Source organism: Xenopus laevis, chromosome 1S (genome assembly GCF_017654675.1).
Source record: "Xenopus laevis strain J_2021 chromosome 1S, Xenopus_laevis_v10.1, whole genome shotgun sequence".
Classification (NCBI taxonomy): domain Eukaryota; kingdom Metazoa; phylum Chordata; class Amphibia; order Anura; family Pipidae; genus Xenopus; species Xenopus laevis.
The window spans coordinates 103,876,097-104,020,275 of NC_054372.1; the positions used below are offsets into that span (position 1 = coordinate 103,876,097).

General features: G+C 39.4%; 6 protein-coding genes across 9 annotated transcripts in view; 5 read left to right on the top strand and 1 right to left on the bottom strand.

Moving 5' to 3' along the window:
* Positions 1 to 1,886: 1,886 nt before the first annotated feature.
* Positions 1,887 to 20,613, bottom strand: tle5.S (TLE family member 5, transcriptional modulator homeolog). 2 transcript variants are annotated; one of them, NM_001090063.1, is given in 7 exon segments: positions 1,887 to 3,429; positions 5,419 to 5,493; positions 8,699 to 8,761; positions 11,405 to 11,449; positions 15,510 to 15,573; positions 18,677 to 18,774; positions 20,220 to 20,557. In NM_001090063.1, coding segments are annotated over 7 exon segments (594 nt in total). In that variant the 5' UTR covers positions 20,253 to 20,557; the 3' UTR covers positions 1,887 to 3,213.
* A 14,044-nt stretch (positions 20,614 to 34,657) lies between these two features.
* Positions 34,658 to 97,035, top strand: gna11.S (guanine nucleotide binding protein (G protein), alpha 11 (Gq class) S homeolog). 3 transcript variants are annotated; one of them, XM_041573344.1, is made up of 8 exons: positions 34,658 to 35,073; positions 52,993 to 53,177; positions 53,928 to 54,082; positions 58,673 to 58,801; positions 63,362 to 63,491; positions 64,664 to 64,817; positions 65,213 to 69,112; positions 94,511 to 97,035. In XM_041573344.1, exons 1-7 carry the CDS (start codon positions 34,938 to 34,940, stop codon positions 65,401 to 65,403), a joined length of 1,080 nt encoding a protein of 359 aa, XP_041429278.1. In that variant the 5' UTR covers positions 34,658 to 34,937; the 3' UTR covers positions 65,404 to 69,112; positions 94,511 to 97,035.
* LOC121399412 (lamina-associated polypeptide 2-like) lies at positions 45,929 to 49,769 on the top strand. The gene is made up of 3 exons (XM_041580059.1): positions 45,929 to 46,613; positions 46,702 to 46,755; positions 46,831 to 49,769. The coding sequence occupies exons 2-3, from the start codon at positions 46,709 to 46,711 to the stop codon at positions 48,107 to 48,109; spliced, it is 1,326 nt and encodes a 441-aa protein (XP_041435993.1). The 5' UTR covers positions 45,929 to 46,613; positions 46,702 to 46,708; the 3' UTR covers positions 48,110 to 49,769.
* LOC121399410 (protein kinase C delta type-like) lies at positions 74,527 to 86,986 on the top strand. Its single transcript, XM_041580057.1, has 9 exons — positions 74,527 to 76,050; positions 78,118 to 78,221; positions 78,581 to 78,745; positions 80,193 to 80,284; positions 81,107 to 81,169; positions 81,775 to 81,913; positions 82,973 to 83,164; positions 84,093 to 84,221; positions 85,735 to 86,986. Exons 1-9 carry the CDS (start codon positions 75,771 to 75,773, stop codon positions 86,170 to 86,172), a joined length of 1,602 nt encoding a protein of 533 aa, XP_041435991.1. The 5' UTR covers positions 74,527 to 75,770; the 3' UTR covers positions 86,173 to 86,986.
* A 3,459-nt stretch (positions 97,036 to 100,494) lies between the features above and the next one.
* LOC121399411 (protein kinase C delta type-like) lies at positions 100,495 to 112,015 on the top strand. Its single transcript, XM_041580058.1, has 9 exons — positions 100,495 to 101,067; positions 103,134 to 103,237; positions 103,587 to 103,751; positions 105,202 to 105,293; positions 106,110 to 106,172; positions 106,779 to 106,917; positions 108,000 to 108,191; positions 109,119 to 109,247; positions 110,764 to 112,015. The coding sequence occupies exons 1-9, from the start codon at positions 100,788 to 100,790 to the stop codon at positions 111,199 to 111,201; spliced, it is 1,602 nt and encodes a 533-aa protein (XP_041435992.1). The 5' UTR covers positions 100,495 to 100,787; the 3' UTR covers positions 111,202 to 112,015.
* A 24,327-nt stretch (positions 112,016 to 136,342) lies between these two features.
* LOC121399413 (protein kinase C delta type-like) overlaps positions 136,343 to 144,179 on the top strand; it is an 11,488-nt gene continuing 3,651 nt past the window's right edge. Inside the window, exons 1-7 of the mRNA XM_041580060.1 lie at positions 136,343 to 136,902; positions 138,969 to 139,072; positions 139,422 to 139,586; positions 141,037 to 141,128; positions 141,938 to 142,000; positions 142,607 to 142,745; positions 143,817 to 144,008. Coding sequence (XP_041435994.1) covers positions 136,623 to 136,902; positions 138,969 to 139,072; positions 139,422 to 139,586; positions 141,037 to 141,128; positions 141,938 to 142,000; positions 142,607 to 142,745; positions 143,817 to 144,008 — 1,035 coding nt within the window. The 5' untranslated portion in view covers positions 136,343 to 136,622. The remainder of the gene's footprint in view (positions 136,903 to 138,968; positions 139,073 to 139,421; positions 139,587 to 141,036; positions 141,129 to 141,937; positions 142,001 to 142,606; positions 142,746 to 143,816; positions 144,009 to 144,179) is intronic.

The following is a 144,179-nucleotide window of genomic DNA, read 5'->3' on the forward strand; positions in this document are numbered from 1 at the left end:
TCTGTTGTTAGGCTGCTGGGGGGAGGGGGGGTGATATAACTCCAAATTGCAGTACAGCACTAAAGAGTGAAGTTTATCAGAGCACAAATCACAACTGGGCAGCTGGGAAACTGACGATTTGTCTAGCCCCATGTCATATTTCAAAATCAAATATAAAAAAAATCTTTTGAGAAACATATTTTAGTGCAGAATGCTGCTGGAGCAGCACTATTAACTGATGCGTTTTGAAAAAAAAACATTTTCCCCCATGACAGTATCCCTTTAAATAAGGGCCATAATTGACACCTGTTTTTTCACAGAATGAATGACATCACTAATTGAACTCTACACTGCTATTATTTGGAACAAACTTATTATTTTGAACACTGCTATTATTTGGAACAAGCCTCAATCGATGATTCAATCACACAGAATCCACAACATGCATGTCACGACTGTTGGTTTTTCTATTACTCTTCTACACCTACAGTAAATTATTTGCCATGTAGAAATATCATTTCTACCAAAAAAGTGATTCATCAGGTTAGTGAAATCGGACTATTATTGTGAACACAACTGTGTATATATATATATATATATATATATATATATATATATATATATATATATACATACATACATATACAATGTATTTTATAAGCATGCTGGATTAGTGATTTTAAACTTCATAAATCAGGCATTGTTTATATATTGCCAAGCACTGCTATATGTTGTTATGCAATTATACATGTTCTATTTCTCTCTGCATGTTACTGCTTCTCACGTTATGTTTTCTATCCCTGATCTATGCATGATTATACCACTCTGCACCATTATCCTCCTACTATCAACCAGTGGGAGAACAGTAACTGGTACGATAAAGATTTTTAACTTGTAAAAATGTTCAGCCAGAAACACAAAAACAGTAAGAGTCAGTGTTGTCATTACTGTGCTGAAATGTAACTAGAGGGTTAAAGTATTTGTCTCTTTCTGCCAGAAATTAATCAGGCTCTGTGGACAGACTCTGCCAACACTCAAAGGATGCCTTGGCACAGTCTGGCAGTTTAATAGCTATGCTCTGCCAAAAAAAGGGCTATGAGCTGGGCAGGATGGAACAATGTGCGAGTGAGAATGTGGGACTGCTTCAGGCATAAAATTTGACTCTGGGTTCCACAAAACAGGCAAATATACCGTGCTCTTAGACCATACAGCAATTAAGGGAACATTACATGGATGATTACATCGTATTCTTTTCTGAAAAAAATGGGTTCTCCAAGATGCTACATAAAGGTACAGCAGAAGATTTTTGTCTGAATCTTTACGGCTCAAGTAATGATCCTCTGTAATTTATAGTGGGCTAAGTGCAATTGCCCCTTTCTCCATGATACCAGTACAACTGTGGTCACCAGGGGTAGAGGCAGTTGTATCGAATGAGTTAAAAGTGATGCAACTGTGTATAGACATTGACACAAATTGGCCACAATTACACGGAAGCCCAATTGCCATAATGTACGGTGTGAAAGTGATATACATGTGGCCAAAGGTTCTGTGGCAATTAGTGTTGCCACCAGGCCGGTAAAAATGATGGTTGATTCCAATGTTATTAATAGGGAAAAAAGATAAATATATAGGAAGGCCTGTATTTTTTTCCAGAAAAGGTGGCAACCCTAGTGGCAATCAACATACTCATGAGTGATGTAGCTTTCTTTGCTGCATGTGATATGGTAATTACATGCAACATTCTACAGATACACCCACTTATTTTTTAGAGCGGTTCTGTTATGCAGTAAAACAAAAGAATTCATATATACTACATAGTGATTGCTTGTGATTTATAGACTTAAATGTAGCCATTACATCCCTTTTAATGAGAAAAAGCAGTCCAAGAAATAACGGTACACAATCAATAATTTTGAGCAGGCATTGTAACAATTTATTGTAAAAGGCACGTTCACACCCTCCACACAAAGTATCAACAGGGTCAAAAGATCAGACACAAAAAGAACAAAATTAGAAGGAAAACAAATGGAGCATCTCTACAGGACTATGTACAGAGCACACACCTTGCCTGGTAAACACTACCTTCAAGATATTTGGAGGGCTGTTATTATTTCGTTAACTTTTTTAATGGTGTTTTTTAATTGAGTGAATGTGGACAAAACTTGTATGAACATTTTAAGATGAAAAGAGACAGCACTGGTTCTTTTAATCAACTCCATTTCTTAGTCAATGGTAGTCTCAAGAGGCTACTTTGAGTGCCATCTGCCTTAACACTGGTAGAGGATCACTGGCAGGTAATGATTAACTCAGTTTGCGAATGATTTACATTTTTCCCTCTCCCCAAAATAGCAGGATGAAAGATTTAGCAAAGCAGGGACTGGCTGATAGTAATCTATTCCATGTCACAGGGGGGTAGAGAGCAGAGTCTAATTAAAAAAAAAAATACAATTAATGTGAAAAATCTAGTGCAGTTAGGGTTGCCACCTTTTCTGAAAAAAAAATACCGGCCTTCCTATATATTTATCTTTTTTTGCCTATTAATAACATTTGGATCAACCATCATTTTTACCGGCCAGGTGGCAACCCCAAGTGCAATGCTGATATGTTTGAGAAAATTCAGAGGATTCTCTCATTGGTTTTGAGCTTTTAATATACATTAAATGCAAGCTGTTGTTTGGGGACTGGCAGCCAAAGGGTTACCAGGCCTTGCTTTTAAGCCATAAAGCAGTCTTTAAAATGAGTTGGTGCCTTGTGAGCCCTATATGTTTCAGCTTGAAGGAAAAATGCAAACAGAGATACTTTGGGGAGATAACATCCCCTCTTTCCAACAGCCTTATCACTGCTGAGTAAGTTCAGCTAATGATTTACACACTTGCCAATTGTCGAGGTGCGTCAGGAAGCTGCTACAATTTAATGTAGTGTATGGTCACTAAACTGAACTAATGTACGAATATTGGAGGGCAAAAAAATTAATCAAAATCAGAGTGGCTTGTGCTTTTTCTGTTACAAATAACCAATTAATTTACAATAAGGTTTTTAGTTTACTCCATTTATAATACGTATGCATTTACATGTGTTCAAACTAATGTGCATTAACCCATTGGCTGCCGGTACTCTGCATTCTCAAACCAGTTTCCTCAACAGCATGTCTGGATAATGCACATTGTTGCACCTCTCTTATTCGGTGCTAAGGTCACTGCTACGCTGCACCTTTATCCGCCCCCAACTCTTTGCTTAATCAGACTTGTCACCATCATCATCAGGCCGCGGGTCCCCGTCATGGCCATTCTTGTCCTCCTTGGGAAGATGACCCTGAGAGCCTAGTGCTGACAGGGAGAGAAGGCCGCTGCTTGCACTGATGGGCAGAGATGGTGCTTGCAATCCCATTGGCAAAGAAGTGAGTGGAAGGGCCAAAGCCTGAAGTTGGGAGAGTTGATGCACCTGAAGCTGCTGCTGTAAAGAAGGGTAAGAGAAGCATGGAGAGGGAGGAAACGCGTCAGACAGGACTTAATACACTAAACATACACGAATGGGGCAATGGAGAAAAAGGTACAAGAGAAATGATGAAATATCCTATTTATTAAAGGAAAGCTTTACCTTCTGTGAATATTCCCATGAACAATAAGGGAAAAGCAAATATCAGAACTCAATCTTACTGTATTACAAGAAAAGGTAAAATTACTGGGGTAGCCAATTTATTAAAGAAGAAAAGCTACCAAGGCATTTTATTGCCAATAGATTAACCACAAGCTTCAATGCCATTTTTATTCTTTAGAATGCTTTTTCAAACCTAAGTAAACAGCTATATACACGCTCTGTTTGTTTAGGATAGCAGCTACTATATTAGCATAGTGTGACATCACTTCCTGACAGAGTTTCACCCTGCTCGCTCAAAGCTCTGGGTTCAGATTACAGCAGGGAGGGGGGAAAGGAGCAAACTGAGCATGCTCAAACCCAAACAATGGAGGATTAAGATGAAAACAGGAAGTCTGATACAGAAGCCCATGTATACACAATAGAAGGAAAGAAATTTGGTGTTTCTTTTGACAGAGGACTCAGAGCAGCATTACTTTGAGTGTTTACTAGTGTAGTCATATAGACCTTTCTGATAAAGTTTACTTAGTTTTAACCTTTCCCTCTCGTCGAAGTCCTCCCCTGTGACTTTAATAACTTACCTTATAACCCAGGCTAGTACTCCACTTCTTTAAAGGAGACATATTGTGTAAAAAAAATAAGGACGTACCAGTGTGTTATACTCGTATAGATATAGAAGAATTGTGCTTAAAAAGTAGTGTTTCAAGCTGATTTATTGAATATTTCTGCAAAAACCCTAATAATCCCTCCCTTAATTCCCAGGCTGTGCAGGGGAGCCGACGGCTCTCTGCACTGTAGGACAGGAACCAATCAGCAGCTAGCAGGACCTGATAGAAAACTGAAGCCTGTCTGTGCTTGTGTGACTGCAGGGCTGTGATTGGCTGTCCCCCTCTTACTGTGCTTCTGGCAGGGACCGTTGGAACACGCCCACCCCTCATTTGAAACACAGACAGGGACCAGAGAACATCTATAGGGAGCTCAAAAAAGGGGCCATTTTTAAAGATAACATTCATTTTAGCACCATGTAAAAGCAACACCTTATATTACTTATAATTGGCTACAAAATTAGGGTTTTGCACCATTAGGGGTTATGGCAAGTTAAAGCTTGGCACATGCACAGGCCCAACGTCATAAGTGGAGCACTGGTAAATGATTAGAGTCACTTGGGGGTGCCTAACAAACAGCTACATCTCCAAATATAGCCTTAGTTATTAAGTGAAAGAAATTGCAGCTTTCCCCTTACCAAATGCAACCTCTCAAACTGAAAGAATGGTATATCTTTGCCTCATCCAAAATTATCCTTAAATACAGCCTGTATGTATTTATGATTTTGAAGTATAAAGAAGTAGCAACATTTTCAACAGTGCCCTACAATGAATTATCCACTACATTAGTAGTAGTAGTAGTAGTAGTAGTAGAAGTACTAAGGACTATAACATTGTCTTGGCAAATGCAAGCAAATGGACAGTTGCTACTCATGTCTAGGTCTGCAGGAAGGGAATGTTCTGTGCACAAAATAAACAATGTCCTCATCCTGTACCAACTATTCAAAGAAAAACAATCTGTTGTTATAAAATAGGATATATCCCTCACACAAAGGAAGAAAAATAATGAAAAGTAAAGTATCATTCACCCCAATATACTGGCTGCAAAGGAATGTTTGCAACATAGGATTATATGAGCTTCTCTCTGAATAAATATCCATGTGTTCATCACCTCTGGCAGTGACCTGGGAGTATGGTTGCCTATGATATTGAATCTGTCTCTTTCACTTCCCCACCTCCCCAACCTGCTCTCCACTGTATATGTATATGAATACTGCATCCCAAAAGTGTTCTCACGTACACGGATGATGGAATTCAACTCTGGAGCAGTCACTTGCTTTGCTCGTTCAATCGCTCCCAGGACTTGCTGCTGGTGCTTTAGAAAAGATCAGAGGGGCAGAATTAGTATGTGCCAGTAGTTCATAATAGCAGCAATAGATGAAGCCTGCTTTGTCATTGCTTGCAGCCAATACTTTTCTAGGCAGACTTGTCATATATCATAAAATCAAGTTTAGCCAAAAATATCCCCATATTGCTGCTGCATTTTGCCCAGCTATTGCTTTTTGCTTGAGTCCCCTAAACTATTGTTCCTAAAAATAACATCCAGAAAAAAGGAACTTGCACTGCTGGTAAATTGGATACCTTCATATTGGAGTCACAAATATACATGGCATGGTCATTTCATACAAATTCCCGTTTTGGTTGCTGCCTTTGTAGTACAGGCATGGGATCTGTTATCCGGAAACCTGTTATCCAGAAAGCTCCAAATTACAGAAAGGCCATCTCCCATAGACCCCATTTGATCCAAATAATCCAAATTTTCTCTGCCATAATAAAACAGCTTGTACATGAGCCAAACTAAGATATAATGAATCCTTATTGAAAGCAAAACCAGCCTATTGGGCTTATTTAATGTTTACGTGATTTTCTAGTAGACTTAAGGCATGAAGATCCAAATTACGGATAGATCAGTTATATGGAAAACCCTAGGTCCCGAGCATTCTGGATAACAGGTTCAATACCTGTAACGATATAGGAGCTATTATCCAGAATTCTTGGTACCTAGAATCTTTCTGTAATTTGCATCACTATACCTTTTTGGATGATTGAGGATGATTTTGTCACCAATATGGATTCACACGCTACGGTTTTATTAAATCATTTAAAAAAAAAAAAAAAATAGAATTATTTTGACTTTATAAATGATAAACTATTTAAATTAACGGACTGTACAGGAGATGTCCTTCCTGTAATGCAGAGCTTTCTGGGATCCCTATAACTGTACCTGTTTGCAATTAAGTAGTATCTATCAGACTCGTACTGTGGCACTACAAAGTGTTGTGCAGCAGATTTGCTAATACCCCACTAATAGAAGCCCCTGAAAGAGTATGTTCACTGAAGCTCAGCACTAAGAGGTGGACAAAAAGGAAACACTGCTGTTTCTACCCTGCTTCTTACACTGCATTTTTCCCATAGACGTCTATGAAGTCTATAAATGTCTGAAGTGGTGTAAAATAATGGAATAAACGGCAGTATTAGAGGAGTGCAAAATTCAAACTTCTATATAGAGCAAGTTCTTTTTAATGGACAATTACAGTAATAGCAAAAATACACTTTTTTCAGTGTAAAATCATTATAAACAGTGTTCTAAATAGGTCCCAGAATTTAGGAGCCCAAACCTTTTGCAATATGTAATGCAAACAACCATATATTCAGGCTGCCTCCCACTGCATTCATCCTGTGGCTAGAAAAGTCTTCATTTCCATAAGTAAATACACTGAATAAAGGCCAGTCTGAGGCATAACAAAGCAGATACATTCCCTGCCATCTAAATGCAAATATCTATAGAATTAAAAACACTAATTAACCAGCATTTTACTAGCAACTGTGTCACATTATCCTTATGGCTACCCCCTTGCTTCTTGCATCTCTATGGAGTTTTTCTTGAATCTCTATAGAATTTTAAAAATTCATTTATCAATTATTATAGACATAGCCAACACAAAAAGTGGAGATAGTTTTTTTTGGAGTAAAAGTGGTGTTTAAGTGGTGTCAAATACTTTCTCCATATTCACAAATGGAAATCCGCCTAAAATCCAACTCAACCGGCACTTTTCATATTTTACTGAAAGAAAGACAGTCTACAGACACTTTTATGAATTTGTCTGTAAAGCTCATGTGTCAGATCAATTCTAAAATAATTTGCTTTGCTTCACCCAATCTTCATTTCACACCTCTTGTAGGTGATCCATTGGGGAAGAATTAGCATATTAATAGGGATTAGCATTTTATAGTCAGGGCACAAATTTCTGTCTAACCCTAAAGGTGTAAAAGCCTCATTAACAAAACAAGTAAAACACTGATTAAACAACAATTTGATACGTGAAAAGTTTTTAACTCATGCTTGCAATATTTTACTAGTTTTAGAGGCAATATTAGTCATTTAAGTGAAGATATTATTAAAAGGAAAAGTAAAGCCTCCCAGCCAATTTTTTAGTTTTAGCAGCACTTGACCTAAGATAATAAAACATATTTCTGATACAAATCCCTATATATAATTTTTTGTATTTAGACCCTTATAGCTTGTTACTGAAGTGGAATTACACAAACATGTAGGCAGATTTAGAAAGCCCAGGTTATCCCAAAAAAAATGATGTATAATTTTCCCAACTAAAATAAACTCGCTTCCCTGAAATTCCAATTTGATTGCGGACTGACAGGTTTAGTAAGACTAAAGACAAATTCAGAAACAATGTAGTTAAAATGTTCTGTGAAAGAAAATCTGAAAACAGTCTGTTTAAAAGACAAATTAGCAAAAGTGGAGAGGTTGGTGAATTTGGTGGGAAATCCAAAATTTTTATCTCCACCAGCTATGTATCTACTCTTGGATTTACCATTAAGGGCCCTTACTCACAGGCGTTTGAAGCTGCGATGACCTGTGTTCCGGCTTTATGCATTCAGCCGCAGGGGATCTCATGCGTAAGCGCCGAACATAAGTTGGGACGCAGCACGTTGCATTTTTCCTGCGTTCGGCTCTTACATGCGTCTGTGTGAGTACAGCCACATCGCGTCTCCTGCTGCGCTCCACTGCGGCTGAATGCATAAAACCGTAACGCAGGGGAGCGCAGCTTCAAATGCCGTGATTAAGGGCCCTTAGGAATGGGAAGAGATATTTTGATGCTACCCTTTACCACAGTAAATTAATATTTAAGGGAGCAGATTACATTTCTTAAAACAATTAAAAAAATATAAATTTTGCCTCAGACATAAGCATGAAGGGTGAGTTGTGTCCAATGATCACCCCATACACTGGCACCCTGCAATATTCCAGAACAAGAAGGATAGAGTGTTACCAAAAATAATCAAGGGATTATTTAGCAGCTTGGAACAGTTTTGTACTGTAGGTACAAACTATATAAAAATAATGGGCTGTTAACTCTTTCAATCCTGTGTGGCGGAGTGCATAAAAAAAGCCATGGCACAGAAATACAAAAATACCCACGTATAGGAGTCCTTAATGTCAGGTAGAAAAAATGCTTTGTTCAATTAAGCAGGTGAATTACAGTTAATTTGAAACTTACCTCCTGTGAGAGATAAGGCAACACCTGTGCACATATTCCATGTAACCGTTTTACTATTTCAGCCTAAGTGGTAAAAAAGGAGAGGAAAAAAAAGGTTAGGAAACAAAGCTAGAAGCTTGGAGTTATGGCTATAGTGTTCTCCACTATCTTTATCATAAAGCAGTAACAGAGCTTTATTTTGTTTCACGCTTACCATTGACTAGCTGAATTTTTTTAACTAGAGGTACAGAGCTCTGTATGAACAACCCCCTCCCTAAGGGGTATAATTCCTCTTTGATAAAATTGGCTTTTTATTTGTTATTTAAATCATATGTAACAGTATCCTGTTACATTTACAAAACCTTACATACACATACATTTCAGGCAACTTATGCTGTAGTTTTGCTTTAAACTTCCATGTGTTGCAAATGTTACAAAAGATTTGATAGCTTTGTGCATGTAATAGTAGATTGGCACTCGGTATCTGGCTCTGCAACCTTTATTTCTGCCAATGAGTCACCAGAAACAAATTTCTTTGATTCTTACATAATTTTTGCTATAATATGATAAAAATGGTCAGCCCACTGTGGCCATGTTCCCATTCCAACCTAATAAAGCCACAAGTCAGTCGCCCTGAGTTCTTCACCCGTTGCAGGATTCTGCCCCATCTTACAAGATCCACAAATAGGTTTATTTTCACTTAACATTACAAAAACAGTTGCTATATAGTACATTACAGCAAATAAATAAATTATTGAAGAAATACAAAATGTTTCTATAATAGGGCCACAAAAATAAAAAATATACTGCTTATTTTCATCTTAGACATGGAGGACTATGTCCTAACAATGTAATTCCATGGATATCAGAAAGATTCATGTACACAACTATGTACATGTAAGTGCAGTCCAATAATTCATACAGGTATGGGATCTGTTATCTCGAAATCAATTATCCAGAATGCTCAGAATTACAAAAAGGCTGTCTGCCATTGACTGCATTTTGAGGGGGGCCCTGCACCGCAGTCTGACCCTGGGTCCCATACCTGTAATTGGGAATTTTTTGGCAACACTACTTTAAACTGCCACTCCAGACCAAATTGTGGCATCACTGGGATGGAAATTTTTTAGTCAGCTGAGGTAGCATAGGGGCGGTAAAAGAACGGATTTTCTCACCACCAATATAGTTACTAAGCAACTGCTTACAGCAGCAAATTACAGTGTGCAGTGTTTACTGTTCCTTGCTGCAGAAATGAAGTGCAAAACCTAAAATATCTAAAACTAGAATGTGCCAAATGTAATGATTGCAATGTGTCTTTCAAACATTTGGCTCATTTTATACAGGCATATTAACGTTGACTGCACTTGCATAATGATTCACATACATTGGGGTATATTATCAAAACTGACATGTACGAGGGTTAATATTCATTAAAGCAATGACTATTCTGTAAATGATACCCTTATAAATGGTGCTTAGTGATGTCATCAGGGTGCTTAGTGATAACATTTCTGTCAGAGGACATGACAAAGGACAAGTGTTTGACAGTACTGCCAAAAAAGCCATATTAAAAATAAATGAATAATCCTCCAGGATATCACTTTCCAAGTATATATATGGTATCCCTAGGTATGCTTGTTTTGGCTGCAGGGGCCAATGTTTCATTAGTGAAATTGTTTGAAATTTTGTGGAATACCTTACTTTTTAGGGAAATTCTGTACATATTAAATTAAAAGAATGACTCATTTTAGATCCTATACTTTGTAATACTAATGCCACACTGGAGCTGGTCTCGGCCTGTGGAAAAGCATAGAATAAGCCCCAACACTGACATTAGCTTTTTTTCTTTGCAGCTGCTGAGATGTAGATTTTATTTTTGAACAAAGTTGTGAATTGCAGGGCATATTTGGAAATATAACATGTTCTGATCATTCAGAATAAGTTATGCTTACTTCTGGTTTGATGCTTTGAAAATAAATAAATAAATAAATCCCTGTGGGTATTTGATCTATACAAGTAAGTAATTGCCATAAAATTATACATTTGTTACTGGTGTGTTTGCAGGAATTTAAAAATCATTTCTGTTTTCATGCACATAAAAACAGTTTTCATTATATTTCTATGTAAAGAAAATGTGTATTTTTAAATGTATTTTGAGCCATGTATACAGACGTGGAATCACTTATTTAGAAAGCTTATGTCTTTACACGCACATAAATACAGTTTATACATGTATACACACTTATTATCTAGGTTAGCTAAAAATGAAATGCCATTAAACGGAGAGCTCAAAGCTGCTTGAAAAATTGGATACATATTTATGGTAAAATTAACAGGCAATGAAAGTTGTGGTGGTTAGGTCTAAGCCATTACTGAATTATGTGTGTGCATGCAAACTATTCTGTATTTATATAAATTGCCTTTGTTGGGTTTCTCCTATATTACAAACTCTAAATACATACAGAAGAGTTAACTGGCCCTGGATAAAACTGACAACAGTTGAATGTGATTGTAACAGGATTTTACTGTGTATAATCTCTTATAATGATGCTTAAATATACTGGATCTATAAAAATAAGAAAAATACTGACATGTAGTGATAAAGGCCTAAATGACAAGGCTAAAAGAGTTATGTGTGCCAGTGCCTAATTCTGTCTGCATAATACAGACAGCCATGCATTCACTTGTAGCACCCAGTAAGATTATCAGCCTAAATCCTTAGCATACCTGTTTGTGCATTTCAATGTTCAGTCCATATGACATCTCATAGTACTGGAGAAAGAACAAAGATCAGTATGAGAAAACAGCTCTGTAAAACATTAGTAATGATGAAATTGTTGACCACAATTAAACTTTGAAAGTAGTAAAATGGTGACAGATACGCAGTTTTAGCCCTATTCATTTATTAACTTCACTTGGTCATATATTAAGCTATTCCAGGGAAATCTGATGACTCCCACCCAATGCTACCAAGCACTGGTCATGCTTGTTGGAACCAGTTTCCAGTTTTTGATGCAATCAAAACAGTAGCAGCATGACATCTGAAGGAAGACTGCAAAGTTTCAATGTAACCACCAGACACTCTGGTTTAATTAGGATCAAATCTTACAGCAGATGATGCATTTTTAGCTGGACATACATATTAGAGCAAACATGTAGATCTTTGTCCGATTTAGCTTCTATATTCAGGGTTGAATCTGGCAGATTCCATCATTTGCCACCCCCCATGCCCTAGCCAATATTTGGATCATAAGGCTAGGGCAGATATCAACCTGCTGAAATCCTCAGGCTGATTTTAGCCTCTGACTGCTAGCGGAATCCTCTTCTCATCCGGAAGCCTTGTGTTGGCTCTGGTGTGAACACACAGTGAATTTTGGTGAAGAAATGCGAGACTTTGCATTTTGAGCAGAAATCCACAACTGGAGTCGACACAAGGATTCTGAACCCGAAGAGACAAGAGGATGCTGCTATTGGTTAGGGGCTGAAATCAGCCAGAGAAATTCAGCCCTAGATTCATGCAGAGGACTTTCAAATTTGCCAGATCTATCTGACCAATGTTTAGCCAGATATTGGCCAGAAAGTCCAATAAGCTGCTGAATTGATTTTGAGGTCCCCAGTTGGTAGACTATATCAATAAATGTGAAACTTTACAAGGCAGCTGACAGTATTAAAGGACCAATAACAAATTTTTTTTTTTTTTTAAAAATTAGTTTGTACATAACGATAAAAAAACCACCAAGACCCATTTAACTTTAAATTCGCAGTCTTCATTAAGAAATAACTTACCGATTCTCCGCTTGTGCTCCTCTTCAGAAACAGCGACAGGGCGGTGATCCATTGTGTGGCTATCGATTTCTCCTCCCTGCCTTCTATAGGAGATAGCCAGGGAGGAGAAATCAACACCGCATGATGGATCCTCAACCAGTCGCCGTTTCTAAAGAGGAGCGCAAGTATAGAATTGGTAAGTTATTTCTTAATAAAGGCTTTGCAAATTTAAAGTTAAATGTACGTTACTGGTCCTCAAGACCAAATGCTACAAAAAAGAAAACTAAACACAGTAACAGAGCACATCTTTTGTGTGTATATTAGAGGTGCCCATATTGTATAAACGGTTGCAGATTTGAATACAATGTGTGTGTAGTAAAAAATTAGCGGCCTTACTATATATTTATCTTTTTTCCCTATTAATAACATTAGGATAAACTATCATTTTTACCTGCCAGGCCGGTAAAATACCGGCCAGGTGGCAACCCTATAGTGTGTGGCTATCTGGGAATGAAAGCGTTAACCATGTGCTGCTCAGTCTCTGGGAAGCAGCCCCCCTCCTTGGCCTTCCCTGAGTCTGACCTCTTTGTCTTACAAGTCCCAGAAAGATTTTTAGGCAGATTTACACCCTGGCTTGGCCCTCTCCACCCCCTCTCCCCTCTCCATCCTGTAACAAGCAGCTGTCTGGCAGAGGGAATGAATGGCATAACCCCACAAGAGAGGGATAAGCCAGAAGACCTGCTAAGAGGGGAAGAGGAGGGGTAAGGGGCAGTGGGGAGGTAGATTTATTTTTTTGGCAGACAGCTCTGTCCTGTTCTAATCAACCTCCTGTTTTGCAGGCTTCCAAGTCTTGGAAAGCTTTTAAAAAGGTTTTGCCGCTTGTTCAGCTTAACCTCTACTCTTCCAGAGAGTCAGAAAACATACTGGAGAAGTGAAAACAAATCAATGACAAAGAACCCAGTCTGCAACATAAAAAAGGAAGCAGAGACATTGAAGAAAGCAGGAGTATGGGATGAGAATGGGAGCTTTTGTTTATTTACACATTGAAGTGTCTTGGTCCCTAGACGTGGATTTTAGGACGGAAGGATCATTACTGCAGTATTCAGACAGGAAGGTTCCTATAATTGCCCTCACGGGTTAATATGCAGTAGAAGTACTGCTGGCTGCTTAACCATCTGTAGCCACATCTCTGCAGTCATAATTAAAGAGCTAATTGCTCTGAATGAAGAGAGTAAGGGAGAGAGAGCGGGGGTAAAACTTTAGCTCCGAGGGGATTAAATAAAGAAAAGCCTTTAAAAAAAAGGCCAAATCTTTAAAGATAGTCTGTTAAGCAAGAATTGCCCAGGATTACATTTTGTAAAATCAGTGCCAGAAAGCATTAAAATGAGTCAGGGGTGGGGATGGGCGAATTTTTGTTGCCTTGTTTCGCCAAAAAAATGACGCCCATAGACTTGTATGGCGTTGTGCGTCAAAATAAAAGACGCGCGTCAAAAACATTTCGCCAAACAATTTTTTTGACACCCATAGGCTTTAATGGGCGTCTGCGACATTTCGCCGGTGGCAAATTTTTGGCGAAACGGGTCAAATTCGCCCATCCCTAGTCAGGGGAATCTGACCTTAGGCAGAGTCAGCTCTTGTAAGGCCCTTCTTTCTTTATTCCCACTCACTAAAAAAATATCCTGGAACTTTTTTATAATGTAAACAAAAATCTCTCCCCGCCTGATACATTTAGAAAGCAACACCACTGATTCACATGAATCTGTTTCAGTCACGCTCTTCCATAGTAGGTGTTTTGTGCTAAAGGCATTCAATGCCAATTTCCATATCTTTGTACAAGTGTTCTCAAAATCAGGCTTTGCCCATTTGTGCCATCATTTTATACAAAATGTTAATATCTAACTATGGAGGCAAATATATAACTAGATATGAGAAACACCATTCATTTAAAACTGCAGCATTCACAGTACCTAACTGTGAGTGATCAGGTAGTTATACAGTCTGTAAAAGTGGAGATGGGGACTTCCAAGCTTCTTTATAAAGTAGCCATAAAGATCTGCCATAAAACATTAAAAAAATATATCTTATAAAATGGAAATGGATGTGGTCCTTCAACTGATTCAAAAATGACAAAAAAAAAAAAAAAAGAAAAATAAACTAATTGTTAGTTTCTTGAGATTTTTCTTGGAAAACCTGCTGTCCTGTAGCTAGGGTTGCCATCTTTTCTGGAAAAAAAAACCGGCCTTCCTAAGGTGTCTAACTAGCTGACCAATGCCCCCAATCATCAGCTCAAAATCAGTAGCATAGTGGAAAAAACATTTGTTCAGCCAGTGGCCACCTATAATAACCAGAGTTGCTATACCAAAATGTAAGATGTGCAAGATGGTACAGTTATTTTATCATTCCTTTGAGAAAATGATAGAAGCCTAAAACAAAATATGTAACAGGAATACAACCAAATGTATCAAAGGAACAGACCTGGGTCTGGAAACAAAGATGCTACACATGTACAATTAAATTGGATTTCCTGGTAAATTTGACAGGATTTCCTGTGTATAAGCACAGGCCAAGAATTAGCTGATCCACAGGCCTCTGTCCACTCCTGTGTCTGCACTCACAGGTACTGTGTCAGCCTGGGTGCCGACACGCAGAGCGGATTTTAAATGAGACTGCGGACTTGTGCAATTATGTGCTGAAATCTGCTCTATGTGTCTGCACCCTGGCCGGAACACAGTACCTATACGTAGGCTGAGAATCCACTGTGTGCCACTAGCCTCCAAGTTCAATGCAGTTGTTGTATGCTATCAAATCTTGTCAGCAGCCCTCAAAATGTCAGCTTCTGCAAGCAACCCTACTTTGGGTTCAAGTGTTAAGTCAAGTAGCACAGATACAGTTAGAGAAACTTCTAAGTTAACGGACTGAATCTGTATCTTGAACAAATAAAGATCTGTCCACAAAATTCTGAGCAAACTGTGGATATAGTAAATGCCTAAGGAAGGGATTTCTTACAAATACTTGGACATACATTACTTTTTTTGGATTTTTAGATATGCTAATTAAAGTTACGTACCATGACATAGTGACGTTGCATCTCAGATTTCTCACCGGCCAACTTATCACACTCCAGTTTTAGACTGAAAGAAAGATAAATAAAATAGATATTAGACAAATACATAATCTTGTTTGCGCTTTATAGCAATGCATATTGCACCAAGGCAAGTAAAAGTAGCACTGAACTCTACTCTTGAAATTGTACTGGTTACAAACTATCACTTGAAAAAAAAAAAAAAAAAAGCTTCTGGTTTGTCTTAATATTTACTATGTTATTTTAATATTTACTATTTGACTACAAAAAGTTTTCAGTATGTCATTCTCCATACAATTTGAAGCGAATACGTTTATAGAATAGATTTACTGGTAACACAAGGCCCTACTACTGCTACAGAGCAGTGATCTCCAGCCAGTGGCTCCCTAACACGCGGATCACGAAACACTTGGATGTTTGTTTTTTAATTCCTGCCTTGGATGCAAGTTTTGGTTGTATAAAAAAACAGGTGTACTGCCAAACAGAGCCTCCTGTAGGCTGACAGTCCACATAGGGGCTACCAAATAGCCAATCACAGCCCTTATTAGGTACCTCCAGGAATTGCGTGCTTGTGTTGCTCCCCAACTCTCTGTTTGAATGTGGTAAAAAAAAGGATGGGTACCCCCTGCTATAGAGGGTAAAATAATGGCCCACATGAAAGTTAATTTCTCCTTAGCAATTCATCTCTTCAAGGGAAGAAGACAAAATACTACAAATCTCCCTCCTATTCATTGTGAACAGGAAAACAGTCACTGTACCTTGTCCTGCTTACTGGATGTGTAATTGCTCAAAAATATGAGGACCTGCATTTTTAGCAAATGTTGCCTAGAAAACAAGAGACTGCATTTTCAAGCAACCTAAAAAACTTTTAATTTTCTTTATCCATACAGTATTTGCATTAATCATGATATTTTGGCTTTTTCTTTCAGCAAAAATAGCATAGGCAATTTTACTGTACAGAACTATATGGCCACATTTTCATTTAAATGTAAAACTTGTAATTTTAATAAAAAAAATTAAACAATTCTGACTATTCAAAAATAAATATTTTCAATTACACCTTTGCGTCCATCTCCGCTAATTATTTCATCTTTATTGTTTGTTCTCGCCGTAATCAAATATTCCGATTGTTTATGGTTCCATTGTAGATTTGACTAGGGGTTTGCCTTAAAACTATTTTGCTCTCAGTAAGCTAAATCTATTATCGGCTGCTATACATTATCCAGGGGGTGCAGATTTTGATATAAGCGTTGTATTTATCTGAAGTGATACTTAATCTCTCATTTACCATTATCCAGTTCATTTTAATTCAAAACACAGTAATTGGGAGTGAATGTGTTTTTCCAGTAGGCAGCTATAGTTTGTTTTGCTGCTATAAGATAAATTGAATCAACTTTCATTGATATTTGTTTGGTACGGAACTGATTTATTAAGAATGACCAATTTTGTAGCTTTCCTGCATTGCCATCAGATATGCAACATTGTCACCAGATATGCAACATTGTCCCTCTTACTCCACATTTTCTGAAATAGAGTGGGCTACAATTTGGGTAATATTTATTCAGTTTGAGGCCCTGCAATTTCAAGCATTAGGAACTAGTCACTAAGTAGGACAAGGTATGGTTGCCACATGTCCCATTCAAACTCAGTGTGAGAGATTGGCAGCATTTAGTCACCCTCCCTTGAATATAAAAAAAACCAATAGGAGCAAAATGCTGCAAATCTCCCCATGCGCCTTCACTAAGGGTGATTGCCCAAAGGCAATTGGTTGACTTACTGGAAATAAGGGCTACTGGCAGGTGGCAAATTTGATGGTATTTCAGACGACTGGTCACCCATGTCACAGATTTCCCACGGGCAACATACTGCCCTGTGTGCCATCATGCTAAGGCAACATTTAATAATCACAAAATAACTGTGTATGGTACTTCCTGAGAAGCTTTGTGCATGGCACTGCCCGAAACTGTGTGGTTGAAAAACTGAAAAGGATGAGATGGTACTTATGCATGTTCCAAAAAGAGGGTTTGGATGACTGCATCATCTCTTATCAACCAAAACAGAAAATTTGGCTGGCAGGTGTCTGGGGCTAGCCACCTTGGGGAAAAAAAAAAAATGAATTGGACCACAAAGCCATACAATCCAAACTAGGGATGCACCCATTGTGAAAGATTCGGCCAAATACCGAACCGAATCCGAATTTGTATATACAAATTAGGGGTGGGAAGGGGAAAACATCTTTTACTTCCTTGTTTTGTGACAAAAAGTCACTCAATTTCCCTTCCACCCCTAATTTGCATATGCAAATTAGGATTTGGATTAGGTTCGGCTGGGCAGAAGGATTCGGCCGAATCCTGGTGAAAAAGGCCGATTCCCGAACCGAATCCTGGATTCAGTGCATCCCTAATCCAAACACAGAGTAGAAAAAGGGATGATACATTAGGTGGGGCAGTTTTGGCAAAGCTACAAGTAAAAGAAAACACTGAAACTTGATATAAATGGGAAGATCGTAAAGCATGGCAAGACTGTAAATGTGAGTTTGATCTGCACTGCTGCAATGGTAAGGGTGAATATTACAGAACCCCACAGCAGAATGGGAGTGTAACAAAATCTTTTCAGCCTTTAGAGGTCTAGATTTGTGAAATAAGTAAGGCCATGGGTGATGCTTTAATTTCTAAAGACATGCCTGGTAGCAAATTGTTCAGCAGCCCTAACCAGATTATATTAAAATGATGTCAACAATGCTGCTAGAGACCATCACAGATTTGTCCTACCAACACTGTGTGTACAATAGGCTAGAAATAGACTGTGTAGTAAGTGGCAGTATTAGGGTAGGACTGCACGAGCGATTTTGTCGTGATCCGACGCGATGTGACAAAAATAAGGTAAGAGATAGAATTGTTGCAGCGTTGATCCGACGCGTCACGACTGTCGGATGCAGACGCATACCTTTAAGGTAGCCACACAAAAGCCAATTAAAAATGACAACCTGACCTAGTTGACTGCTAATTGGCCCGCGTATGGGGACCAATGATGGGCCTGTTTGACCCATATATAACTGAAAATCTTCTAGATGTGTCGGGCAGGTTTAAAAATCCAGTCAGCCAAGGAGTACATTGCATGGCCCTCAGTATGGAACTTAAGCAATTTCATACCTGTGATATTGTGCCTGCAGCAGTTGGAATTCATCCTTAATTCTATCACATGAATCTGAGGTTGTGAATTTGAGTTGCTGGGGCATATGTGACGAGCCCTAAGGAAAGAGAACAAAAATAATACAACCATCATAATACAGTATTGTACTGAATATACTTTATGCTTATTGTTTAAATAAGGACATATCTATATATTTTTTCTTGCACAAAACAGGAGAAAATCTGAAACTAAAGTAACATTCTATGTCCTGCCTCATAGGCAAACAATCAACACATATCATCATAACATAGTGCAGCTTCTGTATAATGAGCTACCCCTTATCTCACAGTGTAACAGGCTGCAGCTAGTGGTAGAGAGAGGTTTATTAATACAAAGGGCTTTTCAGTGAACTAGTATTTTATTCTGATTATGATTATAAAAAGTAGAAAAGGGTATGAAAGGGCTCTACAGCACCTTTCTGTTTTTGTTTGTTTTAAAGTTGTCACAGCTAAATGGCTAATGTGTTATCTAAAGCAGGCCACACATGGCAACGACTGCCATATCGGCTGGAAATTTACTGACCAGTTTTGAGCCTCTCATATAACAGAACAGTGGCTTGGGGGTCAAAAAAAAAAAAACACATGGGTGGCCAAATCAAGAAAAGATCCACTTGTTTGGTGACCTCACAAATTGAGAGGATATTTCCATGTATGGCAAGCTTTAGACACACAATGCATGGCTGCACTCATTTCTCCAGTCTGCAGCAGGTATCTTCATTAACTAATAATTAGCTATTTATGTTAGGATAAGTATACCTATCTGATTTCCAAGGGATGAGGTGGCAGCCAGAACACTGCTTGTAATCATTCTGATTATTGGGGGAGGGTCAGTTTTGTGAGTTGGTACATACCATAATACATGGATATCTTAATATGCATTGCCAAAATGGGGGAGGGTGCAATTGGTTCGGCAAATCCCTAGAGATTCCAATAGCTAATATTCCTGAATGTTTTGCATTTTCACTTTCCAGCTTTTAAGTCCTGATTTTGCTCTATAATGTGCCCAGGTCAGAAGTTAGGATCACAAAAAGAGAAAGCAAGATGGTGGAGCTCCACACAGCATTTCCCTTAAATGCAAATTTAAGGGAAAAAAAAATCAACACCAATAATTGGGGTCAACAATATAATATTACCCCGGCCCTCAGCAGTCATTAAACCTTTTAATTGTCCTTTAAAATGTATTTCGATAGCGGCAACACATTGCTCTATAATACTTGTTATTGCCTCAAAAACATAGGGCGGCTGGCAGTGCAGGAGACAGCTAAAATGGAACCACTATAAACCGAAAAGTCATTTTCCGAGAGACTAAGCCCGTTGTGCTTGGTGCTGCCTGTGTCGGACCTATTCATACGGCATTTCACTTCTATTTAAGAGGTGCAACAAAAATGCTACCCCTCGTGTTTTCTTTTAGTATCTCCAGCAGATGAACATGTTATATACACACACACGTAACACACGACACAGTTGTACATTCCCTTCCAACCCTGGGCCGTGGCCTTCTCACCGAGTGCCGGCTGCTGCTTTGAGGAAACATCATATCCAACCCAGGCCCCGGTGTATGGCGCTACGCACAGGCTCACGATCCAAGTCCAGGCTCCCTCTGCGCTTTATCCAGGGCTCAGTGTACTTTAGGAAAGGCTTCCCTGTGCTTCTCAATCGGCTCCACTGCTCTAGGCCCGGATATGTGATCTGCAATCCCAGTTGATGTTCTGGCCGTGTGCTGTCAACCAGGGCCTCTCCTGTACCTTTGGCCTCGTCCTTTCTTGATCTCTAACCCGGTAATGCTCCCCCACCCCTAAGGCTAAGGCCTGCCCTGCTCTACTACACGCTCTTCAAGCTCTCGACCCTCTCCGGAACCTTTTGTTTAATGGCGTCTGTGCTTAAACAGATACACAGCTCCCTCTACAGGTCACAGTTGAAATGATTCCATTTCCTATATTGAGTCCTTTTCTAAAATTGCTGAAAAATGAAAGCAGAGGTGAGTGATCCTGATTCCTGAGCATTGGCCTTGCATGCAGCTCTAGCAGCAGCATTTCCCTCAATTTCAGAGACTGCTTTATTATCTCTATTATTTATAAGAAGGATATTTTTGTCTCTGGATATTATAAGGCTTTTAAAAGTACACAGCACATTCATTGAAAGGGCACCCAAAACTTATAGAAGCCCAGTGTCGGACTGAGACACCAGAGGCCAACCAAAGAACCATAGACCAGGGGCCCACACTCAGTACTATAATTATTCTTCTACTCACTCAACCTCTATACTCCTAGTCTCTATTCTTTACATACTAGAATCTATTATTCCATATATTTAACCTCTTTGTTCTCAAAGAAATAGGAAATAGCCATGAAATAGGCCAAATCTTTAGCAGCTCAAGGGCCCCTGACGCATGGGCCCACCGGGAGTTTTCCTGGTATTCCGGTGGGCCAGTCCGACACTGCAGAAGCCAATCTGGTTATCAATGTACTGTATAGTAGAATTATATAATAATTAAGGCCATACTGGGCCCTCTACGTTTCTAAGTTGCACCACATTCTTGACCCTCCAGTCACAGATTCTCCTATTCTAATGAACATAGTTTTGCTCAAGAAGTTCACACTAGGTATGTACTGAATCCACTATTTTGGATTCGGTCGAACCCCCGAATCCTTCTCAAAAGATTTGAATACCGAACCGAATCCTAATTTGCCTATGCAAATTAGGGGTGGGGAGGGGGAAAACATTTTTTACTTCCTTGTTTTGTGACAAAAAGTCACGTGATTTCTCTCCCTGTATGCAAATTAGTTTTTGGATTTGGTTTTGCCGGACAGAAGGATTCGGGCGATCCTGCTGAAAAGGGCTGAATCCCGAACTGAATCCTGGATTCAGTGGAGGCCCAGACTGGCAATCTGTGGGTTCTGCCAAATGCCAGAGGGGCTGCTGTAAGATGCCATAGACACTCACTATTTAGTGGGCTGGTGGCGGGCTGTTTCAGCCTCTGTGTGGCCTGTTGGGGCCTCTAGTTACCTGAAATGCCAGGGCCTATTATGATTCTCAGTCCTGACTTGATTCAGTGCACCCCTAGTTAACACCTTGGTAACTTTGGTGTGCCATGGACAATAACTTATTTACCTTTTAAAGGAAAACTATACCCCCAAAATGAATACTTAAGCATCAGATAGTTTATATTAAATTGAATGACATATTAAAGAATCTTACCAAACTGGAATATATATTTACATAAATATTGCCCTTTTACATCTCTTGCCTTGAACCACCATTTCGTGATGGTCTGTGTGCTGCCTCAGAGATCACCTGACCAGAAATTCTACAACACTAACTGTAACAGGAAGAAGTGAGGAAGCAAAAGGCAGAACTCTGTCTGTTAATTGGCTCATGTGACCTTACATGTGGTTTGTATGTGTGCACAGTGAATCTTACGATCTCAGGGGGCGGCCCTTATTTTTTAAAATGGCAATTTTCTATTTATGATTACCCAATGGCACATACTACTAAAAAAGTATATTATTATGATAATGGTTCATTTACATGTAGCAGGGTTTTACACATGAGCTGTTTTATTCAGTATCTTTTAATAGAGACCTACATTGTTTGGGGGGTATAGTTTTCCTTTGTCGCCAAGGCAGGATTTGTATACCAAGGGCCCCTAGGCCGACCCCTGTCTGTCTCTCCCCCCTCCTTTCCCTGAAACCATCTGCATTTATGTATTACCTAAGCCCCCCCCCCTCCTCTGGGGCCCACAGACCCTGGGCCTCATTTATTTGACCAAAGTAAAACTCTTAAGGTATAAAACAAACAAATAAAAAAAATCAACCCAGCAAACAATACAGAAATAGCTTAGAACTAACAGTGCTGAATTTTGCTCGGCACCTAGGACACGTTCACTCATTATTACAATACTTTTCTATACTGGACCATTATTCAAGAGGAAAAGGCTCCATTTCTTTGAGTGATGAAATATTGGACTGCGATGCCAGGGTAACGCCAGAAAACCTTAGACCATGGGCCCACCAGAAAATCTTAGACCACGGGCCCACCAGAAAACCTTAGACCACGGGCCCACCAGAAAACCTTAGACCACGGGCCCACCAGAAAACCTTAGACCATGGGCCCACCAGAAAACCTTAGACCATGGGCCCACCAGAAAACCTTAGACCATGGTCCCACCAGAAAACCTTAGACCATGGGCCGTCCAGAAAACCTTAGACCATGGGCCCACTAGAAAACCTTAATCCATGGGCCCACCAGAAAACCTTAGTCCATGGACCCACCAGAAAACCTTAGATCATGGGCCCACCAGAAAACCTTAGTCCATGGACCCACCAGAAACCTTAGACCGTGGGCCCACTTTCCAATAATGATACAGAGCTAGATACTGACTCTGAAATGTGATTTAGGGCTAAACTACTGTACATGGAGGATGGTGTTGGATTAACAGATCGCATCCTACAAGATGTAGTCGCGTGGGTCAAAATATAATGTGACTGATATAAAACTCTGATGTGTAAACTGCATGGAAGATTTGCTATCTAAAGCAACATGCCTGTTGGATGAGAATGTGGCATGTTGCGTCTTTACCAACAAAATAAAATCTGATTGTGTGTGACTGATATTTTTATGTTGAAATAAATTGAATGTCAGATGTAGATGCATGAACAAACCATACCATCTGACTATATCTGATCTGAATTTACATTATAGCTATGGGGATAGGGTTGCCACCAGGCCTGGACTGGGAGTCAAAATAGGCCCTGCCATTCCAAGTACACAAAGGCCCAAACAGCCCCCTACCAGCCCACTATATGGTAACTTTCTATGGAACCATACAGCAGCCCCTCTGGCATTTGCCAGAGCCCACAGACTGCCAGTCCGGGTCTGGTTGCCACCTTTTATAAAAAATTTTACCGGCTGCTGGGGGGCAGGGCCTCAAAGGGACGGGCCGTGACGTCAAAAGGGGCGGGCGTGACATCAAAAGGGGCAAAAGAAAAGGTAAATTGCAGGGGATTGGCGGCAGGCCGAGGGCTCCTTTTGATCATATTACAAATTTACCGGCAGATACATTGCCGGTAAATTTGTAATACCGGCCCCGGCCTTGGCAGGTATTTTACCGGCTAGGCCGGTAAAATAGCGGCCGGGTGGCAACTGTATATGGGGATAAGATTTTGTAGTATCCAACAAAATATTGTGTGCCAAGATCAGATAAAATCTGACCAACAAAATATGATCAACTCTCCTGCATAGTTTTGTCCTAAAACTGGATACTGAAACAACCTGCAGAACAAGGTCCAGTGACAGGCTGCAAAAAACATACTGTACAAAGGACTGCAAGAAGTGTGTAGCAAACAGAACATCTAAGGGAAGACAGGGGGCAGGTACAAAAAAGGGTCCTAATATATCCAACACGTGTACAGATATCTAAAACCACTTAAAAACAACTAACACAAGTATGCATAAAGTCTATCAAAGCTGTTGTTTTCATATATGTTCCGTTAACAATAAGGTACAAGTATGGGATCCATTATCTGGAAACCCTTTAAGCTGTAAATTATGTAAAGGCTGTCTTCCATAGACTCTATTTTATCCAAATAATCAGAATTTTTTAAAAAAAACATTTTCATTTTCTCTATAATAATAAAACAGTACCTTGTACTTGATCCAGCTCAAGATATAATTAATCCTTATTGGCGGCAGAAACAGCATATTGGGTTCACTTAATGTTTAAATTAATTTCTAGCAGACTTAAGGTATGAAGATTCAATATACATACCTTTACAGATATGAATGGGCAGAACTTTTCAGAAAAACTGCCAGCAGGAAAAAAAAACATCTGTAGAGGCAGCATTCTGCCATCTCGGACAGAAAAACACAGATGATTTTGCTGAACTTTTGCTATATACAGCTACCAGAATAATGGCTGCTGATAGTTTCATTAGGACCGCCATCAAGAGGGTAGAACAGGTAGGGTTGCCACATTTTAGCCTCGTTGAATACGAGCAGGATGCGGGCCATGATGAAATGGGGATGGGGCTGTGATGCTGCAGGGGGTGGGTTGTGACATTGGGGCGGGGCTATGATGTGACTGGCGATTGGCTGATCACTGCGTCAATCATAGAGAATCCTGCCTGATTTTCCTAATTAGGAAAACCGGACAGGCAGTTTTGACCCGGGCAGCCCTTCAAAAAACCGAGCTGTCCGAGTCAAAACCGGACAGCCCTAGATACAGGAGGGAAAGTTGTCCTGGGCCCCAAGAGTTTTTGTGTCATGGGGGGCCTGGCTGTGCTGCATTTACTTGATTAGCTTGGCCCCCCTGCTGTCAGAGAAGAGCAGACTTCAAAAGGGAGGACGGGAGCTCACATGCGAGCATCATCTTTACTCTAATAGCGTTCTTCTACTTGTGACTGAGGTTTAAGTCCTGGTAAAGCTGTATGTGGTTTGGATAGGCTAAAGGGTTCAAACTTGACCCATCCAATCCCTGTGCAGCTGAGCACCTGTGCACCAGCCCTGCCTTCTGAAGTCTTTGTGGCCTTTTTGCTGTGGGGTTAAGCCTGAAAATTATGTTATGAAGATTCATATTATAGAAATATCCATTATCCAGAAAGCCCCAGCTCCCGAGCATTCTGGATAACAGGTCCCATACCTGTATATTATAAACAGGTAAGGCTAGAAAGTGGGCAAAACAGTTATCCCTAATATTATGTAACATGCCATATACATATTTAAAGGTGATGCATATGCTGCATAAAATGTTGCAATACGTAAATACGTTTCATTATTGTCATGCTAATAAAGCCGATGTAACAATATTTAGCAGGTAGTTAGTTCTAAAATAAGAATTCAACCTCTTCAGCATCGAGCTGAAAATAAAAAAAATGGAATCAGCATCAGATAGATCATACAGCATTCAGATTTTTGCATTTCTGGGTGTAAAATAGCAGCAATGGGCAAAGAGTGCTGCTGCTGTAAACTGCTGCAAAACAATACATACATATATAATGTCATTAATGTATTGATAAAGGGTAACACACTATTTCGTTAAAAAAAAAAAAGTGCACAAAACATTGTTTTTTTAACACAAGGCCAGGCAGCAATTAGAGGGAGCATTGTTTACAACCCTTTTGGAACACTTGATAGAGTGTGAAGGCCAGCCCACACGTTTACTCATGATAGGGGCTAACAAATAAGAAATTCAAATAGCTTATCACAGCAAACATATTTATTTATTTAATTTGACATTTATTTTACAGCTTGCCAATAAAGAGATGAATGGATGTCAGGATGATCACTTCTGCACATATTTAGATAAATGAACAATTAATATGATATCAGCATGCAAGATGGTATATCACTGTTTGAAGAAAAATCTCAGCAGGGCTAATTTCTGCCTCCCCACATGTCAGAATTATATATATATATATATATATATAAGGAATGGTGCACTCCGTAGACAAAATTAATACCTGGGTGCCAGCATGGGAAATAAGCAGTGAAAAAGGATTGCGGCACTCACAGGGTTTTAGTGAAAAAACAAAAAATGTTTTATTATTAAGCCTCAACGTTTCGATCCCCCACAGGGATTTTCGTCAGGAGCAAAAACTCCTGTTTTTGCTCCTGATTCATATCTTGTAGTTAAGGATTCAAGGGGGTGTGTTACTTGCCTCAAAAGATTCTGACTTTGTATCAGTTTCTTAGATTAGTGCATCAAGGCTGAGGGTACACAGAGCATTGGTTCCACTGCTCTCAGTCTGAGAGAAGTAGATCTGCTCAGTTCCCCTGAAAAGTGACAGCTTCTGCTTTAGTGCAGATACACTGAGTGGTGACTGGCCCGAAAACAGGCATTTGTGGACCCACCCCTGCTCCACCCGTGTACCTACACTAAAGCAGAAGTTCTTAACAGTGCACATCAATGGAGCTGGGGAATGGAACATATCTGTTTCTTTCAGTTCCATGTGCCATGGCCCTAACACTCCATGTGCCCTGGTGGCAAGCTGATAAATACAACCATTCTGTTGTTTTTATTAATGTAAACCTTGTTTCTAGCTGCTACTGATACTTGAAACATTTATCTTAGTTGGCATGTCTTCTTTTAGCTGAAATATTATAGCTCAAATGCACACTTCCAGGAGCCCAACACATTTGGTGCATCATGGAATGATCCCATTCCTATATAAATCATTTCTAGTCTCATTCAGTCTATGCATTAACCAGTCAGGAGCCTGTGAATTATACTTACTTCTGTATAATAAAAATATTTTTACTACAAATGTTAATGTCCTTTGAGATAGGCAGGGCAGTAAAAGTCACAGCATAGAACTGGGCTGCAGTTCCCTAAGGAATCCATGAGGGCCTTACCTTCTGTGATGCTACCTAGGATAAACTCTAGATGAGGCTATCCCACGGTGACACATTATGTTCAACATTACTTAAATTAATTGTATATCATTGTTGTAGCCTCTTTGTTGCTGCCTAATTATCATTAAATTGCCAGTGTTCATAACACTCCAGTCCCTTGTTTCCATTTCCCGGTGGTGATTGAACATAGTTAAAAGAGCCTCTGTTGTGCATTACTGCTGATGCCTTAATGAACATGATTTAAATGTCACACCATTTTGACTCTTTTCCAGATTGTAAGGGATATTAGGTAGCCCATTCTTTAAAAAAATATTAGGCCACAGGTTACATGCTTTAGAAACCATCTGTAGGTAATTATAAGAAAATGTGTGTGGAGGGGGAGCAGGGTCTGAGATTTATATGTAACTGTTGTGCCTTTACCTTTCTATCCAACTAGAACTCTGCACAGTAAACATGGTATAAAGGCATTCACATGTATCTTCAAAGGGGCAATTAATTCCACGGAACATTTGCTAGTTCAAGTAGAACTTACAATAGAAGGTTCCTAAAATATGACATCATTTATATCTGAAAAATGATCTAAATGTAAAAGTTAGTATTTACTTGGTTACTAGTGACTCTGTACCAATGAAACTGGATTACCTGTCTCAACTGTGTGCACGGAAGCTTTATTGAAAGTGTCTGTTTGTGAGTAATATCTGTAAACTGACTTCCCTGTAGTGTAGATTTACAGCAGAGTGATATTCATTGTAAGCTTCCTGGACATGTCATGCATATGCTGCTATGAGCAATTCAGATTTTACTCAATCGTCTAGCTCCCCTTAGTAATGTTTATCCCATGCACAAATTATATTGTACTAGAGCACCATCTACTGACAATTTAGGTTAGTTTTCCAAAGGCTACACAGCATGAACTCATTTACTGTGAATAGGGCTGGAGGACCTCTTATAGCCTATAGAATTTAGCACGCAAGAAAGCCCTGTATGTAATTGCTTGTCTGGAACAGTTGTTAAGTACAGACTGACTTCTGTTTTGCATCCCTTATTGCGCCTGCTTTGTGTGTGTGGCCTGAATTATGTGCAAGTTAGGGTAATTTTAGGCAATGCCTGAAGCAACACTCCTCCAGTAAGGTGCACTGCCAGGCTTAGATTTTATAACAATTCAGAGAGGTGCTGGGAATAAATTCAGGGGGCAAAGTGCAGAGTATATGGATTAGAAATATCATGGATTTCATATTGTAAATAATAATAACATTGTAAGTCAGTGATTTTGAAGACTGCTACTGTGGCTTTCAAAGTGGATACAGTTAGTGCACTTGCTACTTGAATTGTATAGACTGATCTATGTAATGAGAGAATATTGAGAACATTTGACTCCTTCACTTAACCTGCCACATCCACTAAGTCATCTGTTTGTCTAGCCACTAACCTTTTCTTCTTACCCTTCTTCAAATTGGGATTTGGCTGAATGTTTTGTGGATGATTTGGTATATAAGTATATGACTGAATATAAACATTATGGCTTAAATTCCCCCTTTACTCAACTCAAATACATCAATGAAAAACTGCAGGTCTAAAGCTATGGGGTGTGATTGACCAACATTTTTTTCTGTATTTTAGGATTACCACCTTACTTACTATGAAGACTGAGGGCTCAAACTGTTGTTATATTTTTACCTCTATGACCTCGTACGTAAAGCAAAACCACAAAATAACGCAAGTACAAATACAATGAGGTAGTTTATTGTGTCTAAAATACAAGACAATAGGTTTTGCCTGGGAAAACAGTCGGTGTGTCACCTGGGTGGTACACGAATGCTTGCCAAAGATACTCCCACATAACATAAGTTTATATACCCATTTTGATGTCATAGATGGGGTGATAACAAATGGGGGTATGCCAATACCATACATAGTCTGACTCCTCCTTGTACAATAAATGTCTAGATGATTTGCTTAACCGTACATGTTTTTCAGAGTATATTGCAACATATTGTTCCCAGTTCCAACGGTCCACAGCCTAGCAATCAGCTATTGGCTAAGCCATTGTGGTATTTCCAGTAATTGAGCAACACTTCTGCAAAAAGGGGCCCCACTAGACATGCTGACACTATGCTGGCACTCTGGAATTTAAAGGAATTGTTCAGTGTAAAAATAAAAACTGGCTAAATAGATAGCCTGTGCAAAATAAAAAATGTTTCTAATATAGTTAGTTAGCCAAAAATGCAATGTATAAAGGCTGGAGTGATTTGATGTATAACATGTCAGTCAGAACCTGCTTTTCAGCTCTCTTGGTTTACACAGACTGGTTACCCTAGTTACCAGGCAGTAACCAATCAGAGACTTGAGGGGGGGCCACATGGGTCATTTCTGTTGCTTTTGAGTCTGAGCTGAATGCTGAGGATCAATTACAAACTCACTGAACAGAAATGTACCATGTGGCCCCCCTTCAAGTCGCTGACTAGCTGAGGGTTATAGAGCTGAAAAGCAGGAAGTTGGTTCTGGCTGTTTTATTAGACATCTGTTCCCTCCAGCCTTTATATATTACATTTTTGGCTAACTAACTATATTAGAAACATTTTTTATTTTGCACAGCCTATCTATTTACCCGGTTTTTATTTTCACACTGAACTATTCCAGAGTGGAGATCATTTGTTTGTATGGCCTAGTATAAGTTATATGAGTGACCATTGTCCACAGTAGACCATTAGCCCTTATAGTCCATCCTGCCTTGGGCCCTATAGCATTATGGCGTCATAGAGGGCGGGGGTGACAACTATCAACCCTCTGACACTAGCCATTCGTCCGTCTTAGGAATTAGACCGTTCCAGATATATTTTATATTAACAAAACTGACAATTTTTTATATGTTATTTTTGACTGGTAACAGGGTTGGGGTGTATTTATGACACCATATATAATGTCCTGTGCAAATAAAATTAATTATGGATGAGCCAAATATTTTACTGAGAAAAAATGCCCATAGACTCTAATGGAAAGTAAAAAAAAATGTTGCACAATTTCAAAAACGTTGCATGGTTTAAAAAATTTTGCGTGAAAAAATGGCCATTTACTTGTGAATTTTTGGTGAAGCAAAACGGGTCAGATTCGCCCATCGCTACAGATAATAAACTTTCCAAAACTACCCCCATTGTGCATCCCATAGTCCTTGGAAGTTATATCACTAAAAACAGAAGTGATGCCATATCTGGGCAGATCACAAAACACAGAGGAAATGTCTCACAGTAGTACGATGAGTATAAAAACAGACATACGCTCCATCAGTTTGGCCAATATTCAGCCTTATCTGGCCTCCACTGGCTGCTCGGACAGATCAAAATATGTTCCACCAGTGCTTAAATCTGGTATCTTTCATAACAGATAGTAGACAAAGTCTACATTTAAGAATATTACATTTATATCATGGAGATATAAATATAGTAGTATAACCCATTGGAAGGGTATCTCACATAAAACTACCATGCAAAAGGACATTACAGATAGGAGCAAATGTGTAAACACCAATGAGTCTAGAAATATGTCCCAGATATCAAAGCAATCAGTTCAAGACTCAAATGTTTTGTGCAAGCTGTACTATAAATTAGATCTAGCATCAAGTAAAGACTACTTTCTATAGTTTCGTGGTTTATTGCAGACAGTGATATTGTTGGACAAAACACTGAAATAGTTCTTTGCAAAGAAGGTGGGAAACATAGTACCTTTTTATACCTTCTTACATAAATAGTACAAGTAGCAAGCTAGTTATTTTTATTTTAACTCTATTGTGGTACACTCTCTTAAATTGTGATTAACCCTTTGCAATTCAGGGCCCTGAATTCTCTTTGCATATGAAAGATACTGGCAATGGGGTTTTAAAAAGCAGTGCCTACAACCAAATGGGCAGGAGGAGCACATCTTGGGGGAAATTCGACTACGAAAATAAAACACACAGTTTGCAGTAAAACATTTTAACTTTATACAAAGAAAAAAAAACCAATGAGGTTAACAAGTGCAATTCAATAATATTCCTGTACTGGGGAACCGTGAATCTGTATAGAACCTAGCACAGTCTTTCATTACTGGGTCTTGCTGAATACGCGATCAGACCGGACCACAAAGTACAGAGAGAGAACTGCCACGATAGATCAGCTAACAACACGGAGCACACCGAAAATTAGAAACACCGCCTACGACTCCCAGCAATCATTCGGAACCGGCAAACAGCACTTACGCAAACAACCTGAGAAACAACGAACGCTCCGATTAAGGCAATCCCCCTCTATACGGCTCGTTAAGTTTAACTGCCCGTGGGGCCTTAAAGAAAGCTCCGGCGATACCTCACTATTGAAGCTCTCATTTTAGGGTCACGAAATGATCTGTGTTTTCCACTCTATGCAGTAAAGATTCCTGCAATAAGCAGACAATCAAGAATCAATCTTGTGAGTAGATCTGATTTCATTCACCATCCCTGAAAAAGTGTAATACACTATATAGCTTATTCTTCCATCTAGGAATCTAGGAAACAATGTATCGGCAGTCAGCGCACTAAATATCTATACCTACAGACTGTGGACAAGTGGGTCCATACACACATTTGGTGCTGCTTACCACCTTCAAAACTGGACATAGCGTGGAGCTCATACTCTTCTATTACCTAATATTACACCACTAGGCCTCACACTACCTAGGCTCAGTACCTTTTCCAGAAGATGACTCTAGTGCTGCAGAGCCCAATGCTCATCTCTCTTCCCATGATGCATCTCCGATCTCACTTCCTGCAACCTTCCCTTTTATAACTTGCTATTCTCCACCCACTAGGGCCTTTCCCTTCAATTGTTATCCTCTAGCTCCCCTAGTGGCATACCTGAAAATATGTATTAAACATAACTTTATACTAAACCATCAACATTTTATCCTATTACATCTCACACCGACTGAAAACCAGACACATCCTTGTGTCTGCCAATTAAACTATTGCTGTACATCTTTATACCCATACAGACTACTGGGGGAGCAGGGGGTGCGATTGGGCCAGGACCCCAGCTGGTGCGCCACTGAGTTCTTCGGCATGCATGCAATTATTTTAAACTGGGCTGTACTCACAGAGACGATTGTATGTGCTGAACGCAAGTGAAATGCAGCATGTTGTGTTCCACCTGCGTTTGGTGCTTAAATGCGCCTGTGTGAGTATGGTCCCTTTTAAATGAATAAATTGCATTCCTTCCTGTGCTCCCCTGGGCTGAACATTCGTCTGTACAATCCCTAAAGGGTGTGAGAAAGGGCCTTAAGGGTGCATATGGCCAAAATTCAAATTAAAAGGAATGCCGGAGACAAAGTCACCTTTATGGCAAAGCAATTACAATAAAAAATGCATTATAATTTCATTCTGTAACTATTTGTTCAGTGCGCTTTCTGCTCTTATAGTGAAAGACACTTTTTAGTTTATGCTTTTTAGGTACCCACTTTTTTTTCCATGGTGGCTAAATGGTGAAATAGAATATACCCTTCTGTTGTAGTCTTTTTATTCATGAATCTTCTATGTTGAGTCTAAGCTATAAACTTGTATATGTGAAATCTGTTAACCCCACCTGCCCAGATTTGGTTGGACGGTTTGTGAAACCATTTGACATCGCTGGTGGGGGACCCTTACAATACTTCTTTGATCTGGTCTGCCCAATAAGATGTATTGTAGGTGTATTGCCCACAGCTGCTTTTTATATATCAGATGGGCAAATCCCAGAGTATTTGACTGATTTGTATGCACAATCAGAGGGTTAGCTTTAACCAATTCATTCATCCTGAAATTATGCAATTTTGGAAACGATAAGCAATGTGGATTCCAGATTTATTTATTTCTAACTGCCTTTTGTGTAGGTATATGATTAACCTTGTAGTAAAGCTCTGGTATATGGACATTTCAAAATTCCATTGAAACCCTTGTGCAATGAACATCCTTGGCAGAAAACAATAATAATCAAACCATATCAAACTGCCACTTGCTGCTTTTTAATTCCTTAATTAAATGTATGGCTCAGACCTGTGACACATACATAGATTTGGGAGCAAAAAAATACCTTCATTTACTACATGATTTTGGATGTTCATATACTTAAATTGGGACTGATGCCCAATGGGAACAATCCTCTCAAGGAGAGTCACAGCATTTAAAACACCTCTCCATGCCACAAGTTGCCACAGGATCATAAGGACTAGAGTATCAGGTGACTTGTTGCCTGTGAGGAAAGTGGCCTCCCATGTCAGGAATGACATGCAGTGTAACCAGGTTGGTTTCTCTGCTTGTCAGGTAGGAGAAATTGAAGGCCCACAGCCACAGGATGGGATGTAGGTCATAAGGCCCAAGATGCAATGAGGACAGTGCTGGAAATATTCAGGAAGTGAGGTCAACATTTCCTGAAGTCACTTGTCCACCTGCTTTGCTTTGCTTTGCTTGTTGCCTAGGGGCAGGGGAAATGAGTAGAAACACTGTACTGGATTTAATAGCTCATTTAGCATTTCTTAAGTTGGGAGAAATGTAGACTGTAAAATTTGTGGCAGGGAAATCTGTCCCATTTTTTATGGGATCCCCACCTGACCAACAGCACAAAAGTATTTCCATGATGGATAGGTGTTGTTTGGTTGGTGCTTGAACCATAGGCTTGTATTTCACTAGCACAGCCAGTAAAACATCCAAGGTCAGTATTACACATTCCCTGGCAATACACTTGACATATATTTTCAGTTCCCCATCATGCCCAGTTATGTCTCCATTCCACCGCAATCCTTGTGTATTCATGATCTGCTAGACTTTGCCCACCTGATTGCAGCTTTATCTGCTGCCATTGTAAGATTAGCCTGGAATCATTTTTTTAGATGGCAACCCTACCTACAGTTAGGTCCATAAATATTTGGACAGACAACTTTTTTTCTAATTTTGGTTCTGTACATTACCACAAAACAACTCAGATACAGTTGAACTAATTCACCTTGAATGGCTGAACCCATGGCTAATTACATTGATTTATATAAACTGTAAAAGTGCTTCTAAAGCAAAAGCATGTTCTTAAGGGGTTGTTGGCAGCAAATTATCTTTCAATACAAAGCAAACTCTTTTTTAGTTGGTGATTTGTCCTTTAAGAAATACCAAAATGCACAAAAGCACATTCTTCCCCTGAGCACACAGTGCTTGCAAGAAAACCATTGTTAAATGTTGGCATCCGCGCCAGTACATGAGCTTGTTCTAAATCTGCCCTCAAGCTGTATTCTAAACTTTTCTTTTAATAAATGCAACCAAAATGAACCGTTTAAAACAACTAAAACAGATATGACGTTTATTTTTTTCTACATATGGATATTGCTGTAAAGGCAATATGATGTATTTATTTTACTAAAAAAGACCAGATTCACTGGCTGCTTTTATAAGAGATGGGCCTTCAAAATCTGCAGGTATGTCGATGCGGTAGGCCTCGGTCTCTATGGTAACACTTGGAGGACAGCTCCCTTCTACGCCTGCCCACAATCCCTAGCGGTCACACCCCGGCCTCCAACGGGAACTGTACAACCAATCTTGCTTTTTCAGTGGCCACGCCCAGCCGGCTACCGCGTGACATACGGCACCGGATTGGCCAATCGTGCCGCCCGTCAGGATTTGTTTTCGAGCAGCCGGGTTAGGCTGTGGCGGCTCCGGGGGCTGAAGGAACGGAATCCCTGGACACAGCTAAACAGGGAGGGGAGATTTATACGCCCGCCCCCTTCCTGAAGCACGTACGGATGTTCGACGATCTGTGAAGGGGCTCAGCTGCCGGGGTAGTGAGTCAGTGTCTCCCCCCCGGGTGGGAGAGGCCCCCGGTGCGGGCCACGGTGCCGGGGGGAAGGGATGACTCTAGATTCAATGATGGCCTGCTGCCTGAGCGAGGAGGTAAAGGAATCCAAGAGAATCAACGCGGAGATCGAGAAGCAGCTGAGGAGGGACAAGAAAGACTCTCGGCGGGAGCTCAAATTGCTTTTGCTCGGTAGGGCAGTGGTGAACATTGATAGGGGCTGATTAAGAAGTTGTGGGTGCGAGGCAGCATCACTGTGGCAATTGACAGAAAATGTGGGGAGTGGTTGATTCCAGTTGGACACCCACCCTTGTTTTCTTTCATTTGGATGTCCAAGAGCATTAGCGGGGCCCACTTGGACCGGGATATTGGGGAGCAGGAGCGCACCTGATTGGGATGCTGATAGGGTGGAATTGTGCAGGGCCACAGCTTGTGAATGGGAGAAACATACAGAAAGGCACAGGTGGGAAGATGTATGTTTTATAGATACGAGTGGGTGAGGTCGGCGAGATGAGTGGATGGTGTGGCTGGCAGAAGAGGCAGTCTCATACTGCAATATGGTCTGTAAATGTCAATTTAATGCAATGTCTTTTAATGTTTATGCTATTTTACTGTCTATGATCCCCACACTTCTTGGCCTCAAACATTTTGGTCAGGCCATTATCATTGTTACTCGTTTATGCAGCTGTGCACCAGGCCTAACCAAATATGTGGCCTAAATGCCATTACAGGGATGTTCGTTTTAGTTTAGTATAGATGGGCCGAGTCAGTTGATATTTATTCATTTATTTTTATTTATTTATCAGCCTTGCCTGTCCCCAGCCTTCAACTGAAAAAAAACTTTCATGGTTATTTATGGTCAAAGGCCCCAATAACCAAAACAACAGACCCATTGTGGGGGTTCAGTTTTATTGTCATCCATATTTGTAATTGCTGATGTTTATTTTTCTATCAGCTCTCCAGTTTGGAGTTTTAGCAATTATGTGTTTGCAAGTGTCTAAACTTACCCTAGCAACTGAGCAGTGGTGTGAATTGGAGACTGGAATATCAATGGCAGAGGCCTGATTAGAATGCTGAAACGAGGCATAAGAACGAGACAACTGAAATGTTAAAACATAAATAATGAAGACCAACTGCAAGGTAGCTAGGAATTCCTATTAAAAACATACTAAAAGTTAACGTAAAGACAAATTGCTCATTAAACTCTAGCAACCTTATAGCAGTTGAGACTACAAGCCTAAGAGCTGCAGAACCAACACAATTTAAATATTTAAAAAAACATAAAAAATGTAAAAGATTGCTGTATGTTACTTCTTTCTACATTATACTAAAAGTTGATTGTAAGGGGATTTAACCTTCACATTAAACCTTAATTGTTCATCTCTCTGCCCCATACTCCACAGGTTTCAGCTAACCCCTTGTCATTATGCCATAGTGGTCTACCATATCAGTGTAGAGGAATTCCGTTTTTAACATACAGGACATTACTACCCCATTGACATGGTTTCGTTGCCATCTCTCACTTTGGGCCAGCCCTACAGTTTGGAAACCACTGGTCTGAGGAATGCGAGTGTATTTTTATTATCAAAGATTCATCTGTACTTTAGTGGCATTTGTGTTCACTATATCACAAGTTACGGAGGAATATTTTTGAAAAACATGGTTGTGTGTTAAATTAGACTGGGGCAGGCAAGGTGTTTTGCTATACAGTAGAACCCCCATTTTATGTTTTTCAGGGTGATTAGAAAAAAAATTCTGTAAAATCAGGTAAGTGTATTATGTGTAATATATAGATGGGACCATGGGAAAAAATGTAAACAAAAGGGAAAACTTCAAATCGCGAGATTTAAATCTGAGGTCACTAGTTACTATTTTGGATGATATTGTTAAAACTGATTCATTTACAGCAATGCAACACTAATTGAAACATTTTGTGTGGAGAGCTTGACACGTCTTGGCTTCTTTTAATTGCAAAATTAGTGGGATGCTCTGACTGTACAACCACTTTAAGCCAGACCACCTTTACAGGATTAAAGACATTAAAGGTGGCACATAGCCAGCCATGTACAAAACAGCCAAATACAAAGCCAAAATATAAACTTTATAAAGTTACTGCTGTAGTAAGTGTCTCCTGATGCTTCCCTGCTCCGTTATTTCTTTCTGTGTGACAGGAACAAAGAAGCATCAGGAGATGCCCAAAGGGGGCAAAAAGGGGGAGGGGCTTCTGTTAAATTTGTGCTAATCACAGTATGCGGTGTGTAGTTTCTTCTTGCATGGGGCCCCAACTGAGCATAATATATGGGTATCACTGCTATTGCCAAAAATGCTAAATTTACTTGGTAGTACGTTAATTTGTTAGCTACCCTTTTGTGGATAAAATATTTTCCTGTCGGCTGGCACTCCTTTTCTGGCGGACAAAAAAAACACTGTCTTAGGATGGGTGGGGGCAGAATACTGTATGGTAAATTCTCTTTCACTATAATGTGTATGAGAACGCTATAGGGTTGCCACCTTTTCCCATCCCTCTTTCCAAATGGGCATGGTGCAGTGTTCTGACCCCAAGCTGATACATATTTTTCAGAAGAAGAGCTCTGGCTCAGGAAGAGTGATTTTAGTAACTTGATTGTCTTTAAAAATCGGTACTGCCCCGAAAATTTGGCTTTTCTAGTTAATATATAGCAGCATACATGGGAAGCAAGATGCCCACCCCTACCACAACAGAGTTGACTGCCCCACAGTGTGGAGCAGTGTTTTGTGTAATAATGACAAAATACATTTATTTTTAATCCAGAAATAAAAATAGCTTGATCCTTTTTGACACAAATCTGGTGACTGTCTATACATGTAACACTTGACTGCTGACATAGGATGGTCTTTTTCTGTTTTCATATAAAGAGATGATCCACTCTTTACTGTATGTTTATTGACAGGTACTGTGTCAGCCTGTGATTTTGTAGCCAAAAAAAAACAACAGTTTCCCCTAAATTCACATGCATCCAGGCAACAATGATTTTACTTTGGTGTATGACTTTATAGTGTTTATAAAGTATGGTATGGCTGTTGGAAGGGAAAACTAACTATTTAATTCCAGTCATAGTATTCAAAGACTGGCACTTCCCTGCATAGTAACATTTCTTGGGATAAGTGTCTCCTGAACTAGGCATTGGTTTCAGTCAGAGAGCTTAGTCCTCCCTGTCATTAGCTTTTAGAAGAGAGAGATTGCCTAGACCACAGCATTGGTTCTACAGGCTTAATCCTCCATTGCTTGTGGCTTTTAAGATCGAGAGAGATTTCCCAGACCAATATCCATTTTTGAAGTCTTGGGAACCATTTCAAGAGGCGGGTGTCGGGTGCTACAACCACATGGAAGCTAGGCCTGCACTTTTGGCAAAATAACTCTGCTACAATACTAAATGCAAAAAAAGGGGGTTGTGGGAGCACTCCAAGGCTAAGTAAAAAAAAAATATGTAAATACAATGAAAGTGCTGCTGATCTGGCCAAATTAACAACAGACATACAAAAAGAGGGGTTTGATCAATGCACATCCCCTGGTCGTCTATCTCAGAAGTAATATAGTATCTATGCAAGTGCATTACAAAAACAGGGTTTTTTTTTGTTTTTTTTAGTTAAAGTTATCGTTTGGTGACTTACCAATTTTATGACCATTATTTTGCACGTAAAACCACTGGTTTTGTAATGCATATTTGCATAGATACTAGATCACTTATGAGAAGGGACCAGAGAATTTGCGTTTATCCATCCCCTCTTTTTGTATGTTATTCTGACACACTCATGAAGCCAGTCAGTAGCATTTCCTCAGCAACAGGTAGCTTAACAGGAACTTTAAAATCTGCATTTATTGCATTGGCCAGCTGTTCAATTTTGAAAGAGGGAGCTAAATATATTATTGCTAGATTAATTGCTGAATAAGCCAAGTACAAAGCAATATGTGAGTGTACACATTTTCAGATTTGAACACAATTTGTGCATTTGTGAGCAAAATCAAAAGAAGTTTTTAGTTTTACTTTGCCTGAATGCTGTGCATTTGGCTGAATCTGAATTTTGCTATGTATCCCTATGGATGATTGTGTGCATAAAGCTTTCCATACGAGGTCGCCAAACCAGTGGATTGTTCACAATATGGCCACCTTGAGGGCTTGCATAAATCCGAGCTAATTGAGCATTTTTTCCTCCAATTGCCAATCACCCCTATATGAACATATAATAGATGACAAAAACATATTTGTACCTCACATTTGCATTTATTTGCTAGTTTTTGCTTAATAAATGAGATTTAGTTTAATTAATGAATTTAGTTTTAGTACCAGTACACACACCCCTGTCCAACTTATCTGTGCTTCCATAGCATGTCCGGAACTAAAGAACTGTTTAGCAGTGTTGCCCACTACTTTTAACTGTGTCTTTTCTGTTTCTTATATACACAATCAGCACATACATACCCCAGCCCAAACTGTGAAATTGGGCTACTGTGCATGTTCCCAGTTGAGATCCATGATCGGAATGGAAGTCACATGGCCAAAGACATGGTGTGGGAGCTTTGCATTTCAGGTGCTCTGGCCCACAGTGAATGCACCTACTGGTTATAACTCGTGTTTTATTCATGCATTCATCAGCTGAGAGATGAGAAATTAATGAGAGAATGATGTTTTTGGTGAAGCATGTTTCCTCCATATTGTCCTTTTGTATGTAAAATGTTAAGCTGTCTTTTTAAAAGACCAATTCACTGAAGTGGAAATAGACTTGTTGGATTTCCCACTATAATGCACAAACCACTATCTCTGCTTTTAATTTTGTCACCACGTTTGTGAATTTCTGTTCACAGCAGAGGTCAGAGAATGCCCACTGATTATTTTCTGTTACCAGATCAGTTGCATGGGTTTAATTTTTGTATAAGCCTGTGTATGTTCACACAACTTCCTTGTGTGTTCAGTTAATTGTTTGTGTGTGTGTGTATCAAGGGGCTTTGGTGCACCTTGTTGTATTTGGCTATTGAATTGGCTTTTCATACGAATGTTGGCTTGTCCAGAGAAAAACTCTCTCTCCGTAAAGTAATAGCTATGTTAGAGATTTTACATCAGTTTTCAGCAGTGCCAGATTTGATTTTTTTTATTTATAAACATACAGAATGTTTGCTTTACATGTTAATTTTTTGTGTTTGTCTATGTTCTTGCTTCTTTCATATAATTCAGTTGCTAAAAATGAATACTTTAATAAAAAAAAAAACCTGTGATATTCATAAACATTTTATACTTTTCATAGCTTAAAGCAACAGAAATAGCACTGGTGCCAATTTATGGATCACAAAGCAGCAAATTAAACTAGGTCTTATCTGACAATTTTATATGTCAAGTAATGTGTTTCCTCTGAAACAGTTGGTGGACACACATAATATTACAGGTATGGGTTCATTTTCCGGAAACACGTTATCCAGAAAGCTCCTAATTACAGGAAGGCCATCTCCCATAGACTCCATATAATCCAAATAATAATTTAAAACAAATATTAAATTTTTCTCTGTAATAAATAACAAAACTGTGTGTTGTACATTATCCTAACTATATTATTAATCCTTACTGGAGACAAAACCAGACTATTGGGTTTAATGAAAAATTATTTTCTTGTAGTTTTAAAGGGATACTGTCATGGCACTAAAATCAGTTTCTAAAAAGAGCAAACAGATTTTTTTTCATATTTAATTTTGAAATCTGACATGGGCCTAGACATATTGTCCATTTCTCAGCTGCCCCAGTCATGTGACTTGTGTTCTGATAAACTTCAGTCAATCTTTACTGCTGTACTGCAAGTTGTAGTGATATCACCCCCTTCCTTTCCCCCACAGCTGCCTAACAACAGAACAATGGGAAGGTAACCAGATAGCTGCTCCCTACAACAAGATAACAGCTGCCTGGTAGATCTAAGAACAGCACTCAATAGTACAATCACGGTCCCACTATGACACATTCAGTTACATTGAGTAGGAGAAACAGCAGCCTGCCATAAAGCAGTTCTATCCTTAAATGCTGGCTCTTTCTGAAAGCACATGACCAGGCAAAATGACCTGAGATGGCTGCCTACACACCAATATTACAATTAAAAAAAAAATACACTTGCTAGTTCAGAAATGTAATTGTATATGGTAGAGTGAATTATTTGCAGTGTAAACAGTGTAATTTCGAATTAAAAACTACATAATAAAAATCATGACAGAATCCCTTTAAGGTATGAAGATCCATATTACGGAAAGATCATTATACCGTTGGAAAACACCATGTCCCGAGCATTCTGAATAATAGCTCCCATACCTGTAACTATAGACTGAAGTCTTTGTAGCTCTTGCCACTTGACATATTGGAAGGCATTAGGGATGTACTGAATCCAGGATTTGGTTCGTGATTCGGTCAAGATTCGGCCTTTTTGAGCAGGGTTCGAATTTGGCCGAATCCTTGTGCCTGGCCGAACCGAATTTGAATCCTAATTTGCATATGCAAATTGTGGGGAGGGCGGAATTTCACGTAACATTTTGTTAAAAAACAAGGAAGTAAACCAATTTTTTCCCACTTTTTCCTTTCCTTCCCCTAATTTGCATATGCAAATAAGGATTTGGTTCGGTATTCGGCCGAATCTTCCAAGATGGATTCGGGGATTTGGTGCATCCCTAGAAGGCATCCATTGGCCCTGTCTGCTCAGTAGGCTCTCAGGAGGATTCAGAGTGGATGATATCGATTGGATTGACTGACAAAATGTAGGCCCACTTCCACATGGTATTTTTTCACAGAGTGTTGGTCCTATTTTTTAGCTTCTGCCTGCTCTCCTTGCCTGCGACTTTACACTTCTAGCTCCTGCCCCTTTTGTGATGTCTATAAATAGAGGGGGAAAGTTGGGTGGGTTTGGGTCAAGGTTTTCAAGACCCGCACATCGCTGGCTCACACATTATTTGGCCTGCTGCTATGGAAGCTTTAGTGCCTCCTTTATATGTTTTCTGCTGTTTATGATCCTGGAAATTCAGAAATGATCGGACAAGCATGCAAGTTAGATGATGGCAACCCTAATTTTATGTATTAATGGAAGTGGGGGAGTAGAATTTTGGAGGTAAAGACCTAAGAAGTGTCTTTATTTGGGAAGTCAATAGGAAAAGTAAGTTACACTTACAGAGGAGCTAATTAAAGGAGTTTTAATAAATAAATAAATATATATCTATCTATCTATCAGCAGTTTTAAATATATATTTATTTCTTACCATTGAGACCAGCAAATAAAAAAGGAGGTAGGATTGTGTTAGTGTCCCTCTAATTTATAATATGACCAGTACCTGCAAAGCTTGGCTAAGGCTATCTTGCTCTGTGCCGGTTTTGGGATGCCAGTGTGTTCCAACCATTGTGGGTGACAAAATATCACACCACATAAATGACCAGTTAAGATTGCAGTTATCTTACACGGTAATCTGATTCCTGTGCAGGCGTGGGACCTGTTATCCATAATGCTTAGGACCAGGGGTTTTCCAGATAACCGATCTTTCTGTAATTTAGATATTCATACCTTAAGTCTACTAGAAAATCATTTAAGGGGCAGATTTATTAAGGGTCGAACTGAAAAATTTCAATTTTTGGATTTTTATGGTCAAAACTCTCAAATTCAAATTGTGAATTATCCAAACTCGATTTGAAATTTAATTTGAATTTGAGAGATTTATCAAACTCTTCCAATTAGAATTAATTCTATTTTAGATGGGATCAAGTACGAGGTACGGTTTTACTATAACAGAGAAAAAGGAAATCATTTTTAAAAATGTGGATTTTTTGGATAAAATGGAGTCTGTTGGAGACAACCTTTCAGTACTTCTGAGCTAAAACAAAAGGGCTCCAAGGGTCATAATGAGAACTCATGGCTTGGTAAAAGTATGCAAGCATTTTACACCTCAGTTTGCTTATATCATGCAGATTAAATTGGGGTTCCTTGCCAAAAAAAAAAAACATTGCCATTGATATTCTATAAGTGAAATATTTACTTTTAAATAGGGGGTTCACTTTAAAAATCATTTTAATGCAACTATACAAAGGATACTACACTTGACGTAAAACATTGAGCCTTTTAGTATAATACTTTATTGCCATTGTGTGTTAAATTTCTTTGAGACCCACAAGTCCTTGCTCTTGAAATGTGGCTTTGTCTGGCTGCTTTGGTTTGTGATGTTTAATTTAACAAGGAAACACTTGTTGATCATATGTAACCACAAAACTTTCATTTTTCACTCTCAGCCAGAAGCACAGCCCTGACCACTGTTGTGGTATTTTGCTTCCTCTGTGAGCTGTTTTGCAGGCGCTGTCAATCCTATTATCTGAGGCCGGATTACTTAATAGCTGGTGATCTCTTTAAGCTCTAAATGGATTGGTGATGCACCTGCCCCTGACACCCTATTAAAGTCTTATTGTCTTACAGTTTCCGCCACTCCCTAACTACCTCTGCTGTTCACATTCCTTCAGTCAGCATTACATCGTAAGAATGAAGCGTTCACATGTATTAACTTTTCTTTTTTCAAATAATGCCCTTATTTTATCATTTTAGTGCGTTTGTGTGTATTAAAGGGTAACTATCATGAAAATAAAAATGTAGTATAAGCTTTGTCATACTGAAATAAATATTGTTTTTTTTAAAAAAAAAAAAAAAATATATAATCAATTAAAAATTCTGTACCGTTTCTGAAATAATCAAGTTTATGTTCACTATCACTCTCTCAGCATCGGTTTCTCTATATTCTGTCTTCATGCAGATTAGATCCAATATATCTTTTAGGTGGCTCCCTTTCCTAGCAGATATGTTAGAGCTCACTCAGCCAACTTCAGTACAAACAGAATAACTGACATTGGCACACATCCTATGTGTAGAGAAACAGTTTTTTTTATTTTTTTTTATTTTAAAAGAATGAGCTCTAATACATCTTCTAGGCTAAAGGAGCACCCCTAAAAGATATATGTGATTTTGAATGACAGCTGAATCCGACTCCCAACTCCTGAATGAAGACAAACAGAGGGGGAGAGTGAAGAGTAACTCGATTATTTCAGAAACGGTTTTGCATTTTTCAATTTCTTATTTTAGCATTATGAAGCTTATATTGAATTTTTATTTTTTGCGATAGTTCCCCTTCAACCGCAGCAGTTTGAAAACCTCAATAATGGATCACTGTCTAAGCAGTTCCACGTTACAGACACAAAATATCTCTCAAAAGGGCTTTAAGAATGTTCCTTTGCAGCATTATATGACTAAAGATTGTCTTAACTACTGCAAAAAGGGAAAAACATCCTGTCCTCATGTTTGTTTTCCAGTTTAGTCAACTGAGGGGCTGGTTTAAAGTATCAGACTAGAAGGCTAAGCAAGGATTCACTTGTTAGACTATGTACTGATGTGTAAAAATCATGATGATATTAATAAACCATAATCCAAAATATATACAGTATGTTGCTGGTTCCTATAGCTTGAACAAAGACCATTTATAGATGACTTACAGATGGTCATCAACCAGCAGGTGTAATTAGCTGTCAACAAAGCAAATTATTTTTTGAACGGTAATGTGTCTATTTCTGCCACTTATGAGGTGCTGCCATCCCTAGTGTTTTCTCCACCCGTGGAGAATATGCCAATTGTAACATTAGTTAGTACAGGTATGGGACCCGGATCTTTTCATGATTTAGAACTTCATACCTTCAGTCTACTAGAAAATCATGTAATATTAAATAAAACCAAAAGGCTGGTTTCGCTTCCAATAAGGATTAATTATATCTTAGTTTGGATCAAGTACAAGGGACTGTCTTATTATTACAGAGAAAAGGGAAATCATTTTAATTATTTAATTAAAATGGACTCTATGGAAGATGCCCTTTCTGTAATTCAGAGCTTTCTGGATAACTGGTTTCCGGATAACAGATCCTATACCTGTATTATAAAGACACAAACGAAAAAGTAATTGGGGTATTGAGAACACTGTCCTTTTTTTCAGAACAATATGCATGGCAATCTGAGAGAGAAACAGCAGTTCCTTCTTGGTGCTCCCTGCTTCAATAATCATCTTCTTTCTCTTTAGCTGGTATGGTCTAATTCACATGATTGATATGTTTTTCTGAGAAATAACATTATCCTTGGAGATTTTGTACATGGACTTAACATTCTCCTGACAGCCAACTTGTTCCATTAGTAGGTTTTTTTGGAAATCATCAGGTGACTTCTACCGCTTGCTGTTTTATTTGTTTCATGAGCTTGTTTTACTAATGTTTTATTTTCCAGTTGGCATCTGTCATTTCTACAGGACATGAATATATGGGTTGATATGAGAATTTGAGGCAGTGCCATATGTAATTGTAACAATAATAGCTTTGATAGTTTTATAAATAATAATGTTAATATTGATAATTTGAAGAACTTTTGATTCATTAATACAACTGATTACTTTTGTTATCGCTAGTTATAATTAACCGTGTTCTTACTAATTCATCATTTGTATTCATTTTATCAGCCCTTTTAATGCCATGGTTTGGACTAAGTTTTTCTAGAGCAACGTATGATCCCCATAGAAGAAAAGGAACCATAGAATTTGGTTTTCTTTATATTTTGCTCAATGGGCATTAAGAAACCAGGGTCGGACTGGCCCACTGGGGGCCTTGTGGCCACTAGCTACGTTACATCTTTGCAGGTGCTCAGAGCATGCGCTCTGGTTTCATGCAAGTATATACCAGCTATACGTCCTCCCCTGGACTTAAGGGGCCTGCCCTGCTCCCACTATTTCACCAGGCACAGGATTGTAAATGCTGCCCCGCTGTTCCTGCTGCTCTCTGTTTGTGTGCATGTTTTCTGCTGTGCAACCTGATGTCACTAACTGGCGCTCTTCACATGGAGTGTATGAGGCAAGTTGAGAAGGGAGCGGCTGTGGCTCAGAGTGCGCCGGTGCTGTTTCTGGCTGCCTGTGCTGATCGATCTTCTGAGCTGGTTGGGGGCTGCACGCTAGCACTGTGTGTTAAACTGCGTTATTTTCCCATAGTCACCCATGCCAGCATTCACCAATGGGTTAATTCCCCTGCTGGCCAGCGGACAGGACCTCCCACCAATAGTTCAAAGTTCTCCTTCCTCCCTTACCCTCTTGTCTTTTTTGTCCTGTCCGGGCCAGGGAAGGATCTATTTTTAAGAGATTAAAGAAGATACTAATAGGAGGATGAGAATCGGTGCTGTGAAGCCTAGAAGCTCCCCTTGTAGGGGTCAGCAGGGGCTAACTTACGTAATCAGGGCTCTCCTCCCGTGTTGCGGGTCAGGGAGTTCTGGGCAGCATGGCAGCGACACTGTGGCTCTTGGCGTATCCTCCCCCATGGCGGGTTAGGTGAGTGCCAGAAACGCTGGGGGAAAGAAGCCGGCGTGAAGGAGAGGTAAGCCGTGTGTGCGCATTAGCGCTGAGACGAAGGGCGGATGTGACGTCAACAGAGGAAGTGGCCGGACGGCCATCTTGGTTGAGGGCATTAGCGTCCCTCGTAAGTGAGCGCGACTGGAACCGGAAGTGCGGCTTCTTGCCTGAGGGCAGCGTTTTGACCCGCGTGAGCCTATGTGATAACAAGGGGCAGATAGGAAGATAATATTGTTTTATACAGAGTGCTGCCCCTTGATTTAAACAGCAAACACTTCCTGTGGGTGCCATTTGCTTCTCAGAATCCTGAGCTTTCAAGGCATCGATACAGGTAGGGTGTGTGTGTGAGTTTCAGCGGTTGATTCCTTGTGATATATACAAGAGGAATAAGCTGATGTCATTGTCTGCTCTCTTATTAGTTCACCAATGGAACCTGGTATGACGGGAAAAGCCTCTCACCCCAAAGGGAAAAGGTGAGGTGGATGAGAGAGAGACTATTGCAAGCAGGGGGCGCAGGTAATAACAATGTGTTATTTTGTTTTATGCAGCCTTCCTGCCGCAGACGCTAAAAAAGACAAGTCTCCAGACAAATCAACAGCCTCTGCAGAAAAACAACAGGAGCCTGGAACCTCTCTATTATCACAGGAAAATCAGTTATTTGCAGAATCCTTGGCCTCAGTAATTAAACAGGCAGTCATACAGGGATTTCAGGAGGTATCGAGTTCTAAGAAGAGGACGAGACACTCTCATGGAAGACAGGAGGAGCCTTTGTCTGATATTTCAGAAGGAGATTTGTCAGATGACTCGGATGTGCTGTCTCAAGCAGGGTCGGAAGAGGGAGAAATTGAGTCAGAGGAAGAATCCTCTTTCGATTTAGCAGTAATTGATCCGTTAATTAAGGCAGTTAGGCAAACCCTAACCTTTCCTACAGAATCAGCGAGGGTATCGGCAGCGGATAAATTATTTCCCTCTTCGAAGAAGCGATCTGTGTGTTTTCCGGTGCACTCGTCTATAAAAGAAATTATCCAGACGGAATGGAAAAAGACAGAGAAAAGGGCTCAGACAGCAGGGAAATTCGGAAAAAAGTATCCCTTTGATGAGCAGGACTCAAAGGCCTGGGAGTCTCCACCAAAGGTCGATGCGGCTGTGGTTAGGTTGGCTAAGAAGACCACCTTACCGGTAGATGATGCGACAGTCTTTAAAGAACCAATGGAGAAGAAGATAGAATTTAATTTAAGAAAAGCCTTTGGATCAGCAGGAGCAGCCTGTAAGCCAGCTGTGGCTTTAACATCTGTATCTAGAGCCTTGAAAGTGTGGCTGTCTGAGCTAGGAGAAGCTATATCATCGAATGTAAAAAGACCTAAACTGCTGGAGATGTTAGCAGACTGCAGAATGGCAACGGAGTTTATTTCGGAAGCTTCAATTGATTTAGTGCATTTTTCAGCTAGATCTATGGCGCTATCCGTAGCAGCCAGGAGGGCACTATGGCTAAAATCTTGGGCAGCAGATACGGCATCAAAAGTAAACCTGTGTCAGTTACCTTTTGAAGGAGAGATGTTATTCGGAGAAAAACTGGATGCTATCATTAAGAAGGTGTCGGGAGGTAAAAGTGTATTTTTACTTCAAGAAAACCAAGCCAAGAAACCCCGCTTTGAGTCAAGCTATAACAAGTCGAAAGATAAGTCTTTTAGGGCCTCCAGACAGTATAAGCCCGGGAGAGAATATTCCAGGCAATCTTCCTGGAGAGCAGGTCGGCCAAGTTCCAGAGGCACATCTAAGAGACCTGGGTTTTTTTCCACCACCCCTTCCACTTCAAATCAACAATGAAGGTGGCAAGGCCCAGATCATGGTGGGGGCAGACTAGCCGAATTTTCTCATGTCTGGGCCACGACTATTCAGGACGTATGGGTACAGAAAGTGGTTCAGTCAGGATTTCTACTAGAATTCAAATCCGTACCCAGAAACAATTTTTTCATACAATCCGTCGTCAAGGCGACAGAATTGGACAGGAAGATGGCTCAGGATTATTTGAACCAACTGTTCGATTCAGGGGCAATAGAAATCGTCCCTCCTCTGGAAAGAGGCACAGGATTCTATTCAAAACTGTTCCTGGTAAAGAAAGCTTCGGGAGCGTTAAGACCAGTGTTGGACATGAGAAAGCTGAACAGATTTTTACAAGCAAAAAAATTCAAGATGGAATCATTGACGTCCATCATGCAAGCCGTCTCAGTGGGGGATTGGCTAACGAGTATAGATTTGAAAGACGCTTACTTTCATATACCAATTGCAGAGGTGCACAGAAAATACCTAAGATTCGCATTAGAAGACGTGCATGTGCAATTCAGATGTCTACCTTTTGGCCTAGCACAGTCTCCAAGAGTGTTCACAAAGGTTCTTGTGACACTCATTGCGGAATTAAGAAAAGAGGGAGTATCAGTGTACCATTATTTGGACGATATTCTGGTAGTGGCAAGTTCAAGGACAGAGGCCGAAGTTCATACTACCAAGGTAAAAGAGTTTATGCTGAACCATGGATGGGTAGTGAATCAAGAAAAAAGCAATTTACTTCCCACCCAGTCTCTTCAATACTTGGGAGCCCTCTTTCAGACAGAACAGAACATGGTCAGCTTACCTCTAGACAGACAGCGCAAGGTGAGCGAGTTAATAATGGATTTCAAAAGGAAAAGGACAGTCTCTGTGCAACATTGCCTGAGGGTAATAGGTTCTATGGCGGCGACAATTCAAATTGTGAGGTGGGCAAGGTGGCATTTAAGGCCCTTGCAGGTTTTTCTTATAAGGAAGGTAAAGCAGCCTCACTTACATTTGCAAGAAAGAGTGGTGGTTCCACTAGAGGTCAAAGAAACTCTGTCCTGGTGGTGCAAGCAGGAAAATTTAGCAAGAGGAATGCCGCTAGAAGATCCACAGTGGGTGGTAGTGACCACCGATGCGTCAAATGTGGGGTGGGGAGCCCACATAGGCGAAACGTTTATTCAAGGCACTTGGAGGGCAGAGAATGTGTCCTCAAATATTCTCGAATTAAGAGCAATAAGAAAGGCTCTTCGAACCTTCTCTCACCTACTAAAAGACAAACAAGTGAAAGTAAGAACAGACAATACTACGGCAGTCGCTTATATTGCAAAGCAAGGAGGCACCAGGAGCAGAACGTTATTGGAAGAGGTAAAGCCACTATTTCAGTGGGCAGAAGAGTGGCTGGAAGGGTTAACCGCCATTCACCTTCCAGGAAAAGAAAATTGGAAAGCGGACTTCCTCAGCCGGTCAATAATAGATCCGGGAGAGTGGAGCTTACACATAGACATTTTCGAAGAAATCGTAGAGAAGTGGGGACATCCAGACATAGATGTCATGGCAACCCTACAGAACAGAAAATGTCTTCGGTTCTTCTCAAGGTTCCCCTGCAGGGATGCAGAGGCAGTAGATGGCCTAAGTCAGAGTTGGTCAAAAGATTTAATTTATGTCTTTCCTCCATTTCCCCCTAATTTGGAGAGTTTTAAAAAAGATAAGATTGGACATGGCAGAGGCCATCGCGATAATACCCTTCTGGCCCAGGAGGCCGTGGTTCCCGCTGCTCCAGAAGCTAGCCATAGGAAAGCCGATAACAATTCAGAAGTTCCCAGGCTGGCTGTCGCAGGATTCCATACAGTTTCAGGAGTACAATCATCTGTCTTTGATGGCCTGGCGGTTGAGAGGGAGAGATTAGAACGCCTCTCGCTAAAAGATGAAGTCATAGACTTGTTGCTGAAGTCAAGAAAAAATAGTACTTCGCAACAGTACTACAAAGTTTGGGACAAATTTGTATCATTTGTTGTGGAGAAGGAGAAGGATCCGTTGTCTCCATCATCTACGGTTGTGTTAGAATTTCTGTTCTCTGGATATGAGAGGAAATTACATTATAACACATTAAAAGGTCAGGTGTCGGCAATTTCAGCCCTAACTGGGAAAACATGGGCAGAAGATCCTTTGGTTAAGAGATTCTTCAATGCTTTGATGAGAGTAAGACCTATGAAAAGGGATTGTCGTCCACCATGGGAATTGCCTTTGGTATTAAAGGTTCTCACTGAGTCTCCATTTGAACCATTGGAGGAAACATCATTGTGGAACATGACATTGAAGGTGGTACTCTTAGTGGCAGTAACTTCGGCTTGCAGAGTAGGAGAGTTATCAGCCTTGGCTGCATCGGAGCCACACACAGTAATTTTCGAAGACAAGGTGGTGTTAAAACCTGCTTTCGGATTCCTGCCTAAAGTAATTTCGAAATTCCATATGGATCTGGAAGTTATCTTACCTTCCTTCTTTCCAGATCCACAGTCTGCGCAAGAATCAGTGTGGCACACACTAGATTTGGTGAGAGCTATAAAGATTTATTTGAAAAGAACAGAACTGTGGAGGAAATCTGATCGATTATTCATAGTTCCTAATGGAGCAAGGAAAGGACAAGCGCCAACAAAGAGAACAATTAGTTCCTGGATTGTTGCAGCTATAGCAAAAGCGTATAATGTGGCAGGAAGGAGTGTTCCTAAGGGGTTGAAGGCCCACTCTACCAGGGCATTGGCCAGTTCCTGGGCGGCACAAGCCAGGGGGTCGCCAGAGAACATCTGCAAATCAGCAAGATGGTCGTCCTTTAATACTTTTGTGAAGCATTACAGATTGGACGTGTTGTCCTCTCAAGAAGCTAAATTTGGGAGAAAAGTGTTGCAATCTGTAGTTTTTTCTGATGATTAAAGTTTTCTGTTAAACGCATATTGTTTCCCGCCCTCTATTTTAAGCTTGGGGATTTCCCATTGGTGAATGCTGGCATGGGTGACTATGGGAAAACAGGAAATTGTTTATACATACCGTAATTTCTGTTTCCTGGTCACTTCCATGACAGCATTCACCGGGGAGTTTCCCACCCTGTATGGGGACAGCTTTATACTAAGACAAGAGGGTAAGGGAGGAAGGAGAACTTTGAACTATTGGTGGGAGGTCCTGTCCGCTGGCCAGCAGGGGAATTAACCCATTGGTGAATGCTGTCATGGAAGTGACCAGGAAACAGAAATTACGGTATGTATAAACAATTTCCTGTTTTGTTGCCTACCATACATTCGATCTGCCTGGCTCCTCTGCTACGGCCTCCGTGGCCCATCTAACGTTTGGCTGACTGTCAGCAACTATGTATATAGGCAGGCTATTGGCACTCACGATAAAGTAATATATTCTGCCTGGGTGCAAACCTCGAAAATAATTGTAGTAGTTGTACCATCAGGAATGGATAATGTAATGGCGGCAATAGAAATAAGGGCTTTCATTAATCGGCAGAGCACCAGGTGGTATTAGAGCACATTACCTGTAAATGTAGAGAACAATCGGTGGCGCGACCCCGTCCTGTCCTCCAACTCCATCCAGGTCTGCAGCACTGTCGGCTCCAACACGGGATTGGTACACACACGAGCTGTACTTTCTGAATGTGCCAGGACACAGCTTCCGCCACTGATGGCTCTCTACATTTACAGGTACTGTGCTCTCTTACCACCTGGTGCTCTGCCGATTAACGAAAGCCCTTATTTCTATTGCCGCTATTACATTATCCATTCCTGATGGTACGAGTACACGTGCAGACTCTGCTCCTTTGATCTACCTCTCTGTCCTGTCTTTGTTGTATCATATATGTCAGATTTTATTTTTTACCCACTTACCTCTGTTACACTGTGTGACTTTGATACTCTAGTTTTATATTTAGTATGACTTGTTCTTCACATTGATTGTTTTCTGTGTAATGTTATTTTGAAACAGATGACCTCGATATACTCTGCACGCCATGCAGGGTTCCTGTCACAGAGTGTATTTAAGTTGGTGCTTTGTTTGTTTCTGCACTTTGAAAAATGCTGAGAAGTTCTCTCTCCCTCTCCCTCTCTCTCCCTCTCTCCCTCTCCCTCCATATAGCTATAATGTTTACCTACTGTGGCCTGCTTTTTCCCATCAGTCCCTGCCCAAGTGATCTTACAGTCTAAAGTCCCTGTCACATTTCCATCCATTCCTGCCAGTTGAGCTTACAATCTAAGGTCGCTATTACCTTTACGTCGGTTTCTGCATCACTGTATTGAGTGTTAAAAAAAGTGGCAATGTGAATTATCTACAGTAAGTACATGCATGCAAAATATTAATAACATTGAAAGGGACATTACAAATAATTTAATTTAGCTTGTTTGTGTTTATTTATAGGGTATTAAAAGTATACTCCTTTACAGTGTATGTGCAGTGATTTAACTATATTTCTTTAATATTTTTGTTTTTTGGTATTAAGGTTGTTTAATAATTTTTGCAACGTAATTTCATAGTATACAAATGAAAATGTTTACTTTGGTATGCATTGCCTTTATTTTCCCTTGTGGGGTTTTGTGTGTAAATTGGGGGGGGGGCCTTCAGATCAGGTTCTCTGGTGGGCTCCAGGTGCCCGAGACCGACACTGGAAGGAACTACCAAGTTTTTTATTCTGATATTGTGGTAGCATTTTGTATGCAAATTTTCTAAATGCTTAATTTTGTATTCTCTATCTCAATGTTGTATTCTTTGTATTGTGTTCACATGTAAGTTAACATTGATAAATTGTTCATTTTTCCTTGCTATGCTCCCTGTTTTCTTTTTTCTTTTTTTTTTCTTTTATTAGTATTCTCGTTGCCTATTAATTTATACATCTCATGTCTGTTAAACAGGTACTGGAGAGAGTGGAAAAAGCACATTCATTAAACAGATGAGGATCATCCATGGCTCAGGTTATTCTGAAGAGGACAAGAGGGGATTCACCAAGCTAGTTTTTCAGAATATCTTCACTGCCATGCAGTCTATGATAAGAGCCATGGAAACACTGAAAATTCTCTACAAGTTTGAACAGAACAAGGTGAGCTGATAAATGGATCCGCACACACCGATTAGTGCAGTCGGGGATTATCCCCTTTTATTCAGCCACCAAACATGTTGGTTGCTAAGGGACCCGGCCGGGTCAACGGAAGGAACGCACCACCAGCTTGCAGGATTGGTGAACTACAGGTGTGCGGTAGGAGAATTACATTGTAATAGAGCTGATAAATGGGGCATGACTTGGGTCAAGCCTACTTTGACAGTATCGATACATTTTAACTCGATGAGCTGAGAGGGAGGGTGGGATCATTGCAGGGCTCTGAAGTTAGCATTTCACATAAGGTCCACTGGGGCAAGGACCTGTTATCCAGAATGCTTGGGACCTGGGTTTTCTGGATATGAGATCTTTTCTGAAATTTGGATCTCCATACCTTGTCTGCTAAAAAAAAATATAAAAATTAAATAAATCTAATAATTTATTTTGCCTCTAATAAGGATTAATTATATCTTAATTTGGATCAAGTACAATGTTTTGGTTTATTATTACAAAAAAGAAGGCAATCATTTAAAAAAATTAAATATGAATAAAGGATAATACAAATAAAATAATTGAGATTTACTAATGAATTCTATTCAGAGAATGCAATACAGATAACATCATCCAGGAAATTATTTTGATCTTGTTACCTCAGTAAGTTATGTAACCCTCAAAAACATCCTGATCTATTCCTTTAAATGTTTATATACATTGAGTAAGGTAAAAAAAATATTTATTTATTTTTTAAACAAGGCCAATGCTCAAATTGTGCGAGAAGTGGATGTAGAGAAAGTATGTACCTTTGAACAGCCATATGTGAATGCAGTCAAAAACCTGTGGAGTGACCCTGGGATTCAGGAGTGCTATGATAGACGGCGGGAGTACCAACTGTCAGATTCTACCAAGTAGTAAGTATTTCTGACAGACCTGTCAAAAGGCACCATCAAATGATCTCCATTTTACTGCAGCAAATTATGTATTTATTTTCGGAATAATATATGTTTGGTTTAGTTACTTTTGGAAGTCTTGCCCTTTGTCATTTTTTGTTAAAGGGAAGGTTCACCTTTAAAATAACATTTTAGTATGCTATCTGTGAGCTTAGTCTAAGAAACTTTTCAATCAGTCATGTTTCTGTTTATTTTAATTAGATTTTGATTATTATTAGTCTTCCTTTTTTGACTCTTTCCAGCCTGCGCCTGAAAATGATTTCTAGTTGGTGGGATCATTGACCTAGGCAAACCAAAAGCAAAGATTGTGAGGGGTATAGTTTCATTTGTTTGTTTATTTACATACTCGCATAGTAAGTTAGCTTAAAAAAAAAAAAACACACTTCCATCAAGTTCAACCTTAAGTCTGTATATAATCTGCCTAACTGCTAGTTGATCCAGAGGAAGGCAAAAAAAAACATTTGAAGCCTCTCCAATTTGCCTCAGAGGGGGAAAAAAATCCTTCCTGACTCCAAGATGGCAATCGGGCTAGTCCCTGGATCAAATGGTACTTTGAGCTATCTTACATTACCCTGTATTCCCTCACTTGCTATATACCCATCCACCCCCTTCTTAAAGGACAAGTAACTTAAAAAAAAAATTTGTTTGTTCATAATGAAAAAAAAACCCCACCAAGACATATTTAACTTAAAATTTGCAAAGAGAATTCCACATCTTCACATCTCTCACTGTTAACTTAAAATTTGCAAAGAGAATTCCACATCTTCACATCTCTCACTGTTAAAAAAAAAAACCCTTCAGAGTATTTAGGCACAATCTCCTTTCTTCTAATCTGAATGGATGCCCTCTTGTCAGCTGGAAAGACCTACTGGTAAATAAAGCATTAGAGAGATTATTTTATGATCCCCTTATATATTTACAGTATACATATACAGTATACATAGTTATCATATCCCCTCCCCCCCGCCTTTTCTCCAGCGTGAACAACCTCAACTTGGACAGTCTTTTCTCATAGCTAAGATTTCCCATACCTTTTATCATCTTAGTTGCCCCTCCCTGGACTCTCTATTTCAATAATGTCCTGTTTGAGCACTGGAAACTGCACAGCATATTCTAGATGGGGCCTCACCATTGCTCTGTAAATTGGCAGAATAACACACTCCTCCGGCAAATCGATGCCCTTTTTAATATAGCTTAATACCTTATTTGCCCTTGATGCCGTTGACTGACATTGCGTGCCACAGCCAACTCCAAGGTCCTTTTCCATAATAGATTTCATAGTGCAGTCCCATTAAGCCTATAAGTGGCTTGCATATGCAAGTGCATGACTTTACATTTATCAACATTGAATCTCATCTGCCACTTAACTGCCCAGATTGCCTGCTGCAATGGAATGGATGAAATTAATTGGGCTGGATATTTTTGTGTCATCTGCAAACACTGATACATTACTTACAGTACCCTCCCCTAAGTAATAAATGAACAAGTTAAATACAAGTGGGCCCAATAGAGAGCCCTGAGGGACTCCACTAAGAACCTTATTCCTAGTACAAAATGTACCATTAACAACCACCATCTGTACCCAACCCTGTAGGCTGTTTCTATCCACGTGCAAGCAACCTCATTAAGCCCAATAGCCCTCATTTAGAAAGCAGTAATGTGTGAGGCACGTTATGAAATGCTTTGGCAAAATCGAAAATAGATCATCCACTGCTCCCCCACTATCCAGCATCTTACTTACCTCATCATAAAAAGCAATCAAATTTCTCTAACATGACCTATCCTTCAAAAAGCGATGCTGATTGCTGCTCATAATGACATTCACTAGGGCAAAATTTTGAATGTTATCCCTTAAAAGCGATACCGACACATTCCTATAAAAATCATAGGAACGAGCCCGTATCAAGTATGTGCTGCACCCGCAATAGTTTGCCTCAAAGCTCCCTCAATGCTGCCCCCAGCCCAGCGAACCTGCATGAACCCGACCCTCCGACACTGCTAAAAGGTTGTTGGTGCTGTTTCAGTGATGCTGGGCTTGGGGCGACGCAATCCTTCCATAGGCTAATTACAGCGCCATTGAAGCAATACGGAAGATCTGTTAGTAGTCACAATCAGCAAGCAGACTGCACCACAAGTTAGTGATATCTTTAAAGGCCTTTATTGCAAAAGGGCTTTTTCTTAGGACAGAAATACAATAGCGACGTTTCAGGCTCACAATCGCCTTTCCTCAAGATCTGTTAGTCGTGTCAGCCGTTCTGCTGCACCAAGGTTTGTGGGGCGGCTTTGAGGGTGGCTATTACGGTGCAGCACATACTTGATAGTGACATGTCGGTATCGCGTTAACAAGCCTTCAAATAATTTGCCCACCACGGATGTCAAATTTACAGGCCTATAATTGCCAGACTGAGATTGTAATCCCTTTTTAAATATTGAAATTAAATCCGCTTTCCTCCAATCCATAGGTACCATACAAGATGAAAGCAAATCTGAGAAAATCATAAATGGAGGCCAGTGTTAAACTGCACTAAGCTCTCTTAAAACCCATGGGTGTGTGTCATCTTCCCCTGGTGCCTTATTTATATTACTTTTTAGTAAAGCATTATGAACCATATCCTGAGTCAGCCACTGACTAGTTTTAGGTGAAACAACAGTGCAGCTATTTATTTTTATCTTTTCTGTTCAGGCCCTCTACTATTGATCATTTATTCTGTCCTACTAAATGCTTCTGTTACACCAGCAAAAGGGACTGGGCAAACATTGGGAAATGTTTCTGGCATCAGTTAGTTCGTTAAAGGGCTGCTTCACCCATTTCATTTATTTGCCCTCTCTTCATCTTTTTATTTTTAGGGCACTGATCCCATCTAATAAACAACTGCTCTATAAGGCTACAATTTATTGATAAATATGTTGCCTTATTTGGACCCTAGCAACTAGATTGCTAAAATATGCAAACTGGAGAACTGCTGATTCATAAACCACATATAATAAAAAATGAAAAACAGTTGACTCAATATAGCACTCGCCACATCATACTAAAGGGAAGACTATACCCCCCCTCCCCATTTTGACATGAGCGCATTCAGTTAGGCTTATATAAAAAAAGCACATAAACACTAAACATCTTGCTCTTCTCTGCTTCATTTCAATCGAGTGGTAGTAATTGAAATTGTCCAAACTGCTTAACCCAATATGGGAATGTGTGGCCAGCTTTAGTTTTCTGGGTGTGGCTTTACCCAATTTGTAGTGCTGATAAATGTGTACTACAACTTTATTTTTCTGGGTTGCATTACTACTTCTCAGCTGTTATTGAAGGTTTTTTTTTTTTGCAAGCAGGAGTAGATTGCTACTTGAGTTCATGTGTGTGCTGAAAATAAAACATTACTTTTCAGTTTATTATTTTCACCATTTGCAAGTTTTTTCCGCTTTAGTGCAGATCTCGGGTTTTACTTTGGGGGAACTGGGGTACATTTTTAATACAGTAGACTTAAATTAACCTTCAAAGTTGGACTGGACTGGCAGGCTACCAGGAAATCTTACCCAAAATGAACATGTAGGGATGTCCTCAGTCTAGCAATCACCTGATACATTCACTGAGTTACTCTTCCATTTATAGAGGTTTCTACTGCAACTTTGTGAAAGTATCAGGACATTGAATTATTGGCTGTATTCCGTATGTTAAAGCACTTTGTATCTTGTCGGCGCTATGTAAATTGATGATGATGTTCAAGCAGCATGAACTGCAGGGGTTTGTTTAGCTGTACTTGGCTAGAGGAAAGCGGAATTGTCTTTCTGGAACAACAAAAGAACAGTATTCTAACAAATTAAAAAATTAAAAAAAATGTGGGTTTGATATCCATGGTTATTCTGACTGCAGCGGTTGCTACTACTTACTAGGGTTACCCAAGTAATGAACACATTTTGTTTGTGCACGGACTTCTCAAGAAATTCATTATCAAGTGTTGGCTTTATCTAAAAGGGTTTGTTCAACATCCAAACGCCTTTTTTCATTTCAGTTGTTTTTAGATTATTCCCCAGAAATAAAGACTTTTTTCAATTACTTTCCATTATTTATTTTTTACTGTTTTTCCAAAATCTAAGTTTGAAGTTGAATGTCCCAGTCTCTAGTGTTTGAGTCTGGCAGCTCAGTAATTCAGGCGCAGACTCTAAACTGCTATAATTTTGCAACATTTAGTCAATACATTTCTCAGCAGCATCTCTGAAATATTAGCAACTATTGTATCAATTCTAAAAGCTGCCTTTAATGAAACCCAGAGATTCTTCTCAGCAGGGACAAAGATAAGAAATGTATCAACTAAATGTATCCATTTAGAACAGATTACACTTTACAGGGTCAGTGACCCCCCTCCTAGAGCTCCTTTAGATGGTGAAAAATTACACTTCAATATTAGAAAAACGATCACACAGAAAATAGAAAGTAATTGGAAAAAGTCATTATTTCTGGCAATCTATTTGAAAACATTTTAAGGTCTCTCTGGGTCAGAAATAACATTATAACCACATTAGCAATGGTTTTTCTCTCTCTATTACCAGTTACCTGACAGATGTGGACCGGATTTCAAAACCCGGCTACCTGCCCACACAACAAGATGTGCTACGTGTAAGAGTGCCAACAACGGGTATAATAGAGTACCCTTTTGATTTGGAGAACATCATCTTCAGGTAGGTGTATTGCTGAAAGACATCCTACTGCACATAAAATTGCACATACCGGTAAATATTTTTTGCACCATTCTTTAAACATATTAACAATTCTTTATCTTTTTTGCCTCTTAGTAAAGGCAGCTATACAAAGTTTGAGCATCAAGTTACAGGTGTAAAGAAAAACTATTTGCTGGGCAGTCTCTTGCCCAATGAAATAATCTAGGGTATAATTCTTTAAAATTGCATTGGCCTATTGTTGAAAACTGTTGAAGAATCTGTACGGATTATTCTTATTATATATGAATCTGCATAATGAAAACAAGCTTTATTATGTTATATAAATAAAAAAATGTTTTAAAAAAAAAAAAACTGGTTTGGCATGGATAAGAATGAAAAGGGGTTTTCTAGAAAACCAGCACAAAATGTGGCTTTGGATTTTTTTTTTTTATACTCCAGAAACCCAACTTCTGGTGATTTCACATTGGGATTGCACCTTTTTAGCAGCCGCACTTTCATTGCTGTCAATCACCAGCATTCAGGCTAATTGCCAAGTGAGTCCCTCTTCTTGATTCCTGTACATCTGACCCAGAACAAGAATATGTTATTTTTAAAGTAGGACAGTGCAAGTGGCAGGATTTGTGAGGACATTCTGTTAATTTAGAGCCTGATGTTGCTCCATCAGTTTCAGGTATGAAAGTCTTGAACTGGCAAATTCTTCCATATGAAATGTGTCTGTCTTTCCTGCAGGCTGGTTAAACGATAATGTAGTACAGAATTTCCCTTTGTTTGCAGTTTTATACGGTTAGATGATCATAAAAACAAGTTTTGTTTCCAAACCATAGGCTCTTTAAAATCTGGCAGTATCCATTTATATGCCTTTGTTTGGACATCACATTGTATAACTAAAGCTGTAAAAGCAAAACAGTTACAGGTTCAAGAGGCACCTTATTTACACATATGTTAGAAATTTCCAAGTGGAATTCTAAAGTATTCTCTTAAATATATGTGTACTAATAAATATGCAATGTTCAATTGAGGTATGACCGTATGGCTACTTCTTTATCAAGTACAGGTATAGGATCCGTTATCTGGAAACCCGTTATTCAGAAAGCTCCGAATTACGGAAAGGTCATCTCCCATAGACTCCATTTTATCCAAATAATCCAAAGTGATTCCCTTTTTCTCTGTAATAATAAAACCATAGCTTGTACTTGATCCAAACTAAGATATAATTAATCATTATTGGAAGCAAAACCAGTCTACTGGGTTTATTTAACGTTTACATGATTTTTCTAGTAGACTTAGGGCATGAAGATCCAAATTACTGAAAGATCCGTTATTCAGAAAACCCCAGCTCCCGAGCATTCTGGATAACAGATCCCATGCCTGTATACACTAAAAATGCTAGAAGGTTTTATACCTGTAAACTTTTTTTGCTAAATAGGTTAGTTTTGCCAGGTGAAAGAAATGTATAGTCATTTTGAAGATATTGACATTTAGTTGAAATATGGCACTGTTTAGGATATAATACAATTTCACCTCACATGCTGAACTTGTGAAAGTTGCTATGCAGTAGTGTAAGTTTTTTGCGTTATGTTGTTTTAAACACTTACTTGGGGTCCTTGCACAATTATCACATAGTTCAGCCTAAAGGGCCCACATTTTTGCATGCAGTTTATACTGTTGGTTTATCTAAAAGTATGTGAAGGGACACTACTATAATTAATATTTTCCTTATCCTTTTCTAATCACTATTAACATTCTGTTATCTGTGTACAAAATTATGATGGAGGCCTGCTTTTCTTACCCTGTAAAGACATTCTTTAAGTGGAGGTAATGGTACTTGATGTTCTCTGGAACAAGGTAAAGCTGAGCACACTCTTTCCTTCCTTCAGGTGGCCTGGTGGACAATGTAAGGTAACCCCCAAAGGTCAATTGTATAGAAATACACTGGCACTCAAGGCAATTGAAATGCAGGGTTACCCCATGCTATTTATTTTGTGCGAACGTGCAACGTTTCGGGGCGGGCCCCTTTATCAAGCATCATGCTTGATAAAAGGGCTCGCCCCGAAACGTTGCACGTTCGCATGAAATAAATAGCAACGGGTAACCCTGCATTTCAATTGCCTTGAGTGCCAGTGTAATTCTATACAATATACTTGGTGTTCTCTGCCAGCAGAAAACAGAACAATTCTAATCCTGCCACATGGTCACACAGTGCGCTCACTGGGCATATAATGGCTTGTTTTTTTCTGCCAGCCTTAGAAAATGGCTGTTGAGCAATAAACCTTCCAGTGTTTATAATAAGGACAATGGTGCTTGAGAAGTTTTCATTCCCATGATTGCTCAGGAAGAACTACCGTGGTCAAACTGTATTTTGCTTTTTGAGTTCACTAAAAATACAAGAGAGGGTGAAAATACACACGCTGAGAAGTGGATCCACTCTGTGCCCCTGTTGATCTAAGCCACATACAGTTCAGTTTGCCCATGCCTTTGGAGCGTTCGAGAAGAAGACAATACTTCTGAAAACCTAAATGCTTACAGTGCCTTGCAAAAGTCCTCTCCTCCCTTGGCATTTTTCATGTTGCCTCACAACCTGGAATTAAAACCGATTGTTTGAGAGTTTGCACCATTTCATTTACAGAACATGCCTACAACTTTGAAGATGTTTTTTATTTATTTATTTATTTATTTGTGAATCAATCAACAAATAGGACAAAGTAACAGAAATCTTCAGCGTGCATAAGTGTACTTCCCCCCCCTAAAGTCAGTACTTTGTAGAGTCACCTTTTGTGGCAGTTACAGCTGCAAGTCGCTTTGGATAAGTCTCTATGAGCTTGCCATATCTTGCCACTGGGATTTTTGCCCATTCCTCAAGGCAAAACTGCTCCAGCTCCTACATTTTGGATGGTTTTCTCTTGTGAACCGCAATCTTCAAGTCTGACCACAGATTTTCAATTAGATTGAGATCTGGACTTTGACTAGGCCATTCCAACACATTTAAATGTTTCCCCTTAAACCAACTCGAGTGTTGCTTTAGCAGTATGCTTCGGGTCATTGTCCTGCTGGAAGGTGAACTTCCGACCCAGTCTCAAATCACAGGCAGATTGACGCAGGATTTTTAAGGGGCTTAATGGCAAAGGGGGTGAATACATATGCATATAATGTTTTATTATTATATTTTTTTAATATTTTTCTCATTTCACTTCACCAACTTAGACTATTTTTTGCAGATCCATCACATAAAATAAGATTAAGAAACATTTAAATTACAGGTTGAAATGTAACAAAATGGGTAAAAAGCCAAGGGGGTGAATACTTTTGCAAGGCAGTGTATAAGAAAGTGGGGATGCACCAAACCCCGGGGTTCAGACAGAATGCTGCCTTTTTCAGCAGGATTTGGCCAAATCCAAGTGCCCAGCCAAACTGAATCCTTAAAATCTTGTGACTTTTCGTCACGCAAGCAAGGAACGAAAGAATTTTTTAAGCTTGTTGTTCTCATTAAGCCTTCCTAGCCCTAATTTGCATATGTACATTAGGGTTCAGGTTTGGTATTCAGCTGAATCTTTCACAAAGGATTCGGCAGAATCCCGAAATAGAGGATTTGGTGCATCCCTATAAGAAAGGGGCAGTAAGATAGAATGTAGAATTGGCCATATATTGGTAGTGCAAGTTAAAAAATCCCAAGTGGCCCTGCCTAGGCCTGGGAGCCAAACAGTTGGATCAGTTTTGCCACCCATATACTGCATGTCAGATCATTAGCAACCTCATTATCAGGTATATCTATCAGTGTATGGGCAGCTAAAGTTCTTTTGCAAATGTTGTATCCACTACTCCAGCTATTTTTGTTCACACTGTTGGAATACAGCATGTAGCATCTACTGTATCCTTATCTGCTTATATACTCCATTTTACTTTATTGCCTTCTGCCATTATTCCAGTTTTTATACCACTTTTAATATAGGAAAGAGAATGAGATTACAATAATTATATAGATTCCAGGATATTATAAAAATAAGCCAGTGTCCATATGCAAACCATCCGAAGTCTTATCTGTTGGGCACCTAGCCATGTATTGCAGATAGTTATGAGGATGTCTTTTATTTGTACTGTACATACATAATCCCTTTTTGCATACTTGTGAACTTACATGTATTTTAAATTGAGAAACATTTGATTCCTTTTAAATGTGCAATAGAATAATTATGCTTATGGCTGTTCATCCTCTGTTCTGTTTAAATTTACACACTGTGCAATAGATCTGGAATACTCTTGGATTGTAATCTCTACAGGGCAGTGATCGCTTTGCTATTGTGTATTTTTTGCCCCTGATGCTTAATTTTGTATAATTCTAATTTACATGCTTAATTCTTATTACTATGGGTGTTGCTTATTTAATATTTATTATTATGCTTGTCCTCCCTGTGTGTATTTTTCATCTCTATAAAACACAGGAATATGGAGCAGTCCACAACTTTACAGTTATATGTTCATATAATACATTTGTTTATACAGCAGAGTCTGTGAAAAAACAAACATGATATTTTTTTGTTTTAATACAATGCCTTTCCTTATTAGGATGGTAGACGTTGGTGGTCAGAGGTCTGAACGAAGGAAATGGATTCATTGCTTTGAGAATGTCACTTCCATCATGTTCCTCGTAGCTCTTAGTGAATATGACCAAGTTCTTGTGGAGTCTGATAATGAGGTACGTTTCATTTTTTTTCAATGATATTTGCTGTTCAAACATGTTTGCTAAAATTGTGATTACTTGTGTTAACTTAGTGAATTTGTTTTCACCTGCACCAAAAATAACAAGTTTTGCCTTGCAGTGCTGTGACCTTGGTGTTGATTTTGAGCCACTACAAAATGTACTCAATGTGAGCGACGACTTCCCTGATCAACATGTTAGAAATATTGTATTGCATTGTAATGTTATTTAAGCGATTATTGCTGCGTGTGCTCTGAAATATTTTAAGTGATAATAACATACTTATGGAGAGATTCTAGTTGGAAAGTGACCCATTCATAGAAAACCCTTTCCAAATGATCACAAACCAACCAGGTAACCAAAAAAAAACCCTGTTCATTAAAAGGGCAGTATATCTTCTTTCTCAACATTAGTTCAATGATTTGGACTTGCGCTGAATATACTTTTTTTTTGCCTATTATTTTAATTAGGAAGTAGAAATTCATTTAGTTAAAGTATACTGCCACAGTGGTGTTGCAAAAAAAAAAAAAAAAAAAACACTGATAAAAGAGGTTGGGGTTACACATCAAATACATCTATTTCTTAGGCTGCCCATTAAAATCACATTCAATCTTGTGTTTACCAGACTATCACTGATTTCATATATAAATATGTATAGAAAAACGTATCAGTCTGCAAATCTCCCTTAATATAGGTAACCCCTTTAAAATGTAAGACACTTAATCTTCATGTGGTAGTTCAACAGACAGTTCAGCTGTTGTAAATTGGGTATATTGCTCAAACCTGAGACCAGGGGAAACCCTCCGTACAAAACTATATGTCTTATACCTGTCTTATGTAAAAGTTTTCAGTCTCCTTTAAGATGTTAGGATATTTATGTTAAGGATGATTTTAACACTGATGTAAGTTTTAATATATATATTATGTTAGGGAAACATTGACCATCCAAGGTTTAGTTTAAATGTAACATTTGTACAGTGATACTTACATGTGATTTTGTAACCCTGACTTGTTTAAACCCTTTTTCCCCCCCAATATGTCCGTTTGTCATGATACCTTCTGTTTTCTGTTGTTCGACAAACCAAGTCACAAAGTAAAAGGTTGTGAGCTATGTCCAGTTTTTTTTTCTTTGTTGCTAGAATAATTAGAAGCTGTACTCTTTCTTCTAGAATCGGATGGAGGAAAGTAAGGCACTGTTCAGGACCATAATCACGTACCCATGGTTCCAAAATTCCTCTGTCATTCTGTTCTTAAATAAGAAGGATCTGCTGGAAGATAAGATCATGTATTCCCACCTCGTAGACTATTTTCCTGAATTTGATGGTAAGTCCTGTATTGTGCCGTCAAACAATGAGACTTCATACCAACAAAACCGAGAACTAGAAAAGACTGTTCAGGAGATAATGAATAATTCAGCAACTTTCTAAGGCTAATTACTAATTATTTTACACAGTAATGCTACAGTTCCCGTTACTATTGCATCACTTGTACCATTACCAAACCATAAAAAGGCTTTTGAGTAGAATGGGTTTTCAAGCTCTTCAGCTGCTTTGTGGCAATATTACTGAACCTAGAAAGTGCAGAAATCCTCAAGCCTGTGTGTTAATTATTGTCTTGTGATTTTAGCAAGATTATGCCGATTACATATAGAAGCCCACTGTTTGATTCTGTGCTCCTTTACTATACTTGCTTCTCATTGAGTTTTTTTCTATTTTAAGGCCCTCAACGGGATGCTGCAACAGCTCGTGAATTCATTTTGAAGATGTTTGTGGACCTGAATCCTGACAGTGATAAGATCATCTATTCGCACTTCACCTGTGCCACTGATACCGAGAACATACGCTTTGTCTTCGCTGCTGTCAAAGACACCATACTACAGCACAACCTTAAAGAGTACAACCTGGTGTAACTAAGCACCCACCTACCCATAACTTCCTCCTCTTAATTAGAAAGCTGGGATCAGCCCCATCACCAGAAAGCAAAGCACTGGTGTGAGCGAAGGGGAGGAGGCTCCAGTCTTGCTTTTGTTTTTATCTTTTTTTTTTTAAAAATTTTTTTATAATTTTATTTTGTTTCTAAATGGGATGATTTTTGCCAAATTAGTAAAGGTGCAGCTTATTGCGGCACCATATGCCTTTGATAAGTCGTTGAAAATCATGGGTTTATATTTCAAAAATCCTCTGACTTTTTCTTGTATTAAAACAGTAAGAAGGGGAATAGAACAGGGAGTCTGGTAGTGGAGAGCTTGCTCACCCTACAGCCATCTTCTCCAATTTTTATTCAGAAAACTCCAGCCCTCATTTCTTACTCTAAAGTGGGTGCATGAGTTCTCCCTTACAGAATCCTTCTTTCATTTCATAATGTTTGGTTTTATTTCATTAAGCAGCATTGCATGTTTTAACAGATTCTATGAACTATAGGGCTATAAACCTTTTTTCTTTTTAGGGATGATTAATTAGATATGTCTACTACACATATCTTTCCTGGGCTTTCTGGTTCCACCTCTTATTCCCATCCCAAGTGACTTCCTTCCTTATTGTACTTTTTGAAGGGCAGTGACCCAAAGACTTTGAGGACTGTTCCTTCTCACCTCTGGGAATGGATGCCCAAGTTTGTGGTAACAAAACAATAGGGGATTTTGTTCTGCTCTGCTTTGAACACATTCCTTCTGTCACCTCCCAGGTTTTTTTTCTATTTTTTTGCATTAAATATGCCATATATTTTATTATTTTTTTTATGTGCTGATGTGTCCAAAGTGAATTTTATTACAGTTTGACATTTTAACTACCTAAGGCACCAGAATTTTATTTCAGGACTTTTGGTTATCAATTGTATAAGGCTTTTTCCCTATTTAACTGCATTTGTTTTCTGCTGGTCATTCCCTTTAATATCGTACCTCTGTTTCTTGATAATTATACCAGTGTACCAAGAATGAGGCAGTTATCAGACACAATGAATGGCCAACTCCATTTTTACCACCACCACTGGACGGTGGCATCCTAAGCACAAACACTAATCAATTGGGAAATTTACCATAGAGAGGTAGGTGGCATCCCATGCAAGGTTAACTTATTGGCCCCATTTGAAATTTCTTATGTGATGTGCAATAAAGTTACATTATCCCATCTTGATTTTATTGTTTGCTGCATCTACAGCAATGACGGCTATTTGACAAAAACACTAAGGGCTAGATTTATCACAGTTTAAATGGTATTTTTCCTGCAGATTTAACATTTTTCGGGCTTTAATGAAGCCTTCTCAATACTTTTTGACACTTTTTGAAAACATTTTAATGATCTGGCTTTGACAGCTAGGCATTTCCCCTAGATTAAAAATCAAAAAACAAAATTTTATGTTTTTTCCTCCTCTAGTGACAAAAAGTTATTATTCTTGAACTTTGATAAATCTCCCTCTAAAGAGTCTGTACATAAAGGAAATACACTACTTTGGGACATTTCACAAATTTGTATTGACACGAAAAGGTGTCTGGAGAATATTTAGCATGTAGGGATGCATCGCTGCATATCTACAGGGGTACACATTGCCTTGTTTTACAATCGTTGTGTGCTCCAGTAATCATACTTGTTAGTACAGCATCATGGGATAGCCAGTATTTAAGCATTGGCACAATACTGTGTATGATCTACTCTACTATAATAACCTTCTGGAATTGCCTGGAAGCTTTAAACATGGTCACTGTCATGGTGGTGTCCTAGTGCAGTGTCACTGTGACATCTAGTGGCTATAGATTGTAAAGCAGGTGTTGCATTTTACCACCAAGAAGTGCAACCAAGTTTGTTCACTTGTACCAACTGAATGTTAAAATCTTGTCTGGTCTAAACCGTAAACAGTAAAAATCATTTGCACCCTATTAGATGTGTAAAGCTTATGAATATATTGGCCTGTGTATTGGGCCACAATGCTAGCTTTCCTGATGGATTTTCTAATGGGGTTCAAAGAGCATTTTTTCCAGTCTTTCTTGTACATATCTGGTGTGGGCTGCTATGGATAGTAAATGCGGTCCACTCCTAACCCCCACTGCCACGTGATCTGATTATTGGCCTGGAGATCAAACCACACTAGTTTATAGTTAAGCACCAATGCACCCCACATGTCCAGATCATATGTGCATAGCTATCGTAATTACATGAAGTGACTCATGGAGTTAACATATTTGATTGCTTACAGTGAGAACAGATCTGACACCTGCCATATAAAGCTTCTTTGTTAAATAAGAACATTTAAGAACAATTGAAGTAAAGTTTAAAATCTTGATGATTCTTCTCTGTTGAGTTTTGGTTAATTCAAATTGATGCTGGGGGATAGAAGATAAAAGATTGAAAAGACAACCCCACCTGAAAATGTCTTTTTGGGTTAAATGCTAGGTTGGTGAGGGGTAGTAGAAGAAGAATTTTGTTTGTCTTATATGCTCTGTTTTGTCACTTTCATTTTATTCAGATGAAGCCTAAAACTACTGGGTTGACCTCTAGCCCTATAATGCATCAGAGGACTGCATCCATCCCATGTGCCAAAAGTTATTTTAACATTAAATGAGGTGGGATTGGAGGAATAACCGATGGATGGTACAATTACTCCAACCCCCTACAGTGAATTCATGTTACTAAGACTGGAGCTAATGGCTTCTTGAGGCCTCCAAAAGGGCAAGCCACTTTTTTAGTAGCTTTGGGAAAAATTGAATTGAAACCATACAGAGTTGAAGTTGAAATCAAATTTACAGAGAATGTGACTAGACAAGCTTTTACTTGACGTATGTTTTAATCCCTAATAGAAAAAAATAAACCAAATCCAAATGCCCTTTATTTTTTATTATACTCATTTTGCCCATTAGACATTAAACATTGGCTGGCTAACACCCTGAACTGCTAACTGTATAGTCCCAGTAACAATGGATCTGTCCAGCATCTTGCCTGTGAAAGGGTGATCATTCCCATAGACTTAGACATAGTATTCATGTCTACAGGAGGGTAGTAACAACCCTAGCACAGGCTAATAGATTTGGTGCTGGGTCTGTACTGCATGACGCAGTTGAATGTATTTTATTTTTTTTCATCTTGTAAAAAAGGATTAATGTCCTGATTGGGTGTTAGTGATAAAGACACCGTTTCATTTATAGGAATATTTTACTTTATGGGTTTAAATTTCAAATATGTCATTTTTAAAGTTGTTTTTTTTTTTTTTTTAGTTGTATCCACTCTGGATTTGCATTGTTTTTGTTTTTTTTAAATTTCCACTCATAGATTAATTGGACAATAATGATTGCAGCTTGCAATAAATGAACTGTTCAGATAAAGGTTAATTTAAATTTCTGCCAAAAAGTGAGTGTTGCAGTGTTTATCTAGAAAGGATAGAGACAGTTATAACAGTACCCAGGAAATATTCTGCTCTGTGCAAATGACTGAAGTCACTGGTTCTGTTATAGCCCAAGTGGCAACGGTGTATAACACTGGATTTTTGGGCCCTGCTCTTATATGTTGCTATAGAAGATTAAGCCTAAAGATGCCCTTAAATTGTAGAGTGCGTTTGATCATTTTGGAATGATTATGCAAATGTGGAATCTATAGAATATTTGGTTAGAGGTGTGTTTTTTTTCCCCATAGGTTGCATTGGAGCTATTGGTGTCAATTTTGGGTGAATTGATGCTTTTAATGTTAATTGCTGATTATAGAAGATGAATGGTGGATATTGGCATTGCTAGATGTGTGAAGGATACTGGATTATTATCTAGTGCAGTGATCCCCAACCAGTAGCTCGTGAGCAACATGTTGCTCTCCAACCCCTTGGATGTTGCTCCCAGTGGCATCAAAGCAGGTGCTTATTTTTGAATTTTAGGCTTGGAGGCAAGTTTTGGTTGTATAAAAACAGTTGTACTGCCAAACAGAGCCTCAATGTGGGTTGACAATACGCATAGGGGCTACTAAATGGCCAATCACAGCCCCTATTTGGCACCCCAGGAACATTTTTCATGCTAGTGTTGCTCCCCAACTCCTTTTACTTTTGAATGTTGCTCACGGGTTCTAAAGGTTGGGGATCCCTGATCTAGTGAGCCTTGTTCTTTACTAAGGTCTGTGTGTATTCTTCATGTTATGTAGCTTTGATCTTTTTCTAATGAAATATCTTTAAAAGGCAGATCTCTCATTTAATTTAGAAAAAAAACAACTTTTTTGCCATGTGGCTTAGAGAAGCGACCCTTACTCATTCCTTTGCTCCTGCAGTGACACTTTACATTTGAACAGTTCCAGTCAGAGTATTTTATTATTTTTTTAAACAAATGTGCCTCTGTTTTTGGGATTCCCTTAAAAGGAGCACTTTTTAATGTTCACAGCTTGTTTTTAAGATGTTCTCCAGCACTATACAAATCCCAGCAAGCCATGAAAAAAAAATGTCGGTGTTCAGCTTTCCAGTGAATGTGTTTCTAGTAGTGTGACTGGGCAATGGCACACGAGATGTTTAAAAACAGACCCCCCCCCCAGTGCTCACTAGTAGCCGGTCACTTTCCATTTTTATCCACGGAACCATTGATTTCCGTGGGGAAAAAAACTGACTCCTGGTTAATGGAGGACATTATGGTGACTACAATGAAACTGGCTAGTGTGCTGTTTGCCTGTTGTTGTTTACTTCTCAGTTTGTGTTTGCTGGTGCCAATGCTATGTACATGTACTTAAACTCAAATATCTGTCAGTATAAAGAGGTTCCCAACAATACATATTCTCATCATGGCCATGTGCCATTGTATTAGTTGCAGTCAATTCATTGATATTAGTCACTTTGCACTTACTATTTCTCATAGGTGTTTTTCTGAGTTGAGAAGAGCAGTCTCCTGTATCTCAGCACCTGCCTTTGTCAGGGTAATATACTTTGCACTTTTCAATGTTTCTATAGAACCCTTTCCAGCACCATTTCAGCCTTCCAGGCATCTTTATTTTAGGGATTTTATCAGTGGTTTTTAACCTTAGCTCCCCAGATGTTGCTGGATCACAACTCCCAGCATGCTTTAAACAATATTCATATGTTGGAGGGAGTTCATAGAATCCAAGTTTAAGAAACTGACCTAGAAGAAAGCAAAAAAAGATACTCTGGGTATGTCTACGGCCAGAGAAATAATTTTTATTTAATGCAGCCGCTTAGATTGTTATTGCAAGTTCATCTGCCCTTTCATCCAGCTAAGCTTAGAAGGGAAATCACTCCAGTCTTATCACCAGTTGCTTTTTTATATTTGTATTTTTCTTACCCTGAATCCTGTTAATATGGTGTATATTATTAATATAAATATTTTTTGTTTTAATGCTTTTATGTGATTCATGTGTGACACCCTTTTCCCTCCCGCCTTGCCATTTCATGTTGCACTGTGTAAAAATGAAATAAATCCACTTTTTGCCACCTCTCTCTGTACTATAGCTATAGAGGAGCGCACACAACTCTTTTTCAATGTTTCTCTCAAAGCAGATTAGGTAGGGATGGGACAGATGGAACAGCAACACTCTTGAGTCGATGTATTGAGCCCAATGGCGCTGCTTTTTTGCTTTTTTAATGTGCAATATCCTCCACTAGTTTTTGTTCAACCCCTTTATTATTGGTTTCCCATCCATAACGTATCCTCAGTCTGTTGTATATGTGCCAAAGTAATGGTATTAATGGGTTTCACACTACTATATATGTGTGTGTAATACATATATATTGACATTTCCATGCTGCCATATTCCTTCCTTTCTCCCAAGTTCATTCTAAGCAAATTCAGAAAGGAGGGGAGAGGCTACAAGGAAAGTTACCTCAGCAGCGTTTTTCCTCCAGTGTGGGAACACAGGCTGCCTTACTACATGCCATAACATTCGAATGTTGCTTTATGATGAAACATATCTTTATGATGGTGCTGCTTATCTATGTTCTAGAACTTAGTATTGGTTATGGAAGTGGTAAGTGTTTGGAAGGTTTGCTTTGTTTGTTTGCAGTGCGAGTTCATGGTGGTGGTGAAATTATATTACAATTTTTCTGCTGCACTGCACCCCCTCCTTTATTATTGATGGCCTCTGATATAGCTGAAGCTGCTGTAGCTCAGTCTAATGGATATTTATGGAATATTCTGTACAGTGAGGGGACCAAGGATGCATTATTATTACCTCTTCTGTTTACCTACAAATACACACAATGCCCCATTCTGGCTTGCCTCCAGTTCTTTAGCCATATTGGTATGGGTGGGGGTTTAATGACCTGTTCCCCTTTTGGGTTTACTTTGTGAGATTATTAAGGCCCCTTGTACTACGAGGGTATAAAACAGTGCATTTTCCACTCACTATTCTTTATACACTGTTCTCTTCTTGGTATCTGGGCGCTGAGTTGGTTTTGAATTTTTTTTTTTTAACTAATTGCTTTTCCACCTTGTCTCTTTGTGCTGACCCCTGCTCCTATTACCTAAATGCACACTGGAATTTGATTTTCATATTGTGCTCCTCTAATTAAACTATTTGAAATTTGGAATAAATTTTGTTCCTATAACACTGTCTCCTTTCTATTTAATTTTTTTTCTTGTTTTCAGTTATTTGGAATTGTGTTATCTGAGCTTTCTTCGGTGTGTACTCGTGGACGCACATCCCGTGTCTGTCCAGCTACTTAAATACAGATGGACATTGGTTATCTGAAAGTGACATGGTGTGATCTCCAGATGATCTGCACATTTTCACAGAAATGCTAATCATTTTTCTCTTAGGGACAGTGGCTTATGGGGCCTTCAATACCTACTACTTTTTGAGTGAAAAAGTGTTGGTCAAGGCCCAGAATTCCCACCAGCCACTTCCCACTCTGTATAATACACTGGGTGTGGATTTATTAACACTGGAAGCATGCATCACCGGGGATGTTGTCCATAGCAACCAATCGGATATTTGCTTTTGGTTTTCTAACTTGTAGGTGACTGTTCAAATCGAATTGCTGATTTGTTTATATGGGCAAGATCACCGGTGATGTTTGTCTCCAATGTTAATAAATAGGCCTCTTGATGAGAGGAGTATATTGATTATTATCACTTAAAATTAGTGACGGGTAACTTGCCCTCTTCGCAGAAAATTCATGAAACGTAGACAAATTCACCATATGCATTGGTCTATGGGTAACCAACAAATTTTGCTCATCACTACTCAAAATCCCTTGAAAGAACCATGTAATAGGACATACAGTAGCTATTATGAAAATAATTTTGCGGCCAATGGATTCATTTAGTGTGATTTATGCCATTTAGGTCTACCTATTATTTTTTCAATATTTTATGTGATTACGTTTCTAATAACTGCTATAACATCATTTGCTCACTCTACTAAAGCATTGCTGTCAGTGAACATATTTGCATGGAACGTCTGGATGTTGGTCAGAATAAAGTGAAATTGTTCGTATCTTTGGGAACAGCAGAATAGAAGGGAAGGATAGATAATAATTAGTCGGCAATTATCAAGAGTATAATGAAAAGGGGGAGGCTTGTTTAAGATGAAGAGAAATCTGACGGGGTGAAGGCAAGCACAAGGCCAGACCTAAAAGAAGAGTTTACTTGGCAAATGCATTTTATAGCTTTATAAAAAAAAGTTTAAATCCATGTATGGGATCTGTTAACCAGAATGCTCAAGACCTGGGGCTTTCCAGATAACAGATATTTCAATTTGTATCTTTATCCCTTAAGTCTATTAGAGAATCATCTAAACATTAAATAAACCCAATAGGCTGGTTTTGCTTCTAATAAGGATTTGTTATATATTAGTTTGGATAAAATACGTGGTACAGTTTTATTGTTGCAGAGAAAAAGAAAGTTGTTTTTAAAAATTTGGAAGACTGCATTTCTGTAATTTGGAGCTTACTAATGGGTTTCCGGATAAGGGATCCCATACCTGTACTTTATATAGCACTGGCACTATTCTGCAGCTCATTGCAGAGATTGCTTACATAATACGGTTAGTTTACCAGGATCCAGTTAGCCTGTTGGAGTGTTTAGGAAATACACACAGACATGGGGAGAATATATAAATGGCATGCAGGCAGTGGCCAAGCTGAGATCAAATTCAGGACCCTAGCAAGTCACAAGTGCTTCCCACTGAACGATGCTTTCATGTCAATGAATAACTTTTCCATGTTTTTTGTTTATTTGAGCGGGTGGGATTGTTTTCTTTCTTGGTGTTTTCATTGTTTTATTTTGGCATAATACTATATTTTTTTTATTTTGATCTGATAGTTTCCTGGCAATGTACAGAAATGCATTAACTGTACCAACAACTGCTTTATGTCAAACATCCACCGGGTGTCACTGTGACACCACTAGCACAAGGACAACACATACTTTATTCATATGGTGCTGCCGTACAATTACACATTGAATGGGAGCCAGATTCAGCAGGAGCCAATTCAGCCGGTTTGTTTTTATAGGTGTCAGAACCCACACAGAACCCCACAGTGTGAAAATAAAGCTATTTTAATAAATCAAGGCTGCATTGCCAGTCACTGCTATACCATACAGTAGTGCATTACATAAATAGATATATAAACAATGACATTCATATATGTTGAAGGGGAAAATGAGCGCTGTGAAAATATTATAACAATTACAAATTATGATGAAGATTAGAGTGATACACACACAAGAGTAAGGCAAAAAGGTACAGTACAGGTATGGAACCTGTTATTCAGGCTAGCTCTGCTTCCAATAAGGATTCATTATTATTCCTTATAACAGATCCCATACCTGTATTATTTGTATTCTGGATAACAGAGCCCATACCTGTATTATTTGGATTCCCCATAACAGATCCCATACCTGTATGTTCAGTAATAATGAGTGATTGCTAAGGGTTATGGCACAGGTTTGCTAATGGAGATGAAGCCTAGCAGATCCCCAGATCCCAAGGTCTGTACTTTACTGACTGTGTCTAATCCCCTATACCAGAAGCATCTCATTAATATCAGAGGCACATATGGATTCCATCTATTTTGGAGGTTGCCTGGTACTTCCGGGGAGGGGGGGAGGGGTATATAGACATTAATGGCAAACGGCATATGTCAATTTAAACAACAATATTTCATAAAGGTTTAAGAACTTTTCAAAGATTACCTCTTTTTATCAGCAAAATCAATTTACAGTAATGTGCGGTCTCCTAGATTTATCCATATGATCAGGAAGTCCTGCTTTATGGTGCACACACACATGCCCATTTTCCAGTTCATTTACCCACCAGTAATGGATGATGTTGAATACACTGGGAACTGTCTTCATCTCTGATAAATGGTTTAAAGATTGGTTTGAATCCTGGGAGAAATTAAATTGGGCAGAACATAAGACTTTATTAAAGTTGAGAAATAATAGCAGACTCCCTGGTGGAGACTGTAGGGGAATTTGAGGAGAGTCTGGAGTCTTGACTGGAGTCATTTTAACTTCTGATACATTGTGCATATCTTGAAAAGCACTGCGTATCCAGCGCTATATAAATAAATGATGATGATTGTGCCTATAGTCAGGCAAACTGAGAAGGCAGGACAGAGAGCTGCTACAAGTAAGCAGAAGGATAAGTTGGCCATACACACGCCAATATAATTGTATAAAATTTCATTTGCAGGACATACAATTGTCCGTCAATTAATGGGCAGGACATCTGGAATATATGGATAACATTATTATTACTTTAATTATAATTATTGAAGTTCAGTTCGTATTCTGCAGAATAGAACCAATACACCAGCTCATTAATTGTTTTCACATACGACCAGCATGCCTTCCTATAATTTATAACCCACAGTTTATTCAAGGCTTTAGTGTCCCTTCAAAATACTAATGGGTGACCAGTATTCTACCTTCCCTTTCCTTAGGGATAACCATACGCGGAAACTGTATTTGTTCTCAGAGTTGGTTTTGCTCATTGCAACAAGATTTGGAAAGGGGTTGTGTCTGCAAGACAAGGGCTTATAACTTAATGCTAAAATACATACTAAAATTACATTACAAGGTAAACTATCATATTTTATCAATCAAATTGGTGTTTCAATAAACACAGGTTTCCCTTTTAATAATTGTAGTTCTTGTTGATACTGGTAATATTTTTTACTGGCTCCAGAATTGGCCTGATATATATCTGCCCATGCCACTGTGTCAGTTGGTCACAGCTCAGTCTTTTACAGTTAGTGACCGTTGGTCTCAGTACATTGGTTTGACTCAGACCAGTGTACATCTCATTGCGTTTGCGAAGCATTTGCTTGAGTTTTTTTTCTTGTGGAAAGCGAATTCCCCTAATTATGGTTGAAGAACTGCCTCCAGCGATGGAGAAGAGTACTCCTCCAATAAGGAGTGAGGAAAAAGAACTTTTTGCTGCTACAAATGCAGAAATGGAAAAGAAGGATTCCATCAGGATGAAGCGAATGATGGACAACAACCCTGGGAGGGCAAATGGAAAGAAAAGGAAGAAAAGGAATAAAAAGAGGAAACATCTGTGCAGTGGCAACAGCAAGGTGGAGGAAAAGAAGGAAGTTAGGAGAAAAAGACACCGAAGTGGTGAAGACTCCATCAAAGCAGAGGGTGAGTAGAAACAAGAAATTTAAAATGAAGTTATTGTTGAGATGCTTTTATCCTGTATCTATGGTTAAACAGCACAGTTTGTAATGTGGATCTTAATGAAAACTTGGGGTGGGGGGATTAAAGTTATGCAAAGGAAATTTTAAAATGTATAAATTGGCCTAATCTGTTTGTCAGTCTAACTAGATGTCTTTCTATCTTTGAGCCTGTCAGTTGGTCTGGTCAATATGTCTGTCTGTTTCTATATCTATATCTGCCTGTTTTTCCAGATCTATCAGAACCACTAGCCACTGCGTGTATTCAAAATCACTCACAGGGATACTGACCATTCTCAACTGGTTTTGGTTGCTGTGTGGCTTTTTGTTTAGTCAAAAAAACAATCATAAAATCATTTATTATATATTTCACAGTTCCACCAATTTTCTGGTTTCAGTCTGGGTCAAAAACATTGGTAGACCTGGTAATCATGTAATAAATATGCGATAAATACTGTTTATATAGTTTAGTTGTAGGCTTTAGCTATATTTTATACATGAAGTTGTTGGTATGAGCATACTTTCAGTGCCCTCCCTGTTGTTGCTTTTTTTTACCACCACTGCTCTCTTTTTTTCACTATGGCACCCGTCTTATGTTGTTTCTCACCCCCCCAGTGGTTCATCATGGCTGTGGGAGCAGTCAGCTGTTGCTAGGGGTAAATGAAACAAAAAAAGGTTTGCCTAAGCAGTGAAAACAGTAGGAGAAGGGGATGGAGAACTGATAAAGAACTGTAGATTAGTATATACAGGTATGGGATGTGTTAACCAGAATGCTCGGGACCTAAGCTTTTCCTGATCAGGGATCTTTCCATAATTTGAATCACCATACCTTACCTCTACATCCTTAAAAATCATTTAAACAATAAATAAACCTATTAAAATTGTTTTGCCTCCAATGAGGGTTATATCTTTGTTGGAATGAAGTACAAGGTAGTTTTGTGCCATTACAGAGAAAAAATAACAAATAAAAAAAAACCAGGCAAACAAAAGTATTGAAGAAGTGATGCCTATATTGGCTAACAATAAAAATACATTGAATGTTTTCGGAGCACCAAGGACCCATCCTCAGGCAAAATACAAAGGAAAGCTGGAAAGGCATAGCATATATTCTATTAGATCATTGAAGAGTATTCACAGACAATACATGAGAATGTTCCAGATAGATAGAGATAACTTTTTGAGATAAATTAGGATGGGCAGTAAATAGTCCAGGGGTCTGGAGTCAGTCAGGTCACATAGTTAAACCCAACCCTAAATTCAGGCCCTGTTTTAATGTGTAAAATAATTTCATACATTTGAATTCATAGATTTTTCTTTCTCATTCAGTTTTAAAGTTCCCTTTTAGAATTAAGACCTGCATGTCCTGCAAACTGTGATTTTAGTTGCATGAGTTTTGCCCCACTGGTGTATCACATGATTTGCTCTAAATCTTATGTCAGTCCTTGTGTGTCGTTTGTATCAGGTATCACTTCTACAATACTTTTGTGTTTGTTTTTTTATTTATTTTTGCCACTGGCTAACATGTACCACAGCTTTTGTTTTGTGATTTACAAAGAAAAAGGAAATCATTTTAGCAACTAGAATTATTTGATAGAAATTGAGTCTATGGGAACCAGCCTTCCTATAATTCAGAGCTTTCTGGGTTTCCACATAATGAATCCCATACCTGTATAATGCACCCTGTACTAACATTTTTAAAGATATTTGGAGTCACATTTAAAGCCACCTTGTTAAGCATTGTGTTTCAGCCCCATTCTTTTATATGGTCACAGAACTCATTGTCTACATTATCTATTATATATACATTTATAAGATTATATACATACATGCACACATATATCTATATACTTACAAATAAATAATATACTTCTATAAATTAGCCCTCATAACCAATCTTTATTTTGTAACCTGTACTAATGTGGACATCGAATTGCAATCTCAGATTAAATAAATGGCAATATGCAAAACATACCCATTGTTCTGTAAGTTTTCCTGGACCTAACTTTATTCTGTTTACTTTTGTCTTTTCTCCCAGAAGCGGGAAGTAACCAGAAGAGGCTGCACCAAGAAGTTCCTCTCCCCGTGGCAGTGAGCATGTGCCAGATCCACGCAGAGCTTGGGAGTGGTTCATTTGGCAAGGTAAGTGATGAACATCTGGGAACTGGTTGTCCTTATCAGTTGGTTGATGTGCCTCAAACGAGCCTGGAATTGTAGGGAAGCCCCAGGCATATTGGGAGGCAGCCGGTGGTATATATTTAAAATAATTGTTTGTTTATTGCTGTCTATCCCAAAACACTTGCCAGTTGCTAGATCCCTCATTCATGTTTATCTTATACAGGTGGGATGAAGTGGGATGAAGTGGGATTCAGGCCATGTCTCACACTACTGTCTTGTGGGGCAGCATTACAAAAGTGGCCTAAGTTGATATTAATGGTAAATCCAGCCTGGGCCCCATAAATAACCTTCTAATCATTTCTCTTTTTCTGCATTTTTTTCAGGTGATGTTGGCATCTCTGCCTAACAACAGGCAGCCCGTAGCCATAAAGGTGATACAGAAGAGTGACAAGGTACAGCTTAATGAAATTGTCACTGAGGCTAACGTGCTGAAGATGGCTGCTGGATGCCCACACCTGTGTCATGCATATGGATCATTCCTAACTCAGGTACAATATAGTGTCACAACATTAAAGGTGTTTCTTACCTTTGAGTTAACTATTAGTATGTTATAATATGGCTAATTGTAAGCAACATTTCAATTGGATCTCATTTTTTCTTTTTCTTTTTGAATAGTTTTTTGAATTATTTGCCTTGTTCTTCTGTTTCTAATTTTTCAAAAGGGAGTCACTGACCCCATCTAAAAACAAAGGCTCTGTAGTGCTAGTTTATTACTATTTTTTATTACTCATGTTTCTATTCTGAGCCTCCCCTATTTATATTCCAGTCTCTTATCTAAATCAGTGCATGGTTGCTAGGATAAGTATACCCTAGCAACCAGATTGCATAAATTGCAAACTGGAGAGCTTTTGAATAAAAAGGGAAATAACTCAAAAGCCACAAATATTAAAAAATGAAACCCAATTGCAAATAGACTTAGACCATCACTCTTGACATACTAAAGTTCATTTAAAGATGAACAACCTCTTTAACGAAGTAAAACTTGCGACATTCACCAGAGAGAAATTTTTGTGAACTCCACTGATAAATGTGCCAATTAAAATTGCAACCAGTTTTTCCACTTTATCTTTCTGTCTCTAATCTGAGTTTCTTCAAGTCTGTGTTCATATCTCTCGGATCTATCTTTCTTATTAATTTGTCTTTCTGTGTCAGTATCTGTTTTTCTATGATTACATATCTGTATCGATTTAAGCTAAATATATCTCCCCTGCTATCACTATCAGTGATGAGCAAATTTGTCCCGTTTTACCAATAAATTTGCGAAACTGTGAAAAAATTAGCAAAATGCATTGAACGCATTGAACGATCAACAGGTGTTGAAATATTTTTCCACGCAACAATTCTTTCCACACCTAATGCATTAAAATCAATGGGTGTTTTTTCTTAAGGCGACTGTTTTTTTTGTCCAAATCCATTAAAGTCAATAGGCGTTTTTTTGTTGCGGCGATTTTTTTTTTTGTGGCAAATTTTTCCCGCAGTTTTGTGAAACAATTGCACAAAGTCCCCACAAGTCCACCGCTGGTGAAAACATTTGCTCATCACTAATCTCTATATCTGTCTATGTCTATTTATCTGACTATACATGATTTCTCTTTTTATCCTGTGTTTCCTCAGACACTGGCAGTTGCCCTATTTTTTAGCATACCATGAGCTCAAGAAGGTGGGTTATCTATACATATGGGTCCTTCTCCATTATGGGAGCCTTGCACCAACAATGAATCGAAGATATTTTTACTAAAGGTTTCCAAGTTGGTACTTTCTTCAGCCATAATATTAGTGTGTGTATAATAATCAGTGCACCCTGATAATTTGCCTCAGGATATTTGACAAGAAAGAACATGTAATACAATAAATTAGCTTTCTCCTTAAAAATTAAACCTGGAATCCTTCATGTGTCTGGGATTTAGATGTCTTTTCTTTTGTTTCTCCAACCAGCGGCATGCTGTTTTTGTCCTGGAGTATGTCAGCGGAGGGAACATGGATGATCAGATCGACATTGCAGGAGCTCTGGAGATGGACTCCATAAGGTAAGTAGCCAAGCGTGTGATAGGAATAGGACATAACAGGCAGAGCAGGGTGTAACCTAGAGAACCTAGTTGTTTATACTTCACAGAAAGGCAAAGAAAAGTTCACCATTTTGTATTTTCCCACTATCCTTCTATGACAGGACTTGAGAAATATTTCTTGTTACATGTGTATCTGAGAAGCTAATTAACAACATATTTCTATTTGAAAAAGGGTTGTCCTCTTCCCTTTGCCATGACTCCTTTATTTTTTCCGCTCTAATGCCTATATTTGGTGATGTAGTCATAGCCATAACCAAAAATAAATCAGAATATTTAAATGGCATAAAGTTAATGAAGCTGTCTAATGTTATGATATTCTCATAAAATCTTGCCAGTTGTATTCACAATTGAAACTGTGAGGGCAGAATCAGACTGGATGTATTTGTATCTTTTCTTATGAAGTCATACATGGTGTGTAACTGTGTGTTAAGTACTTAATTGAAGAATTAGGTGGTAGGTACAGGGCTAGGCTAAGCATTGTGACCATTGGTGCCTTCTAGCCTACATAAAGCATGATTGGATGCCTACATTCCCCCTTACCTGCTATGTATGTGTGTGTATGTATGTATATATATATATATATATATATATATATATATATATATATATATATATATATATATATATATTTATATTTAACTTCCTTATTTAGGATAATACATTAGACCTAATTATTTAGTAAGTAAGGTTCTGATTAAGGAAGGACAATAAACTAGACTAAATAAAATAAATATATTTATCAATAATAATGATTTTAATTAAGATTTTTTTTTTTTTGCAAAGATTCTACGCCGCGGAGATGGTGTGCGCCCTCCAGTTTCTGCACTCAAATGGGATTATCCATCGGTATGTTGCAGAAAAATGTCACTATATATCTATTATATTTATTGTTCATTTCACCCACTGTTCAAACACAAATAATGCTGCTCAAAACAGAGAAGAGTTTAAAAAATAATATTTCCGGTGAATTCAATATTTTCCATAATTTTACATTTGTACATGTAATTACAATTAAAAGCAATATATGTGTGACGATTACATTCTCTGCACTCTCCTCTTCTCTATTTTCAGTCGCCCACCTTAAACAGCACTTTTCATAATTTAACTCCAAGTACTTTTATATCTGTGGGATAATTTTATCCTAACTTTGCTGTCCAAACTACCTCCCCTCAAACACTGAAGTACTGGAAGTACTGCTGTGACCTCTTGAGCCTGTCCCATTGACTGAAACCCCTCAGCTCAGCACGTGCATTAGTGCCAGTCAAACGCATTTAGCTGTGCAGGCGAGGGAGATGACTTTTTCGGTTATTGTATTATTTTTCCATTATTCATTTTTTTTCCATTTGCATATCCCCAGTTTGAAATGACTGCATATTTGTTTGTATTTTATAACTTTGCAATATCACTGGCCTGCTTTGCATTCTTTTTCAACCCTAATCTGAACTTTGCAGGGATCTCAAACCAGGTAATGTCCTAGTTACCAGCGAGGGACATGTAAAGATAGCTGACTTTGGATTGGCGGTCGAAGGCATCTATGGATATAGAAAGGCCAGAGGAAGAAGAGGAACACTGCCTTACATGGCCCCAGAAGTAAGAGATTTAAATCAAATGCATATAGCACTAGAGGTGTTAGAGTTCTGATGTATGTAACATTAATTAACCTGTTTTAATGTCTGTAAGTACTTTCATTCAGGTACAAAAAAGGAAAAAAATATCTTTGCAGGTGATACAGTACCGTCATTAAGTCTAGATTTCAACAAATTCTTTGTAAGCATAGTTTATAATGCAGCATGAAGAACAACTTCTGGGAATTATTTGATTGTGCTTATTAACTTACTTAGCCAGGGGTAAAGAGGCAGGATGAATAAATAATCCTTCATTGATCCAAAATGTTACCTCTCATTATCTTTCTCTTTCACATATGCTTTAACCATTGCGTAGCTGCTTGGAGATATATATATTTATTTAGCAACCTACCCTTAAAGGACATGTCAACAGAAGTTGTTTTTTTTTACCTAATAAAAGAAAACACAATGATAAGCAACTTTCCAATTTAAAAATTGTTAGTGCTTTAAAGGTTATTTGTAAATACAATGCAATGTAAGAAAGACAGAGAATTTGTAATGAATTTATATTGCAAAGCTAATAAGAATTATAGCTTCTTTTATTAGGCAAAACATTATTTTTTGTGTTATGTCCTTTATGGGTAGGTTGCTAATTATATATATATATATATATATATATATATATATATATATATATATATATACTGAACAATGGATTAGGCTAATAAAACTGCACCTTATATTTTGAGCTTCTGAATGTGCTCTAATCCACCAGCAAAGCCAATTAACAGGTAAAGGTTTGTGCCTCCAAAGATGCCCCTGTTAGTTGGCCTTTTCTGCTTAAATTTTTTAAATGCTTCTGTTATGATCGGTATAGATGTATATAATATAATTAATATTTAAGGCCTCTATAGACAAAGTTAGCATTAATTATTTATAAAGCTGCTGTAACACTGGCCTTGTACACTAAGAATAATAAATTCCTGTTTAATTTGTCAAAAACTAATTATGTAAAGAGGCACAACAATACGTAAGTTAAACACAGGGTTATTGTGATGCTCAGCATGTTTTCTTGCTTTCCCAGGTGATAGAAGGGCAGGCGTATGATGCAGGAATAGACTGGTGGTCCCTCGGAATCCTCATATACGAGATGGCCACCGGAGATCATCCATTGTACTCTGGCAATGATGTATCTGAGTTCATCGAAGCCATTAAGTATAACAAGCCCCGCATTCCATATTGGTTCAGTGAGGAACTACAAGATCTCCTGCAGCAGGTGAGTACAGGAACTTATACAGAGGATGTCGCTAGCTCTGTTATAATATATCTATTTCTGGGAGGTGGGGTGATGATAACAGTTCGTACGGATTTTGTTATAGCGCTAACTGGATGCATGTGATCTACACAAATGAATAATCACATCTTACAAGATGTAATCTTAGGAGTTTTTAACAAGAGTGGATTGGTACACATTAAATACATAATATATATTGATTTTCTCCAAATCAACCATTTTATCAATTGTATAATTGTGATATTCAACAACATCATCTTTTATTAACCATATTTATTATTTTGTTAGTTGCCAAATCTTTAGATATAAATGATGAACTGCACCAACTTCTTGTTTCAAGTGAATTTTGCTAAATTTTTTTGATAACTATTTATTTGGATATTATGGGTTGATGTTAATTTCTAATGTACAGTGTTGATCTAGTTTTAAAGGAGAATTCAACCTGTTCAGGAAAAAAACCTGTACTCTTCACCCCAGGTAGAACTCCCTCCCTCCTCCCACCAGGCTAAATACCCCCCCCGGGGAAATGCCCCATACTTACCCCTTGGTGCAGATTCTTCCAGCGGAGTTGCACGCATACATCTTCAGTGATCTCTGTAAACTGATTGAGAGATTTTGGCAATTTCCGTGTAATTTCACGCATGCACAGTTGTCTCAAACCGGCAAACTGCTACAACTGCGCATCCGCAGAAATACTGATCTCTCAGTGTGAGACCAGATTTATATTTTGTTAATCAGGAGTGTGTTTTATTTTAAGGTCAGGACCCTTCTTCTGTTTATACATTATTGGTTACCCATGGTATCAGTATAGTTTGAAGGAAAATGGACTGACTCTTTGAGATATGAATGGCAGGTGTTTAGCTTAACTTCAGCAATATATGCAAAACTGATAATTTTTCTTATACTTTAGCTTCTGATGAAAAACCCTGATGAGCGTCTTGGCTGCAATGGGAACATTCGGGAGCACCCATTTTTCCACTCCATTGATTGGGTGCAACTGGAAAAGCTGAACGTGCCACCCCCCTCCAAACCAAAAGAAGTAAGTACACACTGTAATATGAATGAAAACCCACTGATTTAACTTTGGATGTAACACTTTGCACATCCACCAATACCACTGTTCTACTACTTTGCCAAATATAGGATCAAATATCCACACTACCCACAATACTGGTAAAGCTTTTCACTGTGTTTTATGTTATTAATCAGTTATACATTTATACTGAGTCTTCTTGCAGTAATAAAGCAATGCCATGTATATGAAGTTTAGCAACCCAGCATTCTGTAAATTCAAGTAAAAGAATAACAAGACTGCTCCATTTGTTTGTAATTGCGAGTGCAATTTCCGCAACTGCATAAACCCCTCCCCCTGCACCTGCTAACAAAAGTGCAGAGATGCACAGCAGCATTTGTGCAGCCACTCACTAGAGTTTTAGGCAATGGGGTTGATGCAGTAGGGGCAGACAGTGTCGGACTGGGACACCAGGGGCCCACCAATTAATCTTAGACCAGGGGGCCACTCTTAGTAGTATTGTTCTTCCTCTCCTCCCTCAACCTCTATTCTCCTAGTCTCTTTTCTTTACATACTATAATCTATTATTCCATCTATTTAGCCTCTTTGTTCTCATAGAATTTGGGAATAGCCATGAAATATGCCAAATGTCTAGCAGCATGAGGGCCCACTGACACCTTGGCCCACCGGGACTTTTCCTGGTATCCCTGTGTGCCAGTCCGACACTGGGGGCAGAGGGCGCAGTGCAGGGAAATATTTTAGCCGAAAACAGATGTGGGTTTAGTTATGATGTGAGAGTAGCACTGAATGTAAGTTTTACTAAAAATGTGTAACCTCAGCAAAACGTTCTAATTTTTTTCTGAAAATGTGAAAATAAGTAGCTTTTGCAGATTAACCTTAATTAGAAAACAAATTATTACACAACACTATGGGGCACATTTACTTAGCTCGAGTGAAGGAATAGAATAAAAAATACTTCGACCATCGAATTGGCTACTTCGACTTCGAATCAAACGATTTGAACTAAAAATCGTTCGACTATTCGACCATTCTATAGTCGAAGTACTGTCTCTTTAAAAAAAACTTCGACATCCTACTTCGCCATCTTAAATCTACCGAGCATCAATGTTAGCCTATGGGGAAGGTCCCCATAGGCTTTCTAGCAAATTTCTGATCGAAGGAATTTCGTTCGATCGATGGATTAAAATCCTTCGAAACGCTTGATCGAACGATTATTCCTTCGAACATTCGATCGAACGAATAGCGGTAAATCCTTCGACTTCGATATTCAAAGTCGAACGATTTAACTTCGATAGTCGAATATCGAAGGTTAATTAACCCTCGATATTCGACCAATAGTAAATGTGCCCCTTAATCTCTTACCATTTCCTGTTGTAGTATAAGATTGCATTATACTAAGGTACTTACCCTGCTAATGGTTGTAATATTCATTTCAGCAGTGTCAGCCTATGTTGAGTATTATGACATTATTTTATTGTGACTGAAAATTAAAGATTAATGTTTTTTTGCTATACTGCAGGTGATATCAGTGGATTTCAGCAAGACCTATCAAGAGCCACTGACATTCTTGGAGTCAATAAAATACAACATCTCTTCGAGATATGTCCCACCAGCATCCCCGTTGGAACAGCCAAGCCATTTCTGGACATCCAGGAACATCTGTCCTCCTCAAGCCCAAGCACTGGTTTCAAACTATCCATACCATCAGGCTCCATTATCAGCTCAGTTTGGTCCTTTTGGCTTCCCCAACCAGCCTTACACTGCATATCGGCCTAATCTCGGCTACTACCAAAGGCCATTACCACTGATTCCTGTTCCTTCTCCTTATTATCACCAGCCAGTTTTTAGTCCTGTTATCAGACCTCCGTTGGTTCCTTTCTTCCCAGATTCTCACCATCATAACCAGCCTCTTAATGTCTTCAACACCCCTTGGCCTTTTCCATCACCTCTGCAATAACCATCTTCCTCTATCTCTTGCCCCTAAGATTTTCCCCCGTTTTCAAACTATTAAATGAGACCTTACCTCTGGCCACTTATCCAGCAATGCCTTTGACTCATCAGTCATCAGTCAACGGCCTTTGTATCTTTTTCACAAGCGCTTATTTCTTGACCGTTTTTTTTTTAAACACTTGTCTCTACCTCTAGCCTTTTCCAATGGCTACTGTCTCTAGTCTGTTACACCAACCAGTCTCTTGTTTATTCCATAACTCTATGTTTCTGCATTGGCCCATACCACAGCCTTCACTTCTGGCCCTTACCACTGGCTCCAACACCGGCCCGTTCCATCTGCCTCTTCCTGCAGCCCTTTACGTCTACTGCATCTTCTGGCCCTTGCCACCGGGCCCAACACTGGCCCATTCCATCGGCCTTTACTCATAGCCCTTAACACCGGCTACTGTCTCTAGCCCATGTCACCGGCCCCAACACTGGCCCTTTCCATCTGCCTCTGCCTTAACATCAGCTGCTGTCTCTGGCCCCCAACACTGGTCCATTCCATCTGCCTTTACCTATAGACCTTAACACTAGCTTCTGTCTCTAGCCCATGTCACCGGCCCCAACAATGGCCCATTCCATCGGCCTCTGTCTGCAGCCCTTAACATCGGCTGCTGTCTCTGGCCCCCAACAACGGCCCCAACACTGTCCCCAACATTGGCCCTTTCCATCGGCCTTTACCCATAGCCCTTAACACCGGCTACTGTCTCTAGCCCATGTCACCGGCCCCAACAATGGCCCATTCCATCGGCCTCTGTCTGCAGCCCTTAACATCGGCTGCTGTCTCTGGCCCCCAACAACGGCCCCAACACTGTCCCCAACATTGGCCCATTCCATCGGCCTTTACCCATAGCCCTTAACACCGGCTACTGTCTCTAGCCCATGTCACCGGCCCCAACAATGGCCCATTCCATCGGCCTCTGTCTGCAGCCCTTAACATCGGCTGCTGTCTCTGGCCCCCAACAACGGCCCCAACACTGTCCCCAACATTGGCCCATTCCATCGGCCTTTACCCATAGCCCTTAACACCGGCTACTGTCTCTAGCCCATGTCACCGGCCCCAACAATGGCCCATTCCATCGGCCTCTCTCTCTGCAGCCCTTAACATCAGCTGCTGTCTCTGGCCCCCAACAACGGCCCCAACACTCTCCCCAACATTGGCCCATTCCATCGGCCTTTACCCATAGCCCTTACCACCGGCTTCTGTCTCTAGCCCATGTCACCGGCCCCAACAATGGCCCATTCCATTGGCCTCTCTCTCTGCAGCCCTTAACATCGGCTGCTGTCTCTGGCCCCCAACAACGGCCCCAACATTGGCCCATTCCATCGGCCTTTACCCATAGCCCTTAACACCGGCTACTGTCTCTAGCCCATGTCACCGGCCCCAACAATGGCCCATTCCATCGGCCTGTCTCTCTGCAGCCCTTAACATCGGCTGCTGTCTCTGGCCCCCAACAACGGCCCCAACACTCTCCCCAACATTGGCCCATTCCATCGGCCTTTACCCATAGCCCTTACCACCGGCTTCTGTCTCTAGCCCATGTCACCGGCCCCAACAATGGCCCATTCCATCGGCCTCTGTCTGCAGCCCTTAACATCGGCTGCTGTCTCTGGCCCCCACCAACGGCCCCAACACTGTTCCCAACATTGGCCCATTCCATCGGCCTTTACCCATAGCCCTTACCACCGGCTTCTGACTCTAGCCCATGTCACCGGCCCCAACAATGGCCCATTCCATCGGCCTCTGTCTGCAGCCCTTAACATCGGCTGCTGTCTCTGGCCCCCACCAACGGCCCCAACACTGTTCCCAACATTGGCCCATTCCATCGGCCTTTACCCATAGCAACGGCCCCAACACTGGCCCATATCATCGGCCTTTACCCATAGCCCTTACCACCGGCTTCTGTCTCTAGCCCATGTCACCGGCCCCAACAATGGCCCATTCCATCGGCCTCTGTCTGCAGCCCTTAACATCGGCTGCTGTCTCTGGCCCCCACCAACGGCCCCAACACTGTTCCCAACATTGGCCCATTCCATCGGCCTTTACCCATAGCCCTTAACACCGGCTACTGTCTCTAGCCCATGTCACCGGCCCCAACAATGGCCCATTCCATCGGCCTCTGTCTGCAGCCCTTAACATCGGCTGCTGTCTCTCGCCCCCACAACGGCCCCAACACTGTCCCCAACATTGGCCCATTCCATCGGCCTTTACCCATAGCCCTTACCACCGACTTCTGTCTCTAGCCCATGTCACCGGCCCCAACAATGGCCCATTCCATCGGCCTCTGTCTGCAGCCCTTAACATCGGCTGCTGTCTCTGGCCCCCACCAACGGCCCCAACACTGTTCCCAACATTGGCCCATTCCATCGGCCTTTACCCATAGCAACGGCCCCAACACTGGCCCATATCATCGGCCTTTACCCATAGCCCTTACCACCGGCTTCTGTCTCTAGCCCATGTCACCGGCCCCAACAATGGCCCATTCCATCGGCCTCTGTCTGCAGCCCTTAACATCGGCTGCTGTCTCTGGCCCCCACCAACGGCCCCAACACTGTTCCCAACATTGGCCCATTCCATCGGCCTTTACCCATAGCCCTTAACACCGGCTACTGTCTCTAGCCCATGTCACCGGCCCCAACAATGGCCCATTCCATCGGCCTCTGTCTGCAGCCCTTAACATCGGCTGCTGTCTCTCGCCCCCACAACGGCCCCAACACTGTCCCCAACATTGGCCCATTCCATCGGCCTTTACCCATAGCCCTTACCACCGACTTCTGTCTCTAGCCCATGTCACCGGCCCCAACAATGGCCCATTCCATCGGCCTCTGTCTGCAGCCCTTAACATCGGCTGCTGTCTCTGGCCCCCAACAACGGCCCCAACACTGCACCCAACATTGGCCCATTCCATTGGCCTTTACACATAGCCCTTAACACCGGCTACTGTCTCTAGCCCATGTCACCGGCCCCAACAATGGCCCATTCCATCGGCCTCTGTCTGCAGCCCTTAACATCGGCTGCTGACTCTGGCCCCCAACAACGGCCCCAACACTGTCCCCAACAACGGCCCCAACATTGGCCCATTCCATCGGCCTTTACCCATAGCCCTTAACACCGGCTACTGTCTCTAGCCCATGTCACCGGCCCCAACAGTGGCCCATTCCATCGGCCTCTGTCTGCAGCCCTTAACATCGGCTGCTGTCTCTGGCCCCACCACTGGCCCTCTGTTTCCATTCATATTCACAGGCAACTGTCTCTGGTCATCACCACAGCTCCAACACTGGCTTATTCAATTAGCCTTTGCCTGCAGAGATCACTTGCTGTTATCTCTGTCTCTTGCCCCTGGCCCTAACATTTTGCGTTATTAGCTGCTGTCTCTGGCCCTCGCCACTGGCATCTGTTTCCTGTCTGTGACCTTCACTAACGGCCATTTAAATTGACCTTAACTTATACTTACCCTTTCTTCCTGCCCCAAAATCTATCCCTTACACTATAGTACATAACACACCATACCTCAATTATCTTTTTTCACTGTGGCATTTTAAATAGTATTCAGCTAAGGCCTCAACATTAGACTATATTTACCACTACACATAATACATTAGTGATCCAGGGCCTAGTCCGACTGCCATATTGGAGTCAGGAAGGAATTTTTTCCCATTCTGAGGCACATTTCACACTGCCTCAGAGGGGGTTTTTCGCCTTCTTCTGGATCAGCTTTAAATAAATAGCAATTAGGTGAATGAAAAGTTGAGCTAATAATAGAGTTTTAAACATTAACTACTATACAGGTATAAGATCTATTTTCTGCAGAGCTTCAAAATTTGGGATTATCATTTGTCAGTTCTATATAAATGAGAAGGAAAGTCTTTTTAGCTTGGACGTGCCTGATGAAAAAGAAAGTCTTTTTTGCTTGAGAGGACCAGAAGTTAAGCACCCCTAAGTGATTATATTTACTTTCCTTATACCCTGGGCCGGTGCTCCTATCTGCAGAAAACTTACACCGACCAAGGGATCTGCCAGTGAGCACCATGAATCCTCTTTGCTTCTTATTTCTTCTCGCGGCTGTGCATCCATAGTAGAGTAAAAAGCCAAATTTGAACAAAAAGCCGGCTATTTCAGTCTACTGTGCATGTGTCTGCCCTGGGAAATTTGTTGAATGAAGAAGCGAAGACAATCGATCCATGGTGATAGGAGCACCAGCCCAGGGGATCAGGTAAATAAATACAATCACTTGGGGGTGCCTAACTTTTGGCACCCCCAAGTTAAAAAGTCTTTCCTTCTTCTTTAAACATCCAGTCATTTTTTAAAATATTTGTCTCTGTAATAATTAGTGTTTTGTATTTAATGGGAATATGGATTTATTCTAATGTTTGTTCTGGATAATAGATCCGTTACCTGTATTACAATATAGACAATTTAGCAGGATAGGATGAGATGAAAATATTTCAAAAGTAATATGGCAGAAGAACCTAAAACCATAGTATTCATAGCAAAAATATATATTGCCTGAAAATACAATTTTAATTCCCCTTATTGAAAAAGACAATTTTAATTCCCCTACCAGAATAATCATTGTATTCATTATTTGATTTAATTTAAATTCTTCATTTATAAAACTAATAAAGACTCTCTATAAAATATATAAGTGCTTGGTCATTATTTGTTCTCAAAACAAGTCATGGATGTAAAACGAATGTGCTGAAAAACTGGGCTAATTTTTATGGCAAAAAGTGTAAAATGAATGTTATATTTATGAAGGTGCATCAGGTAAAATACTGGTGAGATCCCTTTGTGCATACATTATATATATAAAGGTTCTGTTGTGCCTATACCTGAGTTATGCCACAATTATTGCCATTATACACTGTAATGGACCGTGTGATGTATGCAGAAGCCAATGGTATGAAAAGGGACATGGTAAGTAACACGGTGCCCATACACAGACTGACACATATGTTTACAGCATTTTTCTCCAAGCAGTCTGTGTAGAAGAAATAGCAATCACTACTATGCATAAGGGGCAACAAAGGTTCCAACTGGGCCTTATCAGATTTACAAACAAGCCTGACAAATGAAGCAGCCCTTCCAGTTTGAGGTTTGACTGATGTATCAGATGCAGCTGATGGGCACCACTTGGGGGCATCTGCTTTGTCTGTTAAGCCAACCTCTGTCCCTTCCTTACTAGGGAAGATAGAAGAGCAGGATGTGGGTCTGGGCCAGTGGGGCCCACAAGAGCCAGGGGCCCACCGCGCCAGTCCGACCCTGATGGCTTTTATATTTGTAACTTTGTTGAGAGTCAAAGGCAGCCCTGACCAAATATGGTGCAAGGGGGGGGGGTGCTAGAAGGTAAGACTCCACCCCAGTCATGACCATATCACTGTAGACAAATGTTGATGAATTGTAGGTACAATATTGGTGAGTGGAGACTGTAAGGAAAATGGCACAAAGGCACTTTACTGAACCTGTTCTTTTACCCCAGCATTTTGTCATTGGGTGTAAAGTGTTTTTTTTTAATTTAAATCTAGTTATAGATTTTACTTATTTATCTGAACTACTCTAGTATGTCACCTACACTGAAGACCCTTTGCCACAAGGCAAGTGGGCCTTTGTGCTGCTATTGGTGCTTTTGACCTGTTCTGTTATTTCTATTTCTCCAAGGAATTCCTCCCAAGGATCCGCTATTCTATGGCAAGAAACCACTCACACTTATTCTGGTTTGAGACTAAATGTAAATCTGATGTGCTTAATTAGTAAGGGTTCTTAATCAAAACAGATTCAGCCTTTGCTGGTGTGAAAATGATTCCAGTGAATGTTGCCTGTTTAATGAGAGAGGCAGCCATAGCCATCCTTAGTTTTCATTCTCCTGCTGCTAATGAAGCTGTCTCTGTACCTCCTGTCATGTCCTATACCAACAAGTGCAGCTCCACGAGTGCCAAGACACCTACAGAAGCTCACTAAGTGCTTAGGGATCATCTACTGAGACACTGTTTAGTTATTTGTTGTACACATTATTTAATACGATAGGCTCTAGAGGAAAGTCATTGTGACACTTTTGTACTCATTGAGGTATGTCCAATATTTTGTTAGGCATTTGACTGTAGTTTCAACTAGTCTATGGGAATTGCTATATCCAAGAGATGCAGTATGGCAGCAGAGGTCAATGTTATATGTAAATAGTAAGCTGTCTGTTTAGAGCAGTGGTCCCTAACCAGTAGCTCATGAGCAACATGTTGCTCCCCAACTCCTTGGATGTTGAGCCCAGTGGTCTCAAAGCAGGTGCTTATATTTGAATTATATTTTTGAATTATTTGGTTGAATAAAAACCATGTTTACTGCCAAACAGAGCCTCCTGTAGACTGCCAGTTCACATAGGGGCTACGAATAGCCAATCACAGCTCTTATGTGTCACCTCCCAGGAACATTTTTCATGCTTGTGTTGCTCCCTAACTCTTTTTACAATTGAATGTGGACCCCTGGTTTAGAGGATTACTCTAAATATTAGAATTTCCACTGTACCATCTCCACAGTCTGGGGAACAAACTTTTTGTTTCAACTCCACATATCTGCAGTCTATTAGGAACACACACCTGGCTGTGGCCCATTATAGCTAAGGATAAAATAATTATCTCCAAGATATTGTGCCCTGGAATAACACTGCAGAAATAGCAGAAACTGCCGCATGTATTTGAAGTGGAATATTTATTGGGTAACATACACAAAGAAGCAGGCACAAATGATTGATAACTGAGCATTCATCGTACAATGAATAAAATCTGAACATTTATGGCTAGATTAAAACGTTCCTTACCCAATAGACCATGCTTTATTTGTGTGTATTCAAGGTTATTCTATGGGTGAAGGATCAGGAATAAAGTCTGGAGGTTTGTCCGAGTGCCAGTGTTTAATTATTTTTTAATCAAATCTTCAAATGTTGGCCAATGATTTCATTTTTTTTTTAATTTCACTATTCTTTACTGAAGATGTTTAATGAAAAACAATTGTTTCTTTGCTTATCTTAAATTGTTACAAAAATATCCAAGTACAGCTGCTGACTGTTGTGGCCTCTGCCCAAAAGCCTGTTATTTAAATTAAGTTTCAGAAACTTTGTATCTTTTTCTAGAGCCAGTGCAGAAGGTTAAAGAGAAAGTCGGGACATTTCAGTAAGAAACACAGGTTTACATGTTGATCTGTAAAAAAATCCGGGATTGTCCCGGAGAAAACAGGACAGTTGGGAGGTATGATATTGTATTTTTTGATGCTGTAGAGGCCTGAACATAGAAGCCTAATTGCCTATGAAGTTATTTAGGCAGTTGATTTGCTACAAGCTCCAATAAATACAGTATATACTTAGGCATTGGGGTGATACTGTGGCCTATAAATTCAGGCAGCTGCATATACACTACAACGGACTCAAATTTGTCTGATAGGATCTAGATACCAGAGGGAACAGAAACTCTCATAGTTTGGAAGAATCCATTGGTAATAACTATTCAAAGCAAAGACATCTGTTTATATCGAATATGGGGTGGGAATATGGCAAGGCTTTGTAAAACATATTTTTGTATGTTATTTGTAACAGAAAAAGATTCCGCACTGAATAAAATATTAGCTTTCATTTTCTCAAATATCAAACTTGGGTTATAGTCAAATAATATAAGTAAGGTGCTTACAGGTCCTAATCAACTATTTATCCATTGCATAGGACTAATGAGAGCAGTGTAACGACACTCAACTCCCCCCGTCCCCAAGCTGATCAGTTCAAACCAGTTTCTACTTCACTATCTGAGCCCTAAAATGTAGGCTTGACTAGATACAATGAAACCAGTAACAATACAAAGATGAATACACTACCACTCTTTTCCATTCTCTGAACTCCACCACCCCCTGGTAAAATTTCCAGTAAGCAATCTGCCTACTAAACATTTCTAAACCTCTTTACAGTACACCAATGGCAGCTTCCAAACCGCCGCCTCAGTGGACTTGTTCCTGAGCAACAAAAAAATCCCCTCCTAATTAAATATTCAGGAGAGAATTTAGTTCTAGCAAGTTGAGGGAGATACGGTGCTACCCACACTAAGGAGGTAATGTAAAACGTTCAAATTATGAATTTTTTTAACAAATCGCGTTATTTTCCTCCAAAACGTATGAATTCAAATGATGCTGTAAAACAACTTGCATATGCAACATTTATTGAGCGCAAAAAAAAAAAGTAAAACTTCTCCATCCAAAAGCTAAACACTGACACAAATGCAAATGTGGAATCTATAGAATATTTGGTTAGAGGTGTGTTTTTTTCCCATAGGTTGCATTGGAGCTATTGGTGTCAATTTTGGGTGAATTGATGCTTTTAATGTTAATTGCTGATTATAGAAGATGAATGGTGGATATTGGCATTGCTAGATGTGTGAAGGATACTGGATTATTATCTAGTGAGCCTTGTTCTTTACTAAGGTCTGTGTGTATTCTTCATGTTATGTAGCTTTGATCTTTTTCTAATGAAATATCTTTAAATGGCAGATCTCTCATTTAATTTAGAAAAAAACCCTTTAATTTAGAAAAACCCTTTAATTTAGAAAAAGCGACCCTTACTCATTCCTTTGCTCCTGCAGTGACACTTTTTTTTGTAAACAAATGTGCCTCTGTTTTTGGGATTCCCTTAAAAGGAGCACTTTTTAATGTTCACAGCTTGTTTTTAAGATGTTCTCCAGCACTATACAAATCCCAGCAAGCCATAAAAAAAATGTCGGTCTTCAGCTTTCCAGTGAATGTGTTTCTAGTAGTGTGACTGGGCAATGGCACACGAGATGTTTAAAAACAGACTCCCCCCCACCCCCCAGTGCTCACTAGTAGCCGGTCACTTTCCATTGGCTTTTTATTCACGGAACCATTGATTTCCGTGGGGAAAAAAACTGACTCCTGGTTAATGGAGGACATTATGGTGACTACAATGAAACTGGCTAGTGTGCTGTTTGCCTGATAGTTGTTTACTTCTCAGTTTGTGTTTGCTGGTGCCAATGCTATGTACATGTACTTAAACTCAAACATCTGTCAGTATAAAGAGGTTCCCAATAATACATATTCTCATCATGGCCATGTGCCATTGTATTAGTTGCAGTCTATTCATTGATATTAGTCACTTTGCACTTACTATTTCTCATAGGTGTTTTTCTGAGTTGAGAAGAGCAGTCTCCTGTATCTCAGCACCTGCCTTTGTCAGGGTAATATACTTTGCACTTTTCAATGTTTCTACAGAACCCCTTCCAGCACCATTTCAGCCTTCCAGGCATCTTTATTTTAGGGATTTGATCAGTGGTTTTTAACCTTAGCTCCCCAGATGTTGCTGGATCACAACTCCCAGCATGCTTTAAACAATATTCATATGTTGGAGGGAGTTCATAGAATCCAAGTTTAAGAAACTGACCTAGAAGAAAGCAAAAAAAGATACTCTGGGTATGTCTACGGCCAGAGAAATAATTTTTATTTATGCAGCCGCTTAGATTGTTATTGCAAGTTCATCTGCCCTTTCATCCAGCTAAGCTTAGAAGGGAAATCACTCCAGTCTTATCACCAGTTGCTTTTTTATATTTGTATTTTTCTTACCCTAAATCCTGTTAATATGGTGTAATTATTAATATAAATATTTTTTGTTTTAATGCTTTTATGTGATTCATGTGTGACAAACCCTTTTCCCTCCCGCCTTGCCATTTCATGTTGCACTGTGTAAAAATGAAATAAATCCACTTTTTGCCACCTCTCCCTGTACTATAGCTATAGAGGAGCGCACACAACTCTTTTTCAATGTGTTTCTCAAAGCAGATTAGGTAGGGATGGGACAGATGGAACAGCAACACTCTTGAGTCGATGTATTGAGCCCAATGGCGCTGCTTTTTTGCTTTTTTAATGTGCAATATCCTACACTAGTTTTTGTTCAACCCCTTTATTATTGGTTTCCCATCCATAACGTATCCTCAGTCTGTTGTACACTACTATATATGTGTGTGTAATACATATATATTGACATTTCCATGCTGCCATATTCCTTCCTTTCTCCCAAGTTCATTCTAAGCAAATTCAGAAAGGAGGGGAGAGGCTACAAGGAAAGTTACCTCAGAAGCGTTTTTCCTCCAGTGTGGGAACACAGGCTGCCTTACTACACGCCATAACATTCGAATGTTGCTTTATGATGAAACATATCTTTATGATGGTGTTGCTTATCTATGTTCTAGAACTTAGTATTGGTTATGGAAGTGGTAAGTGTTTGGAAGGTTTGCTTTGTTTGTTTGCAGTGCGAGTTCATGGTGGTGGTGTAATTATATTACAATATTTCTGCTGCACTGCACCCCCTCCTTTATTATTGATGGCCTCTGATATAGCTGAAGCTGCTGTAGCTCAGTCTAATGGATATTTATGGAATATTCTGTACAGTGAGGGGACCAAGGATGCATTATTATTACCTCTTCTGTTTACCTACAAATACACACAATGCCCCATTCTGGCTTGCCTCCAGTTCTTTAGCCATATTGGTATGGGTGGGGGTTTAATGACCTGTTCCCCTTTTGGGTTTACTTTGTGAGATTATTAAGGCCCCTTGTACTACGAGGGTATAAAACAGTGCATTTTCCACTCACTATTCTTTATACACTGTTCTCTTCTTGGTATCTGGGCGCTGAGTTGTTTTGAATTTTTTTTTTAACTAATTGCTTTTCCACCTTGTCTCTTTGTGCTGACCCCTGCTCCTATTACCTAAATGCACACTGGAATTTGATTTTCATATTGTGCTCCTCTAATTAAACTATTTGAAATTTGGAATAAATTTTGTTCCTATAACACTGTCTCCTTTCTATTTAATTTTTTTTCTTGTTTTCAGTTATTTTGAATTGTGTTATCTGAGCTTTCTTCGGTGTGTACTCGTGGACGCACATCCCGTGTCTGTCCAGCTACTTAAATACAGATGGACATTGGTTATCTGAAAGTGACATGGTGTGATCTCCAGATGATCTGCACATTTTCACAGAAATGCTAATCATTTTTCTCTTAGGGACAGTGGCTTATGGGGCCTTCAATACCTACTACTTTTTGAGTGAAAAAGTGTTGGTCAAGGCCCAGAATTCCCACCAGCCACTTCCCACTCTGTATAATACACTGGGTGTGGATTTATTAACACTGGAAACATGCATCACCGTGGATGTTGTCCATAGCAACCAATCGGATATTTGCTTTTGGTTTTCTAACTTGTAGGTGACTGTTCAAATCGAATTGCTGATATTTTGATATGGGCAAGATCACCAGTGATGTTTGTCTCCAATGTTAATAAATAGGCCTCTTGATGAGAGGAGTATATTGATTATTATTACTTAAAATTAGTGATGGGTGACTCTTGCCCTCTTCGCAGAAAATTCATGAAACGTAGACAAATTCACCTAATGCATTGGTCTATGGGTGACCAACAAATTTTGCTCATCACTACTCACTCACTCACTACCCTTGAAAGAACCATGTAATAGGACATACAGTAGCTATTATGAAAATAATTTTAGTGTGATTTATGCCATTTAGGTCTACCTATTATTTTTTCAATATTTTATGTGATTACGTTTCTAATAACTGCTATAACATCATTTGCTCACTCTACTAAAGCATTGCTGTCAGTGAACATATTTGCATGGAACGTCTGGATGTTGGTCAGAATAAAGTGAAATTGTTCGTATCTTTGGGAACAGCAGAATAGAAGGGAAGGATAGATAATAATTAGTCGGCAATTATCAAGAGTATAATGAAAAGGGGGAGGCTTGTTCAAGATGAAGAGAAATCTGACGGGGTGAAGGCAAGCACAAGGCCAGACCTAAAAGAAGAGTTTACTTGGCAAATGCATTTTATAGCTTTTTAACAAAAGTTTAAATCCAGGTATGGGATCTGTTAACCAGAATGCTCAAGACCTGGGGCTTTCCAGATAACAGATATTTCAATTTGTATCTTTATCCCTTAAGTCTAATAGAGAATCATCTAAACATTAAATAAACCCAATAGGCTGGTTTTGCTTCTAATAAGGATTTTTTATATATTAGTTTGGATAAAATACGTGGTACAGTTTTATTGTTGCAGAGAAAAAGAAAGTTGTTTTTAAAAATTTGGAAGACTGCATTTCTGTAATTTGGAGCTTACTAATGGGTTTCGGGATAAGGGATCCCATACCTGTACTTTATATAGCACTGGCACTATTCTGCAGCTCATTGCAGAGATTGCTTACATAATACGGTTAGTTTACCAGGATCCAGTTAGCCTGTTGGAGTGTTTAGGAAATACACACAGACATGGGGAGAATATATAAATGGCATGCAGGCAGTGGCCAAGCTGAGATCAAATTCAGGACCCTAGCAAGTCACAAGTGCTTCCCACTGAACGATGCTTTCATGTCAATGAATAACTTTTCCATGTTTTTTGTTTATTTGAGCGGGTGGGATTGTTTTCTTTCTTGGTGTTTTCATTGTTTTATTTTGGCATAATACTATATTTTTTTTATTTTGATCTGATAGTTTTCCTGGCAATGTACAGAAATGCATTAACTGTACCAACAACTGCTTTATGTCAAACATCCACCGGGTGTCACTGTGACACCACTAGCACAAGGACAACACATACTTTATTCATATGGTGCTGCCGTACAATTACACATTGAATTGGAGCCAGATTCAGCAGGAGCCAATTCAGCCGGTTTGTTTTTATAGGTGTCAGAACCCACACAGAACCCCACAGTGTGAAAATAAAGCTATTTTAATAAATCAAGGCTGCATTGCCAGTCACTGCTATACCATACAGTAGTGCATTACATAAATAGATATATAAACAATGACATTCATATATGTTGAAGGGGAAAATGAGCGCTGTGAAAATATTACAACAATTACAAATTATGATGAAGATTTAGAGTGATACACACACAAGAGTAAGGCAAAAAGGTACAGTACAGGTATGGACCTGTTATTCAGGCTAGCTCTGCTTCCAATAAGGATTCATTATTATTCCTTATAACAGATCCCATACCTGTATTATTTGTTTCTGGATAACAGAGCCCATACCTGTATTATTTGGATTCCCCATAACAGATCCCATACCTGTATGTTCAGTAATAATGAGTGATTGCTAAGGGTTATGGCACAGGTTTGCTAATGGAGAGGAAAGCCTAGCAGATCCCCAGATCCCAAGGTCTGTACTTTACTGACTGTGTCTAATCCCCTATACCAGAAGCATCTCATAATATCAGAGGCACATATGGATTCCATCTATTTTGGAGGTTGCCTGGTACTTCCGGGGAGGGGGGGAGGGGTATATAGACATTAATGGCAAACGGCATATGTCAATTAAAACAACAATATTTCATAAAGGTTTAAGAACTTTTCAAAGATTACCTCTTTTTATCAGCAAAATCAATTTACAGTAATGTGCGGTCTCCTAGATTTATCCATATGATCAGGAAGTCCTGCTTTATGGTGCACACACACATGCCCATTTTCCAGTTCATTTACCCACCAGTAATGGATGATGTTGAATACACTGGGAACTGTCTTCATCTCTGATAAATGGTTTAAAGATTGGTTTGAATCCTGGGAGAAATTAAATTGGGCAGAACATAAGACTTTATTAAAGTTGAGAAATAATAGCAGACTCCCTGGTGGAGACTGTAGGGGAATTTGAGGAGAGTCTGGAGTCTTGACTGGAGTCATTTTAACTTCTGATACATTGTGCATATCTTGAAAGCACGCGTATCCAGCGCTATATAAATAAATGATGATGATTGTGCCTATAGTCAGGCAAACTGAGAAGGCAGGACAGAGAGCTGCTACAAGTAAGCAGAAGGATAAGTTGGCCATACACACGCCAATATAATTGTATAAAATTTCATTTGCAGGACATACAATTGTCCGTCAATTAATGGGCAGGACATCTGGAATATATGGATAACATTATTATTACTTTAATTATAATTATTGAAGTTCAGTTCGTATTCTGCAGAATAGAACCAATACACCAGCTCATTAATTGTTTTCACATACGACCAGCATGCCTTCCTATAATTTATAACCCACAGTTTATTCAAGGCTTTAGTGTCCCTTCAAAATACTAATGGGTGACCAGTATTCTACCTTCCCTTTCCTTAGGGATAACCATACGCGGAAACTGTATTTGTTCTCAGAGTTGGTTTTGCTCATTGCAACACGATTTGGAAAGGGGTTGTGTCTGCAAGACAAGGGCTTATGACTTAATGCTAAAATACATACTAAAATTACATTACAAGGTAAACTATCATATTTTATCAATCAAATTGGTGTTTCAATAAACACAGGTTTCCCTTTTAATAATTGTAGTTCTTGTTGATACTGGTAATATTTTTTACTGGCTCCAGAATTGGCCTGATATATATCTGCCCATGCCACTGTGTCAGTTGGTCACAGCTCAGTCTTTTACAGTTAGTGACCGTTGGTCTCAGTACATTGGTTTGACTCAGACCAGTGTACATCTCATTGCGTTTGCGAAGCATTTGCTTGCGTTTTTTTTCTTGTGGAAAGCGAATTCCCCTAATTATGGTTGAAGAACTGCCTCCAGCGATGGAGAAGAGTACTCCTCCAATAAGGAGTGAGGAAAAAGAACTTTTTGCTGCTACAAATGCAGAAATGGAAAAGAAGGATTCCATCAGGATGAAGCGAATGATGGACAACAACCCTGGGAGGGCAAATGGAAAGAAAAGGAAGAAAAGGAATAAAAAGAGGAAACATCTGTGCAGTGGCAACAGCAAGGTGGAGGAAAAGAAGGAAGTTAGGAGAAAAAGACACCGAAGTGGTGAAGACTCCATCAAAGCAGAGGGTGAGTAGAAACAAGAAATTTAAAATGAAGTTATTGTTGAGATGCTTTTATCCTGTATCTATGGTTAAACAGCACAGTTTGTAATGTGGATCTTAATGAAAACTTGGGGTGGGGGGATTAAAGTTATGCAAAGGAAATTTTAAAATGTATAAATTGGCCTAATCTGTTTGTCAGTCTAACTAGATGTCTTTCTATCTTTGAGCCTGTCAGTTGGTCTGGTCAATATGTCTGTCTGTTTCTATATCTATATCTGCCTGTTTTTCCAGATCTATCAGAACCACTAGCCACTGCGTGTATTCAAAATCACTCACAGGGATACTGACCATTCTCAACTGGTTTTGGTTGCTGTGTGGCTTTTTGTTTAGTCAAAAAACCAATCATAAAATCATTTATTATATATTTCACAGTTCCACCAATTTTCTGGTTTCAGTCTGGGTCAAAAACATTGGTAGACCTGGTAATCATGTAATAAATATGCGATAAATACTGTTTATATAGTTTAGTTGTAGGCTTTAGCTATATTTTATACATGAAGTTGTTGGTATGAGCATACTTTCAGTGCCCTCCCTGTTGTTGCTTTTTTTTACCACCACTGCTCTCTTTTTTTCACTATGGCACCCGTCTTATGTTGTTTCTCACCCCCCCAGTGGTTCATCATGGCTGTGGGAGCAGTCAGCTGTTGCTAGGGGTAAATGAAACAAAAAAAGGTTTGCCTAAGCAGTGAAAACAGTAGGAGAAGGGGATGGAGAACTGATAAAGAACTGTAGATTAGTATATACAGGTATGGGATGTGTTAACCAGAATGCTCGGGACCTAAGCTTTTCCTGATCAGGGATCTTTCCATAATTTGAATCACCATACCTTACCTCTACATCCTTAAAAATCATTTAAACAATAAATAAACCTATTAAAATTGTTTTGCCTCCAATGAGGATTATATCTTTGTTGGAATGAAGTACAAGGTAGTTTTGTGCCATTACAGAGAAAAAGTAACAAATAAAAAAAAACAGGCAAACAAAAGTATTGAAGAAGTGATGCCTATATTGGCTAACAATAAAAATACATTGAATGTTTTCGGAGCACCAAGGACCCATCCTCAGGCAAAATACAAAGGAAAGCTGGAAAGGCATAGCATATATTCTATTAGATCATTGAAGAGTATTCACAGACAATACATGAGAATGTTCCAGATAGATAGAGATAACTTTTTGAGATAAATTAGGATGGGCAGTAAATAGTCCAGGGGTCTGGAGTCAGTCAGGTCACATAGTTAAACCCAACCCTAAATTCAGGCCCTGTTTTAATGTGTAAAATAATTTCATACATTTGAATTCATAGATTTTTCTTTCTCATTCAGTTTTAAAGTTCCCTTTTAGAATTAAGACCTGCATGTCCTGCAGACTGTGATTTTAGTTGCATGAGTTTTGCCCCACTGGTGTATCACATGATTTGCTCTAAATCTTATGTCAGTCCTTGTGTGTCGTTTGTATCAGGTATCACTTCTACAATACTTTTGTGTTTGTTTTTTTATTTATTTTTGCCACTGGCTAACATGTACCACAGCTTTTGTTTTGTGATTTACAAAGAAAAAGGAAATCATTTTAACAACTAGAATTATTTGATAGAAATTGAGTCTATGGGAACCAGCCTTCCTATAATTCAGAGCTTTCTGGGTTTCCACATAATGAATCCCATACCTGTATAATGCACCCTGTACTAACATTTTTAAAGATATTTGGAGTCACATTTAAAGCCACCTTGTTAAGCATTGTGTTTCAGCCCCATTCTTTTATATGGTCACAGAACTCATTGTCTACATTATCTATTATATATACATTTATAAGATTATATACATACATGCACACATATATCTATATACTTACAAATAAATAATATACTTCTATAAATTAGCCCTCATAACCAATCTTTATTTTGTAACCTGTACTAATGTGGACATCGAATTGCAATCTCAGATTAAATAAATGGCAATATGCAAAACATACCCATTGTTCTGTAAGTTTTCCTGGACCTAACTTTATTCTGTTTACTTTTGTCTTTTCTCCCAGAAGCGGGAAGTAACCAGAAGAGGCTGCACCAAGAAGTTCCTCTCCCCGTGGCAGTGAGCATGTGCCAGATCCACGCAGAGCTTGGGAGTGGTTCATTTGGCAAGGTAAGTGATGAACATCTGGGAACTGGTTGTCCTTATCAGTTGGTTGATGTGCCTCAAACGAGCCTGGAATTGTAGGGAAGCCCCAGGCATATTGGGAGGCAGCCGGTGGTATATATTTAAAATAATTGTTTGTTTATTGCTGTCTATCCCAAAACACTTGCCAGTTGCTAGATCCCTCATTCATGTTTATCTTATACAGGTGGGATGAAGTGGGATTCAGGCCATGTCTCACACTACTGTCTTGTGGGGCAGCATTACAAAAGTGGCCTAAGTTGATATTAATGGTAAATCCAGCCTGGGCCCCATAAATAACCTTCTAATCATTTCTCTTTTTCTGCATTTTTTTCAGGTGATGTTGGCATCTCTGCCTAACAACAGGCAGCACGTAGCCATAAAGGTGATACAGAAGAGTGACAAGGTACAGCTTAATGAAATTGTCACTGAGGCTAACGTGCTGAAGATGGCTGCTGGATGCCCACACCTGTGTCATGCATATGGATCATTCCTAACTCAGGTACAATATAGTGTCACAACATTAAAGGTGTTTCTTACCTTTGAGTTAACTATTAGTATGTTATAATATGGCTAATTGTAAGCAACATTTCAATTGGATCTCATTTTTTCTTTTTCTTTTTGAATAGTTTTTTTGAATTATTTGCCTTGTTCTTCTGTTTCTAATTTTTCAAAAGGGAGTCACTGACCCCATCTAAAAACAAAGGCTCTGTAGTGCTAGTTTATTACTATTTTTTATTACTCATGTTTCTATTCTGAGCCTCCCCTATTTATATTCCAGTCTCTTATCTAAATCAGTGCATGGTTGCTAGGGTAAGTATACCCTAGCAACCAGATTGCATAAATTGCAAACTGGAGAGCTTTTGAATAAAAAGGGAAATAACTCAAAAGCCACAAATAATAAAAAATGAAACCCAATTGCAAATAGTCTTAGACCATCACTCTCGACATACTAAAGTTCATTTAAAGATGAACAACCTCTTTAACGAAGTAAAACTTGCGACATTCACCAGAGAGAAATTTTTGTGAACTCCACTGATAAATGTGCCAATTAAAATTGCAACCAGTTTTTCTACTTTATCTTTCTGTCTCTAATCTGAGTTTCTTCAAGTCTGTGTTCATATCTCTCGGATCTATCTTTCTTATTAATTTGTCTTTCTGTGTCAGTATCTGTTTTTCTATGATTACATATCTGTATCGATTTAAGCTAAATATATCTCCCCTGCTATCACTATCAGTGATGAGCAAATTTGTCCCGTTTTACCAATAAATTTGTGAAACTGTGAAAAAATTAGCAAAATGCATTGAACGCATTGAACGATCAACAGGTGTCGAAATATTTTTCCACGCAACAATTCTTTCCACACCTAATGCATTAAAATCAATGGGTGTTTTTTCTTAAGGCGACTGTTTTTTTTTGTCCAAATCCATTAAAGTCAATAGGCGTTTTTTTGTTGCGGCGATTTTTTTTTTTTGTGGCAAATTTTTCCCGCAGTTTTGTGAAACAATTGCACAAAGTCCCCACAAGTCCACCGCTGGTGAAAACATTTGCTCATCACTAATCTCTATATCTGTCTATGTCTATTTATCTGACTATACATGATTTCTCTTTTTATCCTGTGTTTCCTCAGACACTGGCAGTTGCCCTATTTTTTAGCATACCATGAGCTCAAGAAGGTGGGTTATCTATACATATGGGTCCTTCTCCATTATGGGAGCCTTGCACCAACAATGAATCGAAGATATTTTTACTAAAGGTTTCCAAGTTGGTACTTTCTTCAGCCATAATATTAGTGTGTGTATAATAATCAGTGCACCCTGATAATTTGCCTCAGGATATTTGACAAGAAAGAACATGTAATACAATAAATTAGCTTTCTCCTTAAAAATTAAACCTGGAATCCTTCATGTGTCTGGGATTTAGATGTCTTTTCTTTTGTTTCTCCAACCAGCGGCATGCTGTTTTTGTCATGGAGTATGTCAGCGGAGGGAACATGGATGATCAGATCGACATTGCAGGAGCTCTGGAGATGGACTCCATAAGGTAAGTAGCCAAGCGTGTGATAGGAATAGGACATAACAGGCAGAGCAGGGTGTAACCTAGAGAACCTAGTTGTTTATACTTCACAGAAAGGCAAAGAAAAGTTCACCATTTTGTATTTTCCCACTATCCTTCTATGACAGGACTTGAGAAATATTTCTTGTTACATGTGTATCTGAGAAGCTAATTAACAACATATTTCTATTTGAAAAAGGGTTGTCCTCTTCCCTTTGCCATGACTCCTTTATTTTTTCCGCTCTAATGCCTATATTTGGTGATGTAGTCATAGCCATAACCAAAAATAAATCAGAATATTTAAATGGCATAAAGTTAATGAAGCTGTCTAATGTTATGATATTCTCATAAAATCTTGCCAGTTGTATTCACAATTGAAACTGTGAGGGCAGAATCAGACTGGATGTATTTGTATCTTTTCTTATGAAGTCATACATGGTGTGTAACTGTGTGTTAAGTACTTAATTGAAGAATTAGGTGGTAGGTACAGGGCTAGGCTAAGCATTGTGACCATTGGTGCCTTCTAGCCTACATAAAGCATGATTGGATCCCTACATTCCCCCTTACCTGCTATGTATGTGTGTGTGTATGTATATATATATATATATATATATATATATATATATATATATATATATATATATATATATTTATATTTAACTTCCTTATTTAGGATAATACATTAGACCTAATTATTTAGTAAGTAAGGTTCTGATTAAGGAAGGACAATAAACTAGACTAAATAAAATAAATATATTTATCAATAATAATGATTTTAATTAAGATTTTTTTTTTTTTGCAAAGATTCTACGCCGCGGAGATGGTGTGCGCCCTCCAGTTTCTGCACTCAAATGGGATTATCCATCGGTATGTTGCAGAAAAATGTCACTATATATCTATTATATTTATTGTTCATTTCACCCACTGTTCAAACACAAATAATGCTGCTCAAAACAGAGAAGAGTTTAAAAAAATAATATTTCCGGTGAATTCAATATTTTCCATAATTTTACATTTGTACATGTAATTACAATTAAAAGCAATATATGTGTGACGATTACATTCTCTGCACTCTCCTCTTCTCTATTTTCAGTCGCCCACCTTAAACAGCACTTTTCATAATTTAACTCCAAGTACTTTTATATCTGTGGGATAATTTTATCCTAACTTTGCTGTCCAAACTACCTCCCCTCAAACACTGAAGTACTGGAAGTACTGCTGTGACCTCTTGAGCCTGTCCCATTGACTGAAACCCCTCAGCTCAGCACGTGCATTAGTGCCAGTCAAACGCATTTAGCTGTGCAGGCGAGGGAGATGACTTTTTCGGTTATTGTATTATTTTTCCATTATTCATTTTTTTTCCATTTGCATATCCCCAGTTTGAAATGACTGCATATTTGTTTGTATTTTATAACTTTGCAATATCACTGGCCTGCTTTGCATTCTTTTTCAACCCTAATCTGAACTTTGCAGGGATCTCAAACCAGGTAATGTCCTAGTTACCAGCGAGGGACATGTAAAGATAGCTGACTTTGGATTGGCGGTCGAAGGCATCTATGGATATAGAAAGGCCAGAGGAAGAAGAGGAACACTGCCTTACATGGCCCCAGAAGTAAGAGATTTAAATCAAATGCATATAGCACTAGAGGTGTTAGAGTTCTGATGTATGTAACATTAATTAACCTGTTTTAATGTCTGTAAGTACTTTCATTCAGGTACAAAAAAGGAAAAAAATATCTTTGCAGGTGATACAGTACCGTCATTAAGTCTAGATTTCAACAAATTCTTTGTAAGCATAGTTTATAATGCAGCATGAAGAACAACTTCTGGGAATTATTTGATTGTGCTTATTAACTTACTTAGCCAGGGGTAAAGAGGCAGGATGAATAAATAATCCTTCATTGATCCAAAATGTTACCTCTCATTATCTTTCTCTTTCACATATGCTTTAACCATTGCCGTAGCTGCTTGGAGATATATATATTTATTTAGCAACCTACCCTTAAAGGACATGTCAACAGAAGTTGTTTTTTTTTACCTAATAAAAGAAAACACAATGATAAGCAACTTTCCAATTTAAAAATTGTTAGTGCTTTAAAGGTTATTTGTAAATACAATGTAATGTAAGAAAGACAGAGAATTTGTAATGAATTTATATTGCAAAGCTAATAAGAATTATAGCTTCTTTTATTAGGCAAAACATTATTTTTTGTGTTATGTCCTTTATGGGTAGGTTGCTAATTATATATATATATATATATATATATATATATATATATATATATATATATATATATATATATATATATATATACTGAACAATGGATTAGGCTAATAAAACTGCACCTTATATTTTGAGTTTCTGAATGTGCTCTAATCCACCAGCAAAGCCAATTAACAGGTAAAGGTTTGTGCCTCCAAAGATGCCCCTGTTAGTTGGCCTTTTCTGCTTAAATTTTTTAAATGCTTCTGTTATGATCGGTATAGATGTATATAATATAATTAATATTTAAGGCCTCTATAGACAAAGTTAGCATTAATTATTTATAAAGCTGCTGTAACACTGGCCTTGTACACTAAGAATAATGAATTCCTGTTTAATTTGTCCAAAACTAATTATGTAAAGAGGCACAACAATACGTAAGTTAAACACAGGGTTATTGTGATGCTCAGCATGTTTTCTTGCTTTCCCAGGTGATAGAAGGGCAGGCGTATGATGCAGGAATAGACTGGTGGTCCCTCGGAATCCTCATATACGAGATGGCCACCGGAGATCATCCATTGTACTCTGGCAATGATGTATCTGAGTTCATCGAAGCCATTAAGTATAACAAGCCCCGCATTCCATATTGGTTCAGTGAGGAACTACAAGATCTCCTGCAGCAGGTGAGTACAGGAACTTATACAGAGGATGTCTCTAGCTCTGTTATAATATATCTATTTCTGGGAGGTGGGGTGATGATAACAGTTCGTACGGATTTAGTAATAGCGCTAACTGGATGCATGTGATCTACACAAATGAATAATCACATCTTACAAGATGTAATCTTAGGAGTTTTTAACAAGAGTGGATTGGTACACATTAAATACATAATATATATTGATTTTCTCCAAATCAACCATTTTATCAATTCTATAATTGTGATATTCAACAACATCATCTTTTATTAACCATATTTATTATTTTGTTAGTTGCCAAATCTTTAGATATAAATGATGAACTGCACCAACTTCTTGTTTCAAGTGAATTTTGCTAAATTTTTTTGATAACTATTTATTTGGATATTATGGGTTGATGTTAATTTCTAATGTACAGTGTTGATCTAGTTTTAAAGGAGAATTCAACCTGTTCAGGAAAAAAACCTGTACTCTTCACCCCAGGTAGAACTCCCTCCCTCCTCCCACCAGGCTAAATACCCCCCCGGGGAAATGCCCCATACTTACCCCTTGGTGCAGATTCTTCCAGCGGAGTTGCACGCATACATCTTCAGTGATCTCTGTAAACTGATTGAGAGATTTCGGCAATTTCCGTGTAATTTCACGCATGCACAGTTGTCTCAAACCGGCAAACTGCTACAACTGCGCATCCGCAGAAATACTGATCTCTCAGTGTGAGACCAGATTTATATTTTGTTAATCAGGAGTGTGTTTTATTTTAAGGTCAGGACCCTTCTTCTGTTTATACATTATTGGTTACCCATGGTATCAGTATAGTTTGCAGGAAAATGGACTGACTCTTTGAGATATGAATGGCAGGTGTTTAGCTTAACTTCAGCAATATATGCAAAACTGATAATTTTTCTTATACTTTAGCTTCTGATGAAAAACCCTGATGAGCGTCTTGGCTGCAATGGGAACATTCGGGAGCACCCATTTTTCCACTCCATTGATTGGGTGCAACTGGAAAAGCTGAACGTGCCACCCCCCTCCAAACCAAAAGAAGTAAGTACACACTGTAATATGAATGAAAACCCACTGATTTAACTTTGGATGTAACACTTTGCACATCCACCAATACCACTGTTCTACTACTTTGCCAAATATAGGATCAAATATCCACACTACCCACAATACTGGTAAAGCTTTTCACTGAAGTGTTTTATGTTATTAATCAGTTATACATTTATACTGAGTCTTCTTGCAGTAATAAAGCAATGCCATGTATATGAAGTTTAGCAACCCAGCATTCTGTAAATTCAAGTAAAAGAATAACAAGACTGCTCCATTTGTTTGTAATTGCGAGTGCAATTTCCGCAACTGTATAAACCCCTCCCCCTGTACCTGCTAACAAAAGTGCAGAGATGCACAGCAGCATTTGTGCAGCCACTCACTAGAGTTTTAGGCAATGGGGTTGATGCAGTAGGGGCAGACAGTGTCGGACTGGGACACCAGGGGCCCACCAATTAATCTTAGACCAGGGGGCCACTCTTAGTAGTATTGTTCTTCCTCTCCTCCCTCAACCTCTATTCTCCTAGTCTCTTTTCTTTACATACTATAATCTATTATTCCATCTATTTAGCCTCTTTGTTCTCATAGAATTTGGGAATAGCCATGAAATATGCCAAATGTCTAGCAGCATGAGGGCCCACTGACACCTTGGCCCACCGGGACTTTTCCTGGTATCCCTGTGGGCCAGTCCGACACTGGGGGCAGAGGGCGCAGTGCAGGGAAATATTTTAGCCGAAAACAGATGTGGGTTTAGTTATGATGTGAGAGTATCACTGAATGTAAGTTTTACTAAAAATGTGTAACCTCAGCAAAACGTTCTAATTTTTTTCTGAAAATGTGAAAATAAGTAGCTTTTGCAGATTAACCTTAATTAGAAAACAAATTATTACACAACACTATGGGGCACATTTACTTAGCTCGAGTGAAGGAATAGAATAAAAAATACTTCGACCATCGAATTGGCTACTTCGACTTCGAATCAAACGATTTGAACTAAAAATCGTTCGACTATTCGACCATTCGATAGTCGAAGTACTGTCTCTTTAAAAAAAACTTCGACATCCTACTTCGCCATCTTAAATCTACCGAGCATCAATGTTAGCCTATGGGGAAGGTCCCCATAGGCTTTCTAGCAAATTTCTGATCGAAGGAATTTCGTTCGATCGATGGATTAAAATCCTTCGAAACGCTTGATCGAACGATTATTCCTTCGAACATTCGATCGAACGAATAGCGGTAAATCCTTCGACTTCGATATTCAAAGTCGAACGATTTAACTTCGATAGTCGAATATCGAAGGTTAATTAACCCTCGATATTCGACCAATAGTAAATGTGCCCCTTAATCTCTTACCATTTCCTGTTGTAGTATAAGATTGCATTATACTAAGGTACTTACCCTGCTAATGGTTGTAATATTCATTTCAGCAGTGTCAGCCTATGTTGAGTATTATGACATTATTTTATTGTGACTGAAAATTAAAGATTAATGTTTTTTTGCTATACTGCAGGTGCCATCAGTGGATTTCAGCAAGACCTATCAAGAGCCACTGACATTCTTGGAGTCAATAAAATACAACATCTCTTCGAGATATGTCCCACCAGCATCCCCGTTGGAACAGCCAAGCCATTTCTGGACATCCAGGAACATCTGTCCTCCTCAAGCCCAAGCACTGGTTTCAAACTATCCATACCATCAGGCTCCATTATCAGCTCAGTTTGGTCCTTTTGGCTTCCCCAACCAGCCTTACACTGCATATCGGCCTAATCTCGGCTACTACCAAAGGCCATTACCACTGATTCCTGTTCCTTCTCCTTATTATCACCAGCCAGTTTTTAGTCCTGTTATCAGACCTCCGTTGGTTCCTTTCTTCCCAGATTCTCACCATCATAACCAGCCTCTTAATGTCTTCAACACCCCTTGGCCTTTTCCATCACCTCTGCAATAACCATCTTCCTCTATCTCTTGCCCCTAAGATTTTCCCCCGTTTTCAAACTATTAAATGAGACCTTACCTCTGGCCACTTATCCAGCAATGCCTTTGACTCATCAGTCATCAGTCAACGGCCTTTGTATCTTTTTCACAAGCGCTTATTTCTTGACCGTTTTTTTCTTAAACACTTGTCTCTACCTCTAGCCTTTTCCAATGGCTACTGTCTCTAGTCTGTTACACCAACCAGTCTCTTGTTTATTCCATAACTCTATGTTTCTGCATTGGCCCATACCACAGCCTTCACTTCTGGCCCTTACCACTGGCTCCAACACCGGCCCGTTCCATCTGCCTCTTCCTGCAGCCCTTTACGTCTACTGCATCTTCTGGCCCTTGCCACCGGGCCCAACACTGGCCCATTCCATCGGCCTTTACTCATAGCCCTTAACACCGGCTACTGTCTCTAGCCCATGTCACCGGCCCCAACACTGGCCCTTTCCATCTGCCTCTGCCTTAACATCAGCTGCTGTCTCTGGCCCCCAACACTGGTCCATTCCATCTGCCTTTACCTATAGACCTTAACACTAGCTTCTGTCTCTAGCCCATGTCACCGGCCCCAACAATGGCCCATTCCATCGGCCTCTGTCTGCAGCCCTTAACATCGGCTGCTGTCTCTGGCCCCCAACAACGGCCCCAACACTGTCCCCAACATTGGCCCTTTCCATCGGCCTTTACCCATAGCCCTTAACACCGGCTACTGTCTCTAGCCCATGTCACCGGCCCCAACAATGGCCCATTCCATCGGCCTCTGTCTGCAGCCCTTAACATCGGCTGCTGTCTCTGGCCCCCAACAACGGCCCCAACACTGTCCCCAACATTGGCCCATTCCATCGGCCTTTACCCATAGCCCTTAACACCGGCTACTGTCTCTAGCCCATGTCACCGGCCCCAACAATGGCCCATTCCATCGGCCTCTGTCTGCAGCCCTTAACATCGGCTGCTGTCTCTGGCCCCCAACAACGGCCCCAACACTGTCCCCAACATTGGCCCATTCCATCGGCCTTTACCCATAGCCCTTAACACCGGCTACTGTCTCTAGCCCATGTCACCGGCCCCAACAATGGCCCATTCCATCGGCCTCTCTCTCTGCAGCCCTTAACATCGGCTGCTGTCTCTGGCCCCCAACAACGGCCCCAACACTCTCCCCAACATTGGCCCATTCCATCGGCCTTTACCCATAGCCCTTACCACCGGCTTCTGTCTCTAGCCCATGTCACCGGCCCCAACAATGGCCCATTCCATCGGCCTCTGTCTGCAGCTCTTAACATCGGCTGCTGTCTCTGGCCCCCAACAACGGCCCCAACACTGTCCCCAACATTGGCCCATTCCATCGGCCTTTACCCATAGCCCTTAACACCGGCTACTGTCTCTAGCCCATGTCACCGGCCCCAACAATGGCCCATTCCATCGGCCTCTCTCTCTGCAGCCCTTAACATCGGCTGCTGTCTCTGGCCCCCAACAACGGCCCCAACACTCTCCCCAACATTGGCCCATTCCATCGGCCTTTACCCATAGCCCTTACCACCGGCTTCTGTCTCTAGCCCATGTCACCGGCCCCAACAATGGCCCATTCCATTGGCCTCTCTCTCTGCAGCCCTTAACATCGGCTGCTGTCTCTGGCCCCCAACAACGGCCCCAACATTGGCCCATTCCATCGGCCTTTACCCATAGCCCTTACCACCGGCTTCTGTCTCTAGCCCATGTCACCGGCCCCAACAATGGCCCATTCCATCGGCCTCTGTCTGCAGCCCTTAACATCGGCTGCTGTCTCTGGCCCCCACCAACGGCCCCAACACTGTTCCCAACATTGGCCCATTCCATCGGCCTTTACCCATAGCCCTTACCACCGGCTTCTGACTCTAGCCCATGTCACCGGCCCGAACAATGGCCCATTCCATCGGCCTCTGTCTGCAGCCCTTAACATCGGCTGCTGTCTCTGGCCCCCACCAACGGCCCCAACACTGTTCCCAACATTGGCCCATTCCATCGGCCTTTACCCATAGCAACGGCCCCAACACTGTCCCCAACATTGGCCCATATCATCGGCCTTTACCCATAGCCCTTACCACCGGCTTCTGTCTCTAGCCCATGTCACCGGCCCCAACAATGGCCCATTCCATCGGCCTCTGTCTGCAGCCCTTAACATCGGCTGCTGTCTCTGGCCCCCACCAACGGCCCCAACACTGTTCCCAACATTGGCCCATTCCATCGGCCTTTACCCATAGCCCTTAACACCGGCTACTGTCTCTAGCCCATGTCACCGGCCCCAACAATGGCCCATTCCATCGGCCTCTGTCTGCAGCCCTTAACATCGGCTGCTGTCTCTCGCCCCCACAACGGCCCCAACACTGTCCCCAACATTGGCCCATTCCATCGGCCTTTACCCATAGCCCTTACCACCGACTTCTGTCTCTAGCCCATGTCACCGGCCCCAACAATGGCCCATTCCATCGGCCTCTGTCTGCAGCCCTTAACATCGGCTGCTGTCTCTGGCCCCCAACAACGGCCCCAACACTGCACCCAACATTGGCCCATTCCATCGGCCTTTACACATAGCCCTTAACACCGGCTACTGTCTCTAGCCCATGTCACCGGCCCCAACAATGGCCCATTCCATCGGCCTCTGTCTGCAGCCCTTAACATCGGCTGCTGTCTCTGGCCCCCAACAACGGCCCCAACACTGTCCCCAACAACGGCCCCAACACTGTCCCCAACATTGGCCCATTCCATCGGCCTTTACCCATAGCCCTTAACACCGGCTACTGTCTCTAGCCCATGTCACCGGCCCCAACAGTGGCCCATTCCATCGGCCTCTGTCTGCAGCCCTTAACATCGGCTGCTGTCTCTGGCCCCACCACTGGCCCTCTGTTTCCATTCATATTCACAGGCAACTGTCTCTGGTCATCACCACAGCTCCAACACTGGCCTATTCAATTAGCCTTTGCCTGCAGAGATCACTTGCTGTTATCTCTGTCTCTTGCCCCTGGCCCTAACATTTTGCGTTATTAGCTGCTGTCTCTGGCCCTCGCCACTGGCATCTGTTTCCTGTCTGTGACCTTCACTAACGGCCATTTAAATTGACCTTAACTTATACTTACCCTTTCTTCCTGCCCCAAAATCTATCCCTTACACTATAGTACATAACACACCATACCTCAATTATCTTTTTTCACTGTGGCATTTTAAATAGTATTCAGCTAAGGCCTCAACATTAGACTATATTTACCACTACACATAATACATTAGTGATCCAGGGCCTAGTCCGACTGCCATATTGGAGTCAGGAAGGAATTTTTTCCCATTCTGAGGCACATTTCACACTGCCTCAGAGGGGGTTTTTCGCCTTCTTCTGGATCAGCTTTAAATAAATAGCAATTAGGTGAATGAAAAGTTGAGCTAATAATAGAGTTTTAAACATTAACTACTATACAGGTATAAGATCTATTTTCTGCAGAGCTTCAAAATTTGGGATTATCATTTGTCAGTTCTATATAAATGAGAAGGAAAGTCTTTTTAGCTTGGACGTGCCTGATGAAAAAGAAAGTCTTTTTTGCTTGAGAGGACCAGAAGTTAAGCACCCCTAAGTGATTATATTTACTTTCCTTATACCCTGGGCCGGTGCTCCTATCTGCAGAAAACTTACACCGACCAAGGGATCTGCCAGTGAGCACCATGAATCCTCTTTGCTTCTTATTTCTTCTCGCGGCTGTGCATCCATAGTAGAGTAAAAAGCCAAATTTGAACAAAAAGCCGGCTATTTCAGTCTACTGTGCATGTGTCTGCCCTGGGAAATTTGTTGAATGAAGAAGCGAAGACAATCGATCCATGGTGATAGGAGCACCAGCCCAGGGGATCAGGTAAATAAATACAATCACTTGGGGGTGCCTAACTTTTGGCACCCCAAGTTAAAAAGTCTTTCCTTCTTCTTTAAACATCCAGTCATTTTTTAAAATATTTGTCTCTGTAATAATTAGTGTTTTGTATTTAATGGGAATATGGATTTATTCTAATGTTTGTTCTGGATAATAGATCCGTTACCTGTATTACAATATAGACAATTTAGCAGGATAGGATGAGATGAAAATATTTCAAAAGTAATATGGCAGAAGAACCTAAAACCATAGTATTCATAGCAAAAATATATATTGCCTGAAAATACAATTTTAATTCCCCTTATTGAAAAAGACAATTTTAATTCCCCTACCAGAATAATCATTGTATTCATTATTTGATTTAATTTAAATTCTTCATTTATAAAACTAATAAAGACTCTCTATAAAATATATAAGTGCTTGGTCATTATTTGTTCTCAAAACAAGTCATGGATGTAAAACGAATGTGCTGAAAAACTGGGCTAATTTTTATGGCAAAAAGTGTAAAATGAATGTTATATTTATGAAGGTGCATCAGGTAAAATACTGGTGAGATCCCTTTGTGCATACATTATATATATAAAGGTTCTGTTGTGCCTATACCTGAGTTATGCCACAATTATTGCCATTATACACTGTAATGGACCGTGTGATGTATGCAGAAGCCAATGGTATGAAAAGGGACATGGTAAGTAACACGGTGCCCATACACAGACTGACACATATGTTTACAGCATTTTTCTCCAAGCAGTCTGTGTAGAAGAAATAGCAATCACTACTATGCATAAGGGGCAACAAAGGTTCCAACTGGGCCTTATCAGATTTACAAACAAGCCTGACAAATGAAGCAGCCCTTCCAGTTTGCGGTGTGACTGATGTATCAGATGCAGCTGATGGGCACCACTTGGGGGCATCCGCTTTATCTGTAAAGCCAACCTCTGTCCCTTCCTTACTAGGGGAGATAGAAGAGCAGGATGTGGGTCTGGGCCAGTGGGGCCCACAAGAGCCAGGGGCCCACCGCGCCAGTCTGACCCTGATGGCTTTTATATTTGTAACTTTGTTGAGAGTCAAAGGCAGCCCTGACCAAATATAGTTCAAGGGGGGGGGGGATGCTAGAAGGTAAGACTCCACCCCAGTCATTACCATTTCATTGTAGACAAATGTTGATGAATTGTAGGTACAATACCCCAGCATTTTGTCATTGGGTGTAAAGTTTTTTTTTATTTAAATCTAGTTAAAGATTTTACTTATTTATCTGAACTACTCTAGTATGTCACCTACACTGAAGACCCTTTGCCACAAGGCAAGTGGGCCTTTGTGCTGCTATTGGTGCTTTTGACCTGTTCTGTTATTTCTATTTCTCCAAGGAATTCCTCCCAAGGATCCGCTATTCTATGGCAAGAAACCACTCGCACTTATTCTGGTTTGAGACTAAATGTAAATCTGATGTGCTTAATTAGTAAGGGTTCTTAATCAAAACAGATTCAGCCTTTGCTGGTGTGAAAATGATTCCAGTTAATGTTGCCTATTTAATGAGAGAGGCAGCCATAGCCGTCCTTAGTTTTCATTCTCCTGCTGCTAATGAAGCTGTCTCTGTACCCCCTGTCATGTCCTATACCAACAAGTGCAGCTCCACGAGTGCCAAGACACCTACAGAAGCTCACTAAGTGCTTAGGGATCATCTACTGAGACACTGTTTAGTTATTTGTTGTACACATTATTTAATACGATAGGCTCTAGAGGAAAGTCATTGTGACACTTTTGTACTCATTGAGGTATGTCCAATATTTTGTTAGGCATTTGACTGTAGTTTCAACTAGTCTATGGGAATTGCTATATCCAAGAGATGCAGTATGGCAGCAGAGGTCAATGTTATATGTAAATAGTAAGCTGTCTGTTTAGAGCAGTGGTCCCTAACCAGTAGCTCATGAGCAACATGTTGCTCCCCAACTCCTTGGATGTTGAGCCCAGTGGTCTCAAAGCAGGTGCTTATATTTGAATTATATTTTTGAATTATTTGGTTGAATAAAAACCATGTTTACTGCCAAACAGAGCCTCCTGTAGACTGCCAGTTCACATAGGGGCTACCAATAGCCAATCACAGCCCTTATGTGTCACCTCCCAGGAACATTTTTCATGCTTGTGTTGCTCCCTAACTCTTTTTACAATTGAATGTGGACCCCTGGTTTAGAGGATTACTCTAAATATTAGAATTTCCACTGTGCCATCTCCACAGTCTGGGGAACGAACTTTTTGTTTCAACTCCACATATCTGCAGTCTATTAGGAACACACACCTGGCTATGGCCCATTATAGCTAAGGATAAAATAATTATCTCCAAGATATTGTGCCCTGGAATAACACTGCAGAAATAGCAGAAACCGCTGCATGTATTTGAAGTGGAATATTTTATTGGGTAACATACACAAAGAAGCAGGCACAAATGATTGATAACTGAGCATTCATCGTACAATGAGTAAAATCTGAACATTTATGGCTAGATTAAAACGTTCCTTACCCAAGAGACCATGCTTTATTTGTGTGTATTCAAGGTTATTCCATGGGTGAAGGATCAGGAATAAAGTCTGGAGGTTTGTCCGAGTGCCAGTGTTTAATTTTTTTTAATCAAATCTTCAAATGTTGGCCAATGATTTAATTTTTTTTTTAATTTCACTATTCTTTACTGATGTTTAATGAAAAACAATTGTTTCTTTGCTTATCTTAAATTGTTACAAAAATATCCAAATACAGCTGCTGACTGTTGTGGCCTCTGCCCAAAAGCCTGTTATTTTAATTAAGTTTCAGAAACTTTGTATCGTTTCTAGAGCCAGTGCAGAAGGTTAAAGAGAAAGTCGGGACATTTCAGTAAGAAACACAGGTTTACATGTTGATCTGTAAAAAAAATATCGGGATTGTCCCGGAGAAAACAGGACAGTTGGGAGGTATGATATTGTATTTTTTGATGCTGTAGAGGCCTGAACATAGAAGCTTAATTGCCTATGAAGTTATTTAGGCAGTTGATTTGCTACAAGCTCCAATAAATACAGTATATACTTAGGCATTGGGGTGATACTGTGGGCTATAAATTCAGGCAGCTGCATATACACTACAACGGACTCAAATTTGTAAATTTGTCTAATAGGATCTAGATACCAGAGGGAACGGAAACTCTCATAGTTTGGAAGAATTCATTGGTAATAACTATTCAAAGCAAAGACATCTGTTTATTTCGAATGTGGGGTGGGAATATGGCAAGACTTTGTAAAACATATTTTTGTATGTTATTTGTAACAGAAAAAGATTCCGCACTGAATAAAATATTAGCTTTCATTTTCTCAAATATCAAACTATCTCTGAACTCCTCCACCACCCCCTGGTAATATTTCCAGTAAGCAATCTGCCTACTAAACATTTCTAAACCTCTTTACAGTACACCAATGGCAGCTTCCAAACAGCCTCCTCGGTGGACTTGTTCCCGAGCAACAAAAAAATCCCCTCCTAATTAAATATTCAGGAGAGAATACCCACACTAAGGAGGTAATGTATCAACGTTCAAATTATGCATTTTTTCAACAATGTCAAATTATGCATTTTTCAACAATGTCACCGGCCCCAACAATGGCCCATTCCATCGGCCTCTGTCTGCAGCCCTTAACATCGGCTGCTGTCTCTGGCCCCCAACAACGGCCCCAACAATGTCAAATTATGCATTTTTCAACAATGTCACCGGCCCCAACAATGGCCCATTCCATCGGCCTCTGTCTGCAGCCCTTAACATCGGCTGCTGTCTCTGGCCCCCAACAACGGCCCCAACACTGTCCCCAACATTGGCCCATTCCATCGGCCTTTACCCATAGCCCTTAACACCGGCTACTGTCTCTAGCCCATGTCACCGGCCCCAACAATGGCCCATTCCATCGGCCTCTCTCTCTGCAGCCCTTAACATCGGCTGCTGTCTCTGGCCCCCAACAACGGCCCCAACACTCTCCCCAACATTGGCCCATTCCATCGGCCTTTACCCATAGCCCTTACCACCGGCTTCTGTCTCTAGCCCATGTCACCGGCCCCAACAATGGCCCATTCCATTGGCCTCTCTCTCTGCAGCCCTTAACATCGGCTGCTGTCTCTGGCCCCCAACAACGGCCCCAACATTGGCCCATTCCATCGGCCTTTACCCATAGCCCTTACCACCGGCTTCTGTCTCTAGCCCATGTCACCGGCCCCAACAATGGCCCATTCCATCGGCCTCTGTCTGCAGCCCTTAACATCGGCTGCTGTCTCTGGCCCCCACCAACGGCCCCAACACTGTTCCCAACATTGGCCCATTCCATCGGCCTTTACCCATAGCCCTTACCACCGGCTTCTGACTCTAGCCCATGTCACCGGCCCCAACAATGGCCCATTCCATCGGCCTCTGTCTGCAGCCCTTAACATCGGCTGCTGTCTCTGGCCCCCACCAACGGCCCCAACACTGTTCCCAACATTGGCCCATTCCATCGGCCTTTACCCATAGCAACGGCCCCAACATTGGCCCATATCATCGGCCTTTACCCATAGCCCTTACCACCGGCTTCTGTCTCTAGCCCATGTCACCGGCCCCAACAATGGCCCATTCCATCGGCCTCTGTCTGCAGCCCTTAACATCGGCTGCTGTCTCTGGCCCCCACCAACGGCCCCAACACTGTTCCCAACATTGGCCCATTCCATTGGCCTTTACCCATAGCCCTTAACACCGGCTACTGTCTCTAGCCCATGTCACCGGCCCCAACAATGGCCCATTCCATCGGCCTCTGTCTGCAGCCCTTAACATCGGCTGCTGTCTCTCGCCCCCACAACGGCCCCAACACTGTCCCCAACATTGGCCCATTCCATCGGCCTTTACCCATAGCCCTTACCACCGACTTCTGTCTCTAGCCCATGTCACCGGCCCCAACAATGGCCCATTCCATCGGCCTCTGTCTGCAGCCCTTAACATCGGCTGCTGTCTCTGGCCCCCAACAACGGCCCCAACACTGCACCCAACATTGGCCCATTCCATCGGCCTTTACACATAGCCCTTAACACTGGCTACTGTCTCTAGCCCATGTCACCGGCCCCAACAATGGCCCATTCCATCGGCCTCTGTCTGCAGCCCTTAACATCGGCTGCTGTCTCTGGCCCCCAACAACGGCCCCAACACTGTCCCCAACAACGGCCCCAACACTGTCCCCAACATTGGCCCATTCCATCGGCCTTTACCCATAGCCCTTAACACCGGCTACTGTCTCTAGCCCATGTCACCGGCCCCAACAGTGGCCCATTCCATCGGCCTCTGTCTGCAGCCCTTAACATCGGCTGCTGTCTCTGGCCCCACCACTGGCCCTCTGTTTCCATTCATATTCACAGGCAACTGTCTCTGGTCATCACCACAGCTCCAACACTGGTCTATTCAATTAGCCTTTGCCTGCAGAGATCACTTGCTGTTATCTCTGTCTCTTGCCCCTGGCCCTAACATTTTGCGTTATTAGCTGCTGTCTCTGGCCCTCGCCACTGGCATCTGTTTCCTGTCTGTGACCTTCACTAACGGCCATTTAAATTGACCTTAACTTATACTTACCCTTTCTTCCTGCCCCAAAATCTATCCCTTATACTATAGTACATAACACACCATACCTCAATTATCTTTTTTCACTGTGGCATTTTAAATAGTATTCAGCTAAGGCCTCAACATTAGACTATATTTACCACTACACATAATACATTAGTGATCCAGGGCCTAGTCCGACTGCCATATTGGAGTCAGGAAGGAATTTTTTCCCATTCTGAGGCACATTTCACACTGCCTCAGAGGGGGTTTTTCGCCTTCTTCTGGATCAGCTTTAAATAAATAGCAATTAGGTGAATGAAAAGTTGAGCTAATAATAGAGTTTTAAACATTAACTACTATACAGGTATAAGATCTATTTTCTGCAGAGCTTCAAAATTTGGGATTATCATTTGTCAGTTCTATATAAATGAGAAGGAAAGTCTTTTTAGCTTGGACGTGCCTGATGAAAAAGAAAGTCTTTTTTGCTTGAGAGGACCAGAAGTTAAGCACCCCTAAGTGATTATATTTACTTTCCTTATACCCTGGGCCGGTGCTCCTATCTGCAGAAAACTTACACCGACCAAGGGATCTGCCAGTGAGCACCATGAATCCTCTTTGCTTCTTATTTCTTCTCGCGGCTGTGCATCCATAGTAGAGTAAAAAGCCAAATTTGAACAAAAAGCCGGCTATTTCAGTCTACTGTGCATGTGTCTGCCGCTGGGAAATTTGTTGAATGAAGAAGCGAAGACAATCGATCCATGGTGATAGGAGCACCAGCCCAGGGGATCAGGTAAATAAATACAATCACTTGGGGGTGCCTAACTTTTGGCACCCCCAAGTTAAAAAGTCTTTCCTTCTTCTTTAAACATCCAGTCATTTTTTAAAATATTTGTCTCTGTAATAATTAGTGTTTTGTATTTAATGGGAATATGGATTTATTCTAATGTTTGTTCTGGATAATAGATCCGTTACCTGTATTACAATATAGACAATTTAGCAGGATAGGATGAGATGAAAATATTTCAAAAGTAATATGGCAGAAGAACCTAAAACCATAGTATTCATAGCAAAAATATATATTGCCTGAAAATACAATTTTAATTCCCCTTATTGAAAAAGACAATTTTAATTCCCCTACCAGAATAATCATTGTATTCATTATTTGATTTAATTTAAATTCTTCATTTATAAAACTAATAAAGACTCTCTATAAAATATATAAGTGCTTGGTCATTATTTGTTCTCAAAACAAGTCATGGATGTAAAACGAATGTGCTGAAAAACTGGGCTAATTTTTATGGCAAAAAGTGTAAAATGAATGTTATATTTATGAAGGTGCATCAGGTAAAATACTGGTGAGATCCCTTTGTGCATACATTATATATATAAAGGTTCTGTTGTGCCTATACCTGAGTTATGCCACAATTATTGCCATTATACACTGTAATGGACCGTGTGATGTATGCAGAAGCCAATGGTATGAAAAGGGACATGGTAAGTAACACGGTGCCCATACACAGACTGACACATATGTTTACAGCATTTTTCTCCAAGCAGTCTGTGTAGAAGAAATAGCAATCACTACTATGCATAAGGGGCAACAAAGGTTCCAACTGGGCCTTATCAGATTTACAAACAAGCCTGACAAATGAAGCAGCCCTTCCAGTTTGCGGTGTGACTGATGTATCAGATGCAGCTGATGGGCACCACTTGGGGGCATCCGCTTTATCTGTAAAGCCAACCTCTGTCCCTTCCTTACTAGGGGAGATAGAAGAGCAGGATGTGGGTCTGGGCCAGTGGGGCCCACAAGAGCCAGGGGCCCACCGCGCCAGTCTGACCCTGATGGCTTTTATATTTGTAACTTTGTTGAGAGTCAAAGGCAGCCCTGACCAAATATAGTTCAAGGGGGGGGGGGATGCTAGAAGGTAAGACTCCACCCCAGTCATTACCATTTCATTGTAGACAAATGTTGATGAATTGTAGGTACAATACCCCAGCATTTTGTCATTGGGTGTAAAGTTTTTTTTTATTTAAATCTAGTTAAAGATTTTACTTATTTATCTGAACTACTCTAGTATGTCACCTACACTGAAGACCCTTTGCCACAAGGCAAGTGGGCCTTTGTGCTGCTATTGGTGCTTTTGACCTGTTCTGTTATTTCTATTTCTCCAAGGAATTCCTCCCAAGGAGGAAATCTGATGTGCTTAATTAGTAAGGGTTCTTAATCAAAACAGATTCAGCCTTTACTGGTGTGAAAATGATTCCAGTTAATGTTGCCTATTTAATGAGAGAGGCAGCCATAGCCGTCCTTAGTTTTCATTCTCCTGCTGCTAATGAAGCTGTCTCTGTACCTCCTGTCATGTCCTATACCAACAAGTGCAGCTCCACGAGTGCCAAGACACCTACAGAAGCTCACTAAGTGCTTAGGGATCATCTACTGAGACACTGTTTAGTTATTTGTTGTACACATTATTTAATACGATAGGCTCTAGAGGAAAGTCATTGTGACACTTTTGTACTCATTGAGGTATGTCCAATATTTTGTTAGGCATTTGACTGTAGTTTCAACTAGTCTATGGGAATTGCTATATCCAAGAGATGCAGTATGGCAGCAGAGGTCAATGTTATATGTAAATAGTAAGCTGTCTGTTTAGAGCAGTGGTCCCTAACCAGTAGCTCATGAGCAACATGTTGCTCCCCAACTCCTTGGATGTTGAGCCCAGTGGTCTCAAAGCAGGTGCTTATATTTGAATTATATTTTTGAATTATTTGGTTGAATAAAAACCATGTTTACTGCCAAACAGAGCCTCCTGTAGACTGCCAGTTCACATAGGGGCTACCAATAGCCAATCACAGCCCTTATGTGTCACCTCCCAGGAACATTTTTCATTCTTGTGTTGCTCCCTAACTCTTTTTACAATTGAATGTGGACCCCTGGTTTAGAGGATTACTCTAAATATTAGAATTTCCACTGTGCCATCTCCACAGTCTGGGGAACGAACTTTTTGTTTCAACTCCACATATCTGCAGTCTATTAGGAACACACACCTGGCTATGGCCCATTATAGCTAAGGATAAAATAATTATCTCCAAGATATTGTGCCCTGGAATAACACTGCAGAAATAGCAGAAACCGCTGCATGTATTTGAAGTGGAATATTTTATTGGGTAACATACACAAAGAAGCAGGCACAAATGATTGATAACTGAGCATTCATCGTACAATGAGTAAAATCTGAACATTTATGGCTAGATTAAAACGTTCCTTACCCAAGAGACCATGCTTTATTTGTGTGTATTCAAGGTTATTCCATGGGTGAAGGATCAGGAATAAAGTCTGGAGGTTTGTCCGAGTGCCAGTGTTTAATTTTTTTTAATCAAATCTTCAAATGTTGGCCAATGATTTAATTTTTTTTTTAATTTCACTATTCTTTACTGATGTTTAATGAAAAACAATTGTTTCTTTGCTTATCTTAAATTGTTACAAAAATATCCAAGTACAGCTGCTGACTGTTGTGGCCTCTGCCCAAAAGCCTGTTATTTTAATTAAGTTTCAGAAACTTTGTATCGTTTCTAGAGCCAGTGCAGAAGGTTAAAGAGAAAGTCGGGACATTTCAGTAAGAAACACAGGTTTACATGTTGATCTGTAAAAAAAATATCGGGATTGTCCCGGAGAAAACAGGACAGTTGGGAGGTATGATATTGTATTTTTTGATGCTGTAGAGGCCTGAACATAGAAGCTTAATTGCCTATGAAGTTATTTAGGCAGTTGATTTGCTACAAGCTCCAATAAATACAGTATATACTTAGGCATTGGGGTGATACTGTGGGCTATAAATTCAGGCAGCTGCATATACACTACAACGGACTCAAATTTGTAAATTTGTCTAATAGGATCTAGATACCAGAGGGAACGGAAACTCTCATAGTTTGGAAGAATTCATTGGTAATAACTATTCAAAGCAAAGACATCTGTTTATTTCGAATGTGGGGTGGGAATATGGCAAGACTTTGTAAAACATATTTTTGTATGTTATTTGTAACAGAAAAAGATTCCGCACTGAATAAAATATTAGCTTTCATTTTCTCAAATATCAAACTATCTCTGAACTCCTCACCACCACCCTGGTAATATTTCCAGTAAGCAATCTGCCTACTAAACATTTCTAAACCTCTTTACAGTACACCAATGGCAGCTTCCAAACAGCCTCCTCGGTGGACTTGTTCCCGAGCAACAAAAAAATCCCCTCCTAATTAAATATTCAGGAGAGAATACCCACACTAAGGAGGTAATGTATCAACGTTCAAATTATGCATTTTTTCAACAAATCACGTTATTTTGCTCCAAAACTTATGAATTCAAATGATGCTGTAAAACAACTTGCATATGCAACATTTATTGAGCGCAAAAAAAAAAAAAGTAAAACTTCGCCATCCAAAAGCTAAACACTGACACAAATGCAAATGTGGAATCTATAGAATATTTGGTTAGAGGTGTGTTTTTTTCCCATAGGTTGCATTGGAGGTATTGGTGTCAATTTTGGGTGAATTGATGCTTTTAATGTTAATTGCTGATTATAGAAGATGAATGGTGGATATTGGCATTGCTAGATGTGTGACGGATACTGGATTATTATCTGGTGAGCCTTGTTCTTTACTAAGGTCTGTGTGTATTCTTCATGTTATGTAGCTTTGATCTTTTTCTAATGAAATATCTTTAAAAGGCAGATCTCTCATTTAATTTAGAAAAAAAACCTTTAATTTAGAAAAACCCTTTAATTTAGAAAAAGCGACCCTTACTCATTCCTTTGCTCCTGCAGTGACACTTTACATTTGAACAGTTCCAGTCAGAGTATTTTTTTTTTAACAAATGTGCCTCTGTTTTTGGGATTCCCTTAAAAGCAGCACTTTTTAATGTTCACAGCTTGTTTTTAAGATGTTCTCCAGCACTATACAAATCCCAGCAAGTCATACAAAAAAAATGTCGGTCTTCAGCTTTCCAGTGAATGTGTTTCTAGTAGTGTGACTGGGCAATGGCACACGAGATGTTTAAAAACAGACTCCCCCCCCCCGAGTGCTCACTAGTAGCCGGTCACTTTCCATTGGCTTTTTATTCACGGAACCATTGATTTCCGTGGGGAAAAAAACTGACTCCTGGTTAATGGAGGACATTATGGTGACTACAATGAAACTGGCTAGTGTGCTGTTTGCCTGATAGTTGTTTACTTCTCAGTTTGTGTTTGCTGGTGCCAATGCTATGTACATGTACTTAAACTCAAATATCTGTCAGTATAAAGAGGTTCCCAACAATACATCTTCTCATCATGGCCATGTGCCATTGTATTAGTTGCAGTCAATTCATTGATATTAGTCACTTTGCACTTACTATTTCTCATAGGTGTTTTTCTGAGTTGAGAAGAGCAGTCTCCTGTATCTCAGCACCTGCCTTTGTCAGGGTAATATACTTTGCACTTTTCAATGTTTCTACAGAACCCCTTTCCAGCACCATTTCAGCCTTCCAGGCATCTTTATTTTAGGGATTTGATCAGTGGTATTTAACCTTAGCTCCCCAGATGTTGCTGGATCACAACTCCCAGCATGCTTTAAACAATATTCATATGTTGGAGGGAGTTCATATTATCTAAATTTAAGAAACTGACCTAGAAGAAAGCAAAAAAAGATACTCTGGGTATGTCTACGGCCAGAGAAATATTTTTTATTAAATGCAGCCGCTTAGATTGTTATTGCAAGTTCCTCTGCCCTTTCATCCAGCTAAGCTTAGAAGGGAAATCACTCCAGTCTTATCACCAGTTGCTTTTTTATATTTGTATTTTTCTTACCCTGAATCCTGTTAATATGGTGTAATTATTAATATAAATATTTTTTGTTTTAATAATGCTTTTATGTGATTCATGTGTGACAAACCCTTTTCCCTCCCGCCTTGCCATTTCATGTTGCACTGTGTAAAAATGAAATAAATCCACTTTTTGCCACCTCTCTCTGAACTATAGCTATAGAGGAGCGCACACAACTCTTTTTCAATGTGTTTCTCAAAGCAGATTAGGTAGGGATGGGACAGATGGAACAGCAACACTCTTGAGTCGATGTATTGAGCCCAATGGCGCTGCTTTTTTGCTTTTTTAATGTGCAATATCCTCCACTAGTTTTTGTTCAACCCCTTTATTATTGGTTTCCCATCCATAACGTATCCTCAGTCTGTTGTATATGTGCCAAAGTAATGGTATTAATGGGCTTCACACTACTATATATGTGTGTGTAATACATATATATTGACATTTCCATGCTGCCATATTCCTTCCTTTCTCCCAAGTTCATTCTAAGCAAATTCAGAAAGGAGGGGAGAGGCTACAAGGAAAGTTACCTCAGCAGCGTTTTTACTCCAGTGTGGGAACACAGGCTGCCTTACTACACGCCATAACATTCGAATGTTGCTTAATGATGAAACATATCTTTATGATGGTGCTGCTTATCTATGTTCTAGAACAGGGGTGTTCTAGAACATGCGGCCCGGAATGGAGATCCGTGCGGCCCAGCAGGAAGCGCGCGTCAGAGGAAAGGCACGCCTCCTCTCCCCACAGCTTTGCTGGCTGCAGCCTCTCTGTGCTGTGTGTGCGGTGCGTGTGAGGACAGCGCCGGCGCTCTGCGTGTGATGTCAGCGCCGGCGCTCTGCGTGTGACGTCAGCGCCGGCGCTTTGCGTGTGACTTCAGCGCCGGTGCTCTGCGTATGACGTCACCGCCTGTGTTCTCCAGTCTCCCCAACGGCTGCTAGCTGCTGCTAGCTAGCAGCGCGTGTTTTTGGCGCCAATTTCCTGGCTTTGCTGGGCCCTGCCCCCCTCTTGTCTGGCAGCGTGATAAAAGGCACAGAGAGAGAGCAGCTCCCAAAACTATGTGGCGAGCAACTCCCAAAACTACGTGGCTCTTCTCCTGCCTAATGAAAGGCTAGCTTCAGCCTGCAGCTTACTGGCAAGTCTGGCACTCTTGCACTCCACAGCAACCAATTATTATTACCTCAGCTCCCCTGGTTCAGCACAATACACCTGCACAGTATTTTTACAGGTACAGAATTTTTTACTGTTTTTAGTCTGGCTTAGTGCTTTGCATTTGACATGATAAATTTGGAAGTAGGGATTTGTGTAATAACACCCCTGGGCCATATACCTATTCCACAATTTTCTGGAATTATTATTTTCACTAAATTCACTGTGTGTAGGTCTGTAGGCTAATTAAAGAGCAGTGCAATAAATTAGAATTAATACAAAAATTAATTAAAAAGAAATGAATTCCCAAGCCCCCTGTGATTCCCAATAATCAATTGATTTGTTTTTTAAGATAATTATGAGGTAAATGTACTTAATAGCTTATAAGTGCATTGCAATGAATTATCACTTCTTAATTAAATTCACAGTTCATAGTATCAAAAATAGAGAATTAATTTTGTAACTGAAAAATGAATTATACATAAATTGTTTATTCAACTTCAAAAGTAGCCCAAACATAGCACAATATGTGCAGTGAAATAAATAATTTTTTATGAAAATACGCCAGTTACAAATTGGGCCTCTTTTAGTTACGCCCCTGGTGATGGTCAAGTCTGTACCTACCTTTATTGGAAAATTAGCAAAACAGTGAAAATTTAAAAAAGGCATATTTTCACATACATTCATTTATTTTTTAGACTTTTTTTTCCTGCAAATATTGAGCTATTTTTGGGCTACCTTTGAATGCCACTTGGCTAGTTTTGGGCTGGTTTTGAAAATTAGACCTGGCAACCCTGTTTGTATGCGATGTGTGCCATCCATGAACGGGCATTTTACATAGCATTCCCTTTTTTAAACAGTTATTTGTTCCTGTGAGATGTACACAGCTTCCTACAGCAGAAACACTGAGCTGATCAACCTGAAAGTGAGCGTTCGGTGGTTATTTGGAAAGGTAGGTAAGCATTTTTAAGTGGCACCTCTCCCATCGCCTGCTATGTTTTACATTTGGCAGCCATAAATGGTAATATAGTACATATTTTCCTTATAGCTCTTGCTATTCGTTCCCGTGCAGCTTCCTATAGCAGAAACACAGAGCTTATCATTTTTAACCTATCAACCTGCAAGTGAGCCTTGGTTGTTATTTAGAAGGCAGGTAAGCATTATTAAGTGGCACCTCATGCATCACCTGCTATGCTTTTTTACAGTTGGCAGCCATAATTGGTAAATATAGTCCCTATTTTTCTTCTAGCAAACTCTTGCTATTTGTTCCCATGTGGTGGTGTGCAGCTTCAAAGTGCAGAAAAATAGCAGTCATCAACCTCCTACTACAGTCCTGTTATTAGGAAAGGCAGGTAAGCAGTACATCTGCAGCACATTAAGTATTGCTAGCCATGCTTCACAATTAACAACATAATAAATATAGTCCCTATTTTTTTTAGCATGGCTTTCAGAATCTCTGAATCGAAAAAAGAACACAGAAAAAGAAAAGTTACAGAGGAAGGAAGAGTGTTTAAAGAAAATTGGACAGAAGAATACTTTTTTGTTGAGGCAAACAATAAAGCACTCTGCTTAATTTGTGGTGAATATGTGCAAGTTTTCAAAGACTATAATTTAAAAAGGCATTATATGCAAAAACATGCTGCAAAATTCTCTGTGTATCAAGGAATGTGTCGTAAGGACAAAGCAATGGAACTTAAGAAAAGTCTGTCTTCTCAACAAAATTTATTTAAAAAAGTTATTACTCAGACAGAATCTATTGTAAAAGCTAGTTATGTGGGAACATATTTAATAGCAAAAAAATCAAAACCATTTACTGATGGTGAGTTTATTAAGCAATGTATGGAAAGTGTGGCAGACATAATTTGCCCTGAAAAAAAAGGGGATATTTCTAAAATTAGCTACAGATACGGCTCAACTTGCCATTTTTATGAGAGGTATTGATAATGAATATAATGTTACTGAAGAGATGGCTTCTTTAGTGCCATTAAAAGACACAACTAAATCAAGAGATTTATATGAAGCAGTAAAAAATATGTTAAATAGATATTCTCTGTCTTTTGTAAACATATCTGGTATAGTTACTGATGGTGCCCCAGCAATGGTAGGTAGAAGGGAGGGACTTGTAAAATTAATAGAAAATGATGCAATTGCTGCCAAAAACGCACATTTAATGAAGTATCATTGCATAGTACATCAAGAAAATTTATGTGCAAAAGCTTTAAAAATGGATAACATCATGCAAATAGTGATAAAGGCTGTGAATTTCATAAGGGCCAAGGGCTTGAATCATCGCCAGTTCCAGGAATTTCTTAGAAGTATAGATGCTGACTGTGGTGATGTCATTTACCTCTCAGAAGTAAGATGGCTAAGTCGAGGCCAAATGTTGAAAAGATTTTATGATTTGCGACATGAAGTAAATTCATTTATGGTATCAAAAGCAAAATGTGTGCCTGCACTTGATGATGAAAACTGGCTTACAGATTTAGCATTTTTAGTGGATTTGACCTCCCATTTGAATGACTTAAATATGCGTCTTCAAGGTAAAAACCAGCTTATCAACACAATGTTCCAACGCATAACAGCATTCCAAACGAAACTAAAATTATGGGAAGATCAAATTAAGGCAAACAATTTTATGCATTTCAACACATTGGCCAAACATATTCCTGTGAACACTGAAAAATATGCAGCCTTGCTTTATGATTTGATACAAGAATTTGAAAAACGTTTTCAGGATTTCAGGGAAAATAAACAACATTTTGCTATATTTGCAACACCATTTTCAGTTGACATAAATATATTACCTGCCAATTTTCAAATGGAATGCATTGAGCTGCAATCTGACTTTCAGCTTAAGGAAAAATTTGATCATGTGTCTTTACTGGACTTTTATAGGTCCTATCTTCCCAGAGATAAATATCCCTCACTGCACAACCATGCCTTATTCATGTCATCACTTTTTGGCAGCACCTATATTTGTGAGCAACTTTTTTCAAGAATGAAGCACACTAAGAGTAAAATTAGAACCAAATTATCTGATGAGCACCTTGAAAATTCACTGAGAATTGCAACTACTTCAATGGAACCAGATATTGAACAATTTAAGATGTCAAAAATCCCACTAGGATGGGTTAATTTGCTCTCTTTTCTTTTACTTTTTTTGTAAACTTTACTCTTACAGTTATCATCTTTTTTGCATTGTAAAAACATATATTTGCTTCACATTGCATGTGTAGACAACTTAAGGAAAACTTTGACTGTGTCTTTACTGGACTTTTATAGGTCCTATCTTCCCAGAGATAAATATCCCTCACTTCACAACCATGCCTTATTCCTGTCATCACTTTTTGGCAGCACCTATATTTGTGAACAACTTTTTTCAAGAATGAAGCACACTAAGAGTAAAATTAGAACCAAATTATCTGATGAGCACCTTGAAAATTCACTGAGAATTGCAACTACTTCTAATCTAATGCATCAATATCTGGTTCCATTGAGCAGTAGTTTATCAAGTCAAGTGCAATGTCAAAAATTCCATTAGGATGGTTTATTTTGCTCTCTTTTCTTATGAATGAAGAATGAAGCACACTAAGAGTAAAATTAGAACCAAATTATCTGATGAGCACCTTGAATATTCACTGAGAATTGCAACTACTTCAATGGAACCAGATATTGATGCATTAGTAGTTTATCAAACACAATCTCAAAAATCCCACTAGGATGGTTTAATTTGCTCTTTTCTTTTACTTTTTTTGTAACGTTTACCAGTAAGCTGCAGGCTGAAGCTAGCCTTTCATTAGGCAGGAGAAGAGCCATGTAGTTTTTGGAGTTGCTTGCCACAAAATTAGAACCAAATTATCTGATGAGCACCTTGAATATTCACTGAGAATTGCAACTACTTCTAATCTAATGCATCAATATCTGGTTCCATTGAGCAGTAGTTTATCAAGTCAAGTGAATGTCAAAAATCCCATTAGGATGGTTTGTTTTGCTCTCTTTTCTTTTTTTGTAAAACTTTACTTCTATCTTCTTTTTTGTGCATTGTACAACCATATATTTGCTTCACATTGCATGTGGAGAGAGAAAAGGAAAGTAAGTGAAAAAAAGAAAGAAATGAACAATTAATAAAAGGTATGGAGAAAATAAAAGAGTGAAATAACATGTTGTTGTTCTGTTTTTTGTCCAAACACATGATTAGCTGGCATAGTAAGCCTATTCCTAACAATATGACAGACTGAGGTGGTAATGATTATCATTACCGGGTAATCATTACCACCTCAGTCTGTTGTCTTGTTAGGAATAGGCTTACTATGCCAGGTTGTAACAATGTGGTGACCTAGCTAGGGGAGGAGGGGGACTACCTATTGCCCAATTAGTAATCATATAGCAGAGAAGGTTGCTCTATATTTGTCCCATATTCCAGTGTATAGCTCAATATGGTTATCTAGCTGGTATTGTAGTTAATTTCTGTGTATTTCCTTTATTTTTATAAATCAAAAGTGTTGTGTATTTCATGTGCGGCCCCAGAAAATTTTTCTTCTTCAAATGTGGCCCAGGGAAGCCAAAAGGTTGGACACCCCTGTTCTAGAACTTAGTATTGGTTATGGAAGTGGTAAGTGTTTGGAAGGTTTGCTTTGTTTGTTTGCAGTGCGAGTTCATGGTGGTGGTGTAATTATATTACAATATTTCTGCTGCACTGCACCCCCTCCTTTATTATTGATGGCCTCTGATATAGCTGAAGCTGCTGTAGCTCAGTCTAATGGATATTTATGGAATATTCTGTACAGTGAGGGGACCAAGGATGCATTATTATTACCTCTTCTGTTTACCTACAAATACACACAATGCCCCATTCTGGCTTGCCTCCAGTTCTTTAGCCATATTGGTATGGGTGGGGGTTTAATGACCTGTTCCCTTTTGGGTTTACTTTGTGAGATTATTAAGGCCCCTTGTACTACGAGGGTATAAAACAGTGCATTTTCCACTCACTATTCTTTATACACTGTTCTCTTCTTGGTATCTGGGCGCTGAGTTGGTTTTGAATTTTTTTTTTAACTAATTGCTTTTCCACCTTGTCTCTTTGTGCTGACCCCTGCTCCTATTACCTAAATGCACACTGGAATTTGATTTTCATATTGTGCTCCTCTAATTAAACTATTTGAAATTTGGAATAAATTTTGTTCCTATAACACTGTCTCCTTTCTATTTAATTTTTTTTCTTGTTTTCAGTTATTTTGAATTGTGTTATCTGAGCTTTCTTCGGTGTGTACTCGTGGACGCACATCCCGTGTCTGTCCAGCTACTTAAATACAGATGGACATTGGTTATCTGAAAGTGACATGGTGTGATCTCCAGATGATCTGCACATTTTCACAGAAATGCTAATCATTTTTCTCTTAGGGACAATGGCTTATGGGGCCTTCAATACCTACTACTTTTTGAGTGAAAAAGTGTTGGTCAAGGCCCAGAATTCCCACCAGCCACTTCCCACTCTGTATAATACACTGGGTGTGGATTTATTAACACTGGAAACATGCATCACCGGGGATGTTGTCCATAGCAACCAATCGGATATTTGCTTTTGGTTTTCTAACTTGTAGGTGACTGTTCAAATCGAATTGCTGATATTTTGATAAGGGCAAGATCACCAGTGATGTTTGTCTCCAATGTTAATAAATAGGCCTCTTGATGAGAGGAGTATATTGATTATTATTACTTAAAATTAGTGATGGGTGACTCTTGCCCTCTTCGCAGAAAATTCATGAAACGTAGACAAATTCACCTAATGCATTGGTCTATGGGTGACCAACAAATTTTGCTCATCACTACTCACTCACTCACTACCCTTGAAAGAACCATGTAATAGGACATACAGTAGCTATTATGAAAATAATTTTAGTGTGATTTATGCCATTTAGGTCTACCTATTATTTTTTCAATATTTTATGTGATTACGTTTCTAATAACTGCTATAACATCATTTGCTCACTCTACTAAAGCATTGCTGTCAGTGAACATATTTGCATGGAACGTCTGGATGTTGGTCAGAATAAAGTGAAATTGTTCGTATCTTTGGGAACAGCAGAATAGAAGGGAAGGATGGATAATAATTAGTCGGCAATTATCAAGAGTATAATGAAAAGGGGGAGGCTTGTTCAAGATGAAGAGAAATCTGACGGGGTGAAGGCAAGCACAAGGCCAGACCTAAAAGAAGAGTTTACTTGGCAAATGCATTTTATAGCTTTTTAACAAAAGTTTAAATCCAGGTATGGGATCTGTTAACCAGAATGCTCAAGACCTGGGGCTTTCCAGATAACAGATATTTCAATTTGTATCTTTATCCCTTAAGTCTAATAGAGAATCATCTAAACATTAAATAAACCCAATAGGCTGGTTTTGCTTCTAATAAGGATTTTTTATATATTAGTTTGGATAAAATACGTGGTACAGTTTTATTGTTGCAGAGAAAAAGAAAGTTGTTTTTAAAAATTTGGAAGACTGCATTTCTGTAATTTGGAGCTTACTAATGGGTTTCGGGATAAGGGATCCCATACCTGTACTTTATATAGCACTGGCACTATTCTGCAGCTCATTGCAGAGATTGCTTACATAATACGGTTAGTTTACCAGGATCCAGTTAGCCTGTTGGAGTGTTTAGGAAATACACACAGACATGGGGAGAATATATAAATGGCATGCAGGCAGTGGCCAAGCTGAGATCAAATTCAGGACCCTAGCAAGTCACAAGTGCTTCCCACTGAACGATGCTTTCATGTCAATGAATAACTTTTCCATGTTTTTTGTTTATTTGAGCGGGTGGGATTGTTTTCTTTCTTGGTGTTTTCATTGTTTTATTTTGGCATAATACTATATTTTTTTTATTTTGATCTGATAGTTTCCTGGCAATGTACAGAAATGCATTAACTGTACCAACAACTGCTTTATGTCAAACATCCACCGGGTGTCACTGTGACACCACTAGCACAAGGACAACACATACTTTATTCATATGGTGCTGCCGTACAATTACACATTGAATTGGAGCCAGATTCAGCAGGAGCCAATTCAGCCGGTTTGTTTTTATAGGTGTCAGAACCCACACAGAACCCCACAGTGTGAAAATAAAGCTATTTTAATAAATCAAGGCTGCATTGCCAGTCACTGCTATACCATACAGTAGTGCATTACATAAATAGATATATAAACAATGACATTCATATATGTTGAAGGGGAAAATGAGCGCTGTGAAAATATTACAACAATTACAAATTATGATGAAGACTTTAGAGTGATACACACACAAGAGTAAGGCAAAAAGGTACAGTACAGGTATGGAACCTGTTATTCAGGCTAGCTCTGCTTCCAATAAGGATTCATTATTATTCCTTATAACAGATCCCATACCTGTATTATTTGTTTTCTGGATAACAGAGCCCATACCTGTATTATTTGGATTCCCCATAACAGATCCCATACCTGTATGTTCAGTAATAATGAGTGATTGCTAAGGGTTATGGCACAGGTTTGCTAATGGAGAGGAAGCCTAGCAGATCCCCAGATCCCAAGGTCTGTACTTTACTGACTGTGTCTAATCCCCTATACCAGAAGCATCTCAATATCAGAGGCACATATGGATTCCATCTATTTTGGAGGTTGCCTGGTACTTCCGGGGAGGGGGGGAGGGGTATATAGACATTAATGGCAAACGGCATATGTCAATTAAAACAACAATATTTCATAAAGGTTTAAGAACTTTTCAAAGATTACCTCTTTTTATCAGCAAAATCAATTTACAGTAATGTGCGGTCTCCTAGATTTATCCATATGATCAGGAAGTCCTGCTTTATGGTGCACAAACACACATGCCCATTTTCCAGTTCATTTACCCACCAGTAATGGATGATGTTGAATACACTGGGAACTGTCTTCATCTCTGATAAATGGTTTAAAGATTGGTTTGAATCCTGGGAGAAATTAAATTGGGCAGAACATAAGACTTTATTAAAGTTGAGAAATAATAGCAGACTCCCTGGTGGAGACTGTAGGGGAATTTGAGGAGAGTCTGGAGTCTTGACTGGAGTCATTTTAACTTCTGATACATTGTGCATATCTTGAAAAGCACTGCGTATCCAGCGCTATATAAATAAATGATGATGATTGTGCCTATAGTCAGGCAAACTGAGAAGGCAGGACAGAGAGCTGCTACAAGTAAGCAGAAGGATAAGTTGGCCATACACACGCCAATATAATTGTATAAAATTTCATTTGCAGGACATACAATTGTCCGTCAATTAATGGGCAGGACATCTGGAATATATGGATAACATTATTATTACTTTAATTATAATTATTGAAGTTCAGTTCGTATTCTGCAGAATAGAACCAATACACCAGCTCATTAATTGTTTTCACATACGACCAGCATGCCTTCCTATAATTTATAACCCACAGTTTATTCAAGGCTTTAGTGTCCCTTCAAAATACTAATGGGTGACCAGTATTCTACCTTCCCTTTCCTTAGGGATAACCATACGCGGAAACTGTATTTGTTCTCAGAGTTGGTTTTGCTCATTGCAACACGATTTGGAAAGGGGTTGTGTCTGCAAGACAAGGGCTTATAACTTAATGCTAAAATACATACTAAAATTACATTACAAGGTAAACTATCATATTTTTTCAATCAAATTGGTGTTTCAATAAACACAGGTTTCCCTTTTAATAATTGTAGTTCTTGTTGATACTGGTAATATTTTTTACTGGCTCCAGAATTGGCCTGATATATATCTGCCCATGCCACTGTGTCAGTTGGTCACAGCTCAGTCTTTTACAGTTAGTGACCGTTGGTCTCAGTACATTGGTTTGACTCAGACCAGTGTACATCTCATTGCGTTTGCGAAGCATTTGCTTGCGTTTTTTTTCTTGTGGAAAGCGAATTCCCCTAATTATGGTTGAAGAACTGCCTCCAGCGATGGAGAAGAGTACTCCTCCAATAAGGAGTGAGGAAAAAGAACTTTTTGCTGCTACAAATGCAGAAATGGAAAAGAAGGATTCCATCAGGATGAAGCGAATGATGGACAACAACCCTGGGAGGGCAAATGGAAAGAAAAGGAAGAAAAGGAATAAAAAGAGGAAACATCTGTGCAGTGGCAACAGCAAGGTGGAGGAAAAGAAGGAAGTTAGGAGAAAAAGACACCGAAGTGGTGAAGACTCCATCAAAGCAGAGGGTGAGTAGAAACAAGAAATTTAAAATGAAGTTATTGTTGAGATGCTTTTATCCTGTATCTATGGTTAAACAGCACAGTTTGTAATGTGGATCTTAATGAAAACTTGGGGTGGGGGGATTAAAGTTATGCAAAGGAAATTTTAAAATGTATAAATTGGCCTAATCTGTTTGTCAGTCTAACTAGATGTCTTTCTATCTTTGAGCCTGTCAGTTGGTCTGGTCAATATGTCTGTCTGTTTCTATATCTATATCTGCCTGTTTTTCCAGATCTATCAGAACCACTAGCCACTGCGTGTATTCAAAATCACTCACAGGGATACTGACCATTCTCAACTGGTTTTGGTTGCTGTGTGGCTTTTTGTTTAGTCAAAAAACCAATCATAAAATCATTTATTATATATTTCACAGTTCCACCAATTTTCTGGTTTCAGTCTGGGTCAAAAACATTGGTAGACCTGGTAATCATGTAATAAATATGCGATAAATACTGTTTATATAGTTTAGTTGTAGGCTTTAGCTATATTTTATACATGAAGTTGTTGGTATGAGCATACTTTCAGTGCCCTCCCTGTTGTTGCTTTTTTTTACCACCACTGCTCTCTTTTTTTCACTATGGCACCCGTCTTATGTTGTTTCTCACCCCCCCAGTGGTTCATCATGGCTGTGGGAGCAGTCAGCTGTTGCTAGGGGTAAATGAAACAAAAAAAGGTTTGCCTAAGCAGTGAAAACAGTAGGAGAAGGGGATGGAGAACTGATAAAGAACTGTAGATTAGTATATACAGGTATGGGATGTGTTAACCAGAATGCTCGGGACCTAAGCTTTTCCTGATCAGGGATCTTTCCATAATTTGAATCACCATACCTTACCTCTACATCCTTAAAAATCATTTAAACAATAAATAAACCTATTAAAATTGTTTTGCCTCCAATGAGGATTATATCTTTGTTGGAATGAAGTACAAGGTAGTTTTGTGCCATTACAGAGAAAAAGTAACAAATAAAAAAAAACAGGCAAACAAAAGTATTGAAGAAGTGATGCCTATATTGGCTAACAATAAAAATACATTGAATGTTTTCGGAGCACCAAGGACCCATCCTCAGGCAAAATACAAAGGAAAGCTGGAAAGGCATAGCATATATTCTATTAGATCATTGAAGAGTATTCACAGACAATACATGAGAATGTTCCAGATAGATAGAGATAACTTTTTGAGATAAATTAGGATGGGCAGTAAATAGTCCAGGGGTCTGGAGTCAGTCAGGTCACATAGTTAAACCCGACCCTAAATTCAGGCCCTGTTTTAATGTGTAAAATAATTTCATACATTTGAATTCATAGATTTTTCTTTCTCATTCAGTTTTAAAGTTCCCTTTTAGAATTAAGACCTGCATGTCCTGCAGACTGTGATTTTAGTTGCATGAGTTTTGCCCCACTGGTGTATCACATGATTTGCTCTAAATCTTATGTCAGTCCTTGTGTGTCGTTTGTATCAGGTATCACTTCTACAATACTTTTGTGTTTGTTTTTTTATTTATTTTTGCCACTGGCTAACATGTACCACAGCTTTTGTTTTGTGATTTACAAAGAAAAAGGAAATCATTTTAGCAACTAGAATTATTTGATAGAAATTGAGTCTATGGGAACCAGCCTTCCTATAATTCAGAGCTTTCTGGGTTTCCACATAATGAATCCCATACCTGTATAATGCACCCTGTACTAACATTTTTAAAGATATTTGGAGTCACATTTAAAGCCACCTTGTTAAGCATTGTGTTTCAGCCCCATTCTTTTATATGGTCACAGAACTCATTGTCTACATTATCTATTATATATACATTTATAAGATTATATACATACATGCACACATATATCTATATACTTACAAATAAATAATATACTTCTATAAATTAGCCCTCATAACCAATCTTTATTTTGTAACCTGTACTAATGTGGACATCGAATTGCAATCTCAGATTAAATAAATGGCAATATGCAAAACATACCCATTGTTCTGTAAGTTTTCCTGGACCTAACTTTATTCTGTTTACTTTTGTCTTTTCTCCCAGAAGCGGGAAGTAACCAGAAGAGGCTGCACCAAGAAGTTCCTCTCCCCGTGGCAGTGAGCATGTGCCAGATCCACGCAGAGCTTGGGAGTGGTTCATTTGGCAAGGTAAGTGATGAACATCTGGGAACTGGTTGTCCTTATCAGTTGGTTGATGTGCCTCAAACGAGCCTGGAATTGTAGGGAAGCCCCAGGCATATTGGGAGGCAGCCGGTGGTATATATTTAAAATAATTGTTTGTTTATTGCTGTCTATCCCAAAACACTTGCCAGTTGCTAGATCCCTCATTCATGTTTATCTTATACAGGTGGGATGAAGTGGGATTCAGGCCATGTCTCACACTACTGTCTTGTGGGGCAGCATTACAAAAGTGGCCTAAGTTGATATTAATGGTAAATCCAGCCTGGGCCCCATAAATAACCTTCTAATCATTTCTCTTTTTCTGCATTTTTTTCAGGTGATGTTGGCATCTCTGCCTAACAACAGGCAGCACGTAGCCATAAAGGTGATACAGAAGAGTGACAAGGTACAGCTTAATGAAATTGTCACTGAGGCTAACGTGCTGAAGATGGCTGCTGGATGCCCACACCTGTGTCATGCATATGGATCATTCCTAACTCAGGTACAATATAGTGTCACAACATTAAAGGTGTTTCTTACCTTTGAGTTAACTATTAGTATGTTATAATATGGCTAATTGTAAGCAACATTTCAATTGGATCTCATTTTTTCTTTTTCTTTTTGAATAGTTTTTTTGAATTATTTGCCTTGTTCTTCTGTTTCTAATTTTTCAAAAGGGAGTCACTGACCCCATCTAAAAACAAAGGCTCTGTAGTGCTAGTTTATTACTATTTTTTATTACTCATGTTTCTATTCTGAGCCTCCCCTATTTATATTCCAGTCTCTTATCTAAATCAGTGCATGGTTGCTAGGGTAAGTATACCCTAGCAACCAGATTGCATAAATTGCAAACTGGAGAGCTTTTGAATAAAAAGGGAAATAACTCAAAAGCCACAAATAATAAAAAATGAAACCCAATTGCAAATAGTCTTAGACCATCACTCTCGACATACTAAAGTTCATTTAAAGATGAACAACCTCTTTAACGAAGTAAAACTTGCGACATTCACCAGAGAGAAATTTTTGTGAACTCCACTGATAAATGTGCCAATTAAAATTGCAACCAGTTTTTCTACTTTATCTTTCTGTCTCTAATCTGAGTTTCTTCAAGTCTGTGTTCATATCTCTCGGATCTATCTTTCTTATTAATTTGTCTTTCTGTGTCAGTATCTGTTTTTCTATGATTACATATCTGTATCGATTTAAGCTAAATATATCTCCCCTGCTATCACTATCAGTGATGAGCAAATTTGTCCCGTTTTACCAATAAATTTGTGAAACTGTGAAAAAATTAGCAAAATGCATTGAACGCATTGAACGATCAACAGGTGTTGAAATATTTTTCCACGCAACAATTCTTTCCACACCTAATGCATTAAAATCAATGGGTGTTTTTTCTTAAGGCGACTGTTTTTTTTTGTCCAAATCCATTAAAGTCAATAGGCGTTTTTTTGTTGCGGCGATTTTTTTTTTTTGTGGCAAATTTTTCCCGCAGTTTTGTGAAACAATTGCACAAAGTCCCCACAAGTCCACCGCTGGTGAAAACATTTGCTCATCACTAATCTCTATATCTGTCTATGTCTATTTATCTGACTATACATGATTTCTCTTTTTATCCTGTGTTTCCTCAGACACTGGCAGTTGCCCTATTTTTTAGCATACCATGAGCTCAAGAAGGTGGGTTATCTATACATATGGGTCCTTCTCCATTATGGGAGCCTTGCACCAACAATGAATCGAAGATATTTTTACTAAAGGTTTCCAAGTTGGTACTTTCTTCAGCCATAATATTAGTGTGTGTATAATAATCAGTGCACCCTGATAATTTGCCTCAGGATATTTGACAAGAAAGAACATGTAATACAATAAATTAGCTTTCTCCTTAAAAATTAAACCTGGAATCCTTCATGTGTCTGGGATTTAGATGTCTTTTCTTTTGTTTCTCCAACCAGCGGCATGCTGTTTTTGTCATGGAGTATGTCAGCGGAGGGAACATGGATGATCAGATCGACATTGCAGGAGCTCTGGAGATGGACTCCATAAGGTAAGTAGCCAAGCGTGTGATAGGAATAGGACATAACAGGCAGAGCAGGGTGTAACCTAGAGAACCTAGTTGTTTATACTTCACAGAAAGGCAAAGAAAAGTTCACCATTTTGTATTTTCCCACTATCCTTCTATGACAGGACTTGAGAAATATTTCTTGTTACATGTGTATCTGAGAAGCTAATTAACAACATATTTCTATTTGAAAAAGGGTTGTCCTCTTCCCTTTGCCATGACTCCTTTATTTTTTCCGCTCTAATGCCTATATTTGGTGATGTAGTCATAGCCATAACCAAAAATAAATCAGAATATTTAAATGGCATAAAGTTAATGAAGCTGTCTAATGTTATGATATTCTCATAAAATCTTGCCAGTTGTATTCACAATTGAAACTGTGAGGGCAGAATCAGACTGGATGTATTTGTATCTTTGCTTATGAAGTCATACATGGTGTGTAACTGTGTGTTAAGTACTTAATTGAAGAATTAGGTGGTAGGTACAGGGCTAGGCTAAGCATTGTGACCATTGGTGCCTTCTAGCCTACATAAAGCATGATTGGATGCCTACATTCCCCCTTACCTGCTATGTATGTGTGTGTATGTATGTATATATATATATATATATATATATATATATATATATATATATATATATTTTATATTTAACTTCCTTATTTAGGATAATACATTAGACCTAATTATTTAGTAAGTAAGGTTCTGATTAAGGAAGGACAATAAACTAGACTAAATAAAATAAATATATTTATCAATAATAATGATTTTAATTAAGATTTTTTTTTTTTTGCAAAGATTCTACGCCGCGGAGATGGTGTGCGCCCTCCAGTTTCTGCACTCAAATGGGATTATCCATCGGTATGTTGCAGAAAAATGTCACTATATATCTATTATATTTATTGTTCATTTCACCCACTGTTCAAACACAAATAATGCTGCTCAAAACAGAGAAGAGTTTAAAAAAATAATATTTCCGGTGAATTCAATATTTTCCATAATTTTACATTTGTACATGTAATTACAATTAAAAGCAATATATGTGTGACGATTACATTCTCTGCACTCTCCTCTTCTCTATTTTCAGTCGCCCACCTTAAACAGCACTTTTCATAATTTAACTCCAAGTACTTTTATATCTGTGGGATAATTTTATCCTAACTTTGCTGTCCAAACTACCTCCCCTCAAACACTGAAGTACTGGAAGTACTGCTGTGACCTCTTGAGCCTGTCCCATTGACTGAAACCCCTCAGCTCAGCACGTGCATTAGTGCCAGTCAAACGCATTTAGCTGTGCAGGCGAGGGAGATGACTTTTTCGGTTATTGTATTATTTTTCCATTATTCATTTTTTTTCCATTTGCATATCCCCAGTTTGAAATGACTGCATATTTGTTTGTATTTTATAACTTTGCAATATCACTGGCCTGCTTTGCATTCTTTTTCAACCCTAATCTGAACTTTGCAGGGATCTCAAACCAGGTAATGTCCTAGTTACCAGCGAGGGACACGTAAAGATAGCTGACTTTGGATTGGCGGTCGAAGGCATCTATGGATATAGAAAGGCCAGAGGAAGAAGAGGAACACTGCCTTACATGGCCCCAGAAGTAAGAGATTTAAATCAAATGCATATAGCACTAGAGGTGTTAGAGTTCTGATGTATGTAACATTAATTAACCTGTTTTAATGTCTGTAAGTACTTTCATTCAGGTACAAAAAAGGAAAAAAATATCGTTGCAGGTGATACAGTACCGTCATTAAGTCTAGATTTCAACAAATTCTTTGTAAGCATAGTTTATAATGCAGCATGAAGAACAACTTCTGGGAATTATTTGATTGTGCTTATTAACTTACTTAGCCAGGGGTAAAGAGGCAGGATGAATAAATAATCCTTCATTGATCCAAAATGTTACCTCTCATTATCTTTCTCTTTCACATATGCTTTAACCATTGCGTAGCTGCTTGGAGATATATATATTTATTTAGCAACCTACCCTTAAAGGACATGTCAACAGAAGTTGTTTTTTTTTACCTAATAAAAGAAAACACAATGATAAGCAACTTTCCAATTTAAAAATTGTTAGTGCTTTAAAGGTTATTTGTAAATATAATGTAATGTAAGAAAGACAGAGAATTTGTAATGAATTTATATTGCAAAGCTAATAAGAATTATAGCTTCTTTTATTAGGCAAAACATTATTTTTTGTGTTATGTCCTTTATGGGTAGGTTGCTAATTATATATATATATATATATATATATATATATATATATATATATATATATATATATATATATACTGAACAATGGATTAGGCTAATAAAACTGCACCTTATATTTTGAGCTTCTGAATGTGCTCTAATCCACCAGCAAAGCCAATTAACAGGTAAAGGTTTGTGCCTCCAAAGATGCCCCTGTTAGTTGGCCTTTTCTGCTTAAATTTTTTAAATGCTTCTGTTATGATCGGTATAGATGTATATAATATAATTAATATTTAAGGCCTCTATAGACAAAGTTAGCATTAATTATTTATAAAGCTGCTGTAACACTGGCCTTGTACACTAAGAATAATAAATTCCTGTTTAATTTGTCAAAAACTAATTATGTAAAGAGGCACAACAATACGTAAGTTAAACACAGGGTTATTGTGATGCTCAGCATGTTTTCTTGCTTTCCCAGGTGATAGAAGGGCAGGCGTATGATGCAGGAATAGACTGGTGGTCCCTCGGAATCCTCATATACGAGATGGCCACCGGAGATCATCCATTGTACTCTGGCAATGATGTATCTGAGTTCATCGAAGCCATTAAGTATAACAAGCCCCGCATTCCATATTGGTTCAGTGAGGAACTACAAGATCTCCTGCAGCAGGTGAGTACAGGAACTTATACAGAGGATGTCTCTAGCTCTGTTATAATATATCTATTTCTGGGAGGTGGGGTGATGATAACAGTTCGTACGGATTTAGTAATAGCGCTAACTGGATGCATGTGATCTACACAAATGAATAATCACATCTTACAAGATGTAATCTTAGGAGTT

Bases quoted from the DNA above. Each gene is read 5' to 3' on its own strand.
- gna11.S (XM_041573344.1), top strand. From the start codon at position 34,938: ATGACTCTAGATTCAATGATGGCCTGCTGCCTGAGCGAGGAGGTAAAG. The intron at 54,083-58,672 runs GTAAGTATTTCT...CTCTATTACCAG, and splicing joins CTGTCAGATTCTACCAAGTA to TTACCTGACAGATGTGGACC. The intron at 63,492-64,663 runs GTACGTTTCATT...TCTTTCTTCTAG, and splicing joins TTGTGGAGTCTGATAATGAG to AATCGGATGGAGGAAAGTAA.
- LOC121399412 (XM_041580059.1), top strand. From the start codon at position 46,709: ATGGAACCTGGTATGACGGGAAAAGCCTCTCACCCCAAAGGGAAAAG. The intron at 46,756-46,830 runs GTGAGGTGGATG...TGTTTTATGCAG, and splicing joins TCTCACCCCAAAGGGAAAAG to CCTTCCTGCCGCAGACGCTA.
- LOC121399411 (XM_041580058.1), top strand. From the start codon at position 100,788: ATGGTTGAAGAACTGCCTCCAGCGATGGAGAAGAGTACTCCTCCAATA. The intron at 103,238-103,586 runs GTAAGTGATGAA...CATTTTTTTCAG, and splicing joins GGAGTGGTTCATTTGGCAAG to GTGATGTTGGCATCTCTGCC. The intron at 103,752-105,201 runs GTACAATATAGT...TTCTCCAACCAG, and splicing joins ATGGATCATTCCTAACTCAG to CGGCATGCTGTTTTTGTCAT.
- tle5.S (XM_018239816.2), bottom strand. From the start codon at position 20,252: ATGATGTTTCCTCAAAGCAGCAGCCGGCACTCG. The intron at 18,775-20,219 runs GTGAGAAGGCCA...CTCTTTCCTTAG, and splicing joins AAAGCAGCAGCCGGCACTCG to GGCTCGTCACATATGCCCCA. The intron at 11,450-15,509 runs GTACGTAACTTT...TTCTTTCTCCAG, and splicing joins TGCAACGTCACTATGTCATG to TACTATGAGATGTCATATGG.
- LOC121399410 (XM_041580057.1), top strand. From the start codon at position 75,771: ATGGTTGAAGAACTGCCTCCAGCGATGGAGAAGAGTACTCCTCCAATA. The intron at 78,222-78,580 runs GTAAGTGATGAA...CATTTTTTTCAG, and splicing joins GGAGTGGTTCATTTGGCAAG to GTGATGTTGGCATCTCTGCC. The intron at 84,222-85,734 runs GTAAGTACACAC...GCTATACTGCAG, and splicing joins CCCCCTCCAAACCAAAAGAA to GTGATATCAGTGGATTTCAG.